A 143,550-nucleotide genomic window follows, 5' to 3' on the forward strand; every position below is an offset into this window, starting at 1 on the left:
GAAGATTCTAATGCTGGAAAAGATGGAAGGACGGAGAAAACAACCACCACTCAGCAAAGTCCACTTAGTTGCAGTGATAGTGAATGTATTGCGGGAAAATCTGAAGAACCAGGTTAGGAACAAATCAATAGGGGGAAAATTTATGCGCCACCAAGAACTGAAACTAACTGGATGGCACATATTTAATTAATTACACAGGAAATGCTAGCCTGCAGGAAAAGGTTAGGCAGCAACATATTTATAGTAACAATTATATATGCTTTTTCCACTATGAATACTTACAATGCAACTCCTCAGATGATGACCATCTGGCCCTATTAAATGATTCATGGAGAACACTTCATCCTTCATCTAGATCAGGGGTGTCAAACTTGGGGCTTGTGGGCTGGATGCCCCATGCACTGGCCACCCCACCCCCATTTTAGCGAAGGGGGAAAAAGTTGTGATGTCATGTGATGATGTGAATTTGACACTCCTGACCTAGATTCTCCAAGAAAAGAATTGCCTCAGAATTTTTAAACTTGGCTCCCCATTCTCCAAATTAACTTATCATTGATAAGTCAGAACACAATTGTCATATCCTTATTAGCTAGTAGAGAAGATGGGAGGATTCTATACTTAAAAAAACCTAGAAACTCAGCATCTTCCAATTTTTGAGGACTAAATTTGATAATTCCAAGATATCCCATAAAGGCACATTTCTGTTTGCCATTTTTAATTCAAGGAAAACAATATACTTTTGGCGTAAGAGCTGAAGTTTTCTTTTACGGGAATGGGGATTTACCACTTCAGGCGGCCACCTATTACACTGCTTGACCATGGAACAAAGTTATGTCCAACCTTGAGAGAGATTTCTGGGGTTATGAATGTATAAGAAACTTATTTCTGGGATCTGGTGACTGATTTTTACCAGAGGTAAATTATTTCCTCCCAAATACTATTCTAAGCTCCATCTATCCAATTCTGTGGCTAATAATACTTTAAATTCAGTTTGATAATTTATCTCCAGGTATCGCTGATGCTGCTGAAGCCACTCAGATGCAGATGAAAAAATCCAATCACCCCCCTAAATGAGGCCAAAAATATTATTGCCTAAAAATCAAAAATCTCATAATTTATTATTTTCTTCTAAAGAAGTTCATTATTGCTGTAATTCCTACACTTGGTTCAAGTCTCATGTGTTATATATATTTTATTAATAAATAGAAATATTAAAATGTTTGGCATTCTTGCTTGCTGTGTTTCCCCGAAAATATGACATGTCTTCATAATACAGCCATGCCACATTTTTCTAGTGTGCAAAAAATATAAGCCCCTCCTGCATATAAGCCCCCTGGACAACCCCCCCACCTGCGGCCAAGTAGAGTGCCGCTCACCAACCTAGCAGTATCCCGAAGGTGCCAAGCCGTGGGAATCTGGGGGAGGCAAAGGTGATCGCGTTGCTTGGTGTTTTTGGGACACTGCTAGGTTGGTGAGCAGTGCTGTGCCCAGCTGAAGATGGGGGTTGCTGGGCGGCTGCTCTCTTGCAAGCAGGCTCCTAAAGAGCTGGGCGCAGCCTCATGGGAGAATGGCTGTGTTGTGCTGTTGCAGCAGCACAACACAACAGCCATGAAGCAACCATTCACGAGCAGCCACCCGGCAAACCCCCTTTGTAGCCAGACACAGCGACATTCACTGACCATGGGGTATTGCCAAGCCGCCCGGCTCCCATGGCTTGGTGCCTTCCAAATGCCAGTGAATGGCACTCTAAACAGCTGGAGAGGGGGGTTGCGCGAGTGGCTGTTCCACTCTCGCTCACCCACCTCCCAATGCACGGCTCAGCTCTCATTACGGGAGCCAGGGCACCTCCGCCGGCATTCCAGCCTGGCTTTTTCCGCGGCTTTCAACCCGAGTCTTTTGGCAGTGGCTGCGCTGGGCGCACGCTCTAAGGTTGTATGCTCTGCAGGCAGCTGGCCCACAACCATAGAGCGTGCGCCCAGAGCGGCTACTGCCGAAAGACTCGAGTTGGAAGCCGTGGAAAAAGCCAGGCTGGGATGGCAGCGGTGGCGGCGGTGGCGCCCTGGCTCCGTAATGAGAGCTGGGCCATGCATTGTGAGGCTGTGAGGCAGGTGAACGAGAGCAGAACAGCCACTCGCGCAACCCCCCATCTCCAGCTGTGCAGAGCGCCATTCATTGGCATTTGGAAGGCTCCAAGCCACTGTGCCCGGCTCTTGGGGAGCCCGCACGCAAGAGAGCAGCCGCCCGGCAACCCCAAAACAATAAACCCTCCCCACATAATAAAGCCCAAGCCATATTTTGTAGGTAAAAAGAAAAGAAGACCCTGTCATATTTTCGGGGAAACAGGGTACCTCCAGAAGGTATCAGCAAGCTTGAAACATTTCAATCAAGTAGAATTTGTGTGTTATAGATAAGGGGCTTATAATTTAAAATTAGTACTTGTTATTTAAATAGAAATGAGGTAGAATAAGCTATAAAGTAATTTTTATACTGGATTCAGAGAAGACCCCCCACCTATATTTTAAGGATAAAAATTGTATCATTTATTTTTGCCAATAAGATAACATACAATATATGTAAACAGAGACAAATATTCATTCTACTGATCTGTCATTCATGTTATTTTCCGCAAAAACTTACAATATTAAGGTTTTTCTTCACCAGATATACAGGGACAAATCGGAAAGAAGTTTGCATTTTTACTATTTTTCAGCTCTGATCGCTTTCAATCACTTGCTTGTTTGGAAATTGATGAACACAAGCATTGGAAATAAACAATGATTTGTATTGATGATATCACTTGAGCCATGACATACTCAAAACTGGTCTCTCTCTGAGCTTTGTAAAGGGGGACACTGATTTTTTTCAGCTCATATTCTTTGATGAGAGTTGATTGAGAAGCAGGCAATTTTCTGCTCAGACTAGTGCTTTGCAAAGAAAAGCACATGGAATGAAAACAACAAAACATTGTCTTTTCTGGCAGCAAAAGCCTTAAGTCATCAAGCACTGGATCCAACAACACATTCTTTACCCCCAACGATAATGAGCAAAGGCTCGGTTAGCTTCTGCCATTTTGTGCAACTCATGTTTTTTTTTAATCACGTTGCCGTTATTGTTGGAGGCTTCCAGCAGCTCATTTGAGAGCTTTTCAGGCATTAATGTTCGCCTATGCTTGTTTTCTCTGCATTCTGTAATCATCCACTTCATGGCTAAGAATCTCCGCCGACTGATCTTTAAAGGAGTTGGTACCTGAAAAAAGCAAAAGGTGGGGTTCAATATACTTTATCATAGCATGCTAATGAAATTTACAACAAACCTACATCTTTGTCTTCAAAAAAATGTTGAAATCAAGAGTTTTGTTACAAAAACTATTCAATGTTGTGTGAATATTTTGCATGTGTAATGGCTTGCTTTTGGTGTATGCCACCCAGAGTCACATTCTTTTGATGTACGCCACCTAGATACAAAACATGCAGAGCAATAGGGTGGCCCTATAAATCAGTGCAACAATTCTGGGATCTCCACTTAGAACTAAAGTGGATGAAGGCTGTTTTCCGCAATGTTATGAACTCTTCAAAATGCAAGAGGAAATTCTCAGAAATGTTTTCCCTTATATATAAATATGCAGAAATGTATGCAAGAATCCAGGTCCACTGAAGATGACGCCATGCAATTTTAAAGCAACTCAAAAGAAAAAAAAATGCAAACAAACTTTTGTCTCAATAAAATTCAATAAACGCACGTAGCAGGCTTTTTCTGACAGCAGCAAACCTGCCAATCCATAGATGGAAACAGAAGTATCTTGAATCCCAATGGAAACATGACTTTTTATACTATTGATCTATTATAATTTCATATTTAAGTTACAAACCATGCAAACCCAACTGGGTTGAGTTGGAGGAAATTAGATGTGCCTGATACCAGGGTGTTAGTTCTTTAAAGGACTCATTACCTATTTTATAAGCCATCATATTGCTTGGTTTTGGCTTGGCTGGATAGGTGATTGTGATTTATAATCTAGTATTTATAACTATGTATTACGTGCAAAGTTGGTCATTGTGGCACAGTCACTAAACAACGGTTTTAAAAACTCAATGCATTCCGTTAACTCGGCATTCTCTATTTATAACTTACCTGATACTTTTTACCTCCTCTTATGATACCTGCAAGCCCAATTACAGGTTGACAGTTTTCAATTGCTTGATGGAAGATTTTGTAAGGGTTGCACTCAATTTTTTCTTTCATTTCCTCATCTGCTTCATGATATTTCGCAAGTTGCTTCCTCTTAATGGCCTCTAAAGTCTTAATCCCCCCCAAAAAAGTAAAGGAAGGATTGCTCACTCAGCAATATGATTTATTCAACATGGAACTAATTTCAATATGCAGATGGACACTAATCACTGTTACATCACTACATTTTGTTTTACATAGGGTATGCAACTTACAAATCCATGACATTTGAGAAAGATTCAAAGAGCAAAACCCCAACCTCTCCTTGGCTACTAGATGTAATAAAGAATTTCTCAATTCTCAAAGCTATTGATTTCTAAAATAATACTGTCTATCAGCAGGGTCTTAGAAAGCATAATTATAAATTAGAATGAATATGGTGACACAGATGCATACATGTATATGTTTGCTTTAGCTAATTATATACACTGTACTATTGTACAGTACATTCTATGTTTTTCTGTATTTTTTTTACTTACTTTTTAAGCATGTTATGGCTTTTTTGATAATGTACTGTATCTTTTTTTGTGACTTTTGTCTTTTTGTTTTCCTGTTATCTTTTAAAAGCAATAAAAGTTACAAGAAAAGAAAATTAAAAAGGCTTTAGAAAAATTCCAAACCTGCTTCTACAATAATTCTGAAAGGCAGGTTTAAAAATACGGTGCATAAAGACAGACCTACATATAATTTATTATTCTTTTGACATTTGATAAGCAAACTGAGGAAATAACTGAATATGCAATAGATTGTTAAAATAAGGGTAAGCACTTTTTAATATAACCATAAAATAGGGATATTATGCCCTTCCCATATGGGCAATAATCAAGGAAAGGTATGTGAAACATGAATTGTACCTGATTCATGATGGTACGGGCCAAAAGTTTATCACCTCCTTTCATCATCATGTTAATAAATCTGCTGTAATGACAAAACAGAAATGTTTTGAAACCATCCGTTTAATGAAGTTTGAAGTTATGATGAAAAAAGTGACTTGTCCTCAGACTGATAACTGTTGCACCACCCCTCCCCTCCAATCACATAAACAAAATTCAGGCACTTAGCAACCACTATGTATTTATTATAGTTACAGTGCTCCAGAGCACTGTTTGATCACTATTTCCAATGTTCCCACCTGGCTTCAACGTGGAAATCTGGTTTCACTTAATGAACAATGTGGTGCATTTAAAAACTGCAATGGTTTGCTTAATCACCATGGCCAAAAGGTCATAAATCAGGTGCAGTTCACTTAACAACCTCCTTCCTCTGCAATGGAAATTCTGGTCATGTTAAGGACTACCTGTAGTACTCAGTCATCTAAGTAATATTCTATAACATAAAACTTTCATAATTAAGTAACTAAAATTCTCCAACTTATAGATATTATTTGAAAACTTAAACAAAAAATTGGATGGATCAATAATGGCTGTGCAAACTCAATATAATATTCAAAAGTAGGAAATAACAGTTGGATTGATTTGCAACTCAATGAATTGTAATCTGATTTGGAACCTGAGCTGCTGCTGTCAGATGTGAAAAAGAAAGCACTTGGTTTGGAAAATGCACATCTGCCACAAAAGATTAAAAGGAATATGAATATTAAAAATACTAAAATAATGGAATTGATGAAGGATGGACTGGACTTTCTTGGCAAGAGAAGTGTTGTGTTTTTAAGGAGAATTTTTCAACAGTGAATGTTGCAGACACATTTACAACAGACTAATGAACTTTGGAAATGAGATGCAATTGTTGGGAAAGTTCCCAATTAAAAACCTGAGGAAAAGTTTCAATATAAAGAACCAAATGGGCATATCTGATCCTGGACAATCAGAGATAATGACTGGGGTAATTTGTGGTAAATAAAAAACTGTTGTAAGCTTTCTACAAGTAATTTACAGGAAACAGACTATTAACAGAAGCCCCTGAATTCTAACTTTCTATTGTTTAACTTGTTAACTATTTTTTCTTTCAAATACATAAAGTACGACAGGTCAATTGGTTGCAAATAGATGCAGAAGCTTATAACTTTTGGACTTGCTGCAAACAATCTGTCAGTATTTAATTAGGGACGTTTTTGTTTTTTGATGTTTTATTTCACTTTGTTAATGTTCTTGTTGTTTTGTTTTGATAATTCAATTTTCTTTTGAATTATGTAATATATTTTGAATAAATTATTAAACTATAAATTATGTTTTATTCTTTAATCATTTTCCTGCACCATTTTTTAATTTCAGTTTGTACTAGTTTTACCATTATAAATGTAATCTTTAATAAAATTAGTATTAAAATGATTTTAAAAAACCAAACCTTATCCCGGGATCATAAAACACAGAACTGGTGATGCTGGATTCGGTGGCTTTTACCGGCTGGATTGTTTTCAACTGCCGTTCATTTTTTTCCTCCTCTGACATTTTCTCTGGAGATTTACGATAACTTTCTTTATTCACTTCTGGATCAATATATGTAGGATTGTATCGGGTCCATCTGACTTGAGTCAGCCTACAAAGGATTTGATGAGCAAAAAACGATTGTCAACACCAATATTTTCAACTTCCAGCACATGAAAATCTAGAAGGCTGCATATAGCCTTCCTTTCTCACGTGCAAGTCTCCCTGGTCCAGTCTCTCGGGTGCAACGCCCAAAGCTAGCCCGAACAAAGCGAGCAGAAATAAACCCAGTTGGTCCCGATGACTTTAGACGTTGCATGCAACTTGGCTGACCTTGAAAAGCTTAAAAGGGGAAAGAAGCCACGCCAACTGCTTGCACAACATTGCGTGATTGTGGCCACGTAGGAGACGAGGGTAATTTAATTTTAATTTCACAGAAGGCATTTGAGGATTTCCTCCCACCGTTTCTATGCACGTTCCCGCCTGGCATACATGGCTGCTTGGAGGAGCCATAATGCTTAAGGGCGATTCTAGTTAGGGAACCAACATTAAATCCAACCCCCCTTTCTCTATTGCATGGCGTCGTTTCAAGCCTTTCCCTTTCTTTGCTGCTCCTCCCTTCCTTACCCGGGTAGCCAGAGCTTCCGAGAGCCACGGAACTGCCGGACCAGGCGCCCCGCTTTCTCCACCACGGGGGACGCCATCTTTCTTCAGGACCTCGTCGAGGGCTGTCCAAAGGACCGCCTGGAAGGGGAGGAGCGCCGTTGCTGTGGAAACGGCCTTCTGGGGACTTTCCCCGCCCTCCCCCCCCCCATTCCATGAGCCCATCAACTGAGGCGGGCGATTCCTTCTTCGCTTTTTAAATTTTATTTTATTTTATTTCATCAAGCATGTATTAGATAACATATATAAGTATAGACATGATTATGAATACATGAAATGAATACAAATACAAGGGAATATTAGGACAGGGACGGTAGGCAGGCTGGTGGGCTTATGCAGGCCCCTTTCAGTAACAGACCTCTTAGGAATGGGGTGAGGTCGACAGTAGACAGTCTAAGGTTAAAGTTTTAGGGGTTTGGGGAAGAAACCACAGAGTCAGGTAGTGCATTCCAGGCGTTGACCACTCTGTTGCTGAAGTCGTATTTTCTGCAATCGAGTTTGGAGCGGTTCACCTTAAGTTTGCATCTATTGTGTGCTCGTGTATTGTTGTGGTTGAAGTTGAAGTAGTCATTGACAGGAAGCACGTGGTAGCGGATAATTTTGTGTACTACCCTTAGGTCAGACCAAAAGTGTGGCGTAGTTCTAAGTTGTCTAAGCCCAAAATTTAAAGCCTGGTGGCATTAAGTATTCTTTGCCGGCAGCGGAGTGGAGGACTCTTCTCAGGAAATATCTTTGGACTCGCTCAATTGTATTAATGTCTGATAGGCAGTGCGGGTTCCAGACAGATGAGCTGTATTCGAGAATAGGTTTAGCAAATGTTTTGTATGCTCTGGTTAACACTGCAATATTACCAGAGAAGAAGCTACACAAGATTAGGTTAACAACTCTTAATGCCTTTTTGGCAATGTTATTACAATGGGCTCTGGAATTTAGATTATTAGATATGAGTACTACAAGTTCCTTAACATGCTTAAGCAAGAGGGCTATCTCTGCTGAGACATCCGGATATGCTATCGTTCCCTTCTTGGTGTATCTGTAAAAAAGTGCAACAACAAGTTTTACTTGCTTGTGTAATCGTCTCAATTTCTTGCTGAGGTAGTGAGTGGACATCCTTCCAATCCTGGCCAAGTACTCCTCGCTTTTTCAAGTGGTAGAAACAACGCGCTGGTTGGCACAATAAGTCAAGGATGAGACATTAAAAAATGGGGCTAATAGTAGCTGCGTCCAAAAAATACTCATCGCCAAAAGAAGCGGTTCTAAGGAAAACGCAACTGAGCAAGTCGGCTGGGATAGAACTTGGAACTACAGCTCCCAAAATGCCACTGGCGGGAGTTGTCTCCCTCACTTCTTTGGAAGATGCAGTACTGTGGGAGGCTGGGCCACACTAGGAATAGCAATAGTAATAGCAGTTAGACTTATATACCGCTTCATAGGGCTTTCAGCCCTCTCTAAGCAGTTTACCGAGTCAGCATATTGCCCCCAACAACAATCCGGGTCCTCATTTTACCCACCTCGGGAGGATGGAAGGCTGAGTCAACCCTGAGCAGGTGAGATTTGAACAGCCGAACCGCAGAACTGCAGTTAGCTGAAGTAGCCTGCAGTGCTGCATTTAACCACTGCGCCACCTCGGCTCTAAAGACTCATCCTTGCTAGTTTGTGATAGTTTGCCCTATGGTTGCAAGAAGATCCCTCTGGAAAACTACAGCCCGTGCAAAATGTGTTTTGTAAGCCCCCTCTTATCTGTTTTGGATCAACAAACTATGTTGTAGTTGGTGTGCACAGGGTATTTATTCCAGGGGAAAGTGAAGACTGTGTGCTTTTGTCCATCACTGAAGGACTGGGGAAAGAGTACAGAAAAGAGCAAATAAATAAATAAATGAAAGAGAAAAATCTTGAACATAGAATGTTCACAAAACTTGGTTCTTATTTTTAGTTTTAGGAGTAGAAAACGGGAATATGAAATGTTCCTTTCTGCTTAAAATTAAGAATTTGGAGTCATCCAATAATGGCTAAGACACTGAACTTGTTGATCAGAAAGGTCGGCAATTCAGGGGTTTGAATCCCAACTCCTGGTAGCGGAGTGAGTTCCCGTTACTTGTCCCAGCTTCTGCCAACCTAGCAATTCGAAAGCACGTAAAAATGTGAGTAGAAAAATAGGAACCACCTTTGGTGGGAAGGTAACAGCATTCTGTGTGCCTTCGGTGTTTAGTCATGCTGACCACATGACCACATGATCTTCGGACAGCACTGGCTCTTTAGCTTTGAAATGGAGATGAGCACTGCTCCCTAGAGTTGGAAACAACTAGCACATATGTGCGAGGGGAATCTGTACCTTTATCTTAACAAATTTGAAAGGCGATTCAGGAAAAGAAAAGACTTCACATGATAAGCTATAGACTTATGGAGTTCATTGCTATAGTACAAGCTAACCCTGCACTAGTGGGAATACGCTAGGAAGAAGAAGATGACTACAGTACAAGCTGAGGTGTGTTAATCCCTTAGTTCAGATGGCTTTAAATATGAATTAGTCATGGGAGAGTATCATTGGCTAATATAGAAGAAAACTGGGGAAGGCAGTTGAAGTCCATCTCAGAGCCTGTTCAAATTCACATCCTTCCTTCTTCCCTTAGGGCTATTTGTCCCATAGAAACAATTGATTTTTTAAAAAGTTTTTTTTTATTGAACAATTATATTATTTTAATATGAATTGGAAAGATGTGTACCTGGAAAAACAGACTGTTACAAACAAAAGAACGTAAGTATTGGCTGTCATAACTGAATATAGCTTGTGCTGTTTAAGGGGTATTAGTCTAGGAATTAAATACTGTTTCTTTAAGGGACTGCCTCTCCGGTAATAGTCTTGCCTTCTGGGAAATGTGGTTTTATGTCACGTGATCACACCTGTGTTTTTGATTGGCTACTGGGAGTTTACTAGATAGTGCAGCTCAAACCCCGGGCATAGTGCAACGTGCTTTTCTCACCATGGTAGTAATTCTACCGTGTTTTTTTCTTCACTATATTACATAAATAGGACAAATTAAGATCAATTCGAAAGAATCTCTTCTGACTCTAAGTGACTGATTTGAGAATGCCTGATAATAAATCTGATCTGCTTGAACCTTTGCGCAAAGTTTAACTGTCTGAGAAGAGCGATCCACTTGGACCAGAACAGTGAAAAAATGGTATTTTTGCAACCAAACTTCGTTTGAGTAAGAAGAAAACTAAACTTCTCCTTGCTAAAGAAAGACTGTTTTTGTGTGAGGAGTGTAAAGCCTCTCTGTGCAAAGAACAGATTCAGTAAATCAAAGTGGAGGATTAATTTCCTCTTTTTGCCCAAATAAGCGAAAGCCTTACTGCTTAACTGATTGTAAAAGCCTCATGGAAAGGTTTCTATGGAAACTTAATTTGCATGATAAAAACAGCTCCTACAACCTAGCCATCTCAATCTGCATGTTAAAGCCAGCTCCTATAGGAAGCTTTTTGCATCTGAATTCCTTACAGGCAACACCTTCAAAGTTAACAATATAAAACAGAGCCCCCAGTCCAATGTTGTCTTGATTTTCGTTTGCTAAACTGGCGACGCAAAATCCTTTGGAGGTTTACAGAGTATCCACAGTCCAAGTTGAAATCCCAATCAAGGGAATTCAGTATCGGAAGGCTGGCTTGCAATCCTCATTAAAAACAAAAACAAAAAAAAGCCCGCCCTTGCCAGTTACTCCAAACATTAGTCACAAACAGCACCCTCTGGTGGCTCCTCTACAAACTTGAAACCAGTATTTCAAGCCAAACACATGCAGTGCACCCTAGCGACCAAAAGGTGAACTGCACCTGCATCTCCCAAAGCTTGCAACACACCCTAGTAGCCAAGAAGTGGAGCACGCCCACATCTTTCAAAGCTTGCAACGCACCCTAGTGACCAAAAGTGCAAATTTCACTGAACATTCACAATACATTCAGGAAATTTCCTGTACTTACCCTAAGTCATGGAATCTTCTCCAGCCACCCCTACTCTTACATGCTTTACTTGTCGGAGCCAACGGGAAGCCATTGGTCCTGATCCCACCAAATCCATGGGGTACACCTTCCCATCTCCCCCTGCATACGACACCGGTGCAGAATGGCAACCTTGGTGGTGGAAGGTGGACTTGGCAACTAGCAGGCCACAGAAGTTCTCTGACAGGCCAGGCAAAGATTATTTGGAATGGAACCGTACCTTCTCACATATCGTCCATGCCAAAGGGTTGGAGCCTCAGGAGGAGATCATACATATGAAAGCTTGGCTAGGACCAAATTCTGCACAATTAGTAATACAAATCTACTCCATTTATTTAGATGATCCAGTCAGCGCCCTTAAAGTAGCTTGGGAAGAACTTGATCAATGGTATGGTGCACCTACGTTCATAGAGGCCATACTCTTGGACCAGGTCAGTGATTTCCCTGACATCAGTCTACATCACCCTGACCAGTTATGAATATTCTCTATCCTCCTTAAGCAACTACGGGTAGCTCAACAGGATCCCATCCTGAAGGGACTGACATGTCTTGACCACTACAACATGCAGAAGCCTATCATTCGAAAGCTACCAGGACAGTTAATTGAAGAATGGCTCAAACTATCTGATGTTTACAGGGCAAATAATCTAGACAGAAACCCTCCCTTTGCTGCTCTCGCAGAATTTGTTGCCCACCAAACAAAGCTATACAACGACTTTTGAAATCGAGGCCTTAGAGAAAAAAGGTTCCCAATTGCCAAAAAGACCATTCAGAACTCTGGTTCAACCAAGAGTCCAGGGCAAAATGTTTATGTATCTGTACATAAAACACTCCACCATGAACAACTCAGATGTGCAATTGTCAAGGAGAGTTCAACTCCAAAAAAACAATAAAAACCCATTCTGTCCACTTCACAAGTCCTCACATGCTCTGAACAAGTGCAGAGAATTTGGAAAGAAGTCCCTGGAGGAAAGGAAAGCTCTAATTAGGGAGTACAAAGTCTGCTACAAGTGTTGCGAGTCTACGGAACACATGGCCAAACCTGTACAGCTAAGGTGCAATGTCACATCTGCAAGAGTAACAGACACCCAGGTGCCCTAAATCCAAATTCTGAGATGACATAACATCCGACTGCTGACCCTCCTCCGAACAATAAGTCTCCACACAACACCAAAGCGTACCCAGAAGCTGCCACAAATGTCAGCTGCACCTCAGTATGTGGTGCTTCTCCATCACCTCGCACATGCCACCAGCTCTGCCTAACTAAAGTCTACCCAGCTACACGCCCAGAAGAAGCCGTGAAATGTATGTAATAGTAGACTCACAAAGCAATCAACTGTTAGCCAGGTCAGCATTCTTCGACCTCTTTGACATCCAAAGCACAGAGACATACTTCACGATATCAATGTGCACTGGCACCCAGCACACTGCGGGGAGGAAAGTTGATGGACTGCATATAATCATTGGATGGGAGTGCACAGTTCCCACTGCCGCCATTGCTAGAATGGGATGCTCTACCAGATGATTGCAGTCAGATTGCAACACCAGAGTTAGCAAGCATCATACCTCACCTGAGGCACCTGGCTAATCACTTTACTGCCCTAGATCCTAAAGCTAAAATCATGCTTTTGCTGGGAGCAAACGCCTCCAAAGCTTTTGGCCCCCCTGGAGTGGTCAAAGGCCGAATGGGTTCCCCATTCACTCTCAAGACAGGACTCGGGGGGGGGGGGAGGATCTGATGTTGCGACGGTATGACGTGCGATCTCGGAGCAAAAGTTGACACTTTTGCCTCTGGACTGTCCATTCGGACCTAAACCATCCCGAAGAGACGGTGACAGGGAAGAGTACGTCTTGCTGATCTCAGGGACACCACAAAGGCCCTGATTGATCCAAGAGAAACTCTTCTTGCTGGCAACAATAAGCACAGCCTCAAGCTGCTGAAGTCAGGACAGCTCTGCAATGGGAGGAAAGCGGAAATAGGGAGTGTGTCCATTTGGTGAGGAAATCTTATTTTTATAAAAGAGTGCGAAAAAAGATTGAAGTTAAATTAAACTGGTTAAGAAAAGGAAATAAGCGGCGAAATTAAGCATTATTGGACAGTGTGTTATTTTTTATTTTTTTTCTATGGATGGAAGTTTTATAAACATTTTTTACTTTTTAAAGTGAAAGTATCAGATTTTCTTCTTCTATTTCTTTTTTTACCTATGGATTAAGTCTTTTCCTTTATTTCCTCAATACTGGTTGGGATGGATTTTTTCTTTTTATTTTGTTTCATTTAAGAATTTTGTTTCTTCTAAGCCTGAAACGTAAGGAAAATATAAAAGGAATATAAATGTTGAATGTTGAAAGTTGATTTTATTTTTATGCCGCCCTTTTGAATTTGAATTTACAATTCAAGGGAGGGGGAAACAAACAAAGTTACAAAATATAAAGATCATACACAGTTAAAAAACACAACAATCATACCATTCGAAGTGGGGCTGCAAGTCTTTAGCCCCAGGCCTGTCGGAACAGCCAGATTTTAAGGGCTATGCGGAAGGCCTGGAGGGTGGTGAGGGTACGAATCTCCATGGGGAGTTCGTTCCACAGGGTCGGAGCAGCCACAGAAAAGGCCCTCCTCCGGGTAGTCGCCAGTCGACACTGGGTGGCTGATGGAATTCGGAGGAGGCCTAGTCTGTGGGATCTTATTGGTCTAGTGGAGGTAATTTCCCCCGAAGGGGACTCAGGGCGGCTCACAACTCAACCAGGGAAGGGGAATACAAACAAGAATTTAAAATGACATAAAAAACAATGCATGATTAAAACACAACAGTCATACCAATTCGAGATGGGGGCAACAGTTCTTTAGCCCCAGGCCTGTCGGAGCAGCCAGGTTTTAAGGGCTTTGCGGAAGGCCTGGAGGGTGGTGAGGGTTCGAATCTCCACGGGGAGTTCGTTCCAGAGGGTCGGAGCAGCCACAGAGAAGGCTCTCCTCCGAGTAGTCGCCAGTCGACACTGGCCGGCGGATGGGATTCAGAGGAGGCCTAATCTGTGGGATCTAATTGGTCTAGTGGAGGTAATTGGCAGCAGGCGGTCTCTCAAGTACCCAGGTCCAATACCATGAAGGGCTTTATAAGTGACGACTAGCGCCTTGAAGCGTATCCGGAGACCAATAGGCAGCCAGTGCAGCTCGCGGAGGATAGGTGTTACGTGGGTGAACCGAGGCGCACCCACGATCGCTCACGCGGTTGCATTCTGGACAAGCTGAAGTCGCCGAATGCTTTTCAGGGGCTGCCCCATGTAGAGCACGTTGCAGTAGTCCAGTCTAGAGGTCACAAGGGCACGAGTGACTGTTGTGAGAGCCCCCCGGTTCGGGTAGGGACGCAACTGGTGCACCAGGCGAACCTGTGCAAATGCCCCCCTGGTCACAGCCGACAAGTGGTGTTCAAAAGTCAGCTGTGGGTCCAGGAGGACTCCCAAATTGCGAACCCTGTCTGAGGGGCGTACTGTTTGACCCCCCAGCCTGAGAGATGGAACACTTGGCCAATTAGTAGGAGGGAAGCACACCAGTCACTCGGTCTTATCTGGGTTGAGTACAAGCTTGTTAACCCCCATCCAGTCCCTAACAGCCTCGAGGCCCTGGCACATCACGTCAACCGCTTCACTGAGTTGGCACGGGGCGGACAGATACAACTGTGTATCATCCGCATACTGATGGTATTTTATCCCGTGCCGTCGAATGATCTCACCCAGCGGCTTCATGTAGATATTAAACAGGAGGGGGGACAGGACCGATCCCTGCGGCACCCCATAATTCAGGGGCCTAGGGGTCGACTTCTGCCCTCCGACCAACACCGACTGCGACCTGTCCGAGAGGTAAGAGGAGAACCACCGAAGGACAGTGCCTCCCACCCCCACCTCCCGCAGTCGTCGCAGAAGGATACCATGGTCGATGGTATCGAAAGCTGCTGAGAGGTCAAGGAGCACTAGGACGGAGGCATAACCTCCATCCCTGGCTCTCCAGAGGTCATCGATCAATGCGACCAAAGCGGTTTCCGTGCTGTAGCCCGGCCTGAATCCTGACTGGAAGGGATCTAGATAAAGATCTAGATCTAGACAAAGAGAGTAGTAATCCTAGAGGGAAAAGAAGTTACACTGCCACTTGGAGGTTGGAGGTTGATTGCTTTTTACTTTTTTTTCCTTTGATATTTTGACCTTGCACTTCAAAGGCTTCAGCTTGTTTATAGAAGAAATAAGGAGAAGAGCATGGGTTGTTTACACAGGTGCTCTTTGGATGCTTGTTGGTAGCTGGAAAAAAAGTGAAAACAAAGATTTGTTTTTGATCTTGAAGACTATTTTTATTTCATTTTCGTTTTCATTTTATACAATCACTTATATACTGTGCAATTAAGAAAACAGTAAACACAACTCATCTTATATTCCACCATAGAAAACCAACATAACACTTCAACCCTCCATACACCCTTTCTTCTCCCCCTCCAACTTTCATTTCTCCCCTCCAACATTCCCCTCTTCTACTTCCCCTCCCCCTCAAACATTCCTTTCTCCCCTTCTCTCCATCTCACCCTCCTTACATTCCCCTCTCACTCCCTCTCTACTCCTCCCTCTTCTTTCCCTCTACTCCTCACTTCGGTGTATTTCTACTATTCATTAATCTATTCAATTTATATTTTACTAAAATTAAAAGAAAAGAAGAAAAAAAAGAAAAGAAAAGGAAAAGAAAAAAAAGAAAAGGGAGCAACAGTATACAAGTGCGTTCTTATTGTTTTAGAAATTGAAACTATGTTTCCCCCCTCCCCCCCTCCCCCCTGTAAACCCCCCTCCCTACCCCCCTTCCCACTTCCCAGATCCCATACCCGGCATAGCTTTTTATCAAACACAGTCTAGAGTATATTAGAACCAAATAGGTTAAAAATTAAAAGATAAAAGAGAAAGGAAAAAAGAAAGGAATAAAAAAAAAAGGGAAAAATCAATAAACTCTCTACCTTGAGCTCAGCTTCCCATCATTATTAGAACTTAAACAATGTACATCATTCCAGATCTCAATTAATTAATTGCTTGCAGGATTTCAAACTATATTGAGACCAAATAAGTTAATCAAATAAAATTCTACTCTAGGTAAGGGCCTTATCTCTTTATCTAAATATCTGTCTATTTCCAAACCTTTAATTTGTCCCTTTTATACCTCCTTCTCTATGAAGCAATTTAAACACATCTCAAATTCTTCTCTCGGTTTCCTTTTCCAACTCTTCTCGTCCTGCCTCTACCCGTGTCCATATATATATTTTATTTTCATCCGTACTCCTCTCATATTTGCTCCGCCTTCCTGCAAACTCCCTGGGTATATCCTTCCCAACGTTATATTCAAGTAACAGTTTATACAAAAATCAACTTACTTTCTGGCTCAAAATAAGCTCTAATTCAACCTTCACTACCCTCCCATCTACACCACACTTCACAACTCCATTCAACCTGAACCACGATCCAAGAACACCACGATCTCCGCCCTCCTCACCCTAGAAAATAAATCATGAGCAATTTATATAAAAGTTCAAAATTATCCATCAAGTCTTTTTTAAGTCCCATACAATATATTTTCCGAGGAAGTCAACATTAGTTCTTTCAGCCTTAATGTCTCTTCATCGATATACAACTATACCATTTCAAGCAAGACAGAAGTCACAGATTATTGTTCAAGTTAGGAATTAAGCAAATGTTTTGGAAGCACGACTAAGTCCTTGTTCTCTGCTCTTCTGCGCTTCCGGAGGGGGAAAGCGATACCTCCTGCCTTGTAGTTGTGTGTTTTGTTGTTTCTCTTCTACTTCTCCTTGTCTTTCTCCAAGTCCAGGTAGTTCAGGATGTCCCGCCTTTAGGATCTTATAATAAAAGTCTCGGGCTTCCCAAACAGAGTTGAGACGATGTTTTTGGTCATCAAATGTAACTATAATACCGAATGGCACATGCCATCTGTACTGTATCCGACAATTTCTGTGTTCTTTAGTTAGAAAAGCATAGTCTCTCCTGGCTCTTAACATTTGAGGTGGTATTTCTTTGAAAACGATCAAGTCCTGTCCATCAATTCGCAGCCTGTTATTATAAAACTCTTGTAATATCGCATTTCTGGATTCTCTTGTTGCAAAATATATAATTATGTCTCTCGGAAGCTGTCTCTGTTTTGCTGCCCACGAATTATGGCGGTAAATTTTTTGGATCTGCCAATCAAAGTTGAGTCCTGGACTTCCCACCACATGACTGAAAGCCTCAGAAAAAGTCTGTTTCAAATTCTCCTGTTCATTTTCACGCAATCCCCTAACTCTTATTGCAAACACCGTCTTTTTATAATTTGTCATAACAATTTGTTTTTCTGCATTTTCAACTTCCTGTTGCAAAACTTCAATTTTAGGTGTCAGATTAGAGTTAGCTTCTTCCAAGAGTTCCAGCTTATCTTCCATTCCAGCCATATCTGGAATGTATCAGTCCAGTCATAACTGTAATCTGTCATTACAGTTATGACTCCAATCATATCCTCCTTTGTTTGAGCAATCTTGGCATCAAGCTTATCACATAAGTCCGAAATAAGTTGCTTCATTTCCTCTCTAAATTCTTTAAGAGTTTCAAAAAGAAATTCTTTCATTAACAAATCTCCAGTAGAGGGCGTAGAAGGCAAGGGCTGCGGCTTTGTAGCAATTGCTTGGGATGTATTGTTAAAAAAACGTCTGGGTTGCTTTAATTTCGGAGCCATTATAAAAAGGAAACAAACAGAGTCTTTGAACACGTTGGTTTAAGATAAGGTACTTTCAATAAACTTTTGGCAATTGATAAAAAGAAGTCTTCAAGGAAACAGGGCTAATTAATTTGTGATTCGTATAACAAATGCGGAAGCTATAAAATCGCCATTAAAAAAAAACAATTAAACAAAGGAGTTTTTTATAAAATTGAAGCTGGTATTTTGAATAATAATAAAAAAGGAGTTCTCAGGAATGGTCACTGCTCGGATTGATTTTAAATAACTTAGTTTCAAAAATTTGTCCTGAGGGGGGGGGGGTAACTTGCCTTGAGCTGAAAAAAGACAGCTGAGAAGCTCTGGCCGGAGTGAATGACTCAGCTTTTGTTGAACCCTCTTCTCCGTTCACAGCCAAAGAAAAAAAAAAAGCTGTGAACTACAAAGAGGATTCTAACGACTGAGTCCCTCCCTGCTCCTTTCTTGCCTGAAAAGAGAGATATCTATAGATCTTATAGATATACGAACCAGAACTCTGAGGGCAGCTCCGTTGAGCCACCGACGACGGCAGGCACCTCCCCCCGGAAGTCCAAAACAAAGATTTGTTTTTAAACCAGAGTGGTAGTGTTTACTAATTGGAAGGATGGCACAACATCCAAAAATCCTATAACATTACAACAGATTATGTTTGGAATTCAAAAATTATTAGAAACAACAGAGAATTGGGAAGAGATGGGAAAATATTGAAAATATAAATTATAATATGGTAAAACCTGATGGAAAAATGGAAGATATCCAGCAAATGGAAAAAGTGGAGGCTAGAGTCCTAAAAACCCAAGGGAAAAATGAACAAAGAGGCAAGATAATCATGGATATTGACAGTGAACTGAGTGTGATTGGAGATGGAAAGAGTGGAACAAGGAAAGGGAAGATGGATGGAAAGGTGCTTTACTCCAGATTTCAAGGTATAGAAGAAGAAAAAAGAATTGATTGACTTAAGGAGAGAAACTTAGACAAAAACACTTCTGATGTACACAGTGTATTTATTCAAGAGGGAGATGAAAACAGTATGTTTTTGTCCATCACTGAAGGACTCTGGAAAAGAGTGCAGAAAAGAACAAATAAATAAATAAATAAATAAATGAAAGAGATGACTAAAATTACAAACAGCCCGAGAAAAATCTTGAATGTAGAATGTTCACAAAACTTGGTTTTTATTTTTAGTTTTAGGAGAAAATATGAAATATTTTTTTCTGCTTAAAATTAAGAATTTGGGGTCATCCAATAAATTTGAAAAGCGATTCAGGAAAAGTCAAGACTTCAGATTTATGGAGTTCGTGGCTACAGTATAAGCTGACCCTACACTAGCAGGGATACCCTAGGAAGAAGATGGCTACAGTACAAGCTGAGGAGTGTTAGTCCCTTAGTTCAGATGGCTTTAAATATTAATTAAATTAGTTATGGGAAAGTATCATTGGCTAGCATAGAAGAAAACTGGGGAAGGCAATTGAAGTCCATCTCAGAGCCTGTTCAAATTCACATCCTCCATTCTTCCCTTAGGGCTATCCGTCCCAGAAACAATTGATTTTGTTTTTAGAAAATGTTTTTTTATTGAACAATTATATTTGTAATAAGAATTGGAAATATTTGTACCTGGAAAAACAGGCTGTTGCAAACAAAAGGATGTTAAGTATTGGCTGTCATAACTGAATATAGCTACCACATTTATAAATAGGATGTAGCATTGGCAGTCAAAAAAATAACAGTGATAAACCTTGTTCTCATAGACATTTGTGTTATCATATTGCTAAATTTCAGTCTTCTTTTTATTTTGCTCTAATTTCATTTTATTGTATTTGTTCTGCCACTTCTTTCTATTACTTTATAACTTTTTAAAATAACTAAAGTTTTTTTTTAAATACTAAAGGCTAATAAATGCCAGTGGTGGGAAAGATAGACAAAAGAGTTATGGTCTTAATAGCCTGAATGCAAAATTTCAGAAGGCATCTGATCACACAATTAAGAGCCTTTATTAGGACTTATCTAGTGGCGATACGGGCGGCAAAATGTGCGCATTTTTCCGCTCTTATTGCATCCGCAGAATCTCGCCCAGCCGCCCTATTTAGGATAGCCCGCTCCCTCTTGAAAGGGAGGGATGCGGATGAACCCTTACAGCTGAGGAATTTGTTCAGTTTCTGTAGGATAAAATCGCTTGGATCCGGACGGACCTGGACTCCACTTGGATGGTACCAGCCGAGGCGCTGGGGGAAGGTCCTGATCAGATTTTATGGAGCGAGTTTCAACTTGTCGCTCCTGAGGAAATGGACAAGGCCATAGGAGTGCCTCCACCTGTTTACTGGACTCGTGTCCCTCCTGGCTGGTCTCGACCAGCAGGGAGGTGACACATGGCTGGCTCCAGAGAATTGTTAACACCTCTCTTCTGGAGGGATCCTTCCCACATCCTCTAAAGTATGCGGTGGTGAGACCCCTCCTCAAGAAACCATCCCTGGATCCAGCCATTTTAAACAACTATCGCCCAGTCTCCAACCTCCCGTTCATAGGGAAGGTTGTCGAGAAGGTGGTGGCCTTTCAACTCCGGCGGACCTTGGATGAAGCAGATTATCTGGATCCCTTTCAGTCGGGTTTCAGGCCTGGTTACGGCACAGAAACTGCTTTGGTCACGCTGATCAATGATCTCTGGCGGGCCAGGGATAGAGGACATTCCTCTATCCTAGTGCTCCTTGACCTCTCAGCGGCCTTCGATACCATCGACCATGGTATCCTTCTGCGACGGTTACGGGAGGTGGGAGTGGGAGGCACCGTCTTAAGGTGGTTCTCCTCCTACCTCTCAGACAGGTCGCAGTCGGTGTTGGTTGGAGGACAGAGGTCGACCCCTAGGCCCCTCAACTATGGGGTGCCGCAGGGTTCGGTCCTGTCCCCGCTCCTATTTAACATCTACATGAAGCCGCTGGGTGAGATCATCCGGAGGCACGGGATTAAATATCATCAATATGCGGACGATACTCAACTGTATCTGTCCGTCCCGTGCCAACTCAGCGAAGCAGTGGAAGTGATGTGCCAGTGCCTGGAGGCTGTCAGGGTCTGGATGGGAGCGAACAAGCTTGCACTCAATCCAGACAAGACCGAGTGGCTATTGATGCTGCCTCCCAACATTAGTCCAGACATTCCACCTCTTAGCCTGGGGGGTGAAATTATACACCCCTCAGAGAGGGCCCACAATTTGGGTGTCCTCCTGGACCCATAGCTGACGTTAGAGCACCATCTGTTGGCTGTGACCAGGGGGGCTTTCATCCAGGTTCACCTGGTGCACCAGTTGCGGCCCTACCTGGACCGGGAGGCACTTCGAATAGTCACTCATGCCCTCGTCACCTCAAGACTGGATTACTGTAACATGCTCTACATGGGGCTGCCCCTGAAGAGTATTCGAAGACTACAGTTGGTCCAGAACGCATCCGCGTGAGCGATATGGGGTGTATCTAGATACACCCATATTACACCTATCCTCCTGAGCTGCACTGGCTTCCTATTGGTCTCCAGACGCGCTTCAAGGTGCTAGTCGTTACTTTTAAAGCCCTTCATGGTTTAGGACCTGGCTACTTGAGATCCCGCCTCCTGCCACTTACCTCCCAACGACCAACAAGATCGCACAGGTTGGGCCTCCTCCAGGTGCCGTCAGCTGGACAATGCCGGCTGGTGACTCCCCAGGGGAGGGCCTTCTCTGTTGCTGCGCCGGCCCTGTGGAACGATCTACCTGCAGAGATCCGGACCCTTACCACTCTCCCGGCCTTCCGTAAAGCCATCAAGACCTGGCTGTTCCGGCAGGCCTGGGGCTGTTGATTGATATCCAGCCCCATTTAGATGGAATGGGTGACATGAATTTTAATACTGTATTTTTATTTTTTATCTCTATTTTTTAAAATTAAATGTTTCTTGTCTGTTGTGAGCCGCCCAGAGTCCCTATGGGAGTGGGCAGCATACAAATTCTAATAAACTTGAAACTTGAAACATATTTCATGCGGGTGGATGGGTCCAATCAGATTCTTCTAAGTCTTTATAGAGATCTATTAAATCTTTCTTTTGTGCTACTGCAAGGGAGCCAGTGGTACATTTTCCTGGGATCAGAGGTTGCATTCAGCATGTTCTGACCAGTTCTGGAGACCCGGTAGCGGAAATTTTGATTAATTTGGAGAACTGGTAAATGCCACTTCTGACTGGCCCCGCCCCCTTCTATTCTCTGCCTCCCGAGTCCCAGCTGATCGGGAGGAAATTTTACAGTATCCTTCCCCACCAAGCCACACCCACAGAACTGGTAGTAAAACAATTTGAATCCCACCACTGCCTGGGATCCCAGCTTTTTGAGTCAGAGTGCACATTTGGAATCTTAAGAATGTATGACTGGAAATTCTCACAACACAGTTGCCATGGTAGGCGTGGCCAATCACAAAGCACTTGACAGGTGCCATCTGTATATCAGCAAACAAACCTCTGGATTACAATTTATTCTATTTTATTTTCCTGGGAATGTGTCTATATAGAGGGACAGCTTTATGTAAGCGGGATTGCGATCTTGAAGAAAAATTGTGGCCTTTTACGATCGTTACGTTATATAGGTGGAATTTTTAAAAAAGTATTTTAAAATCTGAATTTGTCCTACAGTGAGCAGGATCTTGATTTTTATTATCAGATTTGGGGTTTAATTTGCCAAGGGCGGAAGCAGGGATTTAGGGGACATCTTTCTGGTTTTTTTTAAGTAGAAACATTTTTTTCCCCAACCACACCCGAGACGACCGCAGAAGCCAACCGGAGATGTGGGAACGAGAATCCTAGCAAGAATAAGGACAACCTGGTCACAGAAAAAGGGGTAGTGAACGACCCCCGCCGACAGAGGCCGCTGCGAAAGGACGAGACGCGGACCTTCTCTCCTCTCCCCGCCCTCCCCCCCACCTTCCGAAGGTTAGGCGGAGCCTGGTGGGTTCGGCGCAGCCGTGGCGTAACCTGATCGGAGGGGGGGCGGAGTCTCCGAGCCAGCCGGCAACATGGCGGAGGCGGAAGGGGAAAGCTTGGAGTCCTGGCTGAGTGAGTAACCCTTGCCCTCTTTCCTGCCGCCGGGCAAGCGAGGGGGGGGGGGTGTTGCGGCGGCCGAGGCAGCAGGAGTCTCGCCTTTGCCTCGGAAGGGAGGCGCGTTAGGAATGGGTGGCGGGCGGATGAAAAGCAGGGGAAGCGTTTGCACCGCTGGAGAGGAGGGCGAATGGGGGGATCATGACCAGCACTGGAGGGGACGTGTGAGCGGGTGGAGGAGGGCGACAAAGCCGGCTGGCTTTGACCCTGGTCGGCTGAGCATCGGGGATGCGGGGCGGCGGCGGGGACCGGGTTGAAAAGCTGCTCTGTTGCTTCCAAGGGTTCATCAGGTGGACAGCCGGCTCTTAGAACTAAAGGAAGCCCAAGGAGAACTCAAGGGGACGTTGCTAGCTGTCATTTACCTCCTGCCAACCTTTGCTTCTGAAGCTTTGGACCAGCGGCCTCTTGCAATCCGCCTTTTGAACTAGAGCTGGTGTGTTGTTCTTTCTAGCTATAGGAATGCCCTTAATAAACGGAACACTTCTTCTCTGGGACATGGTGTTATTTACTTCTCTGGCAGTGTGCAAATTATTATAATATTCCGTGGGTTACAAATTAGATCCAACTGCAATTTGGGCCAGTGGATCTTATCCTTTAGGACAGACTCATGCAATCCTCAAATTGGGACTTCAATTGGGACCGGAATTGCTAAGTGATGTGATCCTAAAGCAATGTGTGATCACATCACTTAGAGACGACATTCCAAGCAGTCCTGATTGTTGTGATAACTCCAGTAGGGTGGGTCATTAAGTGGGAAGTGGAGAGAGTGCCTGTGCAGGAGTTGCTTGCAGGAGGGTCAGAGAGGCCCTGTAAAAGAAAGACTTGTGATGTTTCCCCCATTGACTATGCTTGTAGAAAAGGCAGCAGGAAAGATCGTAAATGGGAGTCATGGGACCCGCAGGATTCTGCAATCAGTCATAAGTACAAGCTGGTTGCCAAGCCCTTCAGTTTTATTCACGTGACTGCGGGATGCTGCAACATCTAGAACTTTGAGAACCAGTCATAAGTCCCTTTGTTCAGCACCATCATAACTTCAAATGGTCCCTGAACAAACAGTTATAAGTCAAGAACTACCTGTTTAGTTTACTTCAGAATATACCCAAATCGCTTTCTACCCTTCCCTTTAATTTGTTATAAAAAGATCCCATTTCCTGAAATATACACTTTATTTCTACTCTCCTCTTATTTATCTCCTCTTTCCATTCACTTATTTGTAAGTTACTCATTAGTACTGATTTTGGCCTTGTCGCAATTTTCTAGTGTTGTAATTTCCTCTCTAGATTTTTTCAGAGTCTGTTGTTCATTTTTTAAATTAATTGGAGGGAAAATCCTCCCCCCCCTTTCTACATTGAATTGCCAGTGAGGTGTTATGTTTTGCCTGTTGAAATAAGACTGTGCATTTCAATATACAATATATACACTCAATTAAACAGAAACTCTGAATTGCTTTGGCAGTAGTTGGAGGGTCCTGTGGTTTGGCTCCATTAAGAAGTCATTCGTTTTTAAGAGGGGGGAAAGTAAAATATTTTATGTGCATTTTCTTCTGTTAAATAACTACAATATTTCTCTTGGGCGTTCTATGGGTTTGCATTTTCAAGTTTTCTAAGTAAATTCTGTTTTATTGTTCAGCATAGAAAGGGGCGTCATGGCTCAGCGGTTAGATATTGAGCTTATCAGCTGGACAACTGACAGCTTGGGTTCAAAACCTAAATGCCCCTCAACAGGGCGAGCTCCCATTCCTGCCTCAACTCCAGCCCACCTAGAACTTCAAAAGCATGCAGATGCAAATAGATTAATAGGTACCACTGATGGGAAGGTAACTGTGTTCCATGTGCCTTCGATGTATAGCCATGCTGGCCACGAAAAATGTCTTGGGACAATGCTGGCTACCTTGGCCAAGAAACAGAGATGAACACCACATCCTAGAGTCAGCTTTGACTGGATAAGGAAACCTTTATCTTTAGCTGTTCAGCAGATATTCAAATTATATCGTTCTTTCAGACTTATTTTAAATTGTAGAAATGGCATAAGGATGGGGAATAAATGGATAAGAGGTTTAAGAATCCAAGAAGAGCTTTGGTTAGTTTGACCAAAAGTCGATCTGGTTCAGCAATCTATTTGTCACAGTACTAATAGATACTTCTGCAAAGCCAAGTAATACCACATGACAGTACCTTTTTAAATTGTTACTCCCAGTGATTGATAGCATTACTGTTATTAATCTTGTAGATAGTGATGCTTGGTAGTGGATTGCCTGCATGTGGCATGTCCTTTGTTTGCTCTAAATACTTCACATACTTCAAAGTGAAAAAAGATTAATGCTGTTATTCTCATATAGCAGACAGAAGTTGATGCTGAGAGATAATTGTTTGCCGGTTAGTACTTGAATGGGAGATCAAATCACCAGAGAATAATAAAGCTGTAGGTTAGACAATTCTGGAAAAAAAGCAATTGCAAACCAGTTTTATATTGTTGCCAAGAAGAAAACCCTGCATGGTTTTGTCCAGGTATTCACCAAATTGGCATTCTTAATTCAAAAACTGCTTTATCATTTTTAAGGCTGCATAGCTAATGTACTGTAAAAATGGGGCTGGAAGGCATGAATTTACATTGTCCAGCCTTAGCAAATATTCTTTATCACTCCTTTTATATATTGTGTCATGGGTAACCGGTAGAGTGATTAACATGAAGTTCCTTTATTGAGTAGGCCTCAGTAGGCAGATACCGGAACATCAGTATCATTTATTGGACCAGCTCTGACTTGCTTGGAATTGGCATAGAAAATTTACTTCTATTAATTTTGATAGGAAGAAAGAATAAATTTGAGAAAACTCTACTTGATTAAAAAAAAAAAAACTTCCTAGTTTCCACACCAGTCCCTCTCTTTCTTCTTACGATTCTTTTATTTGAATCCCACCTTTATCACAGGTAGTCCTCGTGTTACGACCACAATTGAACCCAAAATTTCTGTTGTTAAGTGAGGCATTTGTTAAGTGAGTTTTGCCCCATTTTATGACCTTTCATGCCACAGTTGTTAAGGAAATCATGGCAGTTGCTACCATGGTTGTTAAGTGAATCTGGCTTCCCATAGACTTTGCTTCTCAGAAGGTCACAAAAGCTGTTCATATGATCTCGAGACACTGCAAACGTCATAAATATGAACCAGTCACCAAGCATCTGGATTTTGATCATGAGGATGCTGCCGCGAAAACGGTCATAAGTCACTTTTTTCAGTGCCATTGTAACTTTGTAAGTCTGTTGTAAGCCGAGGACTACCTGTATTTTTATAACTAACTGAAGGCAGCAAACATGCCTTATACGTCTTCCTGTTTATCCCACAATAACAATCCTGTTAGGTGAGTTGTGTTGCGAGAGTGTAACTGACCCAGTTCCCCAGCTGGCTTCTGTGTCTAAGGTGGGACTTAAAATTGCAAGTCTTTTTTAGTTCAAGTCAAACATGGAAATAGGTGTTAATGCTTCACATTATCTAAAGTATTATAATGTATATATGTGAACCAATTATCACAAATAAAGATCACAAATATTTTTTTCATATCTTTTTAAGAAAATACTTGATGCCAGAGTCCAATACAGGTGAACATCTGTATTGGACTCTGACATCAAGTATTAATTGTTCTTTTACTGCTGCTAGTCTGTGTTGCTTACCTTAAATATTTCATTTTTTAACAAAGTGTCCTTTATTTGGATTTCTAATTATTGGAAAATAATGTTGGGTTGTAATTGGAATAGAAATTCCCTAGATTAAAAGCGAATGAATGTTTTTCATATTCTCACAACTTTATTTTTGATAACTAAATTATGTTAACTAAAATGATTACATAATTTGCTTTAGCATTCCTTATTCCTCACATCTACCTTTTAAACTATTGACTAGAAAATAATTACTGATTTCAAAGATTAAAGAGAAAGGAAAAGAAAAAATGTAAGATGCCCAGTGGCCTTACCATAGTTCCTTTTAAACCAATCTTGTATTCTGATTCACATTTTCTCTGTGTCGGAAACAACATTCCAAAAAAACTTTGGCTGTGACAAAAACAGAATGTCTGATTAAAAATAATTGCTTATAAAATAATTTATCTCACTTACAAAATTGATAAAATCTCCTAACATCAAATATTCTGTCTCTCACCCACAAACCACTGTGACATAAGACACATGCCCACATTTTCCTCCTCTTTTCCAGCAGAAGCAGCCAAGAAGAAGAAGGAAAAAAAACAGAATGGAAAAGGGGTGAACAGTTGCTGCATTGGAAGGCAAGAGAAAGATGGGAGGAGGGGAAACTAAACTGGACGGAGATGGGAAAGGAGAAATCAGTAACCGGACAGGGAAGGAAATAAGAAGAGAGAAGCCATGCTTTAGTGTTATGAAAGAGTTATATTCACCAAACATAAGTCTGTCTCAAGTCATCTTCAAAGCTGCCTAGTTTTTTCAGCAGAACTGTTTCCTATGTACAGGAGCTTCTCTTTGAATAACTGAACATAGTTATTTTGTCCTGACTTCCGTTTTTTTTTTAAGGTATTTTATTAAAATTTATAGGCCGCCCTTTTCCCTGAGGGGACTCAGGGCGGCTTACAACCATTAGGTTCAGAAAACATTGGTAGACGATATTGTTACACATCCAAAAAACTCTTGCTGTGACCACTAAAGTTATGTGGAAGGAGTGTGCAGAAACACTATGGTATTTTTAAAACAAAAACGCTTTTGGATTCGTTGCATCCATGTTCTAATATTGAAATTTTAAAATACATAAGCAAATGAAAAGCAAAAAGAGGTAAAAAAATTGTGATTCCTTTAAATTGTTTTTTTCTGGCATAGAAATGATATCTGCTTGGATTTTTTGTGCGTCCAATTAATACTAATTTCATTCTCAATTATTCTCTTAAAAGGCCCAGGATAATATATGCTCTTCTTGTGGCTTGTGTTTTTTTTTCTTATTATCATTTTGTTCTTCATGCTTAAAATTTAATCCCATTAATCTCCAAAGGACCTGTGACTTTTGCTGCCATCACCAAATTGTTTCATGGTGTTTAAATTATTTTTTCTCCTGTATTTCATGATATATATGAGACAATATAAATACATGGATTTGAGGGAAGATATAGAACAACATAATAACTTTGTTAATGTTTAAACAAAGGCTTGAACTAAATGTAACCATTTAAATCACTTAAAATGGTTTATAATGAGATTCTCTTAATATCACAAAATAACTGTGGGTTGTCAAATCCTTGCTTTATCTGCATTAAATATATATTCATAAACCTCTCACTTTGACAGATGGAGCTTTTCTAGGGTTAGGATTTGAAGTTTTCCTCAAACACTGTCTTCCACCCATAGTTCCCAAATCCCTCTCTTCCGTTTTCATCTCCCTCTGAAATAAAAGCCCTGCCTTATTATGAATTTACTGGATTTCTCCTACCCAATGATCACATTCTGCAGACTTGGTACACAATAGGTCTCTGTTCTGCATTCATGGTCTGGTTTTCAGTGCCAATTCTCTTTCGAAACCACAGTTACTTAGAATTGGCTTCTTTTTTATTGCGGGTTTTGTGCATTTGAACATGAAATGTCAGTTATATTTCGCGTTTAGGACTGACTGATGTTCAGTTATCTTTTTCTAATTTAGAAAGGCACCTTTTAATCACAGGTATCTGCATCATAATTTGCTTGCTCAAAATATTAAATATTTCTGGTTTTACCCACTAACATAAGGTTTGCGATGACTATAGCTTTCCCCTTTTTTGGTTAAACAAGGGACTTCTTGTGTTCTATGAGTTCTCAAGGTTTATAGGGCAAATTGATATTGTCTAATGCAGTATTTCTCAATCTTGGCAATTTGAAGATCGTTGGCTGAGGAATTCTGGGAGTTGAAGTCCAGACATCTTCAAGTTGCCAAGGTTGAGAAACACTGGTCTAATGGATATCATTCAGGATAAAAAAAATCAAATACCAGTAGTAGATAAGGTTTCTGCAGGCCAAGGCTAAATTCTTATGATACAGGGACCTTGGAGCATTCGAAAAGACCACTCCTGCCTAGAATCTGTTGAAAAACAACCTGGAGATTTTCTGGATTTTAGCAAATCTCACCAGAGATTGATTACACTTCCTGCCAAAGTCATTGGATATGTTTTATCCCCGATGGGCCCTGCAGCTACATAGCTTCAGATGTTTTCCAAGCCTCTGTTTAAATCCACACATCACAGAGATTTCTTGAGCTTACGTGCCCGGGTTGGGTGATGATAAAAAAGATGTTAAGCATATGATTCTATAGTGGCATGTCTAACGTGTGCCTGTTCATTCAGCCAGGCTTCCATGTATTTAACATCTATATGAAGCCGCTGGGTGAGATCATACGACAGCACGGGGTAAAGTACCATCAATATGCAGATGATACACAACTGTATCTCTCTGCCCCGTGCCAGCTCAGTGTAGCGGCGGACGTGATGTGCAGATGCCTGGAAGCTGTCAGGATCTGGATGGGGGTGAACAAACATACGCTCAATCCCGATAAGACTGCATGGCTTTGGATGCTGCCCCTGAAGGACAGCCCAGATAGTCCATCCTTAATCCTGGGGGGTGAAAATTTACACCCCTCGGAGAGGGCCCACAATTTGGGGGTCCTCCTGGATTCGCAGCTGACACTAGAACACCATTTGTCGGCTGTGACCAGGGGGGGCTTTGCCCAGGTTCGCCTGGTGCACCAATTGCGGCCCTATTTGGATCAGGAGGCACTTCAAACAGTTACTCACGCCCTTGTCACCTCAAGGCTGGATTATTGCAACGCGCTCTACATGGGGCTACCCTTGAAAAGCGTTCGGAGACTGCAGCTAGTCCAGAATGCGGCCGCGCGAGCGATATTGGGTATACCGAGGTACACCTACGTTACACCTGTCCTCCGCGAGCTGCACTGGTTACCAATTGGTCTCCGGACGCAATTCAAGGTGTTGGTTATTACCTTTAAAGCCCTACATGGCTTAGGGCCAGCGTACCTGCGAGACCGCCTACTGCCACATACCTCCCAGCGGCCGGTAAGATCCCACAGATTGGGCCTCCTTCGGATGCCCTCAGCCAGTCATTGTCGGCTGGCGGGCCCCCGGAGGAGAGCCTTCTCTGTGGCTGCTCCAACCCTTTGGAATGAGCTACCCCCAGAGATCTGGACCTTACCCACTCTCATGGCCTTCAGGAAAGTTGTTAAAACCTGGCTATTCCGGCAGGCCTGGGGCTGTTGACCTCATTGTTGAGGTCCAGCCCCGATTAGAACGAATGCATGTGTTGTGATTTTAAATCTGTCCTTTTCTTATTTTTTTCTTCCTCTTCTTCTTTTTTGTAAAGGATTGGGCGGCATATACATTTTAATAATAAATAAATAAATAAATAAATAAATAAATAACTATAAGCAGGCAGCTGATTACCTCAATCCAAGATTTTTTAACTTTGTATATTTATTTTTTACAAAACGTTTATCTTGCCCCAATTGATTGACTCAATGCCAGTATGTCATTCACATGACATAACTAAAAAAAAAAAGGTCAGCCAGTCACCATCAACTTAATTAATTAATTAATTAATTAATTAATTAACTTTTCAGGTGGAATATCTTGTCTGTATTGGTGTTGCCTCTCCTACTCCACTTTTTATTATGCTACACACTGGGAGCTCCTAATTTTTGAAAGTCCATGGTCCACGTTTACAATTCTGAAGGTGGTATTTGTATGCATTCTCTCAAAATTGATCCTACCATGGCAAAATTAAAATTAACTGAGGAAAAAAGAAAATGAGGTAGGGCAGAAAGGCTGGTTGTCTCCAGGAAACATTTTAATATGTGTATTGATGCCCCTCAGATGCCAGTTGTAACAGAATAAAAATCCTCCTGGAAGTACCTGGTGTTATTTTTTTCTTCCTCTATACACATATAGCTCTCCTTTAAAAAAAAACCTAACTCAAACAACTTCCAACTAGCTTTCTATATCTCAGAGAAAGATGTTTTGGGCAAATGATTTCTTGATAATATTTTTTGTAGGCGCGTGTGTGTGTGTGTGTATTGTGGCAAATACTGTTGAATATTGTATAAAGCACAGAAAGAAAACCGCTTCAAGACATGGAAGTCAATGTGAAGCACGTCATTTTCAAATATTTGAAGCAATGGTATCCTCTGAAGGGCTTGCAACACTGACTTGGATGCTACTCTGGCAGTCTTTTCATGCATGTTGATGCCCAACTGGTTTGCTTTAGTGAGAAAAAAATGAAGCAATCAGTTGCGCATCTGCAGGTGTTTGGAAAATGGGGAACAAGTTCTAAATCAGCTGCGTGAGCTGATTCAGGCAGCTGATGCACTATTTCCCTTTATTTGTTATATTTATGTCCTGCCTTTCCTCTAGAACAGCAGCCCTTTTGGGCATCAGATCAGTTTCGTACAGAGGGGTTTTCCCACGGACTGGAGGGGGCATGCCCACTTTCTGGCATGCCATGGACTGATGCTGGTCCATGGACTGGGGCTTTGGGACTTGCTCTAGAAGCTCAGGAGGCATCACTTTTCTAGACTTTGTTATTGATAGTTTGGACTAAAAGGCAGGCACAGGGTGACCCAGTAAGTTTTCATGATTATCATGGATTTGGGGCTAATAACTTTGGTTCTTAGTCGCTACACTATGTGAAATATTTGTGTTTTTTCCCAAGGCCTTTCTGAAGGAGAAAGGGAAATAGGTGTGCTAGCATAATGCTCACCAATTACTTCAGGTCAGAAGGAAGTTTTGAGGTTATTTTTATTTTTAAACCATTTACACCTTTGCTTTTTCTTTTTAACCAGACAAAGCCACCAACCCCTTGAATAGACAGGAAGATTGGGAGTATATTATTGGCTTCTGTGATCAGATCAACAAAGAACTCGAAGGGTTCGTATCCAAAACTATCCAGACTGCATCATGAGGTTTTGTTGAAGAAGGGATTCTTTGGAAAGCTGAAGGATTTGATCCTTAATTTAATACAGTTCATGTGATACTTGGATTTTGATAGATATTAATAGAGGTAACCATCGACTTCCAACCATTAGTTTAGCAATCATTCAAAGTTAGAACAGCACTGAAAAAGTGACTAATGACAAGTCCTTGTTCTTAAAGCTGTTGTAGCACACCATGGTCACGTGATCAAAATTTGGGCGCATGGCAATTGGCATGTATTTATGACGGTTGCAGCATTCTGGGGTCCTATGATCATCATTTGTGTCCTTCCCAGCTGGCTTCTGTCAAGCAGAATCAATGGGAGAAGCTGGATTTGCTTATCAACTGATGTGATTTGCTTAACAACAGTGGCAAAAATGGTTGTGAAAACAGGTGCAAGTCATTTAATAGTCACTTTGCTTATTAACAATGGAAATTCTAGTCTCAATTGTGGTTGTAAGTCGAGGACCACCTGTCTTTTGCACACTCAAATATGAAAACTGTACAGGGAATATTTTTTTGTATGATGCATAACCATGCATCCCAATTAATAGGGCTAGGGGTTGGTTTTAAATCCAGGGATAAGCTTCAAAACATTTTATTTCATTTCATTTCCGATTCTGAAATCGAAATAGCTTTTGGAATATGAATTTGCTCGTTTCAAGCATTTCCTCCTCAAAATAATGCAGTGATTCTAAATGTTAGTGGGCATATGAGATTTAAATGTTTCTAGGGGAAAAATAGATTTCTGTTGACAAAATGTAATAAATGGTAGCAATTTGAATGACTGGAAAATGTTATTTTTCCAATGTTCAGAAAATGAAGGGTGTTAAAACAGTTTTCTCTGGTCCTTCAAGAGTTCGCCTTGAGTTGGTCCAAGGTGGCTGCCTTTTCTTTGTACAATACCTGAGAACACTGCCAAAACAATAAACACAACCATAGTGGAGAATTTGCAGGCCTTGTTTCGACTGCATCCTTGTCTGTGTCATTTTATAAAACAACATCGGAATGAGAAGTTGATAAACCAATGATCGCTCTGTTGTTTTTGCATCATAAATCTTGGAAGTTCTAGCTTTCTCTTTTTCCCCTCTGAAGTGAGATTTAACATTTGTATTTAAGAATAGTACTTTGAAAATGAGATTGCTGCATATTGCAGGGACAGCTATGAAAATGAAACATTTTCTATTGTTCTGTATTTCCCAAACCTTAGTGTGAATAAGCAGAAGTATCTGAAATAATCACAGATTGTTATCCTGTTTAGTCTCAGTTCTCTCTCTCTCTCCATCCCTCCCTCCCCCCCCTCTCTCCCTCTCTCTCCTATCTTCTCTTAAATTTGAGATAATAGTTCTTTTCAGGGACAAAGAACAAGGGTCTCTTATCTTTCTCTGTAGGTGATCAGATACTTGGTGAATGCTATTTAAATAAGTAACCTATTTATTTTAGTCCACAGATTGCTGTTAGATTGCTGGCTCATAAAATCCAGTCACCACAGGAATGGGAAGCAGTCCAGGCCTTGACAGTAGGTCTTCCTTACCTCTCTTTTGAAATTCTGGATTTGCATGCAGATTAATATCTTCATGAAGTAAAACTATCAATTGTGCTACAAAGAGTTATTTAGATTAAGGGAAATTGTCTCATTGAATCATAAGCCTCTTCTGTGACAAATTTTAGATTATTTTTCTTATTGTATTTCTCTCTAGCTCTTTAATTATGGAACCAGATCTAAATACTGACTTCACATACGAGAAAATGTATAGGATTGAACTAGCCTTAACCTCCTCCTTACAAAAAGTTTTTACTCTTTATAATTTTGAAGTAAAGTATAAGGACATACAACTGTGGTTATGTCTAAAGTCACTGACTTAGTTGGCATTAGCTAGGAAAGGATATTAACACCTGAACAACTATCTGCTAAGTCTTGTGTGCTAATACAAATACAGTCCTCTTTCTTAAATGTACAACCTGGAAGGTCAGAAGTCAGTTCTTCCAGATGTAAAATGCATGTTTTCCTGAGATATAATGCATTAAATGGTTTAATAATGTGTAATTGGTATCTTCATTTCATATTGCTGAGTTGTGTGACTTATGTTCCATAATTAGGTAGGTCAGTGAAAATGGATCAGTGTTTATATAGTAATGTAAAAAAAAGAGTCTTCTGACCCAGTAAATTAACTCTGAATGGTTTACTTACTATATTCTTTGGAGTTAGATTATTTCCACCTAGTCATCTAATATCACTCCATCCATATTATTAACTCTTTTAGTGTCCACAACTGAGGCAGTCATAGATGAGCCTCATAAAAATGGCACTTCAATTTTTACAAATCCATGTACAGTTCTTATAACCATATCAAAATGTCATTTCACACTGCCTTCTCTGCAAGCTGCTCTTGGAGGGAAAAATAGTAGATTTAGAAGAGGTGGGAAAAGCTATTCATTTATTTAAAGGTATTAGCAAGGGGAATATATTTCCATGCACACTGTCTTTGGTCCTCTTCACAAGGAGGTCCCCAATAGATTATCTGAATGGGATTCTCAGAAGAAAACATGATCCACTTTTGTCTTACATGAAACCCTGATGGTATAAATACAATTGGGTGATTTCATAGGCAACCTGTGGCTTTTTGGAGACCAGTTGGAGGACTTTCTTCCTGATTCTTGATACTTATCTCATGTCTGTTTGCTTCACTTTCAGGTGCTGGAAGCTTGTATGAAGAACTGTGGGCGCAGATTTCATAGTGAAGTAGGGAAGTTTCGTTTTTTAAATGAGCTAATAAAAGTTGTATCTCCCAAGGTTGGTATTAGTTCTGTTTTATTCATTTCTGTTTAGTGGGTTGTTCATATCATCAATCAGTTTTTTCTGTCACATCCTTCAAAGATACATCAGGCTGTAAATAATAGAATTGCACCTACACTTGAAAAGTGCTTCACCCTATTTGAGCTTTTTTTAAGTATATAACGCACAACTTGGTAGGCAGAGGAATAGTGCAGAGATGGGAATCATTCAAGGAGGATATGTTGAATTCACATAATTAAAGGATTCTATGAAGTTCTATGTGTTTTAACCTGGGATTGAGTTCCATTGAATTTAGTGATGCTTATTTCTGAGTGGATATGCCCACGATTGCCTTGATGAGGTTTAGATATTGATGACATGTTGAATCTTTTGATGGTGCATTTAAATTGTTTGTGTGCGCAGGTGTGTACACACACACACACACACACACACACACACACTGTTCTCAGTTCACACACTGTTCTCAGTTCTCTAGTCACATAAGTTATTCTTGGAAATTTGTTTTGGCTAGGTAGTTGCCAAAACAAATATGATTTTGTGATGTACAGTTTCTTAAGCTACTGCATCTGAAACCAACAAAAAAAATCATTTGTAATGTAGTTGATCTTAGATAAATCTTTTGGTTCAAAAATTATTATTTCATTCAAGGGCAGAAAAACTGAAATATTTTACCTTTTTGGGCATTCTTGCAGTACTTGGGAGACAGAGTGTCAGAAAAGGTCAAAACCAAAATAATTGAGCTGCTGTACAGCTGGACAGTTGCTTTGCCAGATGAGTCCAAAATCAAAGATGCCTACTACATGTTGAAAAGACAAGGTAGAGAATTGTTTCCTGTACTGTCTTTTTTTCCTCCTTTGTAGCAATAGAATTTTGTAATAATGTAATAACAGGCATGTACAGTTATATCGTACGCTATATAGTTAGGTACCTTATCTATATGTTATAGAGTAGTACAGAAAATCTTCCCTCCACAAAAGGCTATGGAGTTCTCACTGCTATCATGATACAGTTCTGGATAGTGTTAATAGCCAATCCAAACACATAATACTACCGTATTTTTAGAGTATAAGACGCACCGAAGTATAAGGCGCACCAAGATTTTGAAGAGGCAAATTTTTTAAAAAAGTTTTTACACTCTGCAACCCTCCCAAAAATGGCCTGTTTTTCGCAAAAATGGGCATTTTTTTCAAAAAAAGGGCATGAATAGCCTTTAGGAAGCTTGTAGAGTGCTCCTGGGGTATGCCCCCCCCGAGCAAAAACTGCCTATTTTTTGCTTAAACAGACCCATTTTTTGTCCAAAAAAAGGGGCATGCATAGACTTGAGAAGGCTTATAGAGTGCTCATGGGGATTTTGAGGAGCGGCAAAATTGAGCAAAGAACGGCCCGTTTTTCACTCATTTCTGCCCTCCCCAGCCCCCAGGAGCACTCTGGAAGCCTCTTAAAGGCCATGCACGACCATTTTGGTGAAGGGGCGGGGTTTCGGGAGGCAAAAAATGCTGTTTTCAGTGTATAAGACGCAACCAGTATTTCAGCCTCTTTTGAGGGAAAAGGGTGTGTCTTATACTCTGAAAAATACAGTAATTACATTTTTGGCCTTTAGATCATCTATTTAGATCAAAATAACCAAGTTAAATGAAGTGTGCTTAATCTAATTCAGGCTTCTCCAAATTATTACTTTTTGGGTAGGTAGATTTACAGCTCTTATCACCCCCCTAGTAACATTGTGGGTCAGATGACGAAAGTTCTAATTGTACCAACCAAAGGCCATGAGGTTAAATAAGAGTTAAGAAAGGATGGCTGTATCAGATTTCCCCAACAAGAACATCGTCCTCTGTACCTATTTCAACTTTCAAATTTCCCTTAGCCAAGCTTGGCCCAACCAGGCTAGAAAGCTGGAGGCTGTGAGTTCAGGTCCCGCCTTGGCCATGAAAGCCAGCTGCGTGACTTTGGGCTTGTCACTCAGCCCAAGCCTACAGGATGGTTGTTGTGGGGAAAATAGGAGGAAAAAGATGTGTTGGATATGTTCACCACCCTGGGTTCTTTGTAAAAATAATAAAAGTGGGAAATCAATCAACCTGAGGGTTTTCACCCATCTGGCAGGAAGCTAGTTTAGGGGAAACTGATCTGGACAAAGAGAAAAACTGTCTTAAAGCAGAAATGTTGTATGATGATGAGTTGCAAAGATTCAAACACAGTAGTCCTTCTGAAGGTGATTTGTCTCCTATTATTGAAAAGCAGGAGGTTAGCAGGAGATAGGACGAGAGAAGCAGACTCAAGCCTTTCGGGTACTTTAGTATGACGTTCCTATTGTTTTCTATTTGTTTTCAGCCATTGTCTTGTCTGATCCTGTTATTCCTGTGGAGAAAACTCTTATTCCCTCTCCACCACCTCGTCCCAAGAACCCCGTGTTTGATGATGAAGAGAAGTCCAAGGTAAACTTGAAGCCTCAGCTATAATAATGTGCAACAGGCAAGTTCCATTGGGCTGCTTTTTATAGGATAGAGCAGTGTTTCTCCATAGTGAGGGGGGAGGAGTATCCAGAATGGGTTGACCTTGTCCTCTCATGATTGGATGAGTCAGATAAGCTCTTTGGGCAACGCCCCCTGGCCAGCAGGACCTCCCATATTTGATTCATCCCACTCAATGGAAAGGATGCACCACTCTGGACCTCCAGTAATTTACAAAGGACTAAGGAAAATAAACTTGGACCCGGCGAATCCTGCCTCCTTACATCGCACACAGCCTCCTCCTGCAAGGACTGGACTGCCACAAGCCCCCTGGGGCGGCACGCTGCCCTGGCCACTGAGTGAGACGGAGTCACTCAGGGAGGACCCTTGCCGGGCAGGCAGGAGGAGAGGGCATATATGCTTCCTAGAGGCAGCCCTTGATGCAGAGGCTTCTCAGGAGCAGAAGCGCTCCTCTGCTCCCCTCAGGGGTTGAGCCACGAGGGTTGTTAAAATGCCCTGGAAAGCCTGCGCTGGCAGCTATCACCAGTGGACAAGGTGAGAGCCGGAAAGGCTCAGAAAGAGCTGCGGGAGGCAGGGGGAGGTGAGCTGCAGCCGCATGGCAAGCCTGCAAAGGCAAAAGCCATTTCCATGTGCTCCAGCAAAGAGGAGCCTTTTGAATTTGGAGCCGGGGGCCATCTTGAAACCACGTGGTCCAAGATGGCGGCCCCCAGCAGCTCAGAGGAGGCAGGCAGGAGCCCAGCTCTCAGCCCTCCAACAATAACCACAACCGGAGGCTCTGTGGAGCCCTTGAAAGGTGAGAAACCATTGCAGAGGTATTAGCCAAGGGCGGGGGACGCAGCAAAGGGCCAAAAGGAGGCTTATTAAGGAGGTTAGAGGCAGGCGGTGGATAACCACCTCCCCCAAGCCTACCTCCTAGATGAATCACAGAGGCAGCTGCCACAAGACTGCAGGAAGAACCCTCCCCCCCAACCTGAGAACTCCTCCCCCCCCAGGGGAGGATTCCCTTCGGCTTCGGTGTTTCAGAAATCTTGCCTAAAAGCCCGTTTCTAACTGCCTAGTAACAGGAGAAGGCTTCCCCCTTAAGGACACTCTCCTTTAAGTAGGAGAAAGAGTTGGGGGCGAGAAGGCCCTCAGAAAGAGGCTCCAGCAAGAGCTGTGTTTTTTTTGTGGCTAATTCTTGCTTCCCCCTTAAGAGCATTTTCCTTTGAGTAGGAGAAGGAGGGGGGAGGGGCGAGAAGACCCTGAGAAGTAGGCTGGCCTCTTAGCAAAAGCTGTTTTTTTGTGGCTAAGTTCTGAGGGCGGGGCTATGGCAATTGCCCTGCAGAGCCATTTGGAAAGAAGGGGGAGGAGGGGCCCCACGTGGCCCAAGCCGGCAGCCCCCGGCAGCCTGGAAAACACAGAGGGGGGAGGAATAATCAGCCCGGCTGCTAAAGGCTGCAGCTCCCAGGGGGAGACAGAAGAACCTCCAATCAGGTTAGAGATTACCCCCCTCCCCCAAGGCCTTCCAAGGGTGGGGGTGACTAGGCAAAGAGCAAATGCAATTCAATACAATACTATGCAATACAATAGCAGAGGGGGAAGGGACCTTGCAGGTCTTCTAGGCCAACCCCCCTGCCTGGGCAGGAGACCCTATACCTTTTCAGACAAATAGCTATCCAACAGCTGCTTAAAAAGCTTCCATTGTTGGGGCATTCACAACGTCTGGAGGCAGGTTGTTCCACTGATTAATTGTTCTAACTGTCAGGAAATTCCTCCTCAGTTCTAAGTTGCTTCTCTCCTTGATTAGTTTCCACCCATTGCTTCTAGTTCTGCACTCAGGTGCCTTGGAGGATAATCAGGCTGCCTCTTCCCTGTGGCAACCCCTGAGATATTGGAACACTGCTATCACATCTCCCCTAGTCCTTCCTTTCAGTAAACTAGACCTACCCAATTCCTGCAACCGTTCTTCATAGGCTTTAGCCTCCAGTCCCCTGATCCCCTCTGTTGCTCTTCTCTGCACTCTCCCTAGAGCCTCCACATCCTTTCTACATCCTGGTGACCAAACTGAATGCAGAATTCCAATTGTGGCCTTTCCAAGGCCTTATAAAGTGGGAGGAACACTTCACGGGAGCTTGATTCTATTCCTCTGTTGATGCAGCCAAAAACTGTGTTGGGTTTTCTGGCAGCTGTTGCACACTGCTGGCTCATATTAAAGGGTTGTCCACTAAAACTCCAAGATCCTCTTCACAGTTACTACTTGGAGCAAGGTATTCTGTACCTGTGCACTTTACCTTCGTTGCCTAAAGGTAGAACCTTACTTCATTGAATCTCATTTTCCTAGGCAGTGCCCAATGTTCAAGGGTATCAAGATCCTTCTGTATCTTTAGCCTGTATTCTGAAGTGTTGGCTATTCCTGCCAGCTTGGGGTCATCTGCAAACCTGATGAGTTCCCCCCCCACCGATCAGCATTTAACAAACAGAGAGCTAACCGGCATACCGGCTCCTTCTTATGACCGCTTGAGATAACAGCAGTTCTTAAAGAAACAGTACTACTATCATGGCATATATTTTGCTAACCCAACTGTTAGCTTACACACCTAATACCCTCATTCAAATCACTGATGAAGATGTTGAAGAGTACTGGGCTCAACACAGAGCCTTGGGGCACTCACTGCATTCTTCCCTCCATGAAGAGGCAGTTCCATTGAGGAGTACAGGTGTGTGCGGTTGGTCAACCAGTTACCAAGCCATCTGGTGTGACTATGTCTAACCCACATTCTTCTACTTTATCTAGTAGTAGGTTATGGTCTACCTTATCAGGACTTGCTGAAGTCCAAGTTAACTATATCAATGGCATTCCTATGGTCCACTAGGGTTGTCACCGTATCTAAGAAGGCAATATGGCTAGTCTGGTATGATCTGTTTTTGACAAACCCATGTTGGCTTTGGGCTCTTGAGCTGTTTTTCTCTCTTTCTGTAGGGGGGAATCACATCAGCAATTCTATAGTGGTTCTCCGGTACTCCAGGATCTCTGATAGATATAGTTTCAGTTGTTTGGAGATCTCGTCTGCCAGTTCCTTCACATCCCTGGGGTGTAACCACTGTTCCCTCTAAGGTGCGCGGCTGCGCGGCCGTGCACATGGCAAGAAAACCCCGCGCAGCAGTTTCTAACTGCCGCGCAGAGATTTCTTTCAAAGCAAACGTGGGGAAGTCCTTTGCAGGCGGCTAGAACTGGCCGCCCGCAAAGGACCTCCCCAGACTTGTTTTGATGAGCACGGAGCGACTGATGGTAGCTTGCGCCGGCCACAGCTGCTCAAACTAGCATCAGTCGCCCCGTGTTTAGCAAAGCAAGCCCGGGGAGGTCCTTTGTGGGCAGCCAATCCTATCCCGGGGCTGAAATGAATCCCCAAAGGCCCCCCCCCGCCACCAGAATATCTGCTGCCGTCCAGCTGAGGTGCTCCGAGCAGAGGGGGAGGCACCACCGCCGCTGCCATGGGTGGGGGAGCCAGCAGGAGCTTTGCCAGCTTCACTTCAGCCACAGTGCTTTGCAGCAAATGTCTTGGTTCACCCTCTGACTCCTGCTGAAATATCCCCTGCCTGCCAAGATCCCTTTTTCCCTCCTCGAAGGATCGAGGAGGATCCGGCCTCAGTGGGGGGCGGGGGGGGGAGAGGTCTTCCTCCAGGGCCCTGGAAGGTGAGCAAAGGAACACAGTGCTGTTTCCTCTCCCACAAACTTTACGGACAGAAGGCGTAGCTGTCCTGGGCAGATTTTAGCGATCTTTTCAGCCGCTGAACACAAACTAGTTGCTCCGGTCGCAGGTGCAAAAGGCCTCCCTATTCGGGCGGGGGGGGCAATGCAGCTGCGCCTGGGACCCCTCCTGTCCCTCGGGGCGGCGCTGATGTCTCTCTTGCGGGGCGGGGGGTTGCGGTGAGTTCCTGGAAGCGAGGAGGTGGGGGGGGGAGATAGCCAGGGTCCGCGTTTGCATCTTTCTCACTGCCTCCAGCTCTTTTCCCAGAAGGAAACGTCTTCCTTCCTCTGCGTTACGCTGAGCCTCGTTTAAAGGCTGCAGTTTTGAGCTCAGGCAAGATGGGAACAAAAGGAGGCGTTTTGCACAGAACTTCTTCAGCTCTGACAGGATTGTGGGGAATGGAAGCATGGGGAATCTCATGTCCTGCAGCCCAAACTTTCTCCTCCCAGCAACTTGGCCTGTTGGATACAGTGGTGGCGGGGGAAGAATGGGCTGGGTGGGCTGGCTGGCTGGGGAGGGGGGAGCCCTTTAAAGCCCTGCTGCCGTGTCTTCCCAGCAAGACTTCGTTTCGGCTCGCGGTTTCCCTTGCCAAGCATTTTTTTTCCTCTTTAAAAGAATTTTTGGATTTCTCCTCACCAAACCTTTAAGACTGAAAGAGTTAGAGTTGAAATATAAAGAGATTGTCAATCGCCATACTGTTAGATTGATAGGCAGTTATGGACTATCTTGATTATATCCTCCTTAGAAAGAATATGCTACTGTATGGTTGAGAAAAAGACCAACTTCATTCCATGGAAACCCAACAAAGTTCATAGGGAGGATTTCTTTCTACAATGGGCTTCTTGGGTCAACAGTGAATATCAGTTATCAAAAATGTATGTAGAAAATTAAGCAGGCAATAGGCAATTACAAAAAGGGAAGCCAACTTTCTGAATCTGTTTCTTTGCACTTAGTGACTTATAAATAGACTAATGTTCTGAAAACCTGACCTAAATTATTATATATTTTAAATAGCTGTAAAGCTATGCTGAAAAAGTTGTTCTCACGGTATTGTGATAAATTCAATAAAAAGAAGGGAATTCTTGATTAATTTAAGGAGAAATGAGAGTATTGGATAGTAAATGGACAAATAAAATTACCAATCAAAGAGAATATTTGCACCTCAGGGTTGAAATGAGATGTTCTCTCTTGCTCTTTCCTCTTCCTCTCTTCTCTCTCTGTCTCTCTCATCCTCTTTCTCTTTGTCTCTCTTCTCTTTGTCTCTCCCTCTTTTCCATTCTTCTGTCACTTTCTCCTTCTCTCTCTTTGTCTCTTTCTGTCTCTTTCACCCTTTCTCTTTGTCTCTTTTTCTCTCTCCTTCTTTCCTACTCTTCTGTCACTTTCTCTGTCCTTCTCTGTCTCTTTCTATCTCTCTTTCCCCTTTTTTTCTTCCTCTCTCCCACTCTTTTATCACTTTCTCTCTACTGCCCAAGCTGTCCCCATACTTATCTTCGATTGATCATGTTTGCAATAATTTACCTTCTTTCCTAAATAGGCGCAGTTCCCTTACTGGATCCCTCGCTCACTCAAACACACACACACACACACACACTCACGCACAAAACCATTTTTCTCCATTTCAATTCGGATCCTATAAATCAATTGCTCTGTGAAACATCTGTGAAAAAAATTCAGGTGCTCAGGCATGAAAATGTGTTGCTCAAATACTATACTTTTCCGCACACACTGAAAAAAAATTAGAGGGAACATTGGGTGTAACCCACCCGGTCCTGGGAATTGGACTTTGCCTAAGATAGACAGGCTACCATTTCTTCCCTATCTCATCTTGGGTCCCTAATCTGAATTTGGGGCGCTGTGCTTGATAGGTTGGATTGTTTATCCCTTCGGGTAAAGACAGATGCCAAGCATGAGTTAAATAGTTCTGCTTTACCCCTGCTGCTTGTCAGCTTCGGGCCACTTTCTCCCAGTAAGGGACCAATCGTTTCCTTAATCTTTCTTGGTTTTATCAGGCGGGAAGATGCCCCCTTTTGTATTTTATTTTATTTTATTATTATTATTGTTGCGGTGGTTTTTGTTATTATTTTACCTTTGTGGCAGGCCTTTATTGTGAGCTTAGCTTCCCTCACTTCATCTTTACATGCACTCTAGTGGCCGCCCATTAAACTCCGTCTGTGTTTACATTCAGAATATCTCTGCGCTAATCCTAGCCATAGAATCATACCACCCTTATGGCCGGGGGAAAAAGGGTCAGACAGGCTGGTCCCCATGCCAGAACCCACCACAAACTCAGAATGGGATGTCCGACTATGAGAGATTGCAGAAGCACCTCAGATAGCCTATGAATTTAGACAACATTCGCTGAGGGCAGAACATATGGCAGGGGTGGGGAACATCTGAGCTGACTGGCTCAGCCGGACCAAGGGGACAATTTGGAGCGGAAGCTGCAGCCAACAATCTTCAAGGAGCTGGCGGAGTGCTTCGGACGCCCGGAGGTCAAGTTATTCGCCACGCCCCTCAACACTCAGCTCCCGAGGTTCTTCTCCAGGTACCAGACATGGGGGGGCAGAAGGGGCAGAAGGGGCAGACGATCTACGAAGCCCCTGGCCCAGGGGTTGTCGGTATGCCTTCCGCCCTTACCCCTGATCCCCAGGTTCATATGGGAAACCCTTCGGGAGGGGGCGGAAGGTGTTCTGTTGGTGCCTCACTGGCCCCGGAGGCTGTGGTTGCAGATCTCCAGTCGCTTTCAGCGGAGAGGCCATGGAGAATCCCCCAGGAGGGGATATCCCTTAACCAGGGGTCGCTGGAGCACCCAGACCTTCAATGGCTCCAGCTGACCGCTTAGCTCTTGAGCGGAGCATCCTGGAGAAAGACCTCTTCCCCCCAGGGTGATGCAGACTATCCAGACTGCCCGCACACCCTCCACAGAGCGTATCTATGGCTCCATGTGGCGGGCCTCTGCCTCATGGTGTAATTCCCTGGGGCACAATCCTAGCCAGGCCTCAGTGCCTCAGATTCTGGACCTCCTCCAGGCAGGCCGGGACAGAGGGTTAGCTTCTAACACAATTAGGAGACAGATTTCAGCCATCTCGCCAGTTCTCCTGCATGGCAGGAGCCAGAGCTTGACTCACCATCCTATGGTCAGGCAATTCCTCAAGGGGGCTTCCAACCCCAAACCGCACACAGCGTTCAGGTACCATTCCTGGGACTTACACAGGGTAGGGGACGCTCCAATAGGTGCTCCATTTGAGCCTTTACGAACAGTTCCCCTTAAGTTCCTGATTCTCACGGTGGCCTTTCTGGTGGCCATCTCTTCCACCAGGCAGATATACGAACTGCAAGCTCTGTCCACCAGGGAGGATCTCTGCTTCTTCCACCAAGACAGAGTGGGGTTACGTCCTTCATCCCCAGGGTGGGCCCTTGCTTCCACCAAACCCAGGAACTGAATTGCCCAACTTCTGTCCAGACTCTTCCCACCCGTTGGGAAAGAAGTGGCACACTCTGGGCATAAGGAGGGCTCTGAAGATTACCTCAGGAGAACCAGGCCAGACAGGAAATCCGAAGCTCTGTTTGTCTCCTTCCAAATAGGGGCCTGGGTATCAGGTGACTTCCACCACAATAGGCAGGTGGTTGCGAACCTGCGTTGTCACTGCATACCAATTGCAGGGCTTACAGACACCAATCATATCACAGCTCACTCCATGTGGAGCGCAGCCACGTCCAGGGCCTGGGCCACGCAGACAGCCCTGGCCGGAATCTGCAGGGCAGCCATGTGGGCTTTCCCCTCTCCCTTTGCTAGGAACTATAAACTGGACTCTTTTGCCTCAGCAGAAGCCTCTTTGGACGCAGGGCGTTGCAGGCGGTTCACAGGGCGGGGCCCATGCCTCAACTGGCATGAGCGGGGGACATGGGGCCTCATGGGTCTCCCTCCCTAGGGACGTGCAGGCTTTGGTACGTCCCATTCTGGATACTCCTCCCCCCTCACTATGGAGAAAGGGCGTTGGTACTTACCTGATACGCCTCTTCTCATAGTGGGGGGAGGGGTATCCAGTCCCTCCCTGACTATGTTTGTACGACTAAGTTTTATGTTCATCGTTTTATGAAGTTATATAAATATTGATGTTGAAGACGATAAAAGCTAAGAACTGAATTAAGAGTCTGGAGTGAATGGTGCAACAAGTCGGATGGAGCTCTTCGTCAAATATGGGAGGTCCTGCTGGCCAGGGGGCGTTGCCCAAAGAGCTTATCTGACTCATCCAATCATGTGAGGACAAGGTCAACCCATTCTGGATACTCCTCCCCCCACTATGAGAAGAGGCGTATCAGGTAAGTACCAACACCCTTTTTCAACTTTGGCCATTTCATGGCTGGCTGGGGTATTCTTCAAGTGGCCAAGGTTGAGAAACACTGGGATAGAGAACGTAAAATTGGGCTTTAGTAGCTTTCCTGCTCCCTCTCCATCTGCAGCTTTAAAAATGTTCAAGAGTGAATGTTTCTTATTTCCCATGAATGTTGTAGCACAACAACTCTGATTTTTGGAAGCAATTGCAGATACTTCTGGGTGCACTACAAAATGTCATGCTTTTTTATTGTACTTGTGTTCCGAGCATGGGAACATTAGGGATTACATTTTTTAGTGTAAAGAAAACCCAGTCAGGTGAAGTGTTCACAAATTATGACCTGTTGTGTGACTGTTCTGAACAAGATAGTACGGCTTTCCCTATTTGTGGATAATTTCTCTATTTCTTTGTGGGCGAAGAAAATGTTTCACTTTGGTCATCCTCTGAATTTAGGGCCGAATTGAATGGCTTAGGTTGTTCGGCATCATAGTAATTCATATCTTACAGTTATGTACTATGAATATGATTTGTTTTTCTTCTAAGGAAGGAAATTGTGGAAGTGGCTGAGTCAATTCATTAAAAGATCATCTGCACATTTTACTCTATTTATTTCATACATTAGCAATAGCAGTTAGACTCATATACTGCTTCATAGTGCTTTATAGCACTCTCTATAAAGACAAGTGTCATTATATTGCTCTCAACAATCAGAGTCCTCATTTTACCAACCTCATTTTACCAAAGGATGGAAGGCTGAGTCAATCTTGAGCTGGTCAGAATAGAAATCCTGGAGTGAACAGTGAATTAGCCTGCAGTACAGCATTCCAACCACTGAGCCACCATGGCTTTCTTATTTTTTAGCTTGGTTTTTTTATTAAAGAGAATTCCAAATTGAGTACAATCAAGACAGCTCAATAAAAATATGCAGAATTCAAAACTTAGAGTCATTGAAAGTTACAAGCATCTTTCTCTTGTTAGCAAAATTTTGCCTTCGTTTACTTGTTATAGTTCCAGGCCTCTAGACCCAACATTCTCCCAGAATTATGGCGATCCAGAAGTGAATTTGCCAACTCCAGGGCTGACTCTGAAGACTTGGTTGTTCTTTTTGTTAATGAGCTTGGATACATTCCAACAAGTTCAGTGGGTTTTGCTGTTGTGTTTATAGGCCACATTTCACCCTAAACAGTATTTCAGAGGGTTGAGATCAGAATGCCAAAAAGTCAGAATTTGATGCTTCAAATATGCATCAGGTATAAGATTTTTAGGGTTCCTTTAATGAATTTTGCAATAGCAGGGGGGTAAATGAGCCAGTGATTTTATTTACTTATCTTTTCCTCTTTGCAGCTTTTAGCTAAACTGTTGAAAAGCAAAAACCCAGATGATTTACAAGAAGCAAACAAGCTTATTAAATCTATGGTGAAAGAGGTGAGACTGAGCACTTAATAATACTGTAGAGGTGATGATTGCTTGGAATTTGTTTTATAGATTCACGTATTTTAGAATCTTTTTAACCCGACCATTAGTTACCAGAAAATTAAATGGGCTGCCCTCTAGTAATAAGATTTTTGTTTTCCTTAGCACCAAGTTCTTATCTCTGTGTGAAATTGTATCAGGAGGTTGCGTAACAAATAAGACAAGCTAGTCAATGATTTGTAGCTCCACTCAGCCTCCCAACTCTTAAGTTAGAGAGTTAATAGGTTCTATTATCTTCAGTTCCCTGGCTCACTTGTTTACTAATGTCTGTATCATATGATAGAGAGCCAGTTTGGTGTAGTGATTAAAGCGCCAGGCTAGGAGACTGTGAGTTCTAGTTCTGCACAAATCCAGCTTGGTGACCACAAGTGAGTCACTCTCAGCTCCAGGAAGGACTCAAACTTCTTCCGAAAATCTTGCTGAGGAAACCGATATCTTTAATCTAGGTATTCATCAGGAATCATCATTGGCAACCTCGCCCCCACCATCAAGTGACAAGATATATATGCTTCCATCAGTTTAATCAATGATTTATGCCATTATTTCATAACTTGGTACCCTGCAGATATGTTGGACTACAACACTCATTCCCAGCCAGCATGGAATTTTCCTTACAAAAATATCCCCTCTCCCTTTCCTTTTTGTTATGACACTCTCTCTTGATTAATGTCATGTAGTTTCTTGCTTTTATCCTTGATTTCTGCCCCCACCCTGCATATTGTGTAGTATAGTATTTATCCTTTCCTTCTCAAATCTCTTAGCTCTATGACAAAATTCTTACCTTAAATAACTAAAAGTGATCTCAACAGATCAGTCAAAACTAAAATTTTCTGTTGTTTGATAAACTGCTATGAACAGAGTGATTCTTATTTTTTGTGTTAAGATTTGTCTTGACTACCTACATAAAATATTCATAAAAGCTTTTTTTTAGAACCATGTGAGGATTTTGTAGCCAGAATTCTAGAAATAGTCCTGGGAAATATGTGATCTCTTGAGCTCTTCAATCAGCCTGCCCTGAATTAGAAGGTGAAATATTAAAGAATAAACGTAATTTTAGCTCTTTTGTTTCAAAACTGAAGGATGAGGCACGGATACAGAAAGTAACAAAGCGCATGCATACTTTGGAGGAGGTGAACAACAACGTGAAATTGTTGAATGAGATGTTGATCCACTACAGCAAAGAAGACTCTTCCGAGGCTGATAAAGAGCTCATGAAGGTTGATATGAATCTTTTCCTTATACAATAGTTAGTTCTTGTCATGTGAGAGAGCTGCCAGCGTCACTCAGACAATCACATTTTACTCACTCCATGGGTAGATAATATCTTTTTGTGTGCGTGTGGCTTCATCACCTCTTTTCTCCTTTCTGCACACAGGAGCTCTACGACAGATGTGAAACCAAGAGGCGGACATTATTTAAGCTTGCCAGTGAAACAGAAGATAATGACAGCAGTTTGGGTAACTGGGACTGTTTCTTTGCAGGGAAAGAAATGACTGGGTTTTCCCCCAGTAACTGGCCAAAACATCTCCTTGGCCACTGGAAAACTCCCCCTTCATTTTAAACAACTCTGGAGCTTTACATGAGATTTAACATTTTGGAGGGGTCCTTATATTAAAAAGCAAGAAACCTGTAGCTGCACTCTCTCTTTATACTTCCTCTAATGCAGTGAAATTGCAATGGTGGAAGGAATAATCTTAAGGAAGAGCCACAACTGAAACAGTGGTTTAAAAAAAAACTGAGTTGGAGCAGAAGCATAATTTAAGTAAGCATCTCAGACAGGACCCTTCCTAGTTCTCATGGGACCAAGGACCAAGTGGGGAGGCTCATTCAGACCTGCAAGATCTGTTATTGTAACCCAAGGGTGTCAAATGGGCATTGCCGCATTGTCACGTGACGTATTGCGATTGTCAACTTGTGAAGCTTTCCTGCTCCTGAGTTGCCATAGGCAGGGGCTTCTATTAGGGCATCAGTCGGAACTCTGACAGTGACTTTTCCCCCCTTTGCTAAACAAGGGGTGGGCGTGGCCAGCGTGTGATGCATCTGGCCCGAGGGCTGTGAGTTTGACACCCCATTGTAACTTTATAAAAACCAGAAAATTAGCCTTCATAACTTTGGTTTCCTTACCTGGTGAACATTGAAGGGATGACAGAATTATACAATGAAAAGTTGTGAAACGGTGGATGCTTTTCTTCTATTACTAAATTACGTAGGTTCTTTTACAAAAGCCTTAGCCAGGACCATGAATTCGGTGAACAAAGCACTTACCATTGATAAGGAAGGATAGTTTCAGTTGTTATTCACTGTTCACTGGACTCCTGCATTTTACGGTCCATTTTAGCCAATTTAAATTGCCTTCTATCAACCTCATTTTCCCCTTGGTATAAGGTGGAAAGGAAAAGAGGGAGCAATATACATTGGAAATATTGAACGGCATGATAGTATGCTAAGTGGTTAGGATGAAAAATGATCACTGATATAAATTTCATTTTGTGGATAGAAAATTTGTTTCAGCATCAGCTAACTATATAAAATGTAGATGTATGTAAAAAAAACCAAATGGTATGTTTGTATGTGCATGTGTATGTGTGACATCTTCCCTATTTTTTAAATGAAGCAGTTTATTCTAAAATAACTTAAACGTGATGCTTAAATTTTGAGCTTGCACATTGCTTGATTAAATATTTAATATATTAAAATATATATATTTAAATATACCATAGATGAATATTAGAAGATGGAGCTAATGCTACAGTTGTTAATTATATTCCATCATACTTAGTTTCAGGAAGGTGGTGCCTTAAGTGCCTAAACCACAAGGATTAAATAGAAAAAAATCTTTAAATGAAACTCAGTTGGCAGTGTTGTTTCTAATATACCAGTTCTTCATAATACATTTCTGAATATTTAAAGCTTAAACTATGCAGGTAGTCAGCAGGGCATACTGTTACAATGGCATAAATCAGATGGGCTGATTATTTATTTGTTTATGGTTACATGAACCACTTCAGGCAACCATAACCTATGTAAAGAAACAACGGTCATAGCAGTAATGCAATGTAATAATACACATACATCCAATATTAAATTACGGGAAGAATTATGGCTCTATGGAGCTCTATGACACTTATCCCAAAGATAGGTTGATAATGTTTCTAGACAGAAGAAGCATTCTTGAAAGCTCAGTGGGCTATATCTATGCTATACATTTTTTTCCCCTTACAGGAGATATTCTTCAGGCTAGTGACAACTTATCACGAGTAATAAATTCCTACAAAAAAATTATTGAAGGTCAGGTCATCAATGGTGAAGTAGATCTTTCAATGCTGCCTACAACAGAAGGTGAATCGTATTTCTCAGAAGATACTTAGTTTGTTCCTTTAATGATTCTGCTTCTTCTTTTATGTAATTTTAAAATAGTATGCAATTTGGAAGTTTTTTAAAAAATATCTGTAGTATAAATACACATCAGACTCAGTCATACTGAAATGCTGGCAAGAGAATATTTCAGGCTCCTAAAACATTATTACTTCCCATGTAACGTGGTCTTAAACCTGAGAACTTCAAAGGGAAATCCCTGCCTAAAAGCCCTGAACTACAAGCTTAGGAAGTAAGCTACTTCTATCAGTAATGACCTCAATTACAGTAATAGATTTTTCCCATAATAGGTTACTATTAAGACTAACTGAAGGATAATCATTATAATTATTTTAGACAATTTAACCTTCAGTGTTGTCAGCTTGCATTTCCCTGGTTTTTTTCTCTCCTCTGCTAAGCTTATTGCTTACAGACACTCTGTTTACAACTCAAGGTCCATATTCCTGCTGATTTAGAACAACACTCTGTTGTATTGATAAAATGAATTTTAATTGTGAGATAGGCAGATTGCAAGCTTTGGAAATTCTTTTGTTTCTATTGGAATCCAAAGGTCCCTGCAAAATAGTAATGGATAAGGAAACTAGATATCAAATTATGTAATCTATGAGCTATGGTTGTGCTGTTGTATATAAAAATGTATGTGAAAATTATTACCATTGGATTTTGTTCTGTTTTCCTCTTGCCATTATTTTAATCTAAGGAAGCTTCAGCTGTTAAAACCAGTTAGCCTTCAAGGTACCTTAAGATTTTTTTGTTACATTTGTTGTGTTTTGCTGGCTGTTTTGAATTTGAATATTCCTAGCCATTTCTCCTGCGTGCTGTCCTTTCGGCTTTGGATTTGTCGCCTGGGATCGGGGGCTGCAAGGTCCACAGGCTCATCGCGCCTGGACGCAGTGGCAGCGCTCCCAAGAGTGGAGTTTGGGGTCCCTTTCCCTCGCTTACTGTTTACGCGCGTCCTGGGCTGGTGCGCCGTCTCGCACCGGGAGCGACCCGCCTGTGCGGTGCGGTTAATCCCCAGGCGTTCTCCTTGCCACCGCAGCAATTATCTTTAAACGGAGCTGCAGCCGGTCTCGCCACGGTGCTTTCGAGCTTGCACGACTCCCTGGCGTTCATTCAGTGCCTTGGCAGTTTGAATTTCGCACCTTCTGTGTCGGTCACCATTTTTGGATCGAGGCTCTGCGCATGCGCCAGAAACAGCTGGAGGAGGCGTGGCATGTAAATTCGTGCCCAGGCATCGGCGCTGTTCTGACGGCCCTCCTCTTTCCCTCACTTGCAGCTTGCTGGCTTAGTGAGGAGGTCATCTCAGCACAGCTACTGTCTCACGTGGCGCCTTGTGCAGTGGAGCGAATTCGTGGTGCTTGCTATATTAAACGAGGTTGAGCCCTTTCAAATCTTCCTAATTGCAATGGCAGACCAGTCCGTTTGCAGATGTACTGTAGAGCCCATGTGTGAGCCCCATTCCCTCGGTGAGGGAGAAGCTAGCCCAAGGACTGGCAGGGCCGCTACTAGGGCCTCCAGACATTTATCCCGTTCGGGATAAATCCCATAAACGCAAGGATAAGACAAAGCCGCATCTAAAGCCTCTGGGGCACCTAGCTGCTCACCCCCGGTCCTGATTCTGCAACGAGTTTCACCAGTGCGCCTTACAGAGCAGGGTTGGTCTCCTGATACACAATTGCCCCGGGCACCCTTTTCTGCGGAAGGGGTATTGGGGCCCCAATCCCCCCCCAGTCATATCGGAAGCTAGTGTGGCTTCGGCCCGCTCGCCCCCACGTGCAGGGCCCTCTGCTACGTTCACTCCTACTGCTGCAGGCCTCAGGCCGATGGAAGGCCAGGATTTGGGCCTTCCTCCTGATCTTTACCAGATGATATCTGCAGCTATTTCTAGGGGTGTGGATGCAGAGCTGCATCGTAGAGCCCAGGTTCCTAGGGCCCAGACTGGTCCTGATCCCCAGGCAGTGCAAGGGGATTCATCTATTCCTCAGACAGACCCACCTTCGCCCCTGCCCTCAGTCTATAGTGAGGAGTCAGCCTTAGTGGAGGAAGGTGAGGTTATAGACAGGGATTTTTCTGATGATGAGGGTTTGCCTCTGGATCAGCCTACTGCCCCTGGATTGTTTCAACACTCTCTATTTAAGTCCTTATTGTATAAGGCTAAAACCACCACCCACATGGAGGAGGCAGCCTCTAAGGATAGCACAGCAGTGGGTTTGGATGCAACTGAATGCCTCTTCGCTGAACAGGTGGCCTTGAAGGACGTTATTCCCTCACCCAAGCTATTTCTAGATCTGATTCAAAAGCAGTGGGATCAACCAACTGCGGTTACCCCGCCCAGCAATGGGGATAGGAAATTGTACACTTCTACTCCAGAATTGGAAGGTATTCTCTAATTCCCCACCGTAGATACTCCTATTGCTGCCCTCGCTTCTCCAGCGTTAATTCCATCAGAGATCTCTGAGGGCTTGAAGGCAGAGGACCGAAAGGCCGAGACAGTCATTCGTAAGACCCATCAGGCTGCGGCCTGGGCCCTACGCTCAGCTACTGTGGCGTCCATCTTTAATAGAACCTCCTTGGTCTGGCTTAAACAGTTGCAGGGTAGGCTTGCCCCAGAGGACATGCGCCTTCACCAAGATATTACCAAATTGATGGCAGCCTTGGAATTTTCTGCGGATGCCACTCTTAGTGCAGCAAAATTTGCCTCTCGAGCTGTAGTCTCTAATGTGGCATCCCAGCGTTTGCTGTGGCTTCGCCATTGGCAGGCTGACGTCAAGTCCAAATAGTGCCTTGCGTCCATGCACTTCAAGGGTGGGGCCTTGTTTGGATCTGTCCTAGATCCCATCCTCATTGAGACCAGGGATAAGCGTAAGGTTCTCCCTTCCACCAGTGGTCGCACCAATAGGAGACAACAGCCTTATAATAGACGACAGCCCTTTTGGGCCGGGGATTCCAGATTCGCTCCTGCTCCCTACATTCCCCACTACAACAGGGGGTTTTCCCAGTCGCAGGACCGCGGCCAGGATCGCACGGGGGCGAGGGATAGGGGTCGCCAGCAGACCCAGGCGCAGTCCCAGGCTAGAAGGCCATTTCGTGGAGCTGGCAACCGGTCCTTTCGGAGGTAACGGTGACTCACAAGGGGAGGAACCCATTGGATGCCGCCTCCTGGCCTTCACTCATCAGTGGGCGGAGATCACGTCCGACGCCTGGGCCCTTCACGTAGTGAGGCTGGGCCTCACTCTAGAATTTCTCTCCATTCCCCCGAGGCGGTTCATCAAGTGCCCCGTACCCAGGTGCCCGACAAAAAGGCGTCTCATGGACACCGAAATACAACACCTTCTCACCATCAGGGCTGTAGAGCAGGTACCAATGGGTCAAGAGGGGCTAGGATTTTACTCCATCTTGTTCCTTGTGCCCAAGAACTCGGGATGGCGGGCCATCCTAGATTTGAAAAGGCTCAATTGGTACATCAAGTACCAAAACTTCAAAATGCAATCTCTCAAAAGCATATTGGCCTCCATCCGCCAAGGCGACATGATGACATCAGTCGACATCAAGGAAGCATACCTCCACGTGCCCATCCATCCGGCACATCGGAGATTTCTACGCGTCCAGTTCAATGGCCGTCACTTTCAGTACCGGGCCTTACCCTTCGGCCTGTCATCGGCCCCTCGCACGTTTACCAAACTCCTGGCAGTCGTAGCGGCATCACTTCGCCCAGTCCCAATACAAGTGAATTGTTATTTGGACGACATCTTGGTTCTGTCTCCATCTCGGAACCAGGCCCTACGGGATCTGCAGGCCACAATGGACTCGCTGCGCAGTCACGGGTTCGTCCTCAACCTCCCCAAGAGTCACCTGCAGCCGACCACATCGCTGCTCCACCTGGGGACCATCGTCAATTCAGTAACGTGCGAAGTCTCCCTGTCTCCAGAGAGGCGACAGAGCATCCAGCACCTGGCGAATCAGGTACTATCTCAGAGACTCTTACCATTGGCAACACTGTCCAAATTACTGGGAAAAATGATTTCTTGTATCAATGTGGTTCCCTCGGCCAGGTTCCATGCACGCCCACTTCAATGGTTCCTGCTTCCCTTCCAGAGGGCGCACACCAGCCATTCCCAGATCAAGGTTCGGTTCCCACCCAAACCTCCCAGGTCTCTCCGGGGGTGGACATCCTTCAAACTCCTCCAAGGGTGCCCTTTCAAGGAACCGGACCGCATCCAAATTACAATGGATGCCAGCCTATTTGGGTGGGGGGACCATGCCCTGGGCCGAGTCGCTCAAGGACGCTGGTCGAGCCAGGAGCTGGCAAACAGCATCAATTGGCTGGACCTACGCGCCATCTGCCTAGCCCTCCAAGAGTTTTGGGACATTGTATCACACAACCACGTGCTGGTTTTGACCAACAGTGTAGCCTCCCAGGCCCATGCCAACCGCCAAGGGGGTACCCACTCCAGGGCCCTGATGCTAGAGGCGGAGAAGCTGCATCACTGGGCGGAGAACAGACTGTTATCAATTTGGACGGAGCACATCTCGGGCGTTGCCAACATGCAGGCGGACTGGCTAAGCAGAGCCACCGTGGATCAAGCGGAGTGGCAACTTCACCCCGACATCTTCCAGGAACTCTCTCGCCGGTTCAGCCATCCCGAGGTGGATCTGTTGGCGCAACCTCACAACGTGCAACTACCGCGATTTTACACCAGGTACCAGACTCCCGGGGTGGAGAGGGTGGATGCTCTACGCAGTCCGTGGCTGGCCGGCCTCCTTTACGCCTTTCCTCCCCTCCCGATCCTCCCGTCGGTCATCCAGAAGATCCTGACGGAACAGGCGGAAGTGCTGTTGGTTGTCCCGATGTGGTCCAGACGACCCTGGTATGCAGACCTCGTGCACCTGTTGGTGTCACATCCGTGGAGGATTCCGGACGACCGGATCCAGCTCAACCAGGGGGCTCTCATTCACCTGAACCCCCAGCTACTGCAGTTAGCCGTGTGGCACGTGAGCGGGCTATTCTGATCGGCCTTCACTATTCAAGTAAAGTTATTGACACTATCCAGGCAGCCCGACGACCATCTACTACACGTATATATGGGGCCACCTGGCAGGCCTTCTGCAGGTGGTGCCGCCGCACCGGTGCTGACCCTATCAGGGCTTCGGTGCCCCAAGTCTTAGACTTTTTGCAATCAGGACTTGACAAGGGCTTAGCACCCAACACGCTTCGCCGGCAGGTCGCAGCATTATCCACGGTGATTGGGGGTGGCCAGGGCCGCTCCTTGTCTCAGCACTCACGGGTCAAGTCTTTCCTGAAGGGTGCAGCTAATCTGAGGCCCCAGACAGTGCACCGTTATCCTACCTGGGACTTGACCTTGGTCCTCAGGGCGCTCACATCTGCCCCATTCGAGCCCATTCACTCCATCAGCATTCGGTTACTGACGCTTAAAATTGTGTTCCTGGTGGCCATTACATCGGCCAGGAGGGTGTCGGAGTTGGCGCTCTCGGTTCGTGCGGACCTCTGCATATTTCATCCTAACAGAGTTGTCCTCCGTTTGGACCCAGCCTTCCTCCCGAAGGTCAACACGTTGTTCCACAGGGCTCAGGAGCTCATCCTCCCGGACTTTTGCCCACGCCCTTCCCATCCTCAGGAGCGCCAGTGACATCATTTGGATGTTCTCAGAACTCTTTGACGCTATGTGAAGCGCATGGCATCGTTCAGGAGGTCGGAGGCAATGTTTGTTTCATTCCAGCCATCATCCATGGGACAGAAGGTGTCTTCCCACACCATCGGCCGATGGTTAAAGGCGTGCATCGCTCTGGCGTATGACAGCCATTCCCGACCGGTTCCCAGGCGTATTACTCCTCATTCTACCAGGAGTGCTGCCACCACGGCGGCCTGGGCTACGCAAGCCTCAGTGGAAGAGACTTGCAGGGCTGCTACTTGGTCGTCGCCTTCACCATTTATTCGACACTACAAGATTGATGTGTATGCCTCGCCAGAGGCCTCCTTTGGGCGGAGAGTGCTGCAGAGGGTTCTTTCTTCTCCGGAGGATCCTGACCAGCCTAACTCCCACCCTGGAACTTAATTGCTTTGGCATGTCCCATGCTTGGATTCCCCAAGCAGCACACAGGAGAACGACCATTGACTTACCTGAACGGTCCTTCTATGTGTGCTGCGAGGGGAATCCAAACCTGCCCGCAGTTTCGGCTGGCCAGGGCTACACCTTGACGCTGACTCAATGACTAACCTTGCTATTTTCTTGACTGGACTACTCTGGACGTGACTCTTAATACCTGTTTTGGATACGACCATAAGTGACATTGACATACATCTTTCAACGGCTGACTTCGTACAAAACTGACCCATCCAGTCAGAGGAGGCGTGGTCAACATTTACATACTCAATCTCTAGGCTAATGGACAAAGTTAACCATGCTTGGATTCCCCTCGCAGCACACATAGAAGGATGGTTCAGGTAAGTCAACGGTCAATTCATAATAATAGGGCACATTTCTCAGTAATGCTGAATGACAAAGAATAGAAAGGTGAGATACAAGAGAAAGAGCTCAGGCCAAAACATGGCAGAAGATAATGCAATCTAATATACTCTTGGCATGGCGGTTTCTGTTGCTCTTTAGAATTAGGGAACACGGAAGCTCTTGTCTGTTGAAGAAATGGACAAGGCTGGAAATCTGCCTTGAGAGTTGACTCTTGATGTCTTAGACGTGCATCCAGGTATTAAAGCAATGCCCTTGTGCTTAAAAGCAACTATCCAGTATTGTGATGTATTTGCTGAAAACTGTTGTATCCTTTGGCATCTTTTTCAATTCTCTCCTTTCCTTCCAGGAAGCAATTCTGCCGATAACGTCAATACCCTCATTGATTTGGAGGGATTGGAGGTTTCAAATGTGCCACCACAACCACCATCACCACTCCTTATGTCAAATGCAACACCAACCCTAACTCCAGCTCCAGCCTTATCAGAGATCCCCATCCTCCCACCCCCGCCTCAGGCAACTGGTCACTCCCGGAGTCATTCAGTCGGCTATGCTGAATCCATTGCTACTCAGTCAACTAGTGCAGCCAATTCCCTCTCTCTGCTTGATGAGGAACTCCTGTGTTTAGGTCAGTTGGATGTGGTTTGAGGGTATTTAATGTGTAGCTAGGAAGCCATGCTGCTGTGGATACTTTGTCCACAATCTGGTAAAAGGAAGGTCTTTGTCGCAATGCATTAAATAAGCCTGTTTTCTGGACTAGAATATCACTGAGAGCTAAGGAAGACAGCATAGGCAAAGTAGTACTCTGTTTTGAATGCTGCCACTGTATTAAGATAAGAAAGACAGAGAGAGATGGAATGCCATAAGCTAAATGGAAACGTTATGAGTCTTCTTTTTCCCAACTGCTGTATCTACAGCAGGCATGTCAAACTCGATTGCATTGTGGGCCACATCAGGGTTGTGTTTGACCTCAGGAGGTGGGGGGGGGGGCATGGCCAGAGGACATGACCAGCTCGACATTACTCGTGTTGGGGGCATCTGTGGTGGCCTCAGTGCTCTGCCAGTGAAAGTGGAGTTCGGGAGAGCCACATGCGGCCCTCCTGATTTCAGTTTTTGCCGGCAGAGGCCCTGCATGCCGGTCCTTTGCTGTTCCCAGGGCAGCCCCATGGGCCAGGTCTAACCACCCTATGGTCCTGATTCAGCCCACGGGCCTTGAGTTTGACACCCCTGATCTACAGTAATTGGGTAGCGTCCACGGGTAGCATATGTATGTGTTTATTTAATAAATGTATATAGGGTACCCATCTCATATACACCGCTCTGGGCGACTCCCGATTAAAATTGAATATAAAACAAAACAGCCAGAATTAAAAAAAAAAATCATAAAAATGGCATCTGAGAAATAAAAACTCAAATTAGCCATGAAACAAGCTCACTTGTTTTATCCAAGCCCTGGGCTTGAAAGCAAAGTCAGGTTAATGTTAGGATTGGACTAGGTCTAATTGTGGAGGGGTGGTGGTGATGTTCCAGAGAACAGGCACCATGGCAGAAAAGGATTTAATGCTGGATCAAGATGATGCTCTCTCTCAGACAGGATCTGGAATATACCTCCCCTGGACGGGTAGATTACACTGGGGTCTTTTGAGAAGGCATGTGATAGTATTTATTTGTTTGAATGAGCTGGGAGCAATAAAATTACTCATACTCTCAGAAGAATATCTGTAACGCCCTACTTGCTTCTGCTCCTAGTTGTTGAGTAACAAATGCGGTCTAAACAGTAATAGTTGTGCAGTTAAAGAGCAGTAGAAAAAATAAAAAATTAAGAAATGGCTGTGTGAATTGGCCCAATGTCTATTTTTTAACAGGTTTTCAAAGAGTCGCTGAGCTGAATGTAAGCATGAAATCTGTCAGGGAGAGGGTGATATTGCAATTAACTCCCCACCCCCACCTCTGTCCTTCATCTCACAACATAGCACTCTTGGATACTGTCTTGGAGAACGAGGGTTTGTTCAAGGACCCACAGTATAAAATGTACCTAAACTTGGATTTGCACTTGGGTCCACAGCCTAAATGCAAAATACCGCATGCCTCATCAGCTTACTTAAGAGTTTTTTCCTACTAAAATGTGACTTGCCTTTATCCCTTCCCATTCCTAACACTGTTTTTTCTCCCCACTCAGGCCTCAATGACCCTGCTCAAAGTGTAGTAAAAGAATCAGTGGAAGCAAATCAGTGGAACCTGCTCCAGGTATTTTGTTTTCTGTACACTACTAGGTTTTAGGGCTGTGCAGCCATTTAGATTCCAAAGAGATGTACTGAATTTGGCAGGCAGGTAAATATAGAGTTCTTGGATACGAGATGGGCAGCAAATACATTACATATTGTGTGTGTGTGTGTGTGTGTGTGTGTGTGTGTGTGTGTGTGTGTGTGTGTGTGTGTAATGTTTGTCAAGGCACCTGGTATGCCCCAAATATGGGAGGGAGCATACTGCTTCCCTTTTGCCTTTCAGCTCCACCCTAGGAACCTTCCAGGCCAAAACCATTTTGTATTGAATTTTTTGCTGATAAATAAATGAAGGGAGATTAGTATAGATCTATTTCAAGCTATTTAGCTCTCATCAGCTAGCCATACCCTTACTGGGATTTGAAACAGCTTGAAATAGATCTATACTAGTCTCCCTTCATTTATTTATTAGCCAAAAATGTATATATACAATATATATGAACGTGTTTGTATGTGTGTTCAGGCATAATTCTGGAATGCCTCGAGCAATTTCAACCAAACGTCGTACACAGATGATAAGTCATTGTACACAGGTAAGACACCCCTAAAACTCCTCAGGGTGTGTGTTCTGTTAAGATACAGCCTGTTGTGCCTTAAAATGGCTTCTATTGTACACAGTACTTCATGGCTTCACAGTACTCCACAAGGGAGCTCCTTCTGGTAAGGGGGAAAATCCAAAGTTAGAAATTACGTTTGGTCCGGACATTTCCCCCCTATAAATAAAAACCCAGGCAATTCCAGGTTATCGGCTAGTAAATAAATAAAATACAACATTTATCTGCAGTTCTTTAAAGCAACCACACCTTTTCCTGAGGTTTGTGACTATAAAGCAGGGGTGTCAAACTCGCATCACATGATGTATTGGGACTTTCCCCCCTCCCTTCGCTAAATGGGGCATGGCCACAGCGTGATGCATCTGGCCTGCAGGCTGGGAGCTTGAAAACACTGGCATAAAGAGTTACAGATAGATGCCACCTTTGTTCCTTCTTCTGCTCAGAATCACATTTTTGAATTAAATTTGAAATGCTGCATAACTTCCTCGGTTTATACTTCAGAAGATTTTTAGGAAAATATCCAGAATGATTCTGTCCTAAATAGAATTGTCCTTTATTTTTCTGGCTTATTCCATTGTTAGAGGATGCAGTAATGAAGAGTATCCTATTTTCCATAGGAGATACAGATCAGATTTATTTTCCATAATTGTTTCTATAACAAGGCAACCCATTTGAAATAGAGAAGAGCTTTTTAAAAACCTGTTGTGCCCTTGGCTTCCTTCCCCTCATCCTTTGTATAGAGCAGAGGTGTCAAACTCAAGGCCTGTGGGGTGCTTAGATCTGGCCCATGTCACTTGTGTCGGGAACCCCTGTGGTGGCCTGAGCACTCTGCCAGTGAAAACGGAGCTTGGGAGCCTGCAGCGGCCTCCTGTAACCCTCTGTCAGTAGCTTGGGAACTCCATTTTCGCTGGCAGGGCGCTTGGTTCACCACAGACGCCGCCGACATGAGTGACATCAAGCTGGCCATGGCTACCCTGGCCATGCCCACTTGGTCCCAAAGGTCAAACACAACCCTGAATGAAATCCTCAATGCAGTGGTGAAATTCATTTTTTTTTACTACCAGTTCTGTGGGGCGTGGCTTGTGGGGCGTGGCACGGGAAGGATACTGCAAAATCCCTATTCTCTCCTCGCTCTGGGGCTAGCCAGAGGTGGCATTTGCCGGTTCTCTGAACTACTCAAAATTTCCGCTACTGGTTCTCCAGAACCTGTCAGAACCTGCTGGATTTTACCCCTGCCTCAATGAAATCGAGTTTGACACCCCTGGTATAGAGGAATACACACGGCCTGATGAAGGCCATTCTAGAGTGTGATAACAGAAGAGAGGTGAAATACTGCAGCGGTACATCTCTTTCCTGTGTTGCAGAATGAGCCAGTAGATCTGGACTTCTTGAATCCAAAGCCAGTTTCTGTTCCTTGCAACTCTGCAGTGAACCTGCTTCTTTCATCTGTGTCACAGCCCGGATGTGGAGCATCAGTACCTCTTCCTTCTACCTTCACAGCCCCTCAGCCTGTTTCCAGTATGTCTGCTCCTACCTCAGTCTCATTCATCTTTTCCACCGGACCATCACTTGGCTCTTTAAGTACAATGCCTGTAGCTCCAGGTTACTTTGGCTCAGCAATGGGAATGAATGAATTGCACAAGATAGACCCATTAAATCATCTTCTAGAGGAAAACAAAGGGTAAGGGTTGGTGTTTTTTTCCCTCTGTTCTCTCTGCTTGATAATGGCTCTTTCTCTTGTTTAAATTAAAAATGGGGAATGAGGGCATTTGCTTTAATGTCAGTTTTCAATATTTGGGTCTATTTTATTAAATGGTTCCTTAAAATAAGCCTCTGGGCTTGGCACATAAATTACTCTTTAATCTTCCCGTGGCTGTGGTTCAGCGCCTGTGCTACTGCAAAGAGTGTGGGGGTCAATTATCTATCCATCTTCTCCACCAGCTAAGAATATATTCCTTTGAGCACCACTGATGAAGATACAATACAGCAGTATTGTATCTTCAAAGGGCCATTTTCTGTGACAGGAATTGATATTAACCATAAGCATTTCCAATGATTTGTCCTCTCCCCCACCCCCCATTAAACAATACATGAACAAAGGGTGACAATATCTGTCTTGTCTATATTTTAAATTTACATTCAAGCTGCCTTGAGTCCCGTTTGGTGACCTTATACTTTAAATAAATCAGTGTTACTATTAGCCTGTGTGTAAATTAGGTAATTATCTGGAATCCTCCTTTCAGGTCTTCAGCTCCAGCAGCCGTAACGGCCTCTACAGTCCCTGCTGCTACTTCTGCACTTCTGGCATCTGCCACAGGATTGCCACTCACTGTTCCAGGAGTCCCTCAAGTTCCATATCCAGGAAGTCCCATCTTTCAATCAGCCCTGTTCCAGCAACAAGGAAGTCCCTTGAAAGGACCTGAGATCTCCTTGGCCAATATCCATGTTCCACTGGAATCAATTAAGCCAAGTATGGGTCATTGCTGGCCAGTATCTGTTTAATGGTGAAGTAAAGGGTGCCTATTTTTATTCTCAGGGGAAAAAACATAGTTCTTCACAAACACACCCCTTTTGTCGGTGTAGATGTGGTGTCCTTCATTCTATGTAATGAAGGTGTGGATTCTTTTTTTTAACCTGGTTTATCCTTTTAGTTTTCAAAAACATAAGCTTCTTATCCTGGGAGCAAATGCTGGAAATAACGCTGTATGTACTCCCCTGCCTCTTTATTGCCGTTCGACACTAAATGTCTGTTAACAGGTTGTTGTTTTTAAAGCATTTTGCTGCAATAAATTGAAGCAAAAGAAATTTATAGTAAAGTGATGCTATTTTTGAGGTAGTTCTTCTATCTGTTTAGGGAAATATTTAGGGAAATTTAGAAAAATAAGTGTGGTCCACCTAATCTGTTTGCAATGTTTATCCTTACATTTGTAATCAGTGAGAGCTATTTATTGAGGATGGTGGGGTGGAGACATGGGGACAGTGGCGAGTGTCACCAAAGAGGTAGCCCCTTTTCTCTTGTAGTGAGACTAAGGATTCATTAAGTATGACATTCGAAGTCCTTGAATCTTAACACTCAACTCAAGAATTATTTCTTGCCTTTATTCAAAAGGCTTAGTGCTTTCTCTGTTAGGCAGACTCTGCTATCCCTCCATCACTTTTTCCAGCTTTCTCCATCCTATAAGTGGACCTTATTTTCATGGTTTAAAGATAGTGGCACTAAGGACACAGGCTCAAATCACATGCAGTTACTTGAGATGCCCTACCCCATCCACAACACTGAACTGCATGCCTCTCTAGAGTCATATTTTGATCTGTTGGTGCCTATTCTTAGTTTAGGCCCCTAACATTCATGCTGATGACTGCCGCTGGATTGGACTCTCAGATAAAATAGCAATAGTAATAGTACCTAGACTTATACACCACTTCATAGTGCTTTGTAGCCCTCTGTAAGCGGTTTACAGAGTCAGCATATTGCCGCCAATAATTGGCTCCTCATTTTACCTACTTTGGAAGGATGGAAAGCTGAGTCAACCTTGAGCTGGTGAGGATCGAACTGCTGGCAGTCGGTATTATTATTATTAACATGATGTAAAAAATATATTGGCAGGGACCTTGGAGGCATTCTAGTCCACCGCCCTCCTTAGGCAGGAAACCCTACAGCATTTCAGATAAATGGTTATCTAATCTCTTCTTAAAAACTTCCAGTGTTGGAGCATTTGTGCATCTGACAATAAAGGTTTAAATTGAATTGAATTGAATTTACAACTTCTGGAGGCAAGTTGTTCCACTGATTAATTGTTCTAACTGTCAGGAAATTTCTCCTTAGTTCTAGGTTGCTTCTCTCCTTGATTAGTTTCCTCCTATTGCTTCTTGTTCTACCCTCAGGTGCCTTGGAGAATAGTTTCACTCCCTCTTCTTTGTGGCAACCCCTGAGATATTGGAACACTGCTATCATGTCTCCCCTAGTCCTTCTTTTCATCAAACTTGACATAAAGGGGAACAGTGGGAAGCATTTTGAGATTGCACGATTCTGTTATGACTGTTTAATAATAATAATAATAATAATAATAATAATAATAATAATAATAATAATAATAATAATAATAATAGTCGTGACCTCCATGGCATTGGTTTCTTAGTCTAGTCACCCTCATAGAACTGACAGGCATGAGAGGAAGGAGAGCATGGGTTGCGGTAATCCTTATGAGATGAAGACTTTATGGTGATTAGCATATCTGCTCTTCAGGAATGATATGCCTTCCTCAAGGATGAGTGATAGCATTGACATCTAGTAGGGGAGTGGGAAACTCAGATCCCCATGGAGGGCCCAGCTTTATTTTTTTTAACAACCTGTTTGAAAGCTAGGTTGCAACTTCTGTTGCGACACAGTCACCCTGTCAAAGTCCATGCTGTTTATTCTATATTGCTTTTCTACCACATAAACACTTCCTTCGCCTTGCAGGCAGTGTTCTTCCCGTGACTGCTTATGACAAGAATGGTTTGCGTATTCTGCTGCACTTTGCCAAGGAGTGTCCTCCCGGGAGGCCTGACGTGTTGGTGGTGGTGGTATCGATGCTGAACACAGCACCTCTTCCGATCAAGAATATTGTGCTACAAGCTGCGGTGCCAAAGGTGGGGGAAAGAAGATAACAGTTGGCCAAGAACCAAGCGGAGGAAGAATGTAGAATTCTTTTATGGGTGCAGGCAGAAGCTAAGACTTCCCAGCAAGGAATCCCTCTGGGTCACAGGGCTAAATCAAAGATAGATACTCCACCTAAGGGGAAGCAAGAATCTTTGTGCTACCATTTTGCAGGCTTCTTGTTCCCAGTTACTGCATTAGGACCAGAGGTGGCATTCAGCAGTTTCCGGTAGCGGAAATTTCGAGAAGTTTGGAGAACCGGTAAATACCACCTCTGACTGTCCCCGCCCCCATCTATTCTCTGCCTCCCGAGTCCCAGGTGATCGGGAGGGAATGGGGATTTTACAGTATCTTCCCCTGCCATGCCCACCAAGCCATGCCATGCCCACCAAGCCACACCCCCAGAACCGGTAGTAAAATTTTGAATCTCACCACTCTTAGGGCATCTTTGGATACTGTTGATTTCCACGGAGTCTCTGATAATTTCTTCAGCGGATCCCAAATTAATTATATCAAAGCAGTTAATACTAAGACAGCTGAGTGGTTTGGCCGCCTTTTAGAAAGTATTCCCAGTTTCCAGAGTGAGGTGTGGGAGGAGTAACAGATGGGTATTAACCCAGCCCCTTTGCCCTGGAGTCTTTTGAAGCCACGCCTCTGATCCTCCTCTCGCTCTCCCAGATTAACCTCAGACTCCAGCCCAGAAGGAGTGTTTCCTGACTCTCCCGCACTTTGGAAATCTAGACGTTTTTTAGCGTAAGTTTTTTCCTTTAGCAATCTTTCTCTCATCAAGAAGCTTCCAGCGCTGCATCTCTCCTCCAACGTGCTCAGCACTACTAGCGAAGGCCTTGCTGCCCGGCTAGCACGTGCACGCTCCCCAAGTGGCCGGACGGTCGTGTAAAAGGGGAGGAAGCCTCCACACCGATCGAAGTGCGTGGAGAGGCCTTCGGACTGCAGCCGCCTGATCAGGCTCCGGAGGACCAGGGATCCACAGGGGATTGCCCCACCGCTCTCCAGCTTCAGGCAAGCTCGGGTCGCAGGCCGACGGCCGCCATTTTGAAAGGAGCACATGGCTGAGCGCATGACCGGCAATCATCTACGGTAGCCGGGAGCGCTCAAGAGGCACTGAGGAGGCCGGAAGAGGCCTAGAGCGGCCCCCACTCTGCCGGTGGTTCCGCAGAGGGGCCTGATTTTCAGTGCAGGCCGGTGCTCGAGCCGTGGATCGGCGGCTGGAAGAAGAAGCAGCTGAGCTGGCAGATACCGAGGAGAGATGAGCGGGAAAAAGAGTAAGTGCAAGGCGGACGTGGCGAGGAGCGGGGGTGCTGGGCCGAGATCCCTAGGGGACCCAGATCCAGACAAAGGGACCTCCAGGGGAGCTTCCCAGGCCACCAGAGGGAGGTCTCCCACCAGGAAGGGCACCCCCAGGGCATCCACTAAGGAGACTCGCCCTAAAGGGGGCAAAACTACCAGGGCCTCATCTAGGAGATTTAGGGTGACCATCAGCCCATCGCCTTCTAGGTCACGCTCCCCCCGCAGACTCCCTGCACTGGCTCCCCCAGGAGCTCAGGCAGAAGGCATAGCTCCATTTCGACCCCCCTTTTGCCTGCTCATTCCTCTGAAACGAGGGGGGGATCCCTTTGGTCGCAGGGTTTCCAGCCTAGCTAGGCCCAGACTGGCACCAAGTTCACCAGAGGCAAGGGATCACCTGCAACCTCCAGAACTCTGCCCTGCCCTCCCAGAGTTACCTGAGAGTTTTCAGGAAGTTTTAGCCAGGGCCTTAGCTCAAGTGATGGCCGCTGGGATGTAGCACCAACCCCAGGCCTCACAACAGGGATCATCCCGGGACCAGCCCAGGGATCATCAGACTCTTCCCAGAGCCTCTGTGGCCAAAGAGCACAGGTCCCCTTCTCCCTCCACTGCCAGTGAAGCCTCAGATTTAGAAGGGGAGCTGAAAGACGTGGGGTTCTCTGAGGATGAGGATGCTCAGTCTACAGAGGCCCCCAAGATCACGGGCCTGTTTCCCCCCTCCTTATTTAGTTCCCTACTCCGTAAGGCCAGGGACACAGCAGACCTGGATCCCCCACCAGAACCCAGGCCGACCATTGCCACACCTAGCACCAGTAAGGGTAGGAAAAAGGGTCCCTTTCATAGACCCCCGGTAAAGAAGGAGGGGATTCCAACTCCAGAGATGTTCATGGAGGTCCTAAAATCTCTGTGGGTCAAACCAGGATCCTTCCCCAATCCGGGGGGCAATGAGCGGAGGTTCTATAACCTCAACCCCTCCTTTGACCAGGCACTCCAGCTCCCGGAGGTGGACAACCCGATCGCCACTCTAGCCTCAGCCTCATCCGCGGTGATGGGAGACATTGCAAACTGCCTTAAGCCAGATAATAAGAAGACGGAAACTGTGATACGTAAAACATTCCAGGCAATAACCTGGGCCATTAGGGCGGCCGCTTCTGCTTCCTTTTTTAACAGATCCACGGTGTTGTGGCTGGAACAGCTGAGAGACAGTACACCGGCCACGGAGGTGCGGCTGCTGCAAGCCATTTCGAAGGTGCTGGCAGCCACACAATTCTCTGCGGACGCCACCCTGGATGCAGTTAAGTATGTGTCCCGAGCCTTATCTTCCTCCGTAGCGTCCAGGCACTTACTGTGGTTGCGCCACTGGCAGGCAGAGTCCCGAGCCAAATGGCACCTTGCAGGAGCAGATTATGTCGGGGACAAGCTGTTCGGTGCCTTGCTGGACCCACTTCTGGTGGAGTACAAAAACAAGAAGAAGGTTCTCCTAGCCACGACCAGACGGTCGGATAACTGACACGCCCCCTACCCCAGGAGAACATCCTTCCGCCAGCCTGATTCGGACGCTCAGACTCACAGGTACCAGTCCCCCAGGTTCCACAGACAGGGGGACAGACAGTTTTTTAGGGACAGATTCAGGGGCCAGCAGCAGGGCAAGCGGCCCTTTCAAGGAGGAGGCGGTCGCCCATTCCGCAGGTTCAAGTGATCCAACCCTATTGGTGATCGCCTCTCCCTTTTCGCGGATGCCTGGGAACGCATCACCTCTGACGAGTGGATCCTCCAGACGGTTAAGCTCGGGTTACACCTGGAGTTCCGCTCGCAATCCCCTTACATAAAATATAGGGGGGGGGTATACAGACAATAGACACAACAATACATAGAAGTAAAATAGTAAGCAACATTCATTCATCATTCGGGTGGGGACAGTTATCTTTGTCCCCAGGCCTGACGGGCTAGCCAGGTCTTAAGGGCTGTGCGGAAGGTCTGGACGGTGGTGAGGGTACGAATCTCCACGGGGAGATCGTTCCAAAGGGTCGGAGCTACTACTGAAAAGGCTCTCTTCCGTGTAGTTGCCAGTCGGCACTGACTGGCAGATGGAACTCGGAGGAGGCCTAATCTATGTGATCTAATTGGTCGCAGGGAGGTAATTGGCAGGAGGCGGTCTCTCAAGTACGCAGACCCACTACCATGAAGGGCTTTATGGGTGATAAGTAGCACCTTGAAGCGCACCCGGAGATCAACAGGTAGCCAGCGCAGCTCGCGGAGGATAGGTGTTATGTGGGTGAACCGAGGTGCACCCACAATTGCTCGCGCGGCTGCGTTCTGGACTAGCTGAAGTCGCCGGATGCTCTTCAAGGGCAGCCCCATGTAGAGCACATTGCAGTATTCCAGCCTAGAGGTCACAAGGGCCCGAGTGACTGTTGTGAGGGCCTCCCGGTTCAGGTAGGGTCGCAACTGGCGCACCAGGCGAACCTGGGCAAATGCCCCCCTGGTCACAGCCGTCAAATGGTGGTCAAAAGTCAGCTGTGGGTCCAGGAGGACTCCCAAGTTGCGAACCCTCTCTGAGGGGTATAAAGTTTGACCCCCCAGCCTTAGCGATGGAACACTGATCGAATTATTGGGAGGAAAGCACAACAGCCACTTGGTCTTCTCCGGGTTGAGTACAAGCTTGTTAGCCCTCATCCAGTCCATAACGGCCTCCAGGCCTCGGTTCATCACGTCCACCGCTTCATTGAGTTGGCATGGGGCGGACAGATACAATTGAGTATCGTCCGCGTATTGATGGTATCTTATCCCGTGCCTCCGAATGATCTCACCCAGCGGTTTCATGTAGATGTTAAATAATAGGGGGGATAAGACCGAACCCTGCGGCACCCCATATGTTAGGGGCCTAGGGGTCGATCTCTGCCCCCCCACCGACACCGACTGCGACCTGTCCGAGAGGTAGGAGGAGAACCACCGTAACACAGTGCCTCCCACCCCCACCTCTCGCAGTCGTCGCAGAAGGATACCATGGTCGATGGTATCGAAAGCCGCCGAGAGGTCGAGGAGAACCAGGATGGAGGCATGGCCTCCATCTCTGGCTCTCCAAAGATCATCGGTCAATGCGACCAAAGCGGTTTCTGTGCTGTAACCGGGTCTGAAGCCTGACTGGAAGGGGTCGAGATAGCTTGCTTCCTCCAAGGACCGCTGAAGCTGGAAGGCCACCACCTTCTCGACAACCTTCCCAACAAATGGGAGGTTGGAGACTGGACGGTAGTTGTTAAGGACAGCTGGATCCAAAGATGGCTTCTTCAGGAGGGGTCTCACCACCGCCGCTTTAAGTGCGGCGGGGAAGTGCCCCTCCCGAAGAGAGGCGGTAACAACCGCCTGGATCCAGCCTCGTGTCACCTCACTGCTGTTAGCGACCAGCCATGAGGGACACGGGTCCAGTACACAGGTGGAGGCACTCACAGCTCTCATGGCCTTGTCCACATCCCCAGGGGCAACATCCTGAAACTCAACCCAGAGGTGGTCTACCAATTCGTCCTCTTGTGCCTCGGCTGGAACTGCAGGGATGGAGTCCAAATCCGACCGAAACTGAGCAATTTTGTCCGCTAAGAATTGGGCATAATCCTCAGCTCTACCCTGCAAGGGTTCCCCCGTATCCCTCCTATTTAGGAGGGAACGGGTTATCCTAAACAGGGCGGCTGGGCGGGACTCAGCGGACGCAACCAAGGTGGCAATGTGAGATCTTTTTGCTGCCCTAAGTGCCCTGATGCCCTAACAACCAGCACTCCTTGGTGCTGGTTGTTAGGATTGCTCGGTTCGATTCGGATTTATCGGACCTCCATAGGTGCTCTAGGCGTCTCCTCCGGCGCTTCATCTCCCGGAGCTCCTCGGTGAACCAAGGAGGCTCCGGGATCCGCCACCTCGGAGGGGCCGTAGTGGCGCAATCCAGTCAAGGGTCTCCGATGCTGCCGAGTGCCAGGCAGCAACCAGAGTCTCCACCGGACTGTGGGCGAGAGTATCAGGAATGACCCCAAGCTCCGTCTGGAAAATCAGAGGCTCCATAAGTCGCCTGGGGCGGAACCACCTGGTCGGTTCCTCCTCCCTACAGTGGGGGTTTGGTCTCCGAAAGTCGAGCCTCAGTAGGCAGTGGTCTGACCACGACAGGGGTATGATCTCATTACCCCTCAGACCAAGATCACAAGTCCACTGCTCCGAGAGAAATACGAGGTCGAGCATGTGACCCGCTGAGTGGGTTGGGCCCCGAATTACCTGGGTCAAGCCCATGGCCGTCATGGAAGCCATGAACTCCTGCGCCCCATCAGAGTTTTCACCGAGCGAAGGCAAATTGAAGTCCCCCAAGACCATAAGTCTAGGGAACTCAATTGCCAGCTCGGCTACCGACTCGAGGAGCGAGGGGAGGGCTGCTGCAACGCTGTTGGGAGGCAGGTACGTTAACAGCAGACCCACTTGACCCTTGAGGTCCAACTTTACCAGCAGAGACTCACACCCGACAAGCTCCGGAGCAGGGATCCTACGAGGTGCTAACGACTCCCGGATAACGATAGCCACACCCCCACCCCTTCCCTGGGCTCTCGGCTGGTGCAGCACCTGAAATCCTTCTGGGCACATCTCTACGAGGGGGACTCCTCCCTCCGGGCCCAGCCAGGTTTCAGTAATACATGCCAGGTCTGCCCTCTCGTCTAAAATTAAGTCCCGGACGAGAGGAGCCTTGTGAACCACAGACCTGGCATTTAGCGACAGCAGCCTGAGACCAGGGTCCTGGTTACTCGCGCCATCTGGCCTCGGAGTGGAACTCATAGGGCCGGAAGGAGGGATCTCTGTAACGTAGCGAACCCTCCTTCCCCGGTAATGGCCAGCCCTAAAGTCCCCGCCATATCTGCCCCTCCCTGTTACGACCGTAATGCTCCGGCCCTCTCCCGTGTCTCTTCCCTTCGGGCTGGCCTCGGCCCCCAGGACCTTTACCAAGTTGTTGGCTGCAGCCGCAGGTCACCTGCGTTCCCTACCAGTCAGTCTATTTTGCTATCTAGATGACATCCTAGTCCTAGCCAGGTCCCCAGCCACGGCCAGACAGGATCTGGGGACCACCATTGACACCCTCAGGTCCCTGGGGTTCTCTATCAACCTAGAGAAGAGCCAGCTGGTCCCATTTACCCGGCTCCAACACCTCGGATCTATTATAGATTCGGTGTCTGGGGAGGTGTTCCTTCCCCAGGAGCGAAAGGACAGTATTGTGCAGCTGATTCATGAAGTTCGTAAATTACGCTCTGTCCCTGTAGTTCTTCTTTCCAGGCTCCTTGGGAAATTCATTTCTTGTATAGGGATCGTGCCTTGGGCTCGCCTACACGCCAGGGAGCTGCAGTGGTTCCTGCTTCCATACCAGAAGGCGGGGACGAGCGACACCAGATTCAAGATCCAAGTGTCGCCCCAGGTGCTGCTCTCATTCCGTTGGTGGCTGACCCCAGCACTGAGCAAGGGATCCCTCTTCAAGGAGCCAGCGAGGAAGGTACTCACGACGGACGCGAGCCTGTTCGGCTGGGGAGCACACTTGGAAGCTCAAATAGCCCAGGGATGCTGGACTCCAACAGATCTGCGCAACAACATCAACTGGTTGGAGCTCAGAGCCATCCACCTGGCCCTACGACACTTCAAGACCACGGTCACCGGTCATCACATCCTGGTCCTGACGGACAACATGACAGCCAAAGCCCACGTGAACAGGCAAGGGGGCACCCACTCCAAGGCCCTTCACGACGAGGCCCTCCGGTTAGGCAACTGGGCAGAAAGACATCTCCAGTCCATCAGAGCGGAACACATCCCCGGGACGGAGAACCAGCAAGCGGATTGGCTCAGCAGGGAGACGATCAACAACGGAGAGTAGCAGCTCCATCCCAGCGTCTTCCAGTGGATCTGCGAAAGGTTCGGACAACTGACGGTGGATCTCTTCGCAACTCCAGCGAATGCCCAGCTGCCGAACTTCGTAGCGAGGTTCCCCTCCAGAGGAGCCATGGACACGGACGCCCTCCGCTGCAGATGGCCACCAGGTCTACTTTACGCCTTTCCCCCCCTTCCCCTCATTCCCGGGGTTCTGAGGAGGCTCGTGTCAGAAGGGGCAGAGATGATTCTAGTGGCTCTACATCAGGGGTCTCTGGAGCATCCGGATCCGGAGTGGCTCCATCTGACCGCCGTCTTCCTGGTCGCCATCACCTCGGCCAGGAGAGTTTCTGAGATCAACGCTCTCTCCCTCTGCACATTCCTAGAGAACCGGGTAATTCTCAGATTGGACCCCGCGTTCATGCCCAAGGTCAATTCCCCCTTCCACAGTGCTCTAGAGATAGTTCTGCCGGACTTCTGTCCGCAGCCCGCCAGGGATAGGGAAAGATCTTGGCACAGGTTGGACGTCAGAAGAGCCTTGCACATTTACCTTAAGCGCACGGCTCCCTTTAGGCGTTCAGAAGCCCTCTTCGTATCATATCAACCTTCCACCAGAGGCGCTAAGGTTTCCCTGGCCACCATCAGCAGGTGCATCAGGGCGGCCATTTCACAGGCCTACGAGGCACGGGGAATTCAGGTTCCAGAGGGCATTACAGTGCACTCCACCAGAAGTGCGGCCACCTCAGCAGCCTGGGCCACCCAGGCTCCCATAGAGGAAATCTTCCGGGCCGCCGCCTGGGCGTCTCCTTCACCATTCATTAGGCATTACCTAATGAATGGTAATGCCTACCATTCAGATGCCTACGCCTCCATAGAGGCAGCCTTTGGTAGGAGGGTTTTGCAGGGAGTCCTAGACTCTCGAGGGGCTCAGGCCTATTGATCCCTCCCTAGGACATCTAGCTTTGGTATGTCCCATCTGTTACCCCTCCCACACCTCACTCTGGAAACTGGCAGTTGGTCTTACCTGAACTGTATGTTTCAGAGAAGGTGTGGGAGGAGTCACTTCCCCTTGTTTAGGGCGCCCCACGCCAGGGGCCTAAGTTAGCTCAGTGGTCAGTCAGGGTCAATAGGAAGGATATGTGCTTGCGTTGTTCTGTTGTTCTTTCCTTCCAAGGCTCTGCTACAACCATCGGTTAATCTGGGAGAGCAAGAGGAGGATCAGAGGCGTGGCTTCAAAAGATTATCCTCAGACTCCAGGGCAAAGGGGCTGGGTTAATACCCATCTGTTACTCCTCCCACACCTTCTCTGAAACATACAGTTCAGGTAAGACCAACTGCCATTTTTCTAAATACGCTTACGATCAAATGTGCTAGGTGTATAGTACTATTTTTACAGAAGCAGCCATTGTCTTAACTTTTGTTTTTGGTGTTTTCCTTACAGTCCATGAAAGTAAAGTTGCAGCCACCTTCAGGGACAGAGTTAGTTCCATTCAACCCCATCAAGCCACCAGCTGCTATTACCCAGGTCATGTTGCTTGCAAATCCTAGAAAGGTGGGAAGACTTGTGTTCCACATCCTCATCCTCATCTTCTTAAAAGATATAGACCCCTTATACCGGGTCATGTTTTGTATGTCTCAAACACTGTTTTCCTGGACTGATGTAATGGGCAGCAAACAGACTATGATATTTTTCAAGGTTATCCTGTTTCCCTGAAAATAAGACCTCCCTGGATAATAAGCCCAATCAGGCTTTGAGCATATGCACTGAAATAAGCTCTCCCTGAAAATAAGCCCTCTCTGAAAATATTGCAACACAGCAGCAGCCATGAGGTGACCATGCTCACCGCCTCCTGCACCTCAAAAATAATAAGCCCTCCCTGAAAATAAGGCCAAGCGCTTATTTGGAGGGTCCAAAGAAAATAAGACCCTGTCTTATTTGGGGGGAAAGCACAGTAGGATAAATAAGAAAGAGTATGAAGTATTACTTAATTCTGCTAGGCCTTGTTTTTCTTTCCCCTCATGCTTCACTAAGACAACTGAGTAAATCTGTGAAATTAGGGGACATATCTCAACTTCTCAGTTTTCTGTAGCATCACTGGAACTGTTAATGTCACAGTAATTATGTTAGGCTGAAAGTGGGGGGGGGGTGAGGGCTTGGCTTTTTCATTTTTTTCAGGGGTGGGACTATAAACAGAAAGCCCCTAGAAAGTAATAGTCCTTTACATTTACTCCAGAGAAGAGTCCAAATCATGCTATTGGTTTCTACTTCCCAAATGGTAGAATTTTCCATCAGCGCAGCTATGTGACCATTTGGGGCGGGGGTGGGCAGTTGGTTTAAAGGTGAGGAAATTATCCCACCCAAAATCAGTCCTTTTATCCAAGAATCAGACACAATTGAGTGGAAGAAAAAACAATCTCAGAGAGTACTAGGATACAAAAGGGCTTTCCATCCCTGATGTGGCATGCATCATGTACTCTTATTTAAGTGCTCTTTTACTCTGTATTCTGTGGCTGGCTGCTATATTTGGTTTTCCTTTTTCGTTGCAGGAGAAAGTAAGGCTGAGATATCGACTGACTTTCACATTGGGAGACACGCCCAGCACCGAAGTGGGGGAAGTAGACCAGTTTCCTCCAGTTGATAATTGGGGAAAGCTATGACCCAGAGCTATTTCATGGGGGACTGGAATGAATGCGACATGACAAAGGCACCGGCGGTATCAGTTAGTGATATTTAGCTTTGTTTACATGTCCTGTCCACCCCACTTGTACCCGTAGTCCAGAATGTTTCCTGCACTCTGGGATGGTAGTCTGGCGCATAAATGCCAAGTGTAAACTTATGGGAACAGCCAAGAACAGAGACCTGGTTGGTTTCTTTACTTTGGCCAATCCAATTCTATCTTCCACTTCATTAAAACTTGAAATATAAATGTTCTGGAGAATTTGATGAGCAGAAATCGAATACACTGGAACAGTATTTCAGTGAGGCTAGAGGTCTACCAAGGGCTATGATGCCTTTGCAAATTCTTTTGGGGTAGAGTCCTATTGACCTTCCTGTACCCAATTCTTTTTACCTCTGTGGGATCAGAAGTAGGATAACCTTTAGATTTGCTGAGCAATGATACACTTCAAGAAATGGTGGTTTTTGCCATGATCAAGTACTCCATTTACAGAATATCTGTTCCAAGAGCCAGCAGAGCCCATGCAGATATTTTACACTTGTCACTTGAGAACATCAACACACAGGTCTCAAATTGCTGCAGCCTTCTAATTTTATATTTGTAGCTGGCTTGCTTGTGTGCTTTCCCAGTAGCTGCTGAGTTTTGTATGCACACAGCCGTTTTTCCTCCACGTACACAATGTCTCATTTTTGTGCGATAGCTACAATAAAGATCCACATAGTTTATACACTGCTCAAGTGGGAAGCATGGAGCGATGGAAATACGAATAGTATTGAGGAGGAGCATCCATTCAGGTGCAGTTGCTTTATGGGGCTCAAAGGAGGAAGTGATGGAGCGAAGGATCTGAGGCATCTCCTGAAGGCACTATTGTTAGTTAAAAGTAGGATATGTATATTAAGCTATAGGAATATACCAGATGTGCAGAACAGGGAAAAGAGGAGCCAATGGCCATGCATGTGCAGGGGTGATACACTCCAGTTTTATTCTTTTTAGATAATAGGTGGGTAAGTGCAATTGTCTATAGGAAGAGATATCTTTTATGTTGACAGAGGCCGCTTTTCTAAACAGCGATAGACACGATACGGTTCAAAAGCCATAGAGGGAAGTCACTGCTTTGATTAATTACTTCCTCCTGTGTGTAACACAGTTTTGGTTTAACTATGTGCTCATCTGGAACAAATTGTTTTGTTCCCTATTGAAGAGAAGGCCCTGAAAATCTACTCTATGCTACACTATATAACTGAGGACTTTTTTGTGTGGGAATTTAAAATGTTGCAATTAAAATTTTGGTATTAAAGAGATCGTGGGACGATCAGACCTCCGTTACAATGGCTGTGACTGCTTTGCATTAAGCTTCTATAGACAAGATACAGTTAATGGTCACAACAGAAAGAACCTCATTGGCTTTTAAAGGGATCCAGTTTGAAGTGTGTGAGGAGAGTCCCTGATTAGCCAAACTCATGGCCACATTAATTATGTAAAGCTGATGGCAGCCCAACAGTATTTTTTTGCTCTTGATCTCATCCTCTCTAATATTATAGTCTCCCTATTATCAGCATTTTACTTAAGCTTCTAAGTCTGCCCCAGTGCCATACTTATTTATACAGAGCAGATTTCACTGTTAGAGATGGTCTGCAAATCACTCTGATTGAGGAAACCTCACACACACACACACACACAAAGCACAAGGGCTTTCTGCCAAATTGCTTTCATGCTATCAGCAGTGCCACTCTGTCTATGCTTATAATCCAACAAAGATTTCATAGTCTACTACAATCTTTAGAAATTATTTATGAATGTTCCTGTTCACAGGCTGAAGTTGCAGCTTTCTATCAAACACTCAAGATTGTAAATATATCTCTGAAGCATTTATTATTCTGCACGCTCAATTAAAATACTTTCTCTACTCTGCTTTAGCTACGTTGCAGCCACTTCATACTAAAATATATTTTTGTCTGAAAATTATTGGACTTAACAACCTGTCCTACATGTTTCTTTACAGTAGCTGTGATGTAAACAGAAAGCTTTACGGCTAAATATCAACTACTATATGTACCCAGAAAAATATCTTTTGGTTTGTTTTTAAACACTTGAGTAAGGAGAAATCAAGATTTATTGCAAGGAGATCAGATTGCCCCTGGGTTTAAAAGAAGCAAATGAAATGGTTTGTTTCAACTTGCATGAATAAAACAATTTGGGTTATTTTAATGACAAGATGGGTTTACCCATCTTATAAGATTGTAAAAGTCTCAGTTTGCAAAAATTCCTTGAAATTTACCACAAAAAGAATAAAAGAAATGCAAAATATGAAATTTATTTTTTTTAAAATAATAACAATCCTGGTATGTACACTAAGTTAACAAAGTAAAGTTTAAGAACTATTTTAATTTGCTGCTCTCATGATTCTTCCAGTGTGCCCTCTTTAATGATAGCTCTTGCTAAGTTTCTTGCCAGAGCAAGTCTTAGCATTTCCACCTTCATTATCTCTGCATCATCATCCTAGAAACAAGAAAAGAGGGAGAAAGAACTGAATAACATAACCTGAAATCAATTTTAGAAATATAAAAGGATTTTATAATCAGAGCATACCTACACAATCATGGCCACATTACTTCTCATATTTAGTATGTAACTCAGGGGAGTCCCTAAAAGGATAGTTCAAAGACTACTGAATTTTTCAGTTCTTCCTCCACGACTGGGGAAGCAGTTCCATCTTTAATATTAATTTAGCATGTAATACATATTCAGGATGGAATTAAAAAGTATTGATTAGAATGAAGCTGCTTGCTCATCAGTCTTGGAGAAAGACCCTGCAATTTATTCATTCAGAACATATCCAAAATATCACAAGCCACTTCCAGAAATGCATTAAACTCAGCTAGACTGGTCCTTCTCAGTCCACTCAACCGTGGAATATTCACACTTCTCTGGTAGACATCAGTAATTCTATGCCATTCCCAGAGAGCATTTGTGGCTATTTTTATTGCTTGGTCAGAACAATGAAAAGCATACACCCCCTTCCCACTAGCATCCTGAAATGTAGAGAAGCAGTGCTGGGAGAGGCTTTTGGCAACACTTTTCATACCATTAGAAACAATATTTTATCTTATGTTCCTTTCCACAGGTTTCAGGGACTCAGTGGATGAAACGCAACCAGGAAAAGTACTGTATTTTTTGGAGTATAAGACGCACCTTTTTTCCTCAAAAAAAGAGGCTGAAAATCTGGGTGTGTCTTATACACTGAATACAGCATTTTTTTTTTTGCCTCCTGAAACCCTGCTCCCTTCACCAAAATGGCCATGCATAGCTTTTAGGAGGCTTTCAGAGACCTCTGGGGGCTGGGGAGGTCAGAAATGAGCAAAAAAACCGGACCGTTTTTTGCTTGTTTCCCCTCCCCACCCACGAGCACTTTACAAGCCTCCTAAAGGCTATTCATGCCTTTTTGAAAAAAGAAATGGGCCCATTTTTATGAAAAATGGGCATGTTTTTTGCTCATTTTGGCCCCACCACCCAGGAGCACTCTACAAGCCTCCTAAAGGCTATTCATGCCCCTTTTGAGGGGGAGGGGGAACAGGTCCATTTTCCCCCAAAACAGGCCGTTTTTGGGAGGTTTGTAGAGTGCAAAAAGTTTCTTTTTTAATTTGCCTCTTCAAAACCTTAGTGTATCTTATACTCCACTGCGTCTTATAATCCGAAAAATACAGTAGGCATTAGAAGCAATAAAACACTGAAATGGGAAGGATTGTCCCCTTGATGCAAAGGACAAATCTTCTGTCTGATACACTAATTCTTATGGGTAAACTATTCTTTTAACACAGAACATACACCTTTTCCCAGTTTCAGCTTTCACTAAAATAGCAGTAGACTTATATACCGCTTCATAGGGCTTTCAGCCCTCTCTAAGCGGTTTACAGAGAGTCAGCATATTGCCCCCAACAATCTGGGTCCTCATTTGACCCACCTCGGAAGGATGGAAGGCTGAGTCAACCCTGAGCCGGTGGGATTTGAACCGCTGAACTGCTGATCTAGCAGTAGCCTGCAGTGCTGCATTTAACCACTGCGCCACCTTGGCTCTTCTCTACAAATGCACATTTGTAACAAGGCAATTTAGTCAAATTAACAAGATCAAAGAAGTTACAATTACGATAACTTAAGTGCATTCTTATGAGTATGCACAAACATACATAAGGAAAATATACAGAGATTAAAACATAATTGAGTTAGTGTTGCAGGATCCTATCTGGGTCGGTTACTGGGACCAGAGGTTTTGTCTTCTGAGCTTTCGGACTCATACTGGAGCCCATCCACAGGGATCTTCTCTGTATACTCTGGGCTGTTCTGTGTGTGGTATTTATATGACAGCTGTTGTGTGTAGCTTTTTAGATGTAGATTGGGTTGTTGATGGCTGACTATTGTCATTAGCTGCAATTTCCTTGTGCTGCCAAGCTCTCCCCCTCCTCCTAACTTATAAGTACTTGATAAACTGGAGGTAAAACAGCACTCCTGTTGATGGGTGTGTTACCATATAAATATCACACACACAACAGCCCAGATCACACAGAGAAGTTCCCTGAGGATGGGCTCCAGCATGAATTCAAAAGTTTGGAAGACAAAACCTCTGATCCTGTTGATGGACCCAGATTTGATCCTGCATCATTATCCTGGGACACGTATATTTACCTGCATTTGTGACATAATGTTCTCCCCCAATGCACTGATCTCAACAAAGCAATAACAGTGGGGCTAAATCATGCTGTGTCCTCACATCCTTAAATTGTAATGTATCAGGCCCTTAAAACAGCATAGTTGTATAAGATTACCTGGAGTTTCTCTTTTTTTGGCTCTGCTGCCATCACATCTTCTAAGCATTTCATCAATTCATATGTCTGATCAGCAGAAAATATAACCTGCAGAAAATTGATTGTAAACTTTATTTAATGGCACTTTCTCCCCTCCCCCCATTTAATTTTGAAAGTGGGATTTGAAATTTGATATTCTGGTACGTTTGAACCATAAGCATATATGGTTATCCCATTAACAACTAGAGAGAATCCTGAGACTGGCAATCTTTCTCTTTTTTGGTCTATGTTTAGTTTTAAGAAAAAATCAATATAACATGTATGAACTCAAGGATTGTTTACTTTTGTGGCCGCTGTAAATATTACAAGGCAGGACCAAAGGAAGGTCACTACTTTCATTATTCATCTACTCTTGAACAAAGATTCCATTAAACAATGCTGCTGGAATTGAGAAACTGGCACATACAAATTAAACTTGAATCAAATCGTGAACTTCATTTTAAAGCAGGCATCAAACTTAATGGACCCTACCTATCTGCAGCAAAGCTAACTCTTCTACTTACAAACCCCTCTTTTTGAAGGAGTAAACAGACTGGTGCTCTACCAACATTACTTGAATTTTGGTAACAATATAGCACTGAAGCTCTTAGGATCACAGAAATTCTGGCTCAGTGCTGTCTTTCTTAGTTTAGAGTAATACCATTGCATAACTGGTATTAATCAATTCATGTTGTATACAGGTAGTCCTCGACTTACAACCACAATGGAGACCAAAATTTTTGATGCCAAGTGATAAATTTGTTAAGCGAGTTTTGCCCCATTTTATTACATTTCTTGCCACAGTTGTCAAGTGAATCATTGCGATTGTTAAATAACATGTTTGTTCCCCATTGACTTTGCTTGTTGATGGCTGCAAAAGGTGATCACATGAACCCCGGACACTGCAATGGTCGTACGTATGAAACAGTTGCCAAGCATCTGAATTTTGATCACACGATTGTGGGGATACTGCAAAGGTTGTAACTCTGAAAAATGGTCATGTGTCACTTTTTTCAACTTTGAATAGTCACTAAGTGAACTGTTGTAAGTTGATAACTACCTGTATTGTATTTCAACAACTACTCCCATCAGTTAACAAAAAACATAATCCACAGAAATACCACACTTGCCTCTTTATGTTCTAGGAGAGGAAGTGCATCAGTCAACAAAGTCATCCAGAAGGAGCAAGGAGCAATACGAGCTGTCATCAGCATTAGTAACAGTTTGGCTGCTGCAAAGAACTTCTTCTCCCCATACATGCGATGAAATTCCCGGTACTTTCCTGTAAAAGATGTTAAAGTAGTCCTTTCATATTTAGAACACCCATCAATTCTCAATCTTTGACCCTACACAATTGCAAAAAGCTTGCCCTGTATTATTTATTTATTTATATGTGTGGCATTTTTATGCTACAAAATTGCTCTGGGTGGCAGCAAAAGACAGAAAAGGCAGTGGCTAAGACGCTGAGCTTGTCGATCAGAAAGGTTGGCAGTTCAGCAGTTTGAATCCCTAGTGCCACATAACAGAGTGAGCTCCCATTACTTCTCCCAGCTTCTGCCAACATAGCAGTTCAAAAGCATGTAAAAATGCAAATAGAAAAATAGGAACCACCTTTGGTGGGAGGTAACAGTGTTCTGTGTGCCTTAGCCACATGGCCATGGAGACATCTTCGGATAGCACTGGCTCTTTGGCTTTGAATTGGAGATGAACACCGTCCCCTAGAGTCGGGAACTACTAGCACATATGTGCGAGGGGAGCCTTTACCTTTAACTAAGATCCATTTAAAGTAATAACTTGAATCCCATTCATATCAAAGAAACAAACTGTTAAATCATTACAGGATTGTGTTTAAAGGTATCTGTAATGGTTTGTGCTAACTAGGACAGCTTTAAAATAAGTCTAGCTTTTATTTGGAAACGAAAATATATCTTATGAACGCAATAGCTTTTGAAAAGGCAAGGAAAAGACACTGGTATAATCAAAGTAAAATGTTTAGATCAAAGACTGTTTCTCAATCATAAGGGCAATGTACTGTCCCTGCTCACCATAATATCTGAGCCTTTGAAATCCTCCCATTTCAAGAAAACAGGAGGGATATTTGCGAGGTTGGTGTTTTTCAGTTTTGGAAGTTTTAAGTGGGAAGTGGGAACCTTTAAAGTTAAGAGCAAATGTTTCAAAAATAAAGGATTAAAAAAAATTTAGTTCCACCCACTCAAAACAGCTATTAGTCAGGGCAAAAAGAGAAAGCGTGAGTCCCAAACCAAACAAAATGGAACCTTACTATCAAAAGATGGAATCACTCACCAAGAAACGTTAGTCGATCGCTAAGCAACATGGATGGACCCAAGTTGTCAATGAGGTCCAAGTCTGAGAAAGTACCTCTTTCACAATATTCTCTCAAAAATCTAGGTAACAATATAGGTAAAATAGCAGATTAGCACATACAGCCTTTTTTAGTATGTACTGTATATACTATTAATTCTTAAAAAGAAAGTTACTTATAAGCAAAGATTACAAGGATTTAGATGTGAAGCATTTCCCAAGTTCTAATCAAGTAATCTGTTTTTATTTGCATTAAATTACATAATATTTTCCCCAAATTTTATGTAATTGTAGTCAATGAGTACCCCAAAAAATTGAAAAAAATTAGAACAACATATAGCTGAAGTTCCTAATATATTTTAAGGGGGGGGGAGAAAAACCACAAAGTATTTCTGTAGGCAATCTCTCCTGTACCTAATCTATTTTTCTCACAGAGCGGAGAGAAGGGGATTACAAGAGAATAAGGCACACAATGGTAAATATACCAGACACTCTGCATAGCCAAATTGCTTCCAATGTGTATTCCCCCAGTGGATACCTGCTTTATCTTCTTGCAATATTTTCCTAATATATGTAAATAAACATTAATTTCCTTTTTGTTCATTAGTCCAGAGCCAGAGTGAGCATTCCAAAGAACAGGAGTGTGGAAAAGAAGTAGTGAAGCAGACATTAAAGGAGAAATAACATCAGTGATGCAGTTGCCAGTCCCAACTGTGGTAACTGATGATTAGGTGCAGAACATTTTAATAAGAACAGCAGCAGGAATTCTCTGAAATGTAAAATGGTTTCTCTTATATACGTATTAAATACTACAGATCATTGATAAAAATTGACATATTAACTGGTATCAACTTTTTATCTATTCCATTTCCTCATTCTATTATTTAATGTACTTGTGACCACAAATAATCCAACACTAACAATCACAATATCATCATTTATTAGGATTGCCAAATTCAAAGGAAGCATTGTCTCTAGCAATTAATTATCCTAAACGTTTAGATATCTGTAGTAATTTGCTGTTTCTGCAGCTTAATAAGAATCCTGCTTCCCCAAATCCTACCTGTCTGATATGAGGGTAGCAAAAGCAGCATCTTTGGCTCGGATGCTCCAGGATAGTGCTGAGCCAAGCCGATTGTTCCTGACAGCCTTCATGGACATGATTTTACAGATGCTACGAACTAGGATGGGAAATGATGGAAGCATACTTGGTAACTGATTCTTTAGAAATGATTACATTTAAAAAAAAACAGTTTTAGGGAGAGTCACCTTGTTCAGTCATCGTTCTCTGTTCACAAATCCTCAGTACTTTCAGGGCTTTATGCTCCGTATCCAAGGAAATCCGTTCAATATGATGCTCCAGGTATGCTTTACCATATTCTGGACAATAGTCAAAATAGTCAACTGCAAGTTGCCATAAGCTGCAAAGATGGAACCATAAATATTGAACTGCCTCTTCTGCACAGAGTAACTGCTTCAGCCATTAGCCTACACAACCAAAGCAGTGAATCTCCTATTAGTTGTGTACATTGTGTACAGCCGCCCGGAGTCCTACGGGATTGGGCGGCATATAAATTTATTAAATTACAATTACATTCACTTTAGACTGAGCTCCCTTTACCTAATTGCTTTTAGAGAAGCCTAAGATCAGTAAGAAAATTGTTGGAAAAGCTTTTTAAAATTGAGAAATTAAGTCAATATAATGCATGAACATTTTGTTTAAATAATCTTATCCCCCCCACCCCATTTTTTAATTCAACAGATTTAAAACAGTCAGAATCTGAGAATAACATCTAAAAGATTTGAGGGAAAGGGGACATATATGTATAATATATGTATATACTACTTGAGCATGGTCACTGACGTATGAAAAGTTTTTGGCCAAGGGACTTTTGTGAAAAATCACTTAATATTAATATTGGTTAAAGAAATGATGAACTTCATAATACTGCTTTCTCTAAAATATTCAGAGAAGTCAGGCATCAGTATGAAAGCACTACAGTATCAGCAGCCTACTAGCCTCCTACAGAGAATACAGAAGTAAAAAATAGGCATTCTTTGTGGGAGAGTTTTGTCTAATGTTGGTATATATTTTTATTTTACTCATTCTGGGAACATGGTGAAGGTCTGGATATGACCCACCCATTTTAGATTCCCACTAATATCAAAGAAATTGTGGCCACTGAACTTTCTACAGTAGCTGGAAGTGGGAGAGTGTTTCAAATTTATTCTGTCTTGCTGCAGGATATTTTCTTGGGGACCACAATCTCAATGCCTCAGCTACATAAAAGTATGTCTCATTGAACAAATGAGATTATTAGACTTAACTTACTGAATCAGAACCATTATGTTTATTTATACCAGATACTTAATGAAATTGATTGTTTTATCATTCCAGCTAATTGAGAATTAGATATGTTTCTCTATTCTTTAGTATCAGGAGATTCTAATTAGTGCTAAAAATAACATCCCATTTTGTTCTTTTGGATGGTTGTAAGGATGGTATCAACTAGCTTTAAGCATGAAACATTAGGAATTCAAATAAAACTGAAAACCTTAAATCCAGAGAAACAACTAGTAAATAAAAAAGCACTTGCACATAAAACACTTTGCTGTTTAAGTAATACAAAATTAATATATTATTTCAATTTCACCCAGCAGGGAACCCTTAGTAAATTAGAATAGATATTAAATATCTTTTATTCTGCTCTTGAAGCCATTTGGGAAAACTATCCAAATGCTGCCTAGCCTTTATTACAATTTTATCATATGCATAATTTAAAACAAGCAGATTCTATTCTTCTAGATTAGATATTCTTCATTGTTCTCTTCCACTCCATTTGCAACAGATTTTCCTCCCTTGTATGTATCACTGCCTGCTCTAAGGTTTACAAGATTCCATGCCAGTTTGGAAGTGCACTGGAGCCAGCAGATTTAGGATATCCACAATCTCACTTTATGGCACTTTTTCAGGGGGAGGGGGAGGTACACTTTCCAATATACATAACAGCTTTCTTTATTTGAAGTCAGAGCCCATATCCAACTTCAGAAGGGGAAATCTGACACATCAAAAGATGCTTGTGATACTTTCCCAAAGACTAGAATTGTAGGGCTCCTACTCCTTTCAGGACCAATGACTCTTTGTGAATCGTGTGGTTTTTTTCCCCTTGCTTTTTCATTACTGGCAATACAATACTGTCTATAGATGTGTGCATGTGTATAAATATAAACAAAAAGTCTTACCTATGATGGGCAAAGAGCCCAGAAGCATATTCTAGCAGGAGGTATTCACGCATATTGGAACCAAAGCTAAGGAATAACATAATATATCAATTTTCTAACTGACATAATTTTTTTACTTCTGACATAATTTCTTTCAATTTTTCTCTTTCACTATCATAACTTCTTTCAATATCAAATATTTTAAGCCCCACTAAAATATTAATTAGAACAGAAATTAGTGGAATAATATCATCAGAAATAGGATAGTTATTTTAAGTTCAGTCACAGATGCATTAAATGAGATTCAACCTCAGCCTTGCTTCTGTAAAATGGCAATGATACTGTCACTTCTCTTTTAGGAATTATCACAATAATGTATATAGAACCCCTATGGACAGTTTGAAAGATTACATACATTATTCTAAAAAAGGAATTTAAAATTAAGGCAGTTTTAGAACTGAGCCCGATAATGAGAAGAAAGGGAAACTTACTAAAGATTGTGGGACTGGAGTAGATTGCAATGGTTCAAGAGATCTGTCAGATGAGCTACAAACCACCAGTTGCTCAAGGCAATGCTGCAAGTACAAAATCAGAAGCAATCTAGGATAAAATGTATTTACATTTACATTCTCAGAAAAACAATAACCCATTATTTTATTACACCTGCAGAATCCCACTTGTGCATACTTTTGCCAGTTTTTATTTTTAAAAGCTTTCTGGCTTTTTGGTTTGTATGTTGCTTTGTTTCAAATCATGATGTCAATCGTATACAAATCAAGAATTCAAAACACAAAGACGACAAAAATCACCTGCATTCTTTAATCACTTGGTGGATATCAAATTCAAAAGCTGCCAATAAGATGCTGTCTAGTGGTTCTGGGTTGCTTTCTCCTCCCAGAAACATGTCCAGGCTGGACTGTGGAATACATAAAGATGAAAAACACTGAAGTTGTGTCTAGCTATACCAGATATGTTCTCTCTCAGTAAAGGACCACCAAGATTTCTCAAAATAACAAACAGATTACTTAAAATGCACACTCAACTGCTTTTTTCATATGAATTAGCTATTTTCAATCACTGGGAAAGTCAGAGCAATATTAGCATTTCCCAAATCAAAGCTAGCACACTGATACCATGTTCTGATAGCCTGTTTTGATAAGACTGAACTTAGTCCAATACAATGGGTGTTCTATTCTGGAGGTTTTCCAGGATTTGCTACTTTGTAAATGCCAAGCAAAATTATCAACCTTCTACATAAAAAGGCACTACTCAGACAGACCATGAAAGCTGCATCATCTTTCCTCTGTACAAGGTATAATCACTTGCCTTCCTATTGGATGGCAAAAGGATGGAGACAACCCTACTCTAATGGCAAAATATGTCACCTGTGCATAAAGATGGAGTTCCACGTGCTTCACGGTAGGATGACAATATAATAGCCGGGTCACAAGAAAATGATACCAGGTTGTCATTAGCTCTTTCTTTTCCAAAATAGCATTCTCATCTCCAAGTAGGATCTAAAAAAATAAACAAGAGTCCTTAAGAATTCAGTTTTGACCTAAAAAAACCCTCCCATCAGCTCAGGGTTTTAACATATAGTATATCCCAATTGTGACCTTATCAGGCTGAACATGATCATTATGCTTCTGTTATCTAACAGCTGAATAAATGTAAATCACATGCTTATCAGGCACGTGTACTACAAGTACCATATTTTTTGGAGTATAAGATACACCAGAATATAAGATGCACTAAGGTTTTGAAGAGACAATTAAAAAAAAAAGTTGTTGCACCTCCCAAAAACGGCCCATTTTTCACGAAAACGGGCCCAGGTTTTTTTTTTCTTCAAAAAAAGGGCATGAATGGTCTTTAGGAGGTTTATAGAGTGCTCCTGGGGGCCCCTCCAAAAATGAGCAAAAAGTGGCCTGTTTTTTGAAAAATGGACCCATTTTTTGTCAAAAAAAGGGCATGGATAGCCTTTAGGAGGCTTATAGAGTGCTCCTGGGGGTTGGGGGGAGGCAAAATTGAGCAAAAAAGCAGCCCGGTTTTTGCTCATTTTTGCCCTCCCCAGCCCCCAGAAGCACTCTGAAAGCCTCCTAATAGCTATGCATGGCCATTTTGATGAGGGGGTAGGGTTTTGGGAGGCAAAAAATGCTGTATTCAGTGTATAAGATGCACCCAGATTTTCAGCCTCTTTTTTGAGGGAAAAAGGTGTGTCTTATACTCCGAAAATAAGGTAGTCCTCCTTTAACAACCATACATTCAATGACCAAAGTTACTGCAGCAAGCAAATGATAGTTACAACTGGTCCTTTACACACATGCATACACACCTTACAGAGAACTTCCATGTGAGAATTAGAAGCAAATGTTCCATCTTTCAGAAACCTCTCACATTCCTCATGCCAGTGCTGCCATTTTAACTCCATCTCTGTCAAAGTCTGGTTACTGCTAGGCTGCAAAGGGATACATAATGACAACGTTTTTGAAATTCTTAATGCAGTGTTTCTTTTACTAATTTTCCATAAAAACAAAACGGTTTTGGTGTATGTTTATCAAGAGTTTCAAGAGATTTATGCAGAATAAAAGATAAAGTTTATCCAAGGAATGGAATACTTAAATTGGAACTTGAAAGAATACATACTATACAGATAGTTTTACAGTAGAGCAGGAGAGCATGCTGGTGACAAGCATCTATCTTTAACTTATAGATTAATTTTCACATCTTGAAAGGAAATTCTTTCCAAATGTTTGTTCAGGAGTACAGCCAATCTACAGAAATAGCATTTTTCTTAATGCACTATCAATGATTTTATAACATTATTTGGCTGATGAAAGGCTCATCTTCCTGTAGTATGGAAAAAAATGAACTAATCCACATGGAAAGATCTCTCCTGGAGACCTTCAACCACTCAAAAAGAAAAGTACTGAAAACTAATACAAACCAATGATAAGACTCAGAATTAAGCAAGTTTTATGTGTTTTTGAAAATATATTTTTACTTTATCATTTCAGATCACCCAGGTAACATTACAGAGAAAATTGAAAACATACACTAAGAACAGGCATCTTCTTCATCAGCTCATCTAAAACTTTGCACATGTGCACTGAAGTGGGATTGGTACTAGCTTCTTTAGAAAGTAATTGCCGAGCCTCATCCATTCTACCCTGAAGCACATAACCAGTTACCTGAAAAATATATAAATGATTTCACATATTAATACTATCATCCAAACCATGCATGTATGGTTACACTGACACATACCACCTCATAAAAAAGATGTTTAAAACTGCAACTTAAGTAAAACAGGTTTAAAGTGTTCTGGCAGAATTAAATATGATGGCTGAAATGCCATTTTTCCTGTTGACAAAAAACACTAAGGATCGTTACTACACAGAGCTAAGCACCAATACATTAAGCTCCATTCTAGGTCTACATAAATTGTAAGTACAAAGTAGTGACGTGCGGAGAGTTTTATGGCTGGTGAGGCAGCTTTTTAGACTTGTGGACTTCAACTCCCAGAATTCCACAGCCAGGCATGCTCAATTCCGATTTAAAGCGACAGCATTTTTCCCCCTTGCAAAATAAGTTTTCCCATTCTTTTTCTTCTCCCTCCGTCCTTCCTCCCTCTCTCACTCACTCACTCTCAAACAAACACAAAAGTTGGATTGGATATATTTTCCAAAGTTTAGTTTAGTTTAGTTTTATTAGTATTTGTAGGCCGCCCTTTTCCCTGAGGGGACTCAGGGCGGCTCACACAAAACCGGGAAGGGGGAATACAGACATTAAGATAGAAACATATAATAAAATAATAGGCAACATACATTCATCATTCGGGAGGGGTAACTATCCTTATCCCCAGGCCTGACGGGCGAGCCAGTTCTTCAAGGCTATGCGGAAGGCTAGGACGGTGGAGAGGGTACGAATCTCCACGGGGAGCTCGTTCCAAAGGGTCGGGGCTACTGCTGAGAAGGCCCTCCTCCTTGTAGTTGCCAGCCGACACTGGCTGGCCGATGGGACACGGAGGAGGCCTAATCTATGGGATCTTATTGGTCGCAGGGATGTAATTGGCAGAAGGCGGTCTCTCAAGTATCCAGATCCACTGCCATGTAGGGCTTTATGGGTGACTAATAGCACCTTGAAGCGCATCCGGAGATCGACAGGTAGCCAGCGCAGCTCGCGGAGGATAGGTGTTATGCGGGTGAATCGAGGTGCACCCGCAATCACTCGCGCGGCTGCGTTCTGCACTAGCTGAAGTCGCCGGATGCTCTTCAAGGGCAGCCCCATGTAGAGCACATTGCAGTATTCCAGCCTAGAGGTCACAAGGGCCCGAGTGACTGTTGTGAGAGCCTCCCGATTCAGGTAGGGTCGCAACTGGCGCACCAGGCGAACCTGGGCGAATGCCCCCCTGGTCACAGCCGTTAAGTGGTGGTCAAATGACAGCTGTGGATCCAGGAGGACTCCCAAGTTGCGAACCCTCTCTGAGGGGTATAAAATTTGACCCCCCAGCCTGAGTGGTGGAATATTAGTCAAATCTTTGGGAGGAAAACACAACAGCCACTCGGTCTTTTCTGGGTTGAGCACAAGCTTGTTAGCCCTCATCCAGTCCATGACGGCCTCAAGGCCCCGGCTCATCACGTCTACCGCTTCATTGAGTTGGCACGGGGCGGACAGATACAATTGAGTATCGTCCGCATATTGATGGTATCTAATCCCGTGCCTGCGGATGATCTCTCCCAGCGGTTTCATGTAGATGTTGAATAGTAGGGGGGATAAGACCGAGCCCTGTGGCACCCCATAATTTAGGGGCCTAGGGGACGATCTCTGCCCCCCCACTAACACCGACTGCGACCTGTCCGAGAGGTAGGAGGAGAACCACCGTAGCACGGTGCCTCCCACTCCCACCTCCCACCAGTCGTCGCAGAAGGATACCATGGTCGATGGTATCGAAAGCCGCTGAGAGGTCAAGGAGGACCAGGATGGAGGAATGTCCTTCATCTCTGGCTCTCCAGAGATCATCCATCAATGCGACCAAAGCGGTTTCTGTGCTGTAACCGGGCCTGAAGCCTGACTGGAAGGGGTCTAGATAGTTTGCTTCCTCCAAGGACCGTTGGAGCTGGAAGGCCACCACCTTCTCAACAACCTTCCCCAAGAAGGGAAGGTTGGAGACTGGACGATAGCTATTAAGGCTTGAAAGCAGCTCCTCTGCCATACCCCCCCCCTTCCCCTGCTGCCTTCCGATTGGAGCCTGATTGCAGGTGAATCACGTTGCCATTTTCAGTGAAGCTGGGCTTATATACTTTTATCCAGCTCTGTGTGTGTGTGTGTGTGTTTGAAAAGGCAACATGGGTTCTGCATGCAATCAAACTTATTGAATTCCTCCCCCCTCCCCACATGCGCACCTTTTCCAGCTGTTTCAGAGAGGATTTCAACTCTGCCCTCATGAAAGGCCAGAGCTCTGAGTCAGACTGAGCTAGTTGCTCCCAGAGAACTCTAAAAAGCCTCTAAAAATGCCCTCTACAGGAGGCGAGAGAACACGTGCCTCATTTGCATAAGGAATTCTTCGCATTTTAATCCTTGGTTAACTCTTAAAAGGCGAAAAATTCCTTATGCAAAAGAGGCCCCTAGTTCTCTGCCTCCTCCTATAGTTAACACTAAGCACTGTTCCAAGTCACTGTGACTTAGAATCTGGTAGCAACTAACTTGGCTTTAATTATTTTTTAAAAATTCTTTAAAATTCTTTCCTTCTCCTCATGACTGGTGAGGCCACGCCTCCCCTGCCTCTAGTGACTGCACGTTCCTGGTACAAAGTTACATAAGGCAGCCTTACAGTAAACTTTTAAGCTGATTTTGATGGGAGAGTTTCTTGCAAACCACAGAAACTACACAGATGACTCAAACACTACAAGCTTTCTGTCATTGTTGATTCATGTAATAACTTGGAAAAAAAACCTTACATTTCACACTGGATTAAATTAAACAGCTTTCTGAGCAAAAATGAAGCACAGCAGCGAGACACTACTGTTTTCTGGATAAAAACATGCCTTACCACATTCCAGAAATGTTCATGTTTTGCTGGATTCTCACTCCTCAGAACTTCGCAAACCATGTTATCTATTTCACACACATGAAGACGGACCCAATCGAGCAGGTGACATAACACCAAACCCGCTGGGGGGGAAAAAAGATACATGCCCATGAGCCAAAAGAACTGTCTGAGACACTATTTTAATAAGATGAAATCCCATTTCTATATGCTTTGCGCTGATCCATTGCAGGCAGCATCACAAATGTTATTTCCTATATTGATCGTATCATATCATAGAGAAGATGTAGTTATGATTAGATGATGGGATGATATCATACAGATTTATTTGACAATTACAATTACAACACTTTGAAACTAGCTGCTGAATCACAGTGTAATAGGAAGTAGTTCAAGACAAAAGTCCCCTGGGACGATGCAATGTTGCTTCCGCTTCCTTGTTTTCTTGCATGCTGGTGGGGAAGGCTCCTCAGTTTGTAGTGGCAAGGACCAGACCCAGAAAACCAAGCATGTGAGCTGCTGCAACCTGGGCTCAGCCAAATAACGGCTCAATGCACCCTTTTTGTTACATTGCAAACTTCTAGTTCTTATAGTACAAATAGATTATTTTGTTGCACTAGATCAGCAACCCAAATAAAATGTGAACATCAGAAATTAATCATGTCTCCACCCCAGTAACAGTATGGTCTGTCAGCATAAACAGCCTTTTCCCCACAACTGTTGCGAACAGTTTTGTCCTTAAATTATAGAGGAAAAAGCCATTGTCTTCAATAGGAGAAATTTGAAGGCAGGGAAGTATTTCTTCCTCAGCTCAGAAAGTTATTATGAAGATATCTAATTGGAAGAGCAGCACATGAATTCTAAGAGAATATGTGAAAAACATAAAAGTAATCTTGATTTCATTATAATTCAACATTCAATCCGTTGAATTGATATTTACCAATTTTTGGTGTTGCGTTTATATTTACCGAATATCAAATTTACATAAACACAGTTTGTCACGAAAGCAACTGCAAAGGCTCCTCGATTGGGGCTGAAAGGGGAAAGCAGAAGCAATATGCTGCGTCCCATATTTGGGTAGACCAGGTTGCCCTGATAGACCGGTCTCACCGGATGGGGAGAAAACTAACATTCACCTGGAGCAGCTTCAATAAACATGATTTCACACAGATTCCAGATCAACTCCATTGCGGACAAAACAGAGACCTAAGAAAGATAAACATCAATTTACTATAGATTTCCATTATAAAGCTTTAACCTTGAACTCTTCCTAACATGAAAAATAATGGTCAAAAATGTGAATACTTAAATTGAATTTGCTGCAAATAGGCAGGATATTATTAAAATAAGTCTTTTAGATTCTATTATTTACTAGCTGTAGAGCCATTTTCGTGTAATGGTTAAGGTATTGGGTTGAAAACCTGAAGAATGTACATTCTAGCCCACCTTAGGCAGAAAACCTCAAGCGAGTCACACTCTGAGGATAACCTCAGGCAAGTCTTTCTCTCAGCTCTAGAAAAGAAGCAATGGGAAATCACTTCCATAATATTGCCAAGAAAACTGAAGCAACTAGTCAACTGCAGTCGCTTTGAGGCACACCCCTCCAAAAACACCAGTAAGCTCAGAATGTTCAAGCTCAATGTTTAAACTCTTTATTCTGATGACTATGAACATCTATGAATGTATATTTTTCCATAACCTGAAGCAGAAGATAGGGATCATCTTCTTTAGAAGTGGTTTAGAAATTCAGAATTAAGCAAAATTCCCATCTCCCTCAAGTGGGAAATGGAATTAGCTGAGAGCATGCAATCTATGAATCTTTGAAAACGGCACCTACCATACTGTAATAGTAATACCATAATGATAGAATATGACATCAATTTTTCCCATAGTATATTCTATGTTTCTAAAACTTTTAACATTTTTTTATGATAACAAAATGTTTTAAATAAAAAATAGAAATAGCATTGAAATGGCATTTTAGGCAAAACAGGCTTCAATCTGCCCTATGGAACATAACTCACAATTTAGGCTCATATTTATGACCAGTTGAAAGCAACTGTTTATTTTGTTAAGCTGTAGGAACACCACCCATCCTTTAATCGAAAACTTTTTGGGTGCAGTTAGTTTAGAGTTAAAATCAATGGAAGATATAAATCTATAAGAAAAACAGTTGCTTTTCCAAATGAAAGTAACTTTTAGGAATAAAAGTTAGAGCAGTATAAAAGGATTATGTAGTCTTTTACTTCATGCCATTACTCCAAAATCACATGCAAGAAGCATATTCATTCCCACAGGACTGAAAAGAGTAAACACAGATTGGCAAATGCATGCACATACAAACCCACAAGTGGGCAAATAACCTGAAGACAGGTTATTCAGAAAAATAACAATTTGGGAAATAATTAAGCCTTTACCATGTTTTACTACTACTCCATTATCTTTGGAATATAAACACAATTGACTAGCTATCCAAAGTTACGTTCGCATTTATAGTTATATTCGGGACATTTAATTTTTGAAATTGGTTGATGATATTATAAACGATACATCAATGGAATCTATACATATGCAGAACAATTATTGGAATGTTACAAAAATCAAGGACTAAATATTGTTGGACAAATTAACAGAGATGATATAAATTTAGAACTATGATTAAGAAGTAGAAACATTCCTGAACAAGTACAATTTAATTCTAAGTAGATTGTGGCATTGTGCCTGCTATTGTAAACAGCAAATATTCTACCAGAACTCCAAAATAAATTCAATGGGCTGCACTGAAACTAAAATAATGGAAAATGCTAGTAGTAAATTGTTCTCCAATACCCTATCAAAACTATATACATTACCTGAGTACTGTAGTGCATGTGCATTGCAGGATCCCGTGCAGATACTAAATCAAAGAAAAATACAGAAATCAATATTTATACATTGTTATTATTCAGCTTCACCAAACCAAAACCATTGTTTATTCCAGCTCTACTATACATTGCAGAAAGATTTGTACATTGTTCATTTACCATTTTTACTAGTTACATTCAAAACACTATAACTTTTTATCAGGTGTCTAAACAATTATCATAGCAAATACATAAATCTTAGTGGGCTCATTGACTTCATTTTTGGAATCAACTCTACACCCAAATTTCACAAGCAGTTTTGCAAGTACTTGTTCACACTATGAATCATTCTGATTTGTTTTAACACAGTCTGTTGTAGACTTGGTTCCAGAGGCTTCCATTTAATAAAAAGTAGAAAACTTACTAGCCATCTGATGTGAATCTTCCATGCAGGCTCTTATAACGGATCGATAGCTTTTGCTTACTCCAACCAATCTAAAAGGAGAAGAGTTTGATTTTGTTTTAAGCATCATGTCACCTCCTTGACAAATGTCAGGTTCTTTAGTAAAAATAAGCGATATCAGATCCCAACAGTCACCACAGCTTCATTCATGATAGCAATCTGAATGTTTTGCAATCTGCTTGTGCTTACAACTGGTTGCAATAACCCACAATTACGTGATCACCATTTGCAAACTTCTCTGCCAGCTTCCCCAGAGGAAAGGTTGCAAATTGCTGGATTATGTCTCCCTCCCTCACACATCCTCCTCAGACCCTTAGAACTCATGCTGCACTAGCCATACACATACCATCTCTAATGATCACTCTGCCTTCCTTGCACATCCCCGTGGACTCTCCCTATCCTCCCTTGCAGCCCTGAGCACCCTTGCTGAGCTTTCCTTCTATCGCACCCACTTTGCACCCTCGCTGATCCATGCCATGTCTCCCTTGTACACTTGTGTACCATGAGCATCCTCACCAACTAGCTGTGCCTCTTGCACACCCTTCCCAGGCCTTTCCTCCCTCATACTCTGGTGTTCCTCTTTGCATTTTTCACATCCTCTCCCCAACTCTTGCCATGTCTCCCTTGTGTCCCATCCCTCGCTGTACCTCCCTCACACTCCCCAAGCCTCACCTTCCCCGTAACCCACCCTAACTGGTGCTCATCTGCCTTGCCTCTTCATACACCCTTTGCACCCTCCTACACCTGGTAGCCGCCTCTTAAATGCCTGCTGGCCTATTTGAAAACCACCTTGCAACTTTCTGCTGGCTCTCAGTGATTTGGTTGTGGGAGGTTGCCCTGCCTAATCACGGTAGGATTCAGTTAATGACAGTAACTGGGACTGCAGGTATTGCTGTCATTGCACTACACTTTATGACATTACTTAGCAATGTAAATTGCCATCATAAATCAAAGGCTACCTATATTCTGAAACATATATGAATGTTTCCTTTATGCCAACAAATAATTACATACAGGGCTTAAACGTTTGTGAATGCTTTTAAATTTTCAATATTTCTGTAAAAATGTGACTTAAACCTGATTTGAGTTAAATTCCTCCAAGTCAATAGGTAGGAATGATCTAGTTATTGGAAACATATTGCTGCCTAAGAGGGGCATACCAATTACTGAAAGCAAAGCTTCACGAATTTTTAAAACACACAAATATATAGCTTTGGATCATTTTACTCAATAAATAAATGAACAAGTATAATGTTCTTGACTCATTTTGTTTGATTGGGTTCACTTTATCTAATTTTAGGATTTGTGTGGAGAAGAGGTCAATCTTTAGGTCACACTGATGCAGAAGTATTGAAAATTCAAAAGTATTCTCAAACTTTTAAACACTTCTGTGCACCAAAATACAGAAAGCACTGCAGAAGACTGTTTAAAACTCAATAACACTTTAGATAATTACTGTGAGGTTCTTGACTTTCCAGCCTTTTCTTTCTCATTCTTCTGTAGCCCAACAAAGATCCCATGTGATTCATTGAAAAGCTTCCGCAAAGTCTGAGAATAAACATCTTGATCTTTGCGTACTACATAGACAAAAGGACAACCTGGAGTCTTCTCTTTAGTCTCTGAAATAAATCATGTAGACGTTTCTATTTTAATTGTGCAGTGAATACTATTATTTAAAATTGGAATTCTAAATGTATTATAAATTGATATTATATGTCAAAGGAACATTTGAGGAAAATACTATATAGAGATTAAGTTGGTATCCTCATTGTTGGCTGTTAAAGAGACAGTAATTCTGTAGGGCCTTCAGGGAATATTCATAGTTAAATTCCAGTTTCATATCTATGTTCTTATTGACATTTATATCTTTAGTGTTTTTATTCTGTATTGTAAATCGCCAAAATCATTTTTGTTAAATGTGATGGCATACATTCAAAATATTTATATAACCAAATAAAATAAACATGTAGCTTTAGTTATTAACAATATTCTAGAAAACTCATATTACAATAAGTATAAGGTATATTACACAGATAAATAAAGCAGAAACAAATAATCAAAGGTTTAGAGCCCTACTATTACACTGTGCAGGCTTTTCTAATAAAATCTGTGTACTGCATGAAGAGACATAAATATTATGAGGCAAAACAAAAATGAATAAGCTCTAACATAAACAATGATCTTTACAATCAGTTAATAACATAATAGTAAATCTGGAGATTACTGATAACGGAAGACCATCTATTTCTGTCTTCCTTTTCTAATTTTACTTTAAACAAACTCTCTTCCATGCCCCAAATGCTTGTCTCTTCCGATCAGAAATACTCAAAAAAGATAGCACTATTGACAGCAAATGGTGGTCTATGCCTCAGAATAGAACAACGCTGACCCTTTAATTGTCTATGGCAATATGGAGGCATGCTTGATGAGGAAGCAACCCTCTACTTCTATCAGGAACTCTTTGGCTTTTTATGATGTCAACTGTTGGGCGTAATAGAGGAATTTACTGGAAAGAAAGAGTCCAAGAGAACTCATGCAACTATGGATAGCTTTTGAAGCAGTCAAACAAATCATTGTTTTAGCACACTGAAGAGAGAACTTTTAAGATCCCTTGCAAACATCACATTCAAACATTTTATATAGTCCTAGAAAGATGTGATTACAAAAGAGGTGTGAAATTCTCATAAATTACATCTCTAGTAACGAAACCGAAGTAGCTAATTTCATTACTTCACACAAATGATTAACCAAAAGTCAAGCTGCCATATTCTCAGGAGTATTAATATCCGAATAATACTTTTAAAAATGTGACCTTCATTATTACATCATCCAGGATACACTGGACCACGCTGCTGTTAATATTATTACTAATGTATATGCTATCCAACTCCCAGGGACTCTGAGTAGTTTACAAATTGTTAACAATATTTAAAAGTAAGTAATTATACAAGAAATATTTAAAAAGATCAGTAATGCAAATACCATATAAGCACTAAAGTTTTAAATTTATTTTTGGCAAACATTTTGCTTTATATGTTTTAACAATTACTTGTGTGATAAGGTGCCCATTTTATTTTTCTAATATTTATTTCCTTTTAAAGACAGAAGGGCTAGGGTTATGGAAAATGTTAAAAAAGGAATGTAGTTAGCAGAAGAAAGGCTATCAAAAAAAGATCACTGACAACCATTTGCTCAAAGCTGAGAAAACTGGAGCTTCAGTTCAATCTAGTTCCAACAATTAATCTACTATAAAGTATTGCTTTAGTTTATTCATATCATGACCATATTAAACAAAACTACATTTAATAAAAGATATTGCCAACCTGTTGGCCTAAACAAGGTTTCACACACCAACATCTCTGTGGGTCCCCATGTAAAGCATAACTGCTTCTGGTCAGAGTTCACTCCTGGAATAAGCTGTTTGATTAAAAAAAGAGAAAGAATTGGACAATCGTTGATGTTGATGCAATCAAAAGCTATTTAACTCATCAATAAACATTGTGAAAGCAGTAACTACAGCTGAAAGTATATACATTGCTGTAGCCAAAAGAAACTGTCATCTGTCATCCACGTCATCTCCAAGAAAGACAAGCTATAGTTATATGGTAAGCATAGAGGATTCTGTTAGGTTATGATCCATGAGATCGCTTAGCAATCACAATGTGAAGTGCTGGGATCAGAGTCAAAGTGATCACATGGTATCTCGCTTATCAACCATTTCACTCAATGATGGAGACTCTGGTCCCACTTATGGTCATTAAATGAGGACTACCTGTAACCCTTTTCAGAAAAACATTCCAGAATTTGAGTGAAGCTGTGTCAAGCAATTTCATCCAGATATCGGGACAGCTAAGTTATCCCGACATGCACAAACTGCAAACTACAGGACAAAATCTTTCATGTCTGTACTATACCAAAGAAATCTCATGATGACAGACAACATAAACAGTATATTTAAAGTTTTTATCAGTTCCACACATTTGCATTTACATTTATCCACAGCTTAAGAGTTGCTACTTAGGTAAAGTCAGCCTTCTGTGTAAAACAATTACTACCAACCTGCCTTCCATTGAGGACCTGTATACTGCACGAGTCAAAAAGAGGACTGTGAAAATATTTACAGAACATCCTAGGCATAAATTGTTTCAACTCCTACCCTCAAAACGACACTATAGAGCACTGCACATCAGAACAACTAGGCACAAGAGCAGCTTTTCCCCAAATGCCATCACTCTGCTAAACAAATAATTCCCTCACCACTATTCACTAAGGTTGCATTACTATTAGTCTTCTCATTGTTCCTATCACCCATCTCCTCCCACTTATGACTGTAACTTTGCTTGTAGTCTTACAATTTATACTGTTTCCTAGTATGATTTGATTGCTACCCTATGACTATCATTAAATGCTGTACCTTATGATTTGTGACGAATGTATCTTTTATTTTATGTACCCTGAGAGCGTATGCACCAAAGACCAATTCCTTGTGTGTCCAATCACACTTGGCCAATAAAGAATTCTATTCTATTCTATTCTAAAGCTAAAATCTTGGTTAGATACAGCCAGTCACTCAAAAGTTTTTATTCATTTTTATTCCACCCCACCTTTATTCTCTAGAGGTTTAACAGCGATGCCATTCTCTTCTAGGCATAAGCATTCATACATTGCATAACTGAAACAATTCATGTAGTTAAAAAAGTGCTTACACCTAATATTCCATGTGTGAAATACCGAATGAATCTTTACATGTTTTCACAACTTACAATGCAGACAACCGTGAGTTTTTAAAAATAAAGTCGTTAGGACGTCTTCTTTCTGGTCCTCACAAGGTTCTCTATTGGCTTTTCCAACAAGTCCTACCTGACATCGCCTATTTAGGGCATCTCCTAGGACACTGCTGCGTCAAAGGCAACAATACGAATAAACAGGGCTTCGATTGCTTCAGTGATGGCTGAGCAGAGAGGGCCCTGCAGTGGGGCTTTCCGTCCCTAACGGGGAAACGGCCTCAAGTGAAGCCTTCCCTTCCAACGATGGGGGGGGGGGTGTCTTCCTGCCGCCTCGAATTCTTCCCCCAGTGCTCCTCTACGATGGTTCCCTGAGCGCCATTCGCCAGAATGGGGGGCCCCTGAAACTTACCGTGACCGAAGGCTCCACATCCAACTCCTCCATGCCGTCCAGCGGGAAAAGGCCGCGCTCCGACCTCCCTCGATTTATTCTGGTCCTCGGCGACTCGGCGGCGGCGCTCTCAACCAATCGCCGGTCGAAGCAGGCCTCCCGCGCGCGCGCCCGAGCCGAAGGACCCCATTTTCCCTTTCTCCGATGCTAGAGATAGGAAAATTAGAAGTGTCCGCCCCGCCTGTGTTTTTTAAACTCCAGAGCCGATTGCTCGTATTTTCCCATGTACCGATTGTGGGCAAGTTGTTGAGCTGGGTGCATCTCTCAAGAATTGCTAAGAGATGGGCCAAGATTTCTTGCTGCCCAATTCCTTTACAGAGCAGCCCCAACAAGAAAATCAAGCTGAAGAATGGGGGGGGGGGGGCGGAACCACCCTAATTCATGGTTTTAGTATGGAAGCAACTGAATGATCTCTTCAAAAGAGGCCTTCTTGTCTTTAATTTTAATGGAGATCCTTTTTCAAAATGTTCATGGCTCCGATGGAACTTGCAAAATCAGGAAATAAATAAATGATATGAACCTCAAAATCCATAAGTCTTTTGAACCTCTTTCCCTGTGCTCAAGACAAATCGAACATATTTTGCAAAACAACGAAGCGAGATTGGTACAGTACGATTGTGTTGAGTCAAAAAAGAAAAAAAGCAGGAAGACACAGAAACGATAGCTTCTCCTATCTTTCTCACTCAGATCCATGTTCTGTTATGCTTGTGAAAATTGGAACTGAGAGTGTCAAAGGACACTGTTGACACAGATTACATTTCTAACGCAGAGGATTCGTTTTCCCTTCCATCCCCTTTAAATAAACCTCAACTTTCAGCGAATAAATACTTCATCCAAATTGTCTTCCCACAACCCAAAGCTAATACTTGCATGCAAGAAGACATTTGAGTGCTCTCTCTCACACACACACATTTTTTCATACGATGGAAAAGTTTACTGGAGAAGTTTCTTCGCTTTCAAGTTAATTAGTTGAGCCACTCTGTCCCATCCCAGCAATGCCGGAATCCTGGGATTATTTTGTGTACGACTGACACTTCCACCTGCGCCCAAAAGAGGACTCGAGCTTCAATGAAACGCATTATTATGTACACGTGATTCCAGCATTCATGTTTCTTTCCCCGCCTTTGTGCCTCTCTATCAGAGTGCCTGGCGGGTTATGAAGTTACCGGTACAAAGGTCAATGTCAAGTTCTTGTGCGGTGATCCTCGGTGCCTCTTTCGTAAAAAGTTTGTGCTTGATAGGATTCGGATTTGAATCGAGCCGCGGAAGTGCGCATGGAGACTGGCGCTCCATTGCACATCGAGGGCAAAGTATTTTATCCCAAAGCTAAATTGACGGAGTGGCAAACTGGGGAGTTGATGCTGCACCCTACGAGTGGGTTTTCTCAAATACTTGCCGATGAATTGAAAAAAAAGATACCTTTTCCATCACGAAGGCTTATAGTTTTCCTATAGCAAGAAGCCTCTCCAGTGAGGGGGCGGGGGGAAGAATCAAATTGAAAGAATTCCTGTCCGCAAACCTGCTACCTTCCTGATAGACAGCCTGTAAAGCTTATAAGGAATTAATTGTTACGTTTTATTCTTGACATTCTTCTGTATTCTGAATTTTAATTGCATGCAAAGAGTTTTTGCGTTGTGCTGGTTCCGTCATACTATCGTGCTTTTTAATGATATATTGTATGATAAAAACTGGCAAGGTTCCCTGGAGAATATCTTTGAATTGTTTCCTTCTGGTGTTTGAAGAGTAGGGAACAATCTCAGCTGCTCAGGAAGGAAGATGTTAAATTCATATCAAATTACGAAATGTTAATAGCGTCTATGATAGACCTGTAAGTATCCCGCTGCCCCAGAATCTGGATTATTGTTGGAGCGCATGTATTTTAATCACTTCAGCTTTGGTTCATATAGTGATTCTCTTTGAAAAGTACGTGATTGGGAGAGCTCAGGCAAATTGAAATAAACACATCAGAAATATGAATGGTTATGATTTTTTTTTGTTACAGATTTCACTGCATACCCTGATTCATTATGAGCAACTTGATTCATAATACTGTAATATTCATTTCTGAGCAAACCTGAAATTGTACTTAAATCTCATTTTCTTCAAAAATTAAAGATATAGTTTACTACAGATGTAATCAGGAGCAAACTTCATTATATTATCTAACATCTCTGACTAAACATGCAGAGGTTCATTTTGGATAGGCAGCATTTTGCTTATTTTGTCAGGTGGATCATTTTATTTCAGAGAGAAATGTTACTACACATGCAATAATGCATGTCTAAAAGTTAGCTCTGTTGAAACTCGGGTATACAGTAATAGAAATGGAGCTGTTTAGCAGTTAACTTTAGTTTGCTGTAACTTTAACTTGCAGCAGTTACGAATTTCATATTCTAGACACAATATTTTTCAAATAGTGACATTTAATCAAAATACATGTCTGATAAATTATGATACATGTCTTTACTTTATGTGCATTTAAGGGTGAAAAGCAGTAGTTATGTACCACATACCAGAAGTCAGCATGTGAAAATTGGGAGGCTAATCCTTCCTTCAACATCACTGCTTCATGAAGACAATGGTGTTCAAGTATTTAGGAAGTCCAGATAACTTTTTGGAGAAAACATGAAATAATGATATAATGATATCAACCAAATGAATGGGTTGCCATTTCCTTTGAGGAGGAATTAGGGGCTGTGAAGACATTTTAGTGGCTCTATAATAACCCTGCAGATGAGGCTTAGCATGTCTTATTTCTTCTGAAAAGAGGTTATGTGATCACAAAACATATTGTAGGGAGGGGTACACATTTCCAGTGGATGGGTCAGCACACAATAGTTATGCCAGACATGGGATAAACTATAAGTCTGTATTATGATTTAAATAAATTTAGAAGTGTTCTAGTTTGAATCTTTATTTTATAGAAGCCAGAGAAAAAATGGCAAGAGTCCTTGTAACTCTTCTGAGCAGATTTATCCAGCTAATTCTTCAAAAGGTTTTTTTTAAATGTCTTTAAAGATATGACTAGATTTATGAAAGGAAAGGATCAGAGTGCTTTGAAGATGTCTCCAGTTTGCTATTGGAAATATCCTAGAATCTTGTCTGTGGCTCCAGAGTTTATGCAGATTTAGAAGTTTCAAATACTAGTATGAGAAAATAAGAACTAGCTTGGTTTACTAGTGGCTAAGGCATCAGGCTACAAACTGGGAGACCGTGAGTTTTAGTCCCACTTTAAAACAAAACCAGCTGGGTGACCTTGCGCCAGTCTTTCTCTCTCAGCCCTAGAAAGGAGGCAATGGCAAACCACTTCTGAAAAACTTTACTAAGAAAATTGCAGGGACTTGTCCAAGAAATTGGCAAAAATCAACATTGACTCAAAATCTCCTCATTCAGAAAAATACAATATGTGGGTATACGCTTGAGGGTTGCTTAGTTTATAGAAGATGGTCATTAGGATATTAGAGAATTAGGATATTAGAGATATTAGGACATTAGAGATATTTGATAGGATTTTTGTTTTCTATGCTACATTTGCCTCTGATTATTTATTATTGTTCTCAGTCTCTAATTCATAGATGTATGAAATAATCTTTCAGGGCAATGCATTATGCATCTGATCAAATCAGCCATAATCCATAAAATATTTTTGTTTATATGTTCATCTTCAAAATTGTGTTCTTGCTGTAGCAGACTATCAGTATTCCAATCTAAACTGAGTATTCAGAATTAACTACTGTATATAATTTGTTTTGTGAAGGATTGTGGATGTACACTGGAAGGGCAAAGAAAAATAACAAATCCTATTGCATAAGAATGTCTATTTGAAAACATCATGTTGTTGGGAGAAATGTCCATGAGGGTTCAGTTCCAAGTGGGGAGAAAGACACTGGAAACATGGAAGCTGCTTGGAAGGATGGTTTGAACAGGACCACATGGGTTTTAGGTCCTGGGTAGCTGAACACATGGAGTGGAAAGTGAGTGTTATTTATACCCTCTCTTGGGCTTTGAACTTGAGCTTCCTGTTCCTGTAGCAAGGGCAAGTATCCTATTGGCTGTCAGATTCCCAGGGAACCGGGAGTCTTAGTTAACTTTGTACGCTGTGTCCCAGGCTTGGTTGAATCTTGCTGGGTGATCTAATAAAGGGGCTTTGGGCAATTCCTTCTGTGGCTAAGGGCTAATCCTACCTTGGTTGGATCTTGAGTGAGGCTATTTGCTTATGAATGGACCTAGCGATCTCTTTATCTCTCAAGTGCTGACATCTCCTGTGGGCTATTAAGGTGGGTGGGGGCTATTGTGGGGTTATATACTTTCTGCCTCAAAAAACATTTTTCTCCATTTCTCATCCAGGGAAATATAATATTCTGCCTTTTAAATATTTCCTAGAATATTTCATTCTTCTAGGAGAGGGGTGGGGAGTAACTTTCTACAATATGTATTTGTGGTATTATTCATTTAATATAACATGTTTTCCATTGCCCTACTTTTTGTTATTAGCCCCATATTCTATGATGGTAAGATATTAGCTTAGATTTTAACCCATTTCCTAAAAAGGAATGCTTATTACAAATAGGGACTTTGGCTAGTTAAGCTCTAAGGTCTCCCCCAAGAAAAGGGTCTGTCAAATGGTCAAACCAGTTGGGCAGCTCTATCCTCTACATTTATTTGTTAAGCAAATTAATGGTTAGAAGTTGCTATGGAAACTAATTTTGCTGATTGACTTCAATTGACTTCCCAATGGGTCCCAAATATCTGAAAGGGGAGGTGTTTCCCTTATTTCCCAGCTGGGAATAATGCAATTAAGCTATTGGCCTTTGGGAAAAAAAATACATTTGGAATGTGGGATCATTTCTAATCATGCTATGACATGGTTTGCTGAATTTGATTGGCTGGGTTCATACAGTCTGTTAACTCAAAGCCAGCAAACCACATGATACTGCTTGAAGTACAAATTAGACTTACACACTAGAGAAAGAGCTCCTTTATGCTCATCAGCAGGGGTGGCCTTCTTAGCACTTGTAAGGGAAACCACTAACTTCCCAGAAAGTAGATTACATTGCAAAGGTTGTTTTAAAAAAAAAACAAAATAAGAGAAGACCACATTTGTTTTGGCAAAAAAAACCTGCATATAAGCATCCATATAGTCACAATGAATTGGGCTCAGTTTAAAAAAGAGAGATACTTGAATTTATCCTGGAATGTTTAAGTTGTGCATTTATTTATACATAGCCTATATGTCTGTATATTAACTAAGTATTATAAAATTTATGATAACTTCTAAGGCCTTTCAAAAATGGTTGATTACATCCACGTGATAAAAATGGAATCTACACATAAAATACCTGTATATCACAAATAAAATATCTGCACAGGTAATCCTCAACTTACGATCACAATTATGTTGCTCAGCTAGACATTTGTTAAGCAAATTACTGCATTTTACAACCTTTCTTGCCAGAGTTGTTAATTACTGCAGTTAAGATAGTAACATGACTGTTAAGTGAATGTGGCTTCCCTACTGACTGTCAGAAAGCTGCAAAAAGTGATCACATGACTTTGAGCCATTGCAACTATCACAAATATGACCCAATTGCCAAGTGTTCAAATTGTCAGGCCTGCAGTCATTTCCTTTTGGATCTCAGTCCTGCCACACTTTCTATTATTCTACTATGCATTTTCTATTGTGGGAAAATGGGAGGGGGGAATTATACAGAGTTGGATAATATGTAGCCATAACAAAATTCTTTCTAGAAAGCCAAGATCATCCTTTGTCTCTGCACCAGGCCAGAACTGGATGGGTGGATTGGACCATGTGATGGACTTGTGGGTGTGAGGGCAAGATCTTGAATTTTCAACTGGGTGGGAAAACAAAAACCAGGAAGCTTTCAGATTCAGGTTTTCCTAGATGTGCCAACATGGCTCTCTTAATTGGAAATTTGAGGGATCCTTTGCCTTGGACTCTGATTTACTTTTGGATGCTATTTGGAATCCTGACATAAATTTTGATCATGTGACCACTGGGATGCTGCAAGTATCATAAGTATGAAAAATGGTCATAAGTCACTTTTTTCAGTGTGTTGTAGTTTTGAATTGTCACTAAACAAACTGTTGTAAGTCGAGGACTACCTGTATACCACAAAGTTAGTTCATGTATCGTATAATTCATAGCTTGCTTCTCCAATGTAAGTAAGCTTTATTGGCTGGATTCATGCGATGGCATACAGAACATAAAGCATGTTTTACAAATACAAAATATAATGGCTAGTTTCCTATAATACTGCATGTTAAGTGGAAATGAAACTAATAAGTTACTTCAACAATGTAGCAGCTGGACTGGCTTCTTGTTAAACAGATTCAATCTCCAAAATACAAAAGATACTCAATGGCTTGTGTGCTTTTGTTCTTGCCTTTTTGCCATTTTTTTTTTTTTTTGGTTAACATGTTCCTTTGATCCTCGAAGTGCAGTGAAAATGGGCATGGAAGAATAAAACAGAAGCTGTTTGGATAACAGCACAGTCTGCATTGTTAAAATTGGTGACATTAAAGCGCAATGAGTCAAAAAGCAACATATTTCTGGACACAGTTGTACATTCAGTACTATACCATCCAGGATGTTCAAAAATGTTCAAGTATAAAAACTTAAATTATCAGTTTTCCTTTCTGTATGTCTTTTTTATATTTTGTGTTTTTTGCACTGAAATATATGGATGTATATCAAATATTCATATATTAGTACCTTCACAATCTTCCCAGTAACACATGGCATTCTTCTCTTAATTTTTATTAACGAAGTTCCAATAAACATCCTTACAAAACAATAGCTAAACAGATCATTATTGAGATCACTAATTCGCAATTAAGATTATTAAGAATTATTGATATCAATGCACACTGCTCAACTGGGAGGTGATATGTAACTCATGTTTTTTAGCTTCCAGTTTAGCTCAATTATGTAGGATTCACATAGTGGTTTGATTAGTTTAGCAAATCAAGGAAATGAAGTAAATCATGGTTAAGTTAATCATAGATAAGTGTGCAAACAAAATCAATAATTATAAGGAAAAACTTTTTAAAGCCAACCCTGGATTTCTCTATAATATTATGCTGAGACTTGTAAAAATTGAATTACCAGCATCTTTCATTCATCACAAAGATAAGGTCAAAAATCTAACTTTTTATTTTGCTTGTTGGGATTTCATGTGCTACTTTTAAGGGATCAAAAGAGTATATTTTGCACATTCTTAAGAAACCTAATATGCCTTTTAAAATTGAAAGCAATATATGAAATGGGTTCTTTCCTACTCACTTTCAGAAAGCAACCCTTCACATCACATAAAGCCTATATAGCCTTCTAGTTGACATATTGGGCATAGTTATAAGTCGTATATACATTGTAAATATTATTTGGAAATGACTTGTGGCATATTTAAGGAGTTGCAAAGCAACTGAAGACAACTTTGTCCTGTACTTGATTGATTTGGGCTGCTGCTGATATAAATAATGTATAGCTTAGTCCTTAACATGAAACTGTACTTACAAAATTTAATAATTAAATGTCTGATAATGAGATTACAATGTCCCTTCTTCATGATTACAAGAGTTTGTAGAGTTCTATTAACTGAAAACTAAAATGAATACCTGCATTTTTATCTTTATTTGCCCTTATTTTCATTTGCTTGGTTAATTTTTTAGCAAGTACAATTGTTACCATCTAAAACATCCTTGCTAAACCACACACTACAGTAGCAAATCTAAAGTTTGTAAATCAGACAATGAGTTCAAGTTTAGAGTATTTGATTTTAGAAAATTGGGCTAAGATAGTGAAATTAACTATAATTAAACACTGCTCAGGTACAAGTCAGAAGTGAGTTGCCAATTTTTTTACTACCTGTTTGGGTGTGCTCTCGCATGTGCTCATGCTGCTTCTATGCAAGCGCAGAAGTGTTCAGGTGGGTGGGCAGAGTCTCCCGCTGCCGCTACCACCAGTTTGACCAATCCGGGCTGAACCAGCAGCAACTTACCTCTGGTACAAGTTGGTTAAAGTCTCCTGAGAGATGGCATGTGGCTGAGTCCAAGTGGTAGTTAATGCCTCTTTGAGGATAGGGGTAATACCACCTGCTTTGGTTGATTGATTGATGTGCTGCCCTTCTGCTTTGAAGGAGACAATGGTACACACACACACCCTGTCAAGATGTCATCTTTGGACCCAACCATTGTAGATAACTCATCCAGTCTCCCATCTTCCCTTCCGGAGAAAGGTTGTTGAGAGGGTAGTTGGTATGCAGCTTCAGAGGGCCCTGGATAGATTGTCTGGACCTTTCTTGGTTGGGGTTCAGGCTGGGTTATAGCACCAAGATGGTATTGCTCATACTTGCTGATGACCTCTGGAGAGTCTGGGGTGTGCATGGTACAACTGTTCTGAATTTCTCAGCAGCTTTTGATACCATCAATCATGATATCATTCTGGACTGAACTGCAAAGCATGATGGGTTCTGGTGGTTCTCCTTTCTCTGTGGCTAATTCCAGCTGGTATTGGTGGATAGCCGCACCCTAAGTCTCCACAGCTTGGGATGCCTCAGGGATTAGGTCTCTCCCCTCTCCACTTTAAGGTCCACATGAAAGCAATGGGTGTGTCACCTGATGGCACCGGGTACAGAAACATCCGTATGCTGGTGATATTCAACTATACAGCCTGGCCCAGGCCAATGATATTGTTGCAGGGCTGACCAAGTGCCTGGAAGCTATCAGGGTGTGGATGGGGGATGAACTAACCAGCTTAACCCTAGCAAGATGGAGTAGTTTTGGGTTTTGGAACCCTCCTGGGTCTGGCGACTTCTCAACTCTGACTTTGAGGAGAGTTGCATTTCCCTTGGCCAAGCTGATATGCAATTTGCATCTCTGCTTGATGAGAAGTGGCAGCCATGGCTAGGGATCCTTTGACCAAATTCATCTTGTGTGTCAATTGTGCCCTTGCTTGGGAGGCCTTCCTCTCAGTCATTCAGACTTTAGACACCCTGCTGGCTAGATTGCAGCAATACATTTTATATGAGGCTCCCCTTGAAGACCACTGTGAATAACTGTTCCAGAAAGCAATAACGGACACAGTATTGGGTGCCCATGTTACACCTTTATTTAGCTGCACTGGCTCCTGTGTTTTTTTTCTGGGTACAGTTCAAGTTGCTGGTTATTATCTTTAAAGCCTACTTAGCATGGAACCTGATGATTTGTGGGACTATATTTCCCTAGAATACCCACCTGTCCCACTAGATCAGATAAGGTGGGCATGTTCCTAGTCCTCTCTCTGAGATTTTGCCATCTAATGGTACTTGGAAATGTCTCTTTGCCATGGCTGTCCTTGACTTCTATCTTATGGAAGGGTGAAGGCCTGTCCAAGATTTGACAAGCTCCTATCCTTTAACTTTTTGAAAGTCTCTGAAGACTTTTTCCTGAGGCTATGAAAGTGTATGGGTAGAAAATATGGAGGGAGGTTGGCTATGCCTGCTGTGGGGCATGCCAGAGGGCATAATTACAATGCAGCGTTTTTGTTTTATTGTTTTGATTGTTTTCAAGATTGTTTTATTTACAGGGTATTATGTTTTTGAAACTCCTTTTAACAAATGCTATCAAAATTTAATTGTTCAATTTTTACATGTGATTATGAAGTAATGAGATCCTCCTTGTTTGCTCAACATATGTATGCAGGTCGCCTTGACTACCCTACAATCATTTAGTTATTGACTTTCAAAGTTACAACATCACTAAAAAAACCTGACTTAAAACTGGTCCTCGCACAACTGATGCAGTATCTGCATAGTCATGTGATCAAAATTTGGGTGCTCGACAGCCGGCATGTATTTACAATGGTTGCAGCATCCTGGAATTATGTAATTGCCATTTGCAACCTTTCCAGATGGCTTTTGACAAGCAGTCAATGGGGAACCCAAGTTTACTTAACGACCACATGATTCACTTAACAACTGCTTAACAACCATAAAAAACGTAAAATTGGAAATGACTCACTTAACAAACACAGTGCTTAACAAGAGAAATTCTGGTCTTACTTATGGTTCTAAATCAAGATCCACCTTAATAAGCTTGTTGTTTATACAATTTAATTTCCTGAATTTGCATGACATCCTGCAATTTTTTCATATATGCTGAGTTTACACAGCAATCCAAGATTAAACACAGATGGTTAATTTGAAGTTTAACATGTTGGGGGAATATAACCACAACGTAAGGTAAGAAGATTAAACAACAGCCTCCCACAAGGTTTTATTATGGCACCTAAACTATTCAACTTATACGTATCAGATATGCCGGTGTCAAGGGGATGCAAATTTGGATTTGCTGAAGTTTTGGCCATAGCAATACAAGAAAAACACATGGAGTTGTGTTTGGACAGCCTCCTATCCAAAGATCTTAAAATATGGGGAGAATCTTCATTGGCTGGTGGCTTACTCCTAGCACCAGCAAAACGGTACCTATGTGCTGCCACTTAACAACAAACTAGCATATGAAGCCTCGAAGGTCTATTTAAACAAAAATTTACTCCTCTATAATCCTCATCCAAAGTACCTTGGGGTAACATTGGACTGGACTCTCTCTTATAAGATACATCTAGAGAATACAGTGGCAAAAATCAATACTAGGAACAACATACTCCAGAAATTATGGAGTTGGTCTATTCTGCAGCAGAATGCTATGCCCCTGTATGGCTTAACAACTGCCATACTAGTTAAGTTAGAAGTCAGACTCAACAATATCATGAAGATTACAAGTTAAAACTACTCTGGCTGGCTGGCTCCCTGTTCTGAACTATATAGCACCACTAGCTTTACGAAGGCAAGATGCATTAGTGAGAGAATAGAGAAAAGTTATGAACAACTCACTCTTACAGATGAACGCCAACCTTCCTCAATTATCAGCTGGATTCAAATCCAGGAACTTGCACAAATCCAGGAACTTGCCCACTAACTTTAACATAGATTCCCAAAGGAAAGCCAATGGATCGCTCAACGTCCAGACATAGGAAGACATATGACCCCACAAAAATGCTTTGAACTACGACATTTGAACTACGACGATCCTGAAAAGGATTTGCTCCTCACATGTCTGCCGAGACTCATTGAATAAATGGGGCTTAGTATCCTCTCTTCAGTGTGACCCAAATCAAACTGTAGATCAGATTGTGACTGGATGTAAGCTGAGGGCGTATATCGGTCCAGCATCTGATTTTTTTTTTCATACAAATGATGTTGCGCTTCAAGGGTTAGATATTGGTATTTGAACATAGATCTTTTTAACATTTATATTTTATGTTTTACCAATCTAGGTGAAATATTTATATATATTGCTAGTCCATGTATGTGATATGCCATATTCTAAATAACATGATGTAGCATTGCAGGTTAAACAGTATAATCTGACAAGTTTACTATTCCCATAGTGCGTTATAATGGGACATAAGCCAAAGCAACAAAATCTTGGCTTTGTGGGTGGTAACCATACTGGAGACAGTGAGAATAAATAAACTTAGTCCATTAACCAAATAAAGCCAATTACAAGGCAACACACATTATCTGCAATTTGTAATTTACAAAAAACGCAGAGTTATATAGAAGACCATAAAGGGTGACTTCTCCAACCTCACAGGCCCGGCGGCCATTTTGAAAAGACAATGCCCTCGTCGCGAGCGAGAGTAAAGCTCCCTGCGCCCAGTAGGGCGCGCGCACGTTAAACAGGGGCGCGGACGATGCACCTGGGTGCGCGCACGCACTCTGGCTTTATCCTCGCGCCGCCATTCTCTTCTGAGTTATGTAACGGAGCTGCGCGCTCTCGTAAGCCGAAGCCCAATGGGGAAGCGGCTTAAGGGGGAGGGGAAAGCAGAGCGTGCGCGCTCTCGCAAGCCAAGGCGCGGCCCCGCGGCATTGCGTGCGCGTTCATTCGCCCCCTCCCCCAGTCTTTCTGTCTCGGCCGTTGCGGTCGCTTTTTCATCTTTCCGTCTCCCCACTTGCTCTGAGGTGCTTGGAGCGGAGCGGACCCCGCCGAGTCGCTATGGCTGACGAGAAGCCCAAGGTGAGCGAGAGGGAGAGAGAGAGAAAAAGAGAGACAGAAGTGCTGCGGGCCGGTACAGAGGAAGAGGGAGGGAAGAGGAGGAGGAGGAGAAGAAGGGGGAGAGCGCAGCGCAGGCTGTGCCGTACCGGGTCTTGCGCGCCATTTTCATCCCCACCCCCCCTCCTCCTCCTCCTCGTCTCGGTCTGGGCTCTTTCCGGAGGGCGGGGGAGGAATAAGGGCGCTCTTTCGAGAAAATAAGGCTTCCTCCTTTTCTCCTTCTTGTGGGAATCGGGAGCGCTCTTGACTTTGCGAGGCAATGAGGCTGCCTTCGCCTTCCGTGGGATACGGGCTCTCCCTTCCCACTCCTTGCTTTAAAAAAAAGGCACTAGTCCCTCTTGTGCCGGGCGCCGTCCAGCAGCTTATGGACTGGGAACGGGTAGGCCTCTTTGTGTTTCGCTTCTTTCGCAGCCGCTCTACGCGCTTTCGTGAGCCGTCCAGCGGCAGATAATCCCTCCCCCTCCCCAACCCCCCCTCCTCCTTTTATGCCAGCGGTAACCGATGATCGACTTCTCCTCGTTTTAAATACGAGACTGGAGGCGCCAAAATTGTTGATGGGTTTTGGAGAGCGCTCTTCCCGGGATTCGCGGAAGGTCTGGGAGAAAAAAAGGCTTTGTGGCTGAAGAAAGGAGGCTTTTGCTTTGTGCATCTCTGTGTGCGGTGCGTAGGGAGGAGAGATCGGGGCGGTGCGTGTTTTATGGGAGAAGTGCTCCGCCGTGGGATCCAGTGGTGTTTTTGAACAGAAGTGGTGGCATGCGTGTCTCCCGGGGGGAGGGAGGGGGGATGTTTTAGGTCCATTGGGGGGAAGCCACCAGATTTCTTCATGTAGAGAGACACAAAGTAGGATCTACAGAGGCAGGGGATGGTTCTTGGAAGTTCTCTGCACGGTCTTGCCTTAAAGTACTTGTGTTAAACGGTACGTTTTAAACTGAAATGACAGTGTATCTTTCCTATGGGGTAGCATTGAAGTTTGCTAGAAAAGTTTTTTGGTTTTTTTTTTAGAAAGGAGTGTAAAACATTTTTGCATAAAAACTCTTTGCAAATTTCTTTATGTTACTCCCAATTATTTGGAATTGTCTCCCTTATTTTGCATGGTGTGTTGTTTAATGGAAGCTTCAGAGTTTAAGGACCACGTAGAAGGTTTTTGTGCCTTATTTGAATCTTATTAGAATTCTCAATCTTAAATCTCACCAGAATCAATAAATTAGGCTTATTTTAAGAGGTTGTAGTATAAAGCATTTGGTTAAAAACAACACCTTGTTAAAGAGCATAAAATTTTGGGATTGTATTTGAGAATGGTGTACATTAAATATATTAGCATAATAATGCTTAGTTTTACTTAAAAATGGTATTGGCAAACAAGTGCACTAAACTTAAAATCCAATGAATAGTTACAGCTTTCCAAGAAATACTAGATTGATCATTTAATTCTTTAAAATTAAATGATGCTATCTTTAAAAATTCCCTTTCAAAATGTCCCAAAAGATGCTTTTTCCAATAGGCAGTTGGATTTTCTTGGTTTTTTCTTTGAAAACATGTCACTTCTCATCCAAGAGGTTTCTTTAGTTCTAATTCGGAAAAAAACCAAGAAAGTTCAAATGCCTTTTGGAAAAAAGCACCTTTGGGACAACTATAACCTGGATGATTGAGAATCTACATACCGGTAGATGCTCCCCTTAAAAGGAGAAATAACTCATTTTACTACATTAGCAATGTCACTCTGGTTTCCCAAACAGCCCTATGCATGTCCACCATTAATTATTTGTTTTATGAGTTCAGTGGAATTTATTCCCATGTAAGTGTGTGTGATGTAATGAATCTTGTTAATTTAGCACTGCTATATATCCATAGTAGTATGTTAATCAAATTAACTCATATTGTTTAAAACAAAGCATGGGATTTATTGTAATTATCTGACATGGCCTTTTGTTGTTCTGGTAATACTTTACTAAATTTTATTTATAAATTGATAACTAGCTAATTTTATTTCTGAGTTTGAGAATTATAATGGTTAGTCCTTCAGTAATATTACAACTACAAGATGTAATATGAATATTGAATGATGACATGTACTAACTAGGTGAAGTAAATTGCTCCTAATATTTTGTCTCCTTCCCCCCCCCCCTTTACAGGAAGGAGTGAAGACTGAAAATAACGATCATATTAATCTGAAGGTTGCAGGGCAAGATGGATCTGTGGTGCAATTTAAGATTAAAAGGCATACACCACTTAGCAAACTAATGAAAGCTTATTGTGAACGACAGGTGAGAAGCCATATGAAACATATTTTGAACCATTTTTAAACTGATTTGTAGGATATTAAAGCTTTGTAACAATGACTATAGAGTTTAGCATTGTATTAAAACACATCCTGGTTATAGTTCTTGCTATTCAAAATAAAATGGCAAAACAAAATCTTGTTACCTTGGTTAAGTGAACTGTATACTGTGAATTCAATCTAGAGGCATTATTTAATAAAGATACCTTTATTAACTAAAGTTAACTATCTAGATGATCACCTGATAGTAACAGAATGTCTTCTGTCTTTTGCTTTCCCATGTACAATAGTATGTAACTAACCAAAGGTGGAAAAGAAGTTATCTCTTTTTTTAATGAAGGTTTTCTCAGTGGTGTGTATTCTCTTTTATAATTATTGTATAAAAGAAAATGTGATTATGGATCCATTGCAATTGGTACCTTAAACATAATCTGGAAAAATCTAGCGCTTCTTCCATGTTGTTTCTGGGAGTTACCAGGATTTGAGTGTCACTTGAGAGAAACATTACCTTTTTAATCATAGTGTAAAGAAATAGAATTATGGGATATCAAGAAACATGGGACCATTTACTACAACAGTTTTGAAGACTTTCTGTATTTGTGCATTCCTAAACATTAAAATTATATTCAGTGGGGTTGATGTTGCTAAACTACAATTCCACAGAGTTACTTTGATGAATGTTATTGCTTGTTATTTAATCAGCAGATCTCCAATACTTCTGTATTAGAAAAACATATTTATTAGGAATATAGTCTACTGGGACCAAGTACTCACATAAAGACGCTTGGTATAAAGAAAGTCTCCACTGAACCATATTATCTATTAGCATGAAAGTTGGTAAAAGATCCACCCCCCTCTCCCCCTTTCTGAGTTTGAGAGGACAGATGACACAAATCTGTGTTTTTCTGTGCTTTGTTCTGTAAGAATAAATTTCTATCAAGAGGATGGTTCTTGACTGATAATGTACAACAAAATTAGGTGTGATGGCAGAAATGCCCAATTTGTATCTTGTTGAGTCTGGTCCTGCCTTGTACAAATTCTGACTGCACAGTACAATGGATCCAGGAAGGATTTTTAACTGTCTTGGTGCAGATATTTTAAACTCTACATTTATTTCAAGTTGATTTAACTAGTCATCTGGTAAAACCTTTTCAACTAAAAGTTTATTAAAAGGCATAATGTGTGCTGCAGCTCACTTCATCAACTGCATAGTGTGACTAAACTGATGCAGGATGGAAACTAGCCATTCTGTACATGAAATTAGCTGCAGCTCAGAAAACTTTTATATCTTTTAATACCCTTTGTTAGTTGGAAAAGGAGCTACCACAGAGTTTTTGTCACTATATATTAACCTGATAAGATAGTCACTGAATATGAGTCCGCTTTGACTGAGCTGCTGTGTAATGCTTGCACGAAATTTATCTTTGCTTTTTTCAGTTACCAGAAATCCTTCAAAATCAGATTATCCAGAGATTATGGAATACTAAACAATATTGCAAAAAGTCTAATTAATGAATATCAGTTTAGTAGACTTCATAATTAATGGGCAATCTACTGAAAGGGATTTACTTTGGTAGGGACTGGGGAAAGCTAGGAAGATGTGAAATGGGGCAATGCTACTGTGGGAGCTGCCATAGGCCCACACAAGCCTTGCTTTGCTTAACGGTCTTGCTTTACTCACTGTTAGAGTTAGAGCAAGGGCAAACCCACAATGGACATTCAATTTTATTAGTCTTCCCCCTCATTCCCATTCATACATTAAATTAGTGAATTTGCTATAATTGGCTTTATACATTCCACTAAGCCTCAGTTTCTTTCATTCATGGGTTATTAGCTAAGTTACATTAGATGGTTTTGCATAACATAGTTTGTTATGATATGTGAAGTATGCCTGTAAACATTCTTTAATATTTATAAAATTAAAACCAAAATGTCACCTGTATTTTAACAATGTGAACTTATTATACAGAATATTGTACAAAAATGATTGGTTTTTCAAGAGGAAGGTCATTTTCAACTTACAAATATAGTGCTACTAAAGTGTAATGCTCTATCTATGCAGCAGTTTCCTTAGTTTAATCTTGGGTCTCAGTTGATTCTGAGGTCACTAATGAACACTAATGCTAAATAAACTGAACATCTAATCCCATTTTTAATAATTTAGACAGGAAGTAGTATATAGTCTTAGAAGAATTCTGGTTGTTTGCTATTTCAATTGCATGTTTTATTTTTGAATTTATGTAGGGTTTGTCAATGAGGCAAATCAGATTCCGGTTTGATGGGCAACCAATCAATGAAACAGATACACCTGCACAGGTAAAAAAAAAGGCATTAAAGTACTTGCTGGTGTGAAAAAGTAGAATTTGGTTAGAAGTCTAAATCCCAAAAAATGTTTTAAAAGTAACCTTTACATATTTCTTTGTACCTAACATTGCTTACGTATGAAAGACAATTGAAGTACAAATGCATGCTTAAATTTGTACCACTGAAGACTTGATGGAGCAGTTAAAAAACAGCAATATTGCAATGTCTTTAAAACAGTTTGAACACCAAAGCTTCCTCTTGCGACATGGTTTTCAAGTTGGGAATGGGATATTATTTCTTCCTATTAACAACTGAAAATCCCAATTAGTTTAGACCTAAAAAGTAATATTAATGTTTTTAATATCTATCATGTGAAATACTAAAATTAACTCTATATAATAAAAATCTTGACTTGTATCTAAAAATGCTTTTATTTGAAGAAAGAAGCCTGCTCTTAATTCTGTCAGTTCCTCTGCCCTGCTTATAGTAGAGGTATTATTTTTGGCTATTCCAAGGAGACTTTTAACTGAAAGGAACAGCTTTGGAGGTTTACAAGGGCTTCAGTTAAAGTAAGATTCAATAAAACCCCATTGGCTGAACACTTAACACATTCTTGAATTCAGCCTACTAAGAGACAAGCTGACCAAACTCTTATTGCATAATAAAATGTCTCTTTACAAATAAAGTTGATTTTTTTTGGTGGTGGTGGTGGGGTTGTTAATGAACAGAAGAAAATGGAGAATTAGATTTGCATTACTTACCAATCCAATTACAAGCTGATCTCTAGTTACATTTTGTTTTGTCTTTTTATACTCTTGGGAGTGTATGAAAAACTAAATAAAACTTGTTATACTTATGTCACTTACTTGTCATGTGATAACATGATATTACTTATCATACTTTGAACTTACTTACAATTTTTTCAATACAGTTGGAAATGGAGGATGAAGATACAATTGATGTGTTCCAGCAGCAGACAGGAGGCATGAACTAAAAGAAAAAACCAAACTTCCTTTCCCACAGGCAACATATTCACAGTTAGAAAAAAAGAGACCTGATTCAGCCACATCTTGACTACTGCAGTATAGCTTTCTCTCTTCTTTGATTTCTTTTCTTATTCCTTCTATTGTACATAAAGTAACTGGTGTATGTGCACAGACATGCATATTTTTTTTAACTAAATAGCCAATTGTGTTTTGATCCAACATCATATGGAGAAAGGGTGGTAAAAACAATCTGGTCTTGAAAACATCCCATTTCTCCACTTGTGGCATGCTCCTCTAACTTTTATCTTTATATTCCAGTAAGTTATTTTTGCTCTCATTGTTGGAAAAAAACAAAAAAAAACTTACATACTTTGTTTGATTGGACAATTTCATTGTTTTTCTTTTATCGTTGTACAACCAAGGACAATTTTATAACTTTTTTGTACGTAGCTGTTACATGTAGAGCAATCTGTCTTTAAGTAGGGGTAAATTACTCTAAAACAAAAGTTTGATCCTGGATAGTTTTCCCTTCCGTCTTGTTGTTTAAATAAACTTCTTGTTTAAAATAAAACAGCTTATCTTTTGTGCTGCTATCATCTCAGCCTAGAACCAATCACCTGGTAAAAAGAGATAGAAATTTTCTTGCTGTTTCATCAGATTTTAATTTTAGTTTTTATATTTCTGCTGACAGTCCAGACAAGTTTTAAATTACTAGTTACAGGGAGGCTGACTGGATGTGAAGGGCACAGTAAATATCCCTTCTTGCAGTGAAAATCTTGGCAAGAAATGAGGGTTTTAATGTAAATTGCTAGATAAAAATGCTGTGTTTCTTTTTTAGTGGAAATGTTTGGGATTGAAAGCAACATGTTCTTCCTTTGTAAATGTAAACTTGGGCAGTTATTTGGGAAGACATGATACTGTGCCCAGTGCAGCTGATCTGCAGTCAGATTCTTGTGCTCTTGTATAGATAGGTTATGTGATCCATATGACTTTTCAGGACCGAAGAAGGGGAGTGCAATTGAAAACCCTATCCCTGCTTGTTTTAATATTGGGATGAGAAAGGCATAAGGTACTGAGGTTGTAGATGGAGCTAATATTCTTAAGGGACTAAAGGGAAATAGTATGAGAAATATTTGAGGTAAATCTACAGTTTTCAAACCGGCAATATAGAACTGTAATATATATATATATATATATATATATATATATATATATATATATATATATGTATGTATGTATGTATGTATGTATGTATGTATGTATGTATGTGTATATATATATATATATATATATATATATATATATATATATATATATATATATATATATATATATATATATATATATATATATATATATATATATATATATATATATATATATATATATATATATATCCTAGTTTGGCACATCAAATATCTCTTTCAGATATCATAATAGAAAGCAATGTGGAAAACAAATACTATTTGCTATAGTAGAGGAACTTGGTTAACTACTGGTGAAGTAAAATTACTATATTAACAACAGGATAAAAAGGTACATTTGAAAATTCTCATCTATTGGGATGTGTCTTTAATACCGAAGTGGGGTATTGTTGGTTTTTGTCAAGCTTAGAATTAGTAATGCAGGTCCAGTACTGGTCTAGAACTCTAACGGTAATGTGAAAGGCCCATTCATCTTATGTTAATATTTGAGATTTTGAAAGTTGCCCGAACTCCCTTACTCATGATGCAGCTCTGCTGCACTTTATGGTTAAATTGCTTTGTTCCTTTTGGTTTGGATGGGCTTCCATAAGTACGTTGCCATGATCGCAGAAATGAGACATGCCATTTAGCCAATAGTTTAAAGCAATCTTCTGTAATATGTTGATAGTTAGACATCAGGTTATATGTGTCCTGCTTCTATTATACTTTTAAACAGAAGAAACTGTTGAGCTAGATATGTAATGCCATGATTGTATTTGGAACACGTAATCTACAAAATAAGTTTTTTACAACCCTTCCCCATGATGTATGGTAATGCCCTCTAATATATATCGATTGTTAACTTCTGTAACACAATTTCAGAATTTGAGGGGATAGTTTAATCTTAACAATTTTCTAAATTTCCCTGGTGGGACCTAGGAATTCATTCAGTATATTTTAAAAATACCTCAGTCTTAAGGAGTTTACTGAATTGCTTCAAATAAGAGGCGATGGCTACATTATGAAATTGTGTACTTTCCTTGTTGCAATATAATAATAAAATAATATTTTTGTTCCAAAAATGGTGCTGCATATCCTACTCTGCGTGTGTGCAGTCCTGGCTTTCAGAACTTGGAAGCAAATTCCTACTGTTTATAATCTTAAGTATCTATTGTCAGTATCTGTTCTACCAACTTTCAGAAATATATTAGCTTATGCAACGTAAGTTCAAAGTAAAGTACATGCTGGATAATGAATCAAGTGGCTTTTTTATGTTTATAATTTGCAACTGAGCACCTGCATTGCTGAGTTTTCAGTTTTCTTTTCTTGAGCCCAGAAGGAAAAGAATAAATTATGTGGGGATTGTATGTTGCAAAAATACCAAGTTACAATGAATAATGTTTCAGTGTCCAGAATGCCAAAGTGTAATTACCCCAAGATATGGTACATGGGGGGGAAAATGAACATTCAAGGAATGTAGAATATAATAAACAATTTCACTTATTTCTCCTTTATGGAAACATCCATGATTCAAGATGATTGTATCACTGAAATCATCTTTTGCCATAATGTAGTTCGTTTGCATCTTTTTGTGGATCTGGCTATTGTAACTTGTAAAGATTACTGTTTAACATGAAAATCATGACTTAGCAAAATATATGAATCAATTTGGCCTTGCTCATCTATCAACACTTTTTCCCTTTTATGATTCCTGTAAGTAGAAATTTACCCAAAAGGGCAACAGAAAATGTGGTAAGGATAGTCCATGAATGTGGAGATTTTTATCCTATCTAATAGATCTCTCTTTTTGCAATCAATTTCACTGAACACTTTTTATTAGAGATACTAAGCTTGAGACCATTATGGTATTATTAATTGTTCAGTTTCACTGAGTATGGTGGTAGAACCTGGGGTAACAGTACTTCGAAGCAGCAAAGTAATGCACTTGTTTTCAGTTTTTGTTAATATATTGTTTTATTATACATAGATGCACATGTCTGATGCTTTTCTGTTCAAACACTCATCAGGTCTCTGGGATATAGAGCATAACATGTTTATATGTAAATGTTCAGCTAAAAGATATAGACAAATTAATCTCTTCTTCAGCAAAATAGAAATATTTGGATAGCTTTGCACAATAACATTGCAGGTATTCACATTACTAAACAGAGGTCCTGCTGAAATCATTGAGAATTACTCCCTGGTAAATATGTTGGATTATGAGGCAACTAGCAGAATGCATACTTTAAACCCGGGGTAGTCAACCTTTTTATACCTACCGCCCACTTTTATATTTCTGGTAGTATTAAAATTTTCTAACTGCCCACCAGTTCCACAATAATGGTGATTTATAAAGTAGGGAAGTAACCTTATAAAATTTATAAAGCTGAGTTACAGCAAACCCCTACCGCCCACCATGAAAGCTGGAACGCCCACTAGTGGGCGGTAGGGACCAGGTTGACTACTACTGCTTTAAACATTTAAACAAGTTTTGTTTAAACTCTTTTTTTAAGGGACTTGTAAAACAGCTTCATGTGTAGAATGAGAATAGTTTTCTCTGGTAGAAAGTGCCATTTGTAATACCTTTCTAAAAAATTGCTTTTGTTTCATGGGTCTCCTGCCATATACCTAGTTTTTTCTCCCATGTCACATCCAGATTGATCCACACATCAGTACAAGATACTTGTGTATTTTTCCTGTTCATGGTGTAAGGCAGTGTTTTTCAACCTTTTTTGTGCAAAGGCACACTTTTTTCATGAAAAAAATCACGAGGCACACCACCATTAGAAAATGTTAAAAAAAATTAACTCTGTGCCTATATTGACTATATATAAAGTAATTCTCCCACGGCACACCTTACACTATGTCACGGCACACTAGTGTGCCACGGCACAGTGGTTGAAAAACACTGGTGTAAGGTATGAATACCATAGTTAAATGAGAGGCTTAGGGCATCATTCTCTAGGAAATAATGATTTGAGGTGCCCTGCTAAAGCAACGATTTGGTAGATTTGATACATATTTTGTGATACATTTCGTATTTTACGGCACTGGCGTTAATTTCCATTTGATTCATCCCGGATCCCAAGAGAGATTGGAGAGCTCTCGCTGGAGGGCTCGCTGAGCTATGCCACTCCCTTTGACCGGATCTCTCCAACTGCTACTCCATAAAGAAAGACTGAGAAAGTTGTTTGCTGCCTCATGTGCAGTCTAGCCAATGCCAACCCATTTTTATTTAAATGACAGCTTCGTCGTTAAATCGCATGCCAAGAAGCCGGGCAGGGAGTAGCGACCAATGGGTGCGAAGTAACAGTCGCTGTCGACGAATCTATTTCCAATGACGTTGGCGAGAATGTTGCTGGGCTTGGAGGTGGGGCCACGTCCGGAGTGGCACGAGGCTCCCTTAATCACGTCAGGACAGCGCGTTTGAACTAGCCAATGAGGTGATCGAAAGGAACGAACCTTATAAAAGAAGCTGCCAGCGCCGAGTGGCTACTGCAGTTGTACCCGCCAGGAGCTGAGCGCGGAAATATCATCTTCCGCTGGCTTCGCACCCGGGCGGTTTCCTCCAACTTCTTCCCCATCATGACTACCACCACTACTTACACGGGGATGGACCCCAGTGGCCGAAGTAGCTCAAGGTTCGTGGGTGGGAAAATGCCTTGTCCGCAAGAAGTTGCTTGTTCGTTCACTATCTCTCTGCCTCCCTCGACGCAGGGCTGCCTTCGCCCGAGATCCCCCGTTTTCTCCCCCGTGCGGCAAGACGCCTTGGATTCCGGGGAGGCGGGCCGTACTGGGGCTGGTTCCAGACATGCCCTCAATTCCCGGCTCGGAGAGAGGCGGAGAAGGAACCCCAACCCTGGGTGGGATTTCTTCCCCCACAGGGAAGGGCTCCGTTTCTTGGGATCGGGGGGCCTGCGGAGAACGCTTCCCACTGCCCTGTTCCCATGGCCGCTGGAGAGGAGGCGAAACGCCGGAGGGGCTCATTGCAACATCGGCGCTGCCGCCTGCCGGCATACGCCAGGGGCCTCCCATCTGTTGAGTCGGCGAGACGAGGGCAGCCCTCTCCTGACTTGTTATCCGTCTGGAAGCCCTACAGGCAGGCAGACAGGCGAGGTATCAGCTGCACTCTGTTTCCGCCTAGGCCTTGGTACTGCGTAGATCCGGGAGCTTTCCTCGCCCCTTTGTAGGTTTCGGGAGCGGGGCCTGGCGGGGGAAGAAAGAAACCTGTAGCGGACTTAGCCTTTTCCGCCGTCTGCTGTGGGGGTGGGGGGTCGGGAGGGGGGCTGTGCCTGCCTGTCGCATCTTTCTGGCTTTCCTCCTGCTTAGCGACACTGCTGCGGGATGCTGGGGGCGTTCTGGCAAGTCTAGGCGATGTTCCTTAGCACGGAGCGCCCTTCGGCTCTGGTCGGAACAAAGGAGATTCTTACTCCGGGTAGTTGAATTGGAGGTTTTCAGCCTTTCTCCCTCGGTGTGTCTCTCTCGGCCCCGGCACGGTTATCGACTTATCTTTTTTGTCTTGCTGCTCAATGTCTTAGCCTGGCTAGGCTTCCTCTACTACTAAAAGGTGCTTCTCGCTGGGTGGGGCTAGCCACACTTCTTTTGTCTTGCATCTATCGCTGCCTCTCTCTACCTGTTAACGGGGCTGGGATTAGGTCAGCAACTTCCAAGCATTCTTGGAAAAGCTGCTTCCACCTCTCTGGTCCAACTTCTGCCACTCGGTTCAGGGGTAGATACTTCAAGCAAGGCTGGTTAGTAGGGGTGTGTTAGTTAGTAAAGGGGTGTGTGTGTGTACTAAGCTTATTGTGTATTATTACTCTAAAGGGATTGGAGTTGAAATACAATGGGAGGGGACAGTGGTGTTTATTTGTAGTCTTAATGCAGGATGATTTTGCTACAGTGTGGATGTTGCAATGGCTGTCCTTGGGATTGTGGGAGAGTTGGTGGGTGACTGTTTCAATTTGGGTGTTGTTGTTTTTAAAAGTTAGCCAATGATTGTTCTGGAACAAAGAAAGGTTGAAATATTTTTGAATTCCCATGTTATAGTAGTGTGCAACAAAGAATCATGAATGTAATAGTAACCGTAATTATACCAAGTGGCTCTAGTCTGAGGAAATGTCTCATCAAGTTTTCATAAAGAATTTCCTTGAAATTGGCTTCCCCTGCTTTTATACTGTCCAAAAGCCCATAATATATTGCAAAGGTGTGAACCTCTGTCCAGATGATGATGTGCAGCGTAACAATTATAATTGGTATGGAAGGTAGTCAGAAATGGTGAGAATTTAAGTCTAGGGATAACTGGATATTAGAGATTTTCCCATACTTATTACTGAGTAGGGAGGAATGTTTGTGCAAATTTCCATATGTCTTGGCAGGGATGTCCATGTTCAATGGCAATCAGAATAGAGTTGGAAGATACCTTGGAGGTCTTCTAGTCCAACTCCCTGCTCATGCAGGAGACCCTTATACCCGTGATGGTGAACCTATGGCACGCATGCTACAGGTGGCACACAGAGCCATATCTGCTGGCATGCGAGTTGTCAGCTCCAGCGCCCACGTGTGCATTGGCCAGCTGCTTTTTGGCCTTCCGGAGGGCTGGGAGAGGCCATTTTTTCCCTCCCCAGGCTTCAGGAAACCCTCCGGAGCCTGGGGAGGGCAAAAAATGGGCCCAATGAGTCAACCGTAAGTTTGGAGACAATCTGTTTCTGGCTTCTGGAAGCTTTCCTAGAGCCTGGGAAGGGTGAAAATGCCCCCCCCCCCCCCCCCCCCCCCGCGGCACTCCGGACACCCTCTGGAAACGGATCATTTTCAAACTTCCATTTTTCACACTCCCCAGGCTCCAGGCTTTCCTGGAGCCTGGGGAAGGCAAACCTCCCCCCGGAGGAAATACCAAACTCAGCTTGGAAGCAAGCAGTATATCACACGCGGGGGGAGGTTGTGTGCACATGTGGAACGCACTGCATGATGGGTGCTGGCACGCATGCACACTATTGCGCATGTGCTTTTGCATTTTTGGCACCTAACAACAAAAAGGTTCGCCATCACTGCCTTATACCATTTCAGATAGGTGGCTGTCCAAAATTGTAATGGATGTTCTTGGGATCTTATATATTGTGTGTTCAATGCTTGTGGTCCTACTTGGTTTTCAAAGAATTTCTTATCTATAATGCTGCTATCATATTGGAATTAACTGAAGCAATAATTGGGTGAAAAGCAACTGGGTGACAAATAGGATGAAAACAGCTCTAGGCAACAAAGCCAGAAAATATTTTATTTTTACCATGCACCCTTCATTTTCACGACATGACATAATGTGAGCAAATAGGTACACACATCAATTGTAGATATATGATAAAATCCAATTTTACCATATATCTACAACTGGATAGGGTGAGACTTGTCCACTCTTTGCTCTCTAAGTTCTCTTTGTGCTGTTAGAAACATCATTACATTCAAATCATATAATTAATGCCGTAAAGTAGAAAGTTCTGCGGAAACATTTGCAAGACTGAATTGTTATTTAGTAAAATTCAGTCTATAAATGCTTTTTTTTTTAGTCTGATGATCATTATTAAGCTAATAAAATTTACTAAAATATGTAATTGACAGCCTTTTTACAACTTGCAGTTGATATGTAGACCAAGTTTGTATTTTTCCCTCTATAGCAGGGCTGTCAAACCCTCAGGCCGAATGCATCATGCACTGGCCACGCCCATGCCCAGTTTAGCAAAGGGGGGGGAAGTCCTGATATGTCACGTGATGCTGCCATGATGATGTGAGTTTGACACCCCTGTTCTAGAGGAATAGAGCATAATAGAGCATCCTGTTCCACATATTTCTTCAGACTATCCAGCCACTTCTACTTCAACATGAAAAGTTTTACAATAAAAAAGGGTTAAATTTTGAGATTTCTATATTTTGAGGCTCTCAGTGTGCAACAGTTTTCACTAATGAAGAACATGCACTTCCATCAACTACACATATGGCATTTTTTTCAGTATGTTGCTACAAATGATGATGGTAATCTGGATTCATATACACATGGTCTTTGACCTACGACAATTTTAGTGACCATTTGAAGTTACAATGACACTGAAAATGTGACAGTTTTTCAGATGATCATTGCAACTCTTAAACACAACCCCAATCACTCCACGCACACGTGGAAACATATGACTAGTTTTTTCTTTTTCATTTTCCCCTAATTACTTGTCTTGGGATTATTCTTTATACTATTTATGTTGTTTGAATTTGTTGCTATGGATTGCACCAGTGAGGCTAAAACCAATTTCATTGTATTTATTTTGTACAATGACAATAAAGCTATACTATAACATCCCCATAGTCACTTGATCAACTGGCTTGGCAACTGCTATGTAGTTATGACAGTTTCAAGGTCCTGGAATCATGTGATCACCTTTTGTGATCTTCTGACAAGCAAAGTCAATGGGGAAGACAGATTCATTTAACCATGTTAGTAACTTAAAACTGCAGTGATTCACTTGGTGGTGAGACCCCTCCTGAAGAAGCCATCTTTGGATCCAGCCATCTTGAGTAACTATCGTCCAGTTTCCAACCTCCCCTTTGTTGAGAAAGTGGTGGCCTTTCAGCTCCAGCGGTCCTTGGATGAAACCGATTATCTGGATTCCTTTCAGTCTGGATTCAGGCCTGGCTACAGCACGGAAACTGCTTTGGTCGCGCTGATCGATGATCTCTGGAGAGCCAGGGATGGGGGCCATGCCTCCATCCTAGTGCTCCTTGACCTCTCAGCGGCCTTCGATACCATCGACCATGGTATCCTTCTGCGGCGGTTGCGGGAGGTGGGAGTGGGAGGCACCATTCTTCGTGGTTCTCCTCCTACCTCTCGGACAGGTCGCAGTCGGTGTTGGTCGGAGGGCAGAGATCGACCCCTAGGCCCCTTAACTATGGGGTGCCGCAGGGTTCGGTCCTGTCCCCCCTCCTATTTAATATCTACATGAAGCCGCTGGGTGAGATCATTCGTTGGCACGGGATAAAATACCACCAATACGCGGACGATACACAGTTGTATCTGTCCGCCCTGTGCCAACTCAGTGAAGTGGTTGAAGTGATGTGTCAATGCCTGGAGGCTGTCAGGATCTGGATGGGGATGAACAAGCTGGCACGCGGCTCTCAAAGGGGCTGACAAAGACCAGCGGAGGTCCAGGGATCCATTGGAGATCGCCCCAGTGCTCCCCAGCTCCAGGAGGAAGATCGGACCGCAGATCGGCGGTCGCCATCTTGCCACCGCCATCTTGAGCATATGAGTGAGCGCGTGATCGGCGTTCTCCTATGGACGCCGAGAGCGCTCAAAAGCACCAGCCAAGCCAGAAGAGGCTTCTTTAAGGACCAACTCCGCCGGTGATCAGGGGAGGGCTCCAGAGCGGTGTCTGCCGGTGTCTCGGGCCGCAGATCAGCGGCAGAAGAGAGAAGAGCGTGGATTCAGGGACAGAAGACTGAATCCACCCGATTGAAGCTGGCTGAAAGAGAGAGGAGGTTGGTGGTCAGCACAACTATAAGTACTATGGCGGAGGCGGTGAGGAGCAGGGATGCTAGGCCCAGATCCCCAGGAGGTGTGGATCCGGATGAAGGGACCTCTGGGGGGGGGGCTTCCCCAGTTCCAAGGGGGAGGTCCCCAACCAGGAGGGGCAACTCCAGGACCCACAATAAGGCAACCTCTAAGAAGGTCACGATGACCAGGGCCTCTGCTAGAAGATTTAAGGCTACTGGCTTGCTGGTGGGAGCTGGTTGTTACAGCTCCGGAATCCTGGTCGCGTTAAACTGTCTGATGAGCAATCCATCAGCCATCTGACAGCTTGTTTACCTTTTCTTCGGGCTAAGAAGATAAGGTGAGCTAATTGTGCTGGGCATTGCGCCAACTAACTCTCTCAGATCAACTCTGGGAGGGGAGGAAGGGCACCCGAGAGCAGAATTGTCTCCGTGCCAGGAATTCCTGCTGTTTTTTTAGCAGCACAAAGCAAACCACCCATCCTCAGAACAAAAATTTGATTTACTGAATTCAAGACGAGCAGACCCTATAGACGTGAACTTTTAATTGTTTGTATTAATCCTTAGCGTCATTTTTACAATAATTCCTTCTGATATCTTACTTGCTAAAGAAATATTCAAAATGGCACCGAGCAGCTTCGTAACACTGATTGGGCTTTGAATTTCTATGGAGTTTAAAACTTCAAAGAAAAGAAGTGATTTAATACTAAATTAAACATTAACAGCTGCACAATCGACCAGCAGAGACTTATTAATTGGCTGAAGAAAATTAAAACTTGGAATGGCTTCTAAGCAAAACCCTATCCAAAAGGTTCCCCCCCCCCCCCGTTTCAAAAAGTGCGGGCAGTTTGCCCGCCCCTGGCACAAAACTACAGTCATTACTTCCTCCCCCCCATAGGGGAGCCGTTAACTAAAGAAACTTTTCAGAAGGAACTGGCTGAAGCATTTAAAAGTCATGTAGTTACGATGGAAACAAAAATTAAGGAGGAGATATCCGTTGCTCATAAAGAACTGTCTGATAAACTTGAGACCGGGGTTCAGAAGATCAGGGATGATATGTTGGGGGTTCTTAATTCGTTTTCAGATTATGTGTCCGGAATTGAAAGCAGATTAGAAGATCTTAATGACTCTAATATTAATTTGGTATCCAAAATGGACGTGGTTCAACAAAAAGTCGGAGATGCTGAAAAAGAAATTATTATGTTACAGTATAGACAAATGGAATTTGCACTAAGAATAAGAGGTTTGCGTGAAAATAACCAGGAAAATTCTCTCAGAAGCTTTCAATAGTCTGATGGGAAGGCCAGGGGGGGAATTTTGATTGGCAAATTGATACGGTTTATCGTGTTAACTCCTGGCTGGCTAGACAGAAGCAACTTCCAAGGCACATTGTGATTTACTTTACCACAAGAGACATGAGGAATATGATATTGCAAGAGTCCTATAAAACCAAGCTTCAAATTGGGGGTCAGGAAGTGACTGTTTTGAAAGAGATACCACCTCAAATGCTAAGATCTAGGAAAGACTACGCCTTTTTAGTCGAAGAGCTTAAAAATCGTCAGCTACAGTTCAGATGGGATGCACCAGTTGGGTTAGCACTCATTTTTGAGGGGCAAAGATACCGCCTTAATTCAGTATGAAAGGCCCGAGATTTTTACCATAATATCTTGAAGGCCAGACACCCCGCCCCACCTGGACCTAGAGAAAGAGAACAAGGACAAGATAGACAGCAAACTACACAATTATCAACAAGGATGGATCATCTTTCTCTCTCAGAAGCACAAGGAGCCAAGGAACAAAGACAAACCCGTGTGATTACCAGACGAATGGACCAACAATTAAAAAAGCAACAATCACAACAAACACCTGTTACCGGTCAAGATGCTACAGTTACCAGCTTAGAAGCAGTGGAAGGAGCCAGACCAAAGGTTAAATTCCAGGATGTTCAGATGGCTCTAAAAAAGCTTCAGGGAGCCAAAGATGACAACTAAGTTTCTAACATGGAACGTCAATGGATTAAACTCTCCACAGAAAAGAAAGAAAATATATCACTATCTTAAACAGTTCAAGAATGATATAATTTGTTTGCAAGGAACTCACATTAGATCAACTGATCAAAAATATCTGATTAATACAAGATTTGGACAACATTTTATAGCTTCTGCTACAGAGAAGAAAAATGGTATAGTTATATACTTAAGGAAGGATATGAAAGCTGAATTAATCGAAGCAGATCCCCACGGAAGATATATTGCAATAGACTTGGTATTAGAAGGGAAAAGGACATTGCTACTGGGAATATATGCTCCCAATCAATAACAAGATGGATTTTATAGAAAGCTTCATGCCAAATTAGTACAGTGGGATTATAGGTCCTGCATACTATTGGGTGACTGGAACGGTGTTATCCTTGTTAGCTGAATCAATCCCCTATGCTACACTCAATGTGCTTAAAGCTTTTTACGAAGATGGAATGAGCGGGACAAAATACCTGGGAAATGTGTCCCCACCATTCTCAATAACTACCGGCGTCAAACAAGGCTGTATTATTTCACCAATGCTCTTCAATATAACCATGGATTGGATCCTCAGACAAACTTTTAAAGACACACCAGGCGTTCAAATCGGGGCTCAGCTGTCTCTCACAGACTTGGTGTATGCTGATGACATCATCTTCTTTGCTGAAACAGCCCAAACCGCCCAAAATACCCTGGATGCATTACAAGCAAATGCTAACAAGCTCGGCCTGGTGATAAATGGTGAAAAAACCAAATTCATTTTCACGGGCACTCAACCAGCTCAAGTGCACCTCGAAGGCAACCCTATCGAAAGAGTAGACACGTTTAAATATTTGGGGTCGATCATCGACAGCCAACGTGTAGTGGCTACAAATGACATCAAAAGCCGCATTGGCAATGCTACAGCCGCATTCGCCTCTCTAAGGAAGTGCCTGTGGAGCCAAAATGACGTGACGATTGCGACTAAGATGAGGATATTTAATGCTTCCATCCGCACAATCTTACTGTACGGCTCGGAATCGTGGACTTTACTTAAAAGCGACCTGAACCTATTAGAGCAATTCCAGCTAAGATGCCTGCGCAACATTCTGCACATAACTCTACGGGACCGGTGGAAAAACAAAATGGTATTGCAGCTGTGTAAAAACCAAACTACAATCGAACTTTACCTAAGAAGACAACGACTTAGGTGGTTTGGACACGTTTGCCGTATGGACAATAGCCGATTACCTTACCTATCGATTAACTCGCTGCGACCGGATGGGTGGAAAATCGCACGAAATGCCCCAAAGAAAACGTGGATATCCCAAGTGGCTCACGATCTTCAACCACTCCATTTTTCGATAACCGATGCCCAACAAGCCGCCCTAAATCGGAATCAATGGCGTGCTGTAATCCGTGATGTCCTGCCCCTGGCCTTCACAATGCAACGGTCACTGCCTTATGGATGTTGACATTTACGAAGATTAAGTCCAAGTAAGTCCAACAGTGTTATGGACACTAAGAAAGATAAGAAGGCTTCTCGCCCAAATACTCAAATGCGAGCGAAACTACCTAAGTCCTTTTTTGATATGATGGATGGTTTCGAACTGAGAGATATTTGGCGAGAAAGAAATGCAGAAGAATATGATTTTACCTTCTTTTCTGATAGACATCAATCCTTTTCCAGAATTGATTTCATACTAACTACCAATGATTTGCTTTCTAGGGTGAAGAAGACAAAGATATGTGCCAGAGTTTTATCAGATCATAATCCAGTTTGGATGGAGTTGGGAGGGGTGACGCACACAAGAAGGTCTTGGAGATTGAATGAAAATTTATTTAGATATGAGAAATATACTAGTGAATGTAAAAAATTATTAACAGAATACTTTGTTTTTAATATGAATAAGGGTACATCTATGGAAATTGTATGGGATGCAAGTAAAGTGTATATGAGGAGCTTTGATAAATCTAAATAGATTACATAGACGTAAACAAGGGGAAAAGCGAACAGAACTGGAAGATGAAATTAGGAAGAAAGAGCAAGAGTTAACTTTAAAACCAGGAGATATAAAGATTAAAGAAGCAATTACCTTATTAAAAGACCAATTTAATATGCTGATCTCAGACCAGGTAGCCACTAGTCTGTTATATGCAAAACATACTTTCTGCAATGCAAATAAATCTGGTAGATGGTTAGCATATCATATTAGGAAAAAACAAAAATTTTGTAACATAGCCAAATTGCACTACAGAGGGAAAGAAGTGTTTCAACAGGGTGAGATTCAAAAGGTCTTCCGTGAATTCTTTACAGTGTTGTACAAGGGTGACAAAATCAATGGTCTAGATATAGAGAGATACTTGGATAAAGAAAAAATACCCATAGTTAAAGAAGAGCAGAGGCAAAGATTGAATCAACCAATAACTTCGGGGAAAATTTTACAGGTAATTAAGCAGTTAAAGGCAGGGAAGTCACCTGGTACAGATGGCTTGACAGTGGCTTACTATAAAAATCTACAATTAGAAATGGTAGAACCTCTTAAGGAGTTATTTAATAAGATTCAAATGGAAGGTAAGGTACCTCCATCTTGGAAGACAGCTTTTATATCCCTGATACCCAAAGAAGACCAAGATATTACCCAACCAAAAAACTACAGACTTATATCACTACTTAATGTAGATTATAAAATCTTTACTAAAATACTAGCAAATAGGTTAATGTTGGTTATTCAACAATTGATTCATAATGATCAAACAGGTTTTATTCAAGGGAGACAAATGAGAAGTAATGTAAGATTAATCATTAATGCACTAGAATATTTGGGAAAGAATAACCAAATTCCTGCTGCGTTCATATTTCTGGATACTGAGAAAGCCTTTGATCGAGTTAACTGGCAATTCCTGTTGAAAACACTGCAAAAAATGCAAATAGGAGAACGTTTCTTACAATCAATTAAAGCAATATATCAACAGCAAACAGCTCAAATTATAGTTAATGGAAGTTTAACAGATTCTTTTCAAATTGAAAAAGGTACAAGACAAGGTTGTCCCTTGTCCCCATTACTGTTTATTATTACTTTGGAAATATTGTTGAATAAAATACGGGGCTTGGAGGGCCTAAAGGGAATTAAGATTAGGCAGCAAGAATATAGGGTGCGTGCTTTTGCAGATGATCTGGTTATAATATTAACCCAACCGCAGGAATCTAGTATGATCTTAATATGATTAATCAATATGGTCAAGTGTCAGGATTTAAAATAAATCTAGGGAAAACAAAAATATTAGCTACAAATATGAATACTAAACAAAAGGAAGAACTAGAAGGAATGATAGGATGCGAAATAGTTAAAAAGGTCAAATATTTAGGAGTTCATATTTCAACCTCAAACGGGAAGTTATATAAGTATAATTATGAACCACTTTGGCATAGTATACAGACAAAGATGAAAAAATGGGAAAAGTTACAGTTATCCTTGCTGGGAAGAATAGCAGCAGTGAAAATGAATATTTTACCTAAATTTTTATTTCTTTTCCAAATGCTACCTATACTTAAAAAGGATGTGAACCTGTTAGAATGGCAGAAGGGTATTAATAAATTTGTATGGGCAGGAAAGAAGCCGAGAGTAAAACTACAAATAATGCAAGATGTGCGTGAGAGGGGAGGTTTGAAAGTACCCAACCTAAAATTATATTATGATGCAGTAGCATTATCTGTAATTAGTGTTTGGATTGATTTAACAAATGATAGGATACTTAATATCGAGGGGTATGATCTGGTATATGGCTGGCATGCTTACCTGCTATATAACAAAAAAGTGGACAAGAATTTTAAAAGTCATATTTTAAGGAATGCTTTATTGCGGGTCTGGAAAAAATATCAATACAAATTAAATAATAAGATACCTATGTGGGCAATTCCTAGACATGCAATAGAAAATATGAACATAGTACAAAAACAGGATATAATTACTTACAGACAGCTTCTTACCCTAGAAAGGGGTGTATTACAACTAAAATCCTTGGATGAATTAAACGAGGAAAAGGTAATTCAAACATGGTTCCAGTATGGACAGCTACAGGCCAGGTGGAAAACAGATAAAAAAATTGGTTTTATGCAAGTCGAGGATAATTTATTTAAACAAATAAGAAATCAAAGCTTAATGCATATAAAGAAACTATACAATGTATTAATACAGATGGATTCCGAAACAGAATTAGTTAAAGACTGTATGATAAAGTGGGCTCAAAATATTGAAGAACCAATAATGTTGGATACATGGGAAAGGATCTGGGTAAGAAATGTAAAATTTACACAAGCCCAAAACTTGAGAGAAATCTTTTATAAGATGTTTTATAGATGGCATTTAGATCCTAAAAAGTTGGCTTCTATGTATCCGAACTTACAACCCAAATGCTGGAGATGTGATTCTCTCAACACTACATATTTTCATATATGGTGGACTTGCAAAAAGGTTAAGGCATTTTGGATAAAAATATGGTGGATTATGCAAAATATTCTTTAAAAAAGGATAAAATTTACCCCTCAGTTATTTTTGTTAGGTATAATTACTGATTGTACAGCTGTAGAGATTAATTTGATTTTGCACTTAATAACTGCAGCTAGATTGTTGGTGGCGCAATACTGGAAGAAGGAAGATTTGCCTACAATTCAAGAATGGACATTGAAAGTCACAAATTTAGCCGAGATAGCTAAAATATCTGCATATCTTAAGAACCATTCAAACGAGAGATATAAACGAGACTGGAAAAAATGGATCAATTATATACAAAATAAATATGGGACTAAGAAATTCCAGATAGCTTATGATTAAGATCAGGAATGATATAAATTGTTTAAAGTTAGCCTAGCAAGGAGGAGCTAAGTTCAATGTAAAGATGTTATCAATTTTCTAGTCTTTTTTCAAATATATTTTAGACTGTTTTTGTTAAAGATTTATACCGTGTATGGGTGCTGGGAAGTCGGGGGAGGGAAGGCTGGGGGGGTTGGGGGGGAGGGAGGGATGTATATTAGGCTTGATGAGGGGTGTTAGATCTTAATGTAATATGATTGCACATGTATACTGTCTTCTCTTATTTTTTCTTTAAAATTAAGATATGTTAAGTGTTGTGACTTGGCTAGAGCCTTGGGAGCTGTTATCAGATTCTGACAGCGAGGGAGATTTTGAGTCATGTTTGGAAGAGGAGGAGGGTTCTGGACAGGGGTCTGCCTCCGAGCAGGGCTCAGAGAGACTAGTTGGTCCCCAGGTAATGGCTGAGCCTTGGGCTAGTGGGGAGGACATAAGAGAGACTGAGCCTTGGAGTAGTGGGGAGGAGACAAGAGAGGCTGAGCAAGACCCCTTCTGTGAATATTTTCAGGATGCACGTAGGAGACGAGCTGACAGGCGTAAGGCACAACGGAGGACTCCCGAGGAGGTGATTGCAACCAGATGTGCCTCGTTAGAGGCTTCCCTTAGGGATAAAAGGACTGGTGGTGCTGCGCCCTCCTTGCAGAAGTCAACGTTCCTTGATCCTGGATTGTAGTTTCTTTGCTGTGCACTTCGAAAAGTGTTTGGACTTCTGTAACCCTGCTTCGGAGAAACTTTGAGAAGAAGGGCTTTGCTTCCGTTTGGATTCGTCTTGTATTTACCGTAAGAGACATTTCTGTTTGAGACTGTTTATCTTCTGGCAAAGACTTTAATTAGTTTAGTTTGGCTCGCAGCCATTTTGAAACTGAGAACTGATAAAGAGAATTCCCTTTCCTTTTATTTGCCTGTCTGTTAACAAGTGAAGGAGAGGGGGGAACAGAACAGATTTACTTCTGCCAGACAAACCTCCATTTCATTTAATATGGAGCAATTACAGGCTGCAAATATGCTACTCGCGCAGCAAGTGGCTGTGCTGACGGACCAAATGGCTCAAATGCAGAGGCTGGTGCACCCCCAACAGACACGGAGGAAGTGCCCAGTGCCCATGCCGGAGAAATTTGACGGCAACCAGAACATGGTCGCAGCATTCTTGGGACAGATGTTTATTAGCCTGAGGGCAGAGGACTTTCCTACTGACCGGGCAAAGGTAGGATTTCTGAGTAGTTTGCTCTCAGACACAGCTGCTCAGTGGGCCACACCATTGCTCAGTCAGTCTAGCCCCTTGCTGGATGATTTCCAAGGGTTCTGTCAACACTTTCGGATGATGTTTGAGGATCCCATCAAGGGAGAAACGCTAACTAGGCGACTGAAGGCATTAAGGCAGGGTCGTGGATCTTTGCAGGAGTACGTAAGCAAATTCCGGCTGCTGAGTTAGGACTCAGCATGGAATGAACCAGCGCTTATGGACACCTTTCAGGATGGCTTGTCCGATGAGTTACAAGATGAGCTGGCGAGGGTGGACAGGCCACCGACGTTTGACTCGTTAGTTCATTTGTGCCTTCGTATTAATGCTCGGCTGCAGAGGAGGAGCCCTCGCCGTGCATCACAGGGAACAGCTAGGATGCCAGTTGCCCAGGAGTCTGCTGTAGCACGGGAGGAGCCCATGGAGTTGGGTGTGATCAGACCCCGATTGTCACGCACAGAGATGGACAGGCGGCGTGCGGGGGGCCTGTGCTTTTATTGTAGGGATCCTGGACACGTTGCTGCGAGTTGTCCTAAGAACAGAAGGGCTGTGCGACCTGCGGCCACCCCGCAACAACGGAATTCCGTGTCGGGAAGCGAGCGGGCCCCGATCTAAGGGAGACCTTAGGTCAGGCACAAACGGACACTGAGATAAGCGGACCGCCACGGCACCTGATTCTAGCAGCGCACATCTTCTTCTCCGGTAGTCAGTGGGGTATTCCAGTGCACGCCATAGTGGATTCCGGGGCTACCACGAATTTTATGGATGCGGCGTTTGCTACAGCACATAATGTCCCTTTGTGTCCCGTGGAACCGCCGATGCGGGTTGAAACTATAGAGGGTCGGTTGCTTTTGTCTGGACTTGTCACGACTGCCACGCAACCCTTGCGTTTGGCCCTCGGGGAGCATGAGGAGGTCATCCAATTCTATGTGGCGTCGGGCTTGCATTTTCCCTTGGTCGGTTGGCTTGGCTGCGGACGCACGACCCTCAGATCTATTGGTCGCAAAATCTGATCACGTTTCCGTCCTTGCAATGCGTCGACCACATCCGGCAGGTTTGTGCAACCCAGTTATCCAGCCCTGCCAAGGTGGAGGTGCCCCCAGATTTGGTGGAGTTCACGGATGTATTCAGTGAACAGGAGGCGGATCAACTACCACTGCATCGGCCTTACGACTGCCCCATCGACCTGGTACCGGATGTGAAGCTCCCTACGGGGCGATTATACTCCATGTCTGAGCCGGAGTTGGCTGCGTTGCGGGACTTCCTTGATAAAAACCTTGCCCGAGGGTTTATCAGGCCTTCGTCTTCACCCTTGTCTGCCCCGGTTTTGTTCGTGAAAAAGAAGACTGGGGTTCTGAGACTCTGTTGCGACTACCGGCGCTTGAATGCCATCACGGTGTGGAACCGGTACCCGTTGCCTTTAATTTCGGAATTATTGGAGCGTCTATGGGAGGCAACAGTCTTCACAAAGTTGGATTTGCGGAGCGCTGACAACTTGGTGCGCATGAGGGCGGGTGACGAATGGAAGATGGCTTTTGGCACCCGATAAAGACATTTCGAGTATATGGTCATGCTGTTTGGGTTGACCAATGCGCCGGCGGTCTTCCAACATTTTATGAATGACGTCTTCCGGGACTTATTGGACCAGTTTGTCGTCATTTATCTGGACAACATCTTGATTTACTCGACGTCCCGGAAGCACCATCAATGTCATCTGCGGACAGTGTTGCAGCGACTCCGAGAGCACCGTCTGTTCGCAAAACTGGAGAAGTGTCAGTTTTGGCAGACCACCATTGAGTTCCTGGGGCATCGTATTTCTTCCGAGGGCATCGCGATGGAGCCGGGTAAGGTGGAGGCGATGTGTAGTTGGCAACCTCCTCGACGTATGAAGGATGTGCAGAGACTCCTCGGGTTTGCCAACTACTATCGGACTTTCATTCCCAGATTTGCTCTTTTGACGGTGCCCCTCACTCGGCTCCTGCAAAAGAAAGTGCCGTTTTGCTGGGGTCCTGCTGAGCAGCGAGCGTTCCTGGACCTGAAGCAGGCGTTTATGCAGAAGCCGATCCTGAGGCACCCTGATGCCCATCGTCCATTTGTCGTGGAAGCGGATGCGTGGGTGTGGTGTTACTGCAGGCTCACGCCTCTGATGGAACCCTTTTCCCTTGTGCTTACTACTCTCGGAAACTCAATCCTTCCGAGCGCAATTATGCCATCTGGGAGAAGGAGTTGTCAGCTATCAAGGTGGCGTTCGAGGCCTGGCGGCATCACCTGGAGGAGACCAGGCACCAGATAGTGGTCCGGACGGATCATCGGAACTTAGAATTTCTGACTACGGCACGTAAACTGAACCAACGTCAGATTCGGTGGTCTTTGTTCTTTGCCCGGTTCAATTTCAAGGTGACGTACATTCCTAGCGGATTGAATCAAAGGGAAGATGCCCTGTCTAGAAAACCCGAATATTCTGACCTTGCGGACTCGCTTCCACCCAGGACTGTGTTACCCGCCCAATCGCTCGCTGCAGTTAAGGAACCCGTGGATGTCCAGTCGCTGATAAGGGAGGCGCAGCGGAATGATGAGTGGGTGAATCAACGGACGGGGGAGATAGGGCCGGATTCCCCATGGACTTTTGAGGATGAACTTTGGAAGTATAGGAACCGGCTCTATGTGCCCGCAGGACCAGTCCGTGGCCTGATTCTCTCTCAGTGTCATGATACTCCAGCAGCGGGACATTTTGGGGTGTTCAAAACATTGAATCTGGTCTCTCGTACATTTTGGTGGCCTTGATTACGAGACGATGTGCACAAGTATGTGACGTCATGTGTTCAATGTCGACAGGCCAAGGCAGCGACGGGGGCTCCCCCAGGGTTATTGCAGCCCTTACCGACCCTGGACAGGCCCTGGGGAGCTGTGTCCATGGACCTTTTGACTGAGTTGCCTCCCTCATCAGGGTTTACCACGATCCTTGTGGTAGTGGACATGCTCACTAAGATGGCGCATTTCATTCCCTACCGTAGATTACCGACGGCCCGCACCACGGCCGGCATGTTCATCCAACATGTATTTCGCTTGCATGGCTTGCCTGATCGAGTCGTGTTGGATCGGGGGACACAATTTACAGCGCAGTTTTGGACAGGGCTGATGGAGGCTCTCGATGTACAAGTCTGTTTGTCCTCAGCGCACCATCCCGAAACTGATGGGGGCACGGAAAAGGTGATTGGGATTCTGGAACAATATTTGCGCTGCTTTGTAAATAAGCAGCAGAACAATTGGGCAGAGTACCTGTCCGTGGCGGAGTTTGCCTTTAACAACTCTCTGCATACCTCCACACGGATGACGCCATTTATGGCGAATATGGGATTTCACCCTCGGTTTTTCCCTCTCACCCAAGTGGATTCCCCGGTTCCCGCAGCACAGGACTTCCTCTCTGAGTTCAGGCGGTTCACCACATGGTACGTCGTTACCTGAACCAGGCCAAGGACGATTATAAAAAAAACAGCAGATAAATCTCAGCGGGCGGTGCCGGAATTGGCTGTAGGCGATCGTGTGTGGCTGTCCACACGACATCTTCCATCCCATCGGCCAGCGAAGAAGTTGGATGACTGATATATTGGACCGTTTCCTGTGAAGGCCATCATCAACCCCGTGGCATATCGCTTGACTCTCCCACATTCGATGCGAGTGCACCCGGTGTTTCATCGCTCGCTCTTGATCCCGGAACGATCGGCTTGTCCTCTTCGCCGACCCTCGTCCCCTCAACCGTCGTTGGAGGAGGAGGACAGGCGGCCTTCACACACTGTGGTCCAGATCCGTGATTCTAGATAGCTCAAGGGACGATTTCAATATTTAGTGGACTGGGGGCATGAGGGGTCGGGTGGGGGAACCTGGACCAACGCCACGGAAGTGCATGCCCCTGCTCTAGTGAGAGCCCATCATGCGGACAACCCATCCCGACCGCATCCGAGCCATTAGACCCGGGGAAAGGGCCCTGCGGTGAGGGATAGTGTTGTGACTCGACTAGAGCCTTGGGAGCTGTTATCAGACTCTGACAGCGAGGGAGATTTTGAGTCATGTTTGGAAGAGGAGGAGGGTTCTGGACAGGGGTCTGCCTCCGAGCAGGGCTCAGAGAGACTAGTTGGTCCCCAGGTAATGGCTGAGCCTTGGGCTAGTGGGGAGGACATAAGAGAGACTGAGCCTTGGAGCAGTGGGGAGGAGACAAGAGAGGCTGAGCAAGACCCCTTCTGTGAATATTTTCAGGATGCACGTAGGAGACGAGCTGACAGGCGTAAGGCACAACGGAGGACTCCCGAGGAGGTGATTGCAACCAGATGTGCCTCGTTAGAGGCTTCCCTTAGGGATAAAAGGACTGGTGGTGCTGCGCCCTCCTTGCAGAAGTCAACGTTCCTTGATCCTGGATTGTAGTTTCTTTGCTGTGCACTTCGAAAAGTGTTTGGACTTCTGTAACCCTGCTTCGGAGAAACTTTGAGAAGAAGGGCTTTGCTTCCGTTTGGATTCGTCTTGTATTTACCGTAAGAGACATTTCTGTTTGAGACTGTTTATCTTCTGGCAAAGACTTTAATTAGTTTAGTTTGGCTCGCAGCCATTTTGAAACTGAGAACTGATAAAGAGAATTCCCTTTCCTTTTATTTGCCTGTTGTCTGTTAACAAATGAAGGAAGGGGGAACAGAACAGTTAAGTATATTGATATGGAAGCATAAATACCATCAACATAGAATGGAGTTTGCTCAGAAGCTGAAATACACCAATGAGAGGAAGAGTGGGAAACAGAGGAGAGAAGAAAGATTGGAAGAGAGGGATAGGAGAGAGGGTAAGGGGGGAAGATGAGGATAAGGAGGAATGGACTGAAGAGAGAGGAGAAGGAGAAAGGAAAGGGACGTAGAGTAGAAAAGGATGATGGAGTGAAGAAAGGAGGTAGGAGAGAGGTAGAAGAAAGAGGAGAGCAGAAGAGCTAATAATGGGTTTTTATCTTTCTGGGTGTTGATGACAAGAGGAACTGATGTAATTACTACTTAATACAATAGGATATTGGCTATGTAATAGTATACATGTGATTATATGTTATGAAAATGGAAAATAAAAAAAGTATATTTCAAAATTAGAAGATTTAAGGCTACCATCAGCCCTTCCCCCTCCAGGTCCCGATCCCCTCGCAGGCTTCCAGTCCTGGATGAGGCCCGGGCAGTATCCCCAGGTATCCCAAGGGGCTCAGGCAGAAGGCACAGCTCCCTATCGCCCCCCCCTTATTTCCTGCACTTCCATCTGAGTCTAGGGCTGACCCCTTTGGGCGCAGGGCCCCCAGCCCAGCTAGGCATCGGTTGGCACCACTATCCCCTGAACCCAGGGAATATTCACAGCCTCCAGAGCTCCACCCTGCCTTGCCTGAGCTTCCCAATAGCTTTCCGGAGATGTTAGCCAGGGCCTTACCCCAAGTGATGGCCTCTGGGATAAATCAGCAGCCTCAGAGTTCCAGGAGTAGGTCTTCCCAGGACCAGCCCAGGGGCCACCAAAATCGCCCCAGTGCATCTGCTGCCAGAGGAGCCAGGTCTCCCTCCCCCTTTACTGCCAGTGAGGCTTCCGAATTAGAGGAGGGAGAGTTGAAGGAGGTGGGGTTCTCTTGACGATGAGGAGGCCCAGGCAGAGGACAACTCAACCATCGCTGGCCTTTCCCCCCCTCCTTATTTAGCTCCTTGCTTCGTAAGACAAGGGCCACAGCAGACCTGGGCCCCCGCCCCCCAGATTCCAGGCCTGCGTCTGCCACGCCTAGCACTAGCAAGGGTAAGAAGAAGGGGCCCTTCCAGAGACCACCGGTGGAAAAGGAGGAGATTCCTACTCCAGATATGTTTCTAGAGGTGCTTAAATCTCAGTGGGTGAAGCCATTTCCCCAATCCAGGGGGAAATGAGAGCAAATTCTATAATCTTAACCCTACCTTTGCCCAAGCTCTCCAGGTTCCCAAGCTGGACACCCCGGTTGCCACCTTAGCTTCAGCGTCAGCGGTGATCACATGGGACATCGCCAACTGCCTCAAGGCAGAGGCCAAGAAGGCAGACATAGTGCTACGTAAGACCTTCCAGGCAATAACCTGGGCCATTAGGGCAGCAGCTTCAGCGTCTTTCTTCAACAGGTCTACGGTGCTGTGGTTGGAACAGCTGAGGGACAGGACTCCGGCCACAGAAGTTCGTTTGTTGCAGGACATCTCTAAGATGCTGGCAGCCACGCAGTTCTCAGCAGATGCCACCCTGGATGCAGTTAAGTATGCGTCTCGGGCAATGTCATCTTCAGTGGTGTCTAGGCACCTGCTGTGGTTACGCCACTGGCAGGCGGAGTCCGGGGCTAAGTGGCACTTGACAGAAGCAGACTACACCGGTGACAAGCTGTTCGGGACTGCGTTGGATCCTATCCTGGTGGAGGATAAGAACAAACGGAAGGTTTTCCCGGTGACTACCAGACTTTCAGATCTCCGGCATGCTCTGTACCCCAGGAGAACTTCGTACCGCCTGCCTGAAGTGGAGAACCAGAACCAGAGGTACCAGAACCCCAGGTTCCACAGGCAGGGGGATAGGCAGTTTCCTAGAGACAGGTTCAGAGCAAACGTCCCTTTCGAGGAGGAGGCGGTTGCCCATTCCGCGGGTTCAAGTGATCCATCCGCGGATTACCTCATTGGCAGTCGCCTCTCCCTTTTCGCGGCTAACCGGGAACAAGTCACCTCGGATGAGTGGGTCCTCCAGACTGTAAAGCTCGGGCTGCAGTTGGAGTTCCGCTCGCTACCCCCTAGTAAGTTCCGCACCTTTGCCTCCTCCACGGATCCAGCCAAATGGGCCCTTAAGGCCAAGGCCATCAAACACCTGTTAGATATCAGGGCCATTGAGAGGGTCCCAGAGAGGGAGAAGGGCTCCGGTTTCTACTCGAATCTGTTCCTAGTCCCCAAGAGTTCAGGGGGGTGGAGAGCCATCCTGGATCTTAAACTACTCAATTCCAGGGTGGTCTACCGTAGGTTCAAGATGGCCTCCTTGAAATCCATTTTAGAGGGCATCCGACAGGGCGACTTCTTGGCCTCCATTGATCTCACGGAAGCCTACCTTCACATCAGAATCGCCCCGGAACAGCGCAGGTTCCTTAGGTTTTCCCATGAGGGCAACCATTTCCAATATAGGGCCCTTAAGGCCTGGCCTCAGCCCCCAGGACCTTTACCAAGATGCTGGCTACAGCCGCAGATCACCTGGGCTCCTTCCCAGTCCGACTGTTTTGTTACCTAGATGACATCCTTGTCCTAGCCAGGTCCCCAGACTCTGCCAAGCAGGACCTGGGGACCACCATTGACACCCTCAGGTCCCTGGGATTCTCTATCAACCTGGAGAAGAGCCACCTGGTCCCATCCACCAGGCTCCAGCACCTAGGATCCATTATAGATTCAGTGGCTGGGGAGGTCTTCCTTTCTCAAGATCGAAGGGACAGCATTGTGCAGCTGATTCATGAGGTTCACAAATTACGCTCTGTCCCTGTAGTTCTTCTTTCCAGGCTCCTTGGGAAATTCATTTCTTGCATAGGGATCGTGCCATGGGCTCGACTACAAGCCAGGGAGCTTCAGTGGTTCCTATTCCCATACCAGAGAGCTGGGACGAGCGACACCAGCTTCAAGGTTCGAGTGCCACCCCAGGTACTACTCTCGCTCTGTTGGTGGCTGACCCCAGCATTAAGCAAAGGATGCCTCTTCAAAGATCCAGTAAGAAAGGTACTCACAACGGACGCAAGCCTATTCGGCTGGGGAGCACACCTGGAGACCCAGATAGCCCAGGGTCGCTGGACTCCCAACAGACCTGTGCAACAACATAAACTGGTTGGAGCTCAGGGCCATCCACCTGGCCCTACGCCACTTCAAGAGCATGGTGACCGGTCATCATGTCCTCGTCCTGACAGACAACGTGGCGGCCAAGGCCAACGTGAACAGACAAGGGGGCACCCATTCCAAGGCTCTTCACGACTGGGGAACTGGGCAGAGAGGCATCTCCAGTCCATCAGAGGGGAGCACATCTCCGGGACAGAGAACCAGCGAGCGGATTGCCTCAGCAGGGAGACGGTCGACAACGGGGAGTGGCAGCTTCATCCTTCAATCTTCCTACAGATCTGCGAGAGGTTCGGGCACCCGACGGTGGATCTCTTTGCAACCCCAGCAAATGCCCAGCTGCCGAGATTCGTATCGAGGTTCCCGACCAGGGGAGCCATGAACACGGACGCCCTTCGATACAGATGGCCACCTGGTCTTCTCTACGCCTTTCCCCCCCTTCCTCTCATTCCCGGGGTTCTGAGGAGGGTGGTGTCAGAGGGAGCAAAGGTCATCCTAGTGGCTCCCTTCTGGCCACGCTGTCCCTGGCTAGCAGACCTAATGGAGCTGTCCTCAGCCCCCCACTGGAGGATCCCCCCGGGGGAGGTGTCCATACACCAGGGCTCTCTGGAGCATCCGGATCCGAATGGCTCCATCTGACCGTCTGGCGATTGAGCGGGAACAGCTGAAGGAGGCACATTTTTCTGCGAAGGTCATTAAGACCGTCGAGGCTTCCAGGAGGCAGTCCACCACTTGAATATACAACACCTCCTGGGTTGCTTTCGCGGACTGGTGCCAAGCTAGGGATCTTAGCCCAGCTTCGGCCTCCATCCCACAGGTTCTGGACTTCCTCCAGGAAGGACTGGAGAATGGTTTGGCCCCCAGTACCCTTAGAAGACAGCTCTTTCCACGGTTCTGGGGGGGGATTGCTCCCCCCTTGTCCCAACATCCGGTCCTTAAGCGCTTCCTCAAGGGAGCGGTGAATCTGAAACCCCCAGTGGTCCATCGATTCCCCACCTGGGACCTTCCCACAGTCCTCCAGGCATTGACGGAGGCAACCCTTGAGGGAAGTTTCCCTACAATTCCTGACCCTTAAAGTCGTCTTCTTGGTTGCCATCACCTCAGCCAGGAGAGTATCTGAGATCAACGCTCTCTCCAGCAGAGCGGATCTCTGCACCTTTCTAGAGAACCGGGTCATCCTCAGACTGGACCCCGCGTTCATGC

At 43.1% G+C, this 143,550-nt stretch overlaps 6 protein-coding genes across 16 annotated transcripts in view; 4 read left to right on the forward strand and 2 right to left on the reverse strand.

Annotated features, from left to right (window-relative positions):
• Window positions 1–2,516: 2,516 nt before the first annotated feature.
• On the reverse strand, window positions 2,517–7,355 carry MRPS7 (mitochondrial ribosomal protein S7). Its single transcript, XM_014060198.2, has 5 exons — window positions 7,239–7,355; window positions 6,532–6,723; window positions 5,082–5,145; window positions 4,132–4,299; window positions 2,517–3,246 (listed from the first exon to the last, which is right to left on the reverse strand). The coding sequence occupies exons 1-5, from the start codon at window positions 7,313–7,315 to the stop codon at window positions 3,025–3,027; spliced, it is 723 nt and encodes a 240-aa protein (XP_013915673.2). The 5' UTR covers window positions 7,316–7,355; the 3' UTR covers window positions 2,517–3,024.
• Window positions 7,356–22,970: 15,615 nt separating this feature from the next.
• On the forward strand, window positions 22,971–76,380 carry GGA3 (golgi associated, gamma adaptin ear containing, ARF binding protein 3). Of its 6 annotated transcripts, none has more exons than XM_087709965.1 (17): window positions 22,971–23,085; window positions 31,955–32,039; window positions 33,528–33,603; window positions 34,780–34,878; window positions 35,574–35,697; window positions 37,210–37,313; window positions 46,759–46,839; window positions 47,967–48,104; window positions 48,263–48,344; window positions 50,110–50,226; window positions 57,097–57,375; window positions 58,927–58,994; window positions 60,948–61,264; window positions 61,827–62,053; window positions 64,046–64,215; window positions 72,846–72,929; window positions 73,952–76,379. In XM_087709965.1, the coding sequence occupies exons 1-17, from the start codon at window positions 23,046–23,048 to the stop codon at window positions 74,060–74,062; spliced, it is 2,202 nt and encodes a 733-aa protein (XP_087566091.1). In that variant the 5' UTR covers window positions 22,971–23,045; the 3' UTR covers window positions 74,063–76,379. The 6 variants fall into 6 exon arrangements, with proteins under 6 accessions (XP_087566091.1, XP_087566090.1, XP_087566092.1 ...); XM_087709964.1 differs by having other exon boundaries at window positions 72,846–72,956; window positions 73,952–76,378; XM_014069786.2 differs by lacking the exon at window positions 22,971–23,085 and adding an exon at window positions 27,836–27,919 and having other exon boundaries at window positions 72,846–72,956; window positions 73,952–76,376.
• Window positions 76,381–99,127, reverse strand: NUP85 (nucleoporin 85). 4 transcript variants are annotated; one of them, XM_087709971.1, is made up of 19 exons: window positions 98,953–99,127; window positions 97,168–97,233; window positions 95,273–95,435; window positions 93,778–93,848; window positions 93,363–93,406; window positions 91,647–91,716; window positions 90,514–90,635; window positions 87,518–87,652; window positions 86,797–86,919; window positions 85,850–85,981; window positions 85,274–85,380; window positions 84,956–85,039; window positions 84,486–84,551; window positions 82,512–82,663; window positions 82,306–82,423; window positions 81,225–81,325; window positions 80,051–80,202; window positions 78,903–78,989; window positions 76,381–76,581 (listed from the first exon to the last, which is right to left on the reverse strand). In XM_087709971.1, the coding sequence occupies exons 2-19, from the start codon at window positions 97,196–97,198 to the stop codon at window positions 76,480–76,482; spliced, it is 1,860 nt and encodes a 619-aa protein (XP_087566097.1). In that variant the 5' UTR covers window positions 97,199–97,233; window positions 98,953–99,127; the 3' UTR covers window positions 76,381–76,479. The 4 variants fall into 4 exon arrangements, with proteins under 4 accessions (XP_087566097.1, XP_013925263.2, XP_087566096.1 ...); XM_014069788.2 differs by having other exon boundaries at window positions 97,140–97,233; window positions 98,953–99,095; XM_087709970.1 differs by lacking the exon at window positions 98,953–99,127 and adding an exon at window positions 98,580–98,785.
• Window positions 99,128–110,903: 11,776 nt separating this feature from the next.
• SUMO2 (small ubiquitin like modifier 2) lies at window positions 110,904–117,241 on the forward strand. Its single transcript, XM_014069791.2, has 4 exons — window positions 110,904–111,066; window positions 113,235–113,366; window positions 115,625–115,696; window positions 116,616–117,241. Exons 1-4 carry the CDS (start codon window positions 111,046–111,048, stop codon window positions 116,676–116,678), a joined length of 288 nt encoding a protein of 95 aa, XP_013925266.1. The 5' UTR covers window positions 110,904–111,045; the 3' UTR covers window positions 116,679–117,241.
• Window positions 117,242–121,318: 4,077 nt separating this feature from the next.
• JPT1 (Jupiter microtubule associated homolog 1) overlaps window positions 121,319–143,550 on the forward strand; it is a 31,801-nt gene continuing 9,569 nt past the window's right edge. For 2 of the 3 annotated variants that reach the window (XM_087709973.1, XM_087709974.1), the window contains exon 1: window positions 121,320–121,495. In XM_087709973.1, coding sequence (XP_087566099.1) covers window positions 121,440–121,495 — 56 coding nt within the window. In that variant the 5' untranslated portion in view covers window positions 121,320–121,439. Of the gene's footprint in view, window positions 121,496–143,550 lie in introns of all 3 variants that reach the window. The other variant, XM_087709972.1, reaches the window with a different exon arrangement.
• On the forward strand, window positions 136,262–142,337 carry LOC148048163 (uncharacterized). The gene is made up of 3 exons (XM_087711769.1): window positions 136,262–139,014; window positions 140,629–141,615; window positions 142,052–142,337. The coding sequence occupies exons 2-3, from the start codon at window positions 140,708–140,710 to the stop codon at window positions 142,335–142,337; spliced, it is 1,194 nt and encodes a 397-aa protein (XP_087567895.1). The 5' UTR covers window positions 136,262–139,014; window positions 140,629–140,707.

This window comes from Thamnophis sirtalis, unplaced genomic scaffold (genome assembly GCF_051295495.1).
Source record: "Thamnophis sirtalis isolate CommonGarterSnake01/CBP01778 unplaced genomic scaffold, rThaSir2_p1.2 scaffold_3, whole genome shotgun sequence".
In the NCBI taxonomy this organism is placed as follows: Eukaryota; Metazoa; Chordata; class Lepidosauria; order Squamata; family Natricidae; genus Thamnophis; species Thamnophis sirtalis.

What these genes read in the sequence shown, in the direction of transcription:
- MRPS7 (XM_014060198.2), bottom strand. Translation starts at nt 7,315, where the DNA reads ATGGCGTCCCCCGTGGTGGAGAAAGCGGGGCGCCTGGTCCGGCAGTTC. An exon ending in CGGAAGCTCTGGCTACCCGG is followed by an intron (nt 6,724 to 7,238) that starts GTAAGGAAGGGA and finishes AATCCTTTGTAG; the next exon opens with GCTGACTCAAGTCAGATGGA. An exon ending in GAGGAGGTAAAAAGTATCAG is followed by an intron (nt 3,247 to 4,131) that starts GTAAGTTATAAA and finishes TGCTTTTTTCAG; the next exon opens with GTACCAACTCCTTTAAAGAT.
- GGA3 (XM_087709964.1), top strand. Translation starts at nt 23,046, where the DNA reads ATGGCGGAGGCGGAAGGGGAAAGCTTGGAGTCCTGGCTGA. An exon ending in AAGCTTGGAGTCCTGGCTGA is followed by an intron (nt 23,086 to 31,954) that starts GTGAGTAACCCT and finishes CTTTTTAACCAG; the next exon opens with ACAAAGCCACCAACCCCTTG. An exon ending in CTGATAAAGAGCTCATGAAG is followed by an intron (nt 48,105 to 48,262) that starts GTTGATATGAAT and finishes TTCTGCACACAG; the next exon opens with GAGCTCTACGACAGATGTGA.
- NUP85 (XM_014069788.2), bottom strand. Translation starts at nt 98,985, where the DNA reads ATGGAGGAGTTGGATGTGGAGCCTTCGGTCACG. An exon ending in ATGTGGAGCCTTCGGTCACG is followed by an intron (nt 97,234 to 98,952) that starts GTAAGTTTCAGG and finishes TTAATCAAACAG; the next exon opens with CTTATTCCAGGAGTGAACTC. An exon ending in GCTACCCTCATATCAGACAG is followed by an intron (nt 81,326 to 82,305) that starts GTAGGATTTGGG and finishes ATTGTTACCTAG; the next exon opens with ATTTTTGAGAGAATATTGTG.
- SUMO2 (XM_014069791.2), top strand. Translation starts at nt 111,046, where the DNA reads ATGGCTGACGAGAAGCCCAAG. An exon ending in TGGCTGACGAGAAGCCCAAG is followed by an intron (nt 111,067 to 113,234) that starts GTGAGCGAGAGG and finishes CCCCCTTTACAG; the next exon opens with GAAGGAGTGAAGACTGAAAA. An exon ending in AAACAGATACACCTGCACAG is followed by an intron (nt 115,697 to 116,615) that starts GTAAAAAAAAAG and finishes TTTTCAATACAG; the next exon opens with TTGGAAATGGAGGATGAAGA.
- LOC148048163 (XM_087711769.1), top strand. Translation starts at nt 140,708, where the DNA reads ATGCTGGCAGCCACGCAGTTCTCAGCAGATGCCACCCTGGATGCAGTT. An exon ending in ATCGCCCCGGAACAGCGCAG is followed by an intron (nt 141,616 to 142,051) that starts GTTCCTTAGGTT and finishes TTTCTTGCATAG; the next exon opens with GGATCGTGCCATGGGCTCGA.